Below are 140,993 nucleotides of genomic sequence, written 5' to 3' on the forward strand. Positions count from 1 at the left end.
TGATTCAGCCTTGAGCCAGTGAGAATTGAACTGCTGGCAGTCAGCAGAATTACCTTGCAATGCTGTATTCTAACCACTGAGAGGGAGGGAAGGAAGGACAGTCTAAGTCTAAACAGCACTTAGACTTACACACCACAGTGCTTTTCCAGCCCTCTCTAACCAGTTTACAGAGTCAGCCTCTTGCCCCCAACAATCTGGGTCCTCATTTCACCCACCTCGGAAGAGTGCAAGGCTGAGACGGCCTTGAGCCGGTGAGAATTGAACTGCTGACAGTCGGCAGAATTAGCCTGCAATACTGCTTTCTAACCACTGGGTGGGAGCGAGGAAGAAAGATAGCAATAGCCCTTATATACCACTTCACAGTGCTTTTATAGACCTCTCTAAGCGGTTTACAGAGTCAGCCTTCCCCACCACCCCTGCCGCCAACCATCTATGTTCTCATTTTACCGACCTTGGAAGGACAGAAGGCCGAGTCGACCTTGAGCCATCGAGAATCGAACTAGCCCGTCAGCAGAATTAGCCTGCAATCCTGCATTCTGACCCCTGCACCACCACGGCTCTTAAGTGAGTTTTGCCACGTCTTATTACCTTTCTCGTCCAATGAATCACCGCAGTTGTTAAAATTAGCAACACGGTTGTTCCAGTGGCGGAATTCAAATTGTTTTACCACCAGTTCGGTGGGTACGGCTTGGCGGATGTGCCAAGGTGGCAAAGGTGGACCTCATGCACACGTGCATGACCTTCTCCTGCGCTCCTGCACTTTTCCTGTGTCTTCAACAGCTGATGCGTGGCTGATGCATGCCACGCGATGCAGCTGAACTTCAAAAGCAGGAAATAAAGGTCATTAATGGGAGCCTGGGCAGGTGAGCCCAACAGCTGATCATTGGAGTGAACTGGTTTGCTCCCAGATAATCTTCAGAGTTGCCGGTTTGGGAAACCGGTCCGAACCGGTACAATACCACCGCTGGGTTATTCAGTGAAGCTGGCTTCCCCATTCAACTTTGATTGGTCGGAAAGTCCCAAAAGGGGAATCACATGACCACACCCCCTCCCCCACCCCACCCCATCTCTGGGAACACTGCAACCGTCCTAAATACAAGTCAGGCGCCAAGTGGCTGGAATTCGACCACGGGGATGCTGCAACGGTCGTAAGGGTGAGAAAAAAATCCCAGTCCTAAGTCGCTTTTTATTCGGTGCCGTTGTAACTTTGAATGGTCACTAAGTGATCTGTTCTAAGTTGGGGACTGCCTGTCGGGACTCGTTTTCTCCAACCCTCTTTCCAAACAGCCGATGATCTTTTGCAGTCTACAGACTCAAAGTGCAGTGAAATCAGAAGTTTTTATTAAAACGAGAAACGCAACGTTCTTGGCTCCGTGTGTGTGTGTGTGTGTTTGTGTGTGTGTGTGTGTGTGTGTGTGTGTGTGTTGGCGCAGGGAGGGCCAGGTTCACGCCCCACTTGGAAGCGACAAAGCTGTATCGAAGCCTGGTGAGGGCGGCTCAAAAGGCCACCATTGTCCCTTCTGCAGAACGACCCCTTTGTCTTCCCACGAACGAAGTTAGGTCTTGTGGGCGTTTCTTTTGTCCAGAAAGAAGGAGAAACTCAAAGCTGTGTGTGAGGAGGAAGGGAAAGGATGGATCCCGCTGCAAGAAACTTGCTTCGTCTTCTTCTTCTTCTTCTCCTCCATCGTTGTCCTTCACCGAGTTCTTCTCTTACGCAGACAACACCAGCAGATCCTGACCAAAACAAGACCCCATCTATGAATTCCCGTATTGTGGACCCTTCATCTTGCAAACTTTCATGGGGCAGGAATATCATCCAACTTTCAGCTAACCATGGGGACTCCTCCCACGAGTCCCCACATGGCCCGTTTAGATGTAGGTTGTTGACTAAAAAGATACTCCTTTGGTTTTTTTAGCTGCTAGAAAAAGGGACGGGGGGGGAACAGTGCATTCCTTAAATGCCTAGATAATCACCCCAGCAGCCCAAAGTTGTCGGAGCACAAGAAGGTTATTGGAGAGCATGATGGATGACTCTTGGAGATGGATGTGTCCCATTGGAGAAGTCACATCCAGGGGCTGGGGAGAAGACCAGGGTCAAGGGGGAAATGTATGGTGTAATTTAGTATAGGCTGCACCCTGCTAAATGCCAACATAGCCACTTCTAATAAATCATTTTTTTTTTCCTCTGAGATGTGGCTGGAGACTTTTGATTTGAATGGGGATGGATTCGGTGAAGCCCTGACATAGGTAAGTGCAGGGCCCATGCCGAGGCTTGGGGAGGGTGAAAAACAGCTTCCAGGGAGCCTCTGGAGCCTGGGGAGGCCACTTTCACCCTCCCGGAGGCTCAAACAAAATCTCCGGAGCCTTGGGAGGGCAAAAATTGCCTGTTTTAGTAGTTGCCATTAAAAAAAAATGGCGGGGGGGGGGAAGGAAGACAATCTAGAAGAGCCGTGCAGCAGTTTGAAAGCAAAAGTCCATTCCAACTCTTTATCTTTAAAAGATTGCAACTAAACTACCAGAGCTTTTGTCCAAGAATATATTGAATTGGAGAATGTGATTGATGACACCCAGCCTGTGAACAGGCTCAATTGGAGAATCTGATTTATGACACACCCAGCGGGGAGCAGGGGAGAAACAGGGTCCCAGGGGACTGGAAATGAGGTAGGCCAGAGTTGGCTTCATGCAGGGCAGGGCCAGGATGTCTCCTCTAATAAATCCTTGGAAGTTTTTTGAAGTTTGGCTCGAGAACCATGATTTCATTAGAGCCTTCTCTCTCCCCCCTTCCCTCTCTGTCTCTTTCTCCCTCCCACTCCCTCTCTGTCTCCCTCCTTCTCTTCCTCCTTCCCTCTCTCCCTCCCTCTCTCCTTTTCTCTCCCTCCCTCTGTCTCCCCTCCCTCCTCCCCTCTCTCCCTCCCTCCTTCCCCCTCCCCTCTCCCTGTCTCTCCCTCCTTCCTTCTCCCTCCCTCCCTCTCTCCCCCTCCCTCTCTCCCTCCCTCCCTCTCTCCTACATATACATTACTGATTTCCTTCTTTAGCACTTACTTCGATGACATCAACCGAGGCGTTGTTGAAATCGATGTTCAGCAGTTTTGGGAGGGGAACTCCTCCACCTAAGACGCCTGCAGTCAGAAACAAAACAGATCAGGTTTCTAAGCTCAAAGACAAAATTAGGGAGGTTTTGCTTCCTTCTCTTTTTACCCCCCCCCCCCCCCACGGTCTCTGCTGTGCCTCAAATAAAATGTGCATTTTGCAATATCGTGTGTGACAAACAAGCCAGGTTTACAAGTGGGCCCATGGGTGAGGCCTGGGGCAGTTCTCCCTAGCTACCAAGGAGACACAAAATCACAGGTGTTGTGGTCCTCTCCAAGGCCCATCAGTTTAAGGTCCTTGCCCCGAGGGGAGGCATCACAACTTTGCTACCTATTAAACGTGAATCATGATCTCTAGGATTGACTGTCTGGATTCTCTTCTTGTTTTCAATCAGCCCAAGGATTTATGCATCTTAGAAAGATGGCGACAACTTCAGCGTTAACGGCTGAAATTTATGTTTTCAGAAGAGAGGATTTTAAATCTTGCTCTTCTCCTCTTCCCAGGAAGCTTGGGAAAGCCACTAACACAACCTAAAGTCTTAAAAGGACCAGCTTGCATGTGGGAAACGGCCTTTCTGTTCACCCAAAGACATTTTGGTATGGATAACTTCACGGAGGGTCCATTTCATTAGGTTATTATTGGGGGTCCTTGGTGCTTCTCCAAGCTTAGTGGTTTTCTGGAAGATATTTCATGACCCAACTAGGTAACATCATCAGTGGTAGAAGAGAGGAGGGTTTGCGGAGAGGAGGAAGAGGAGAAGGAGGAGGAGAAGGAGGAGGAATTGATGGTGGTGGTGGTGGTGGAGGGGGAGGAGGACGATGACTCTAGGGTCCTTGATGCTCTCTAAACTTGGTGGTTTTCTTGAAGGCATTTCATGACCCAACTAGGGAACATCATCAGTGGTAGAAGGGAGTAGGGTTTGCTCTCTGTTTATATTCAAGTAGCTTGCTGTGTCAGTCTTGGTGGGAATGTTGTCTTCTTCTTGGTGGTGGTTCCTTGATTCGGTTTATTGTTTATTGTCCACTTGTTTGTCTGAGTTGTTTGGAGCATTGTTACTTCTTGATTGTTGGGGTAGTATTCATCTTGGAGTTAAACTTTGCTTATAGCCCAATCAAAGAACCACCAAGACTTCCAGCAACACTGATAAGGCAAGCCACTTGTACCTAAACAGAGAGCAAACCCCAAACTCTTCTAGCACTGAGGATGTTACCCAGTTGGGTCATGAAATGTCTGCAAGAAAACAGTCAAGTCAGAGAGCACCAAGGACCCCACAGTCCTTCTCCTCTCTCTCCTCCTGCTTTTCCTTCTCTTGCTCCTCCTTCTCCTCCACTCTTTGTGGCTTGGGGCTGGGTCACTTGAAGAACCATCTCCTCTCATTATTTCTTCTTCTTCTTCTTCTTCTTCTTCTTCTTCTTCTTCTTCTTCTTCTTCTTCTTCTTCTTCTTCTTCTTCTTCTTCTTCTTCTTCTTCTTCTTCTTCTTCTTCTTCTTCTTCTTCTTCTTCTTCTCCTCCTTCTCCTTCTCCTCTTCTTCTTCCTCCTCCTCCATTCCCTTCCCCTTCCCCTCCTTCCCCTCCTCCCCCTCCTTTTCCTTTTCCTTCTCCTTCTCCCCCTTCCCCTTGTTCAGTTTCCATCTATTATTCCTTGTTTGGCCTTTGAGTGCTTTGGAAAGTAGCTTGACCCCCTTCCTCCTCTCTGTGGCAGCCTTTCCAATATGGGGAGATGCTCTCCTGTCTCCCCTGGTTCTTCTCTTCGCTAGACTATTATCCGTCCATTGTCCACAAAGTATCCAGAACCCTGTTGGTCAACCTTCCGCAGGTGTTGACCTCTGCTCCCAGAATTACTCTAGCCAACCTTTGCCGTGGCAGAGAATCCTGGGAGTTGAAGTCCACACCTCTGGCAGTTGTCCAGGTGGAGAAATGCTGAGTTGAAGCCTCTCCAAGAAGCTCTGGAATTCTCTTACCATTCAGGGCAGGAAGGAAGGCCTCTTCAACGATCTTGCCCACCAATCCCTCCATCAGGGAGATCTGCATCCAAGGGAAAAACCTTTTAACGCCTTCAACTCATCCAAGGGGCAGGGTGGAGACAGTTTGAGGTTCCCCTGGATTTTACCATTCATGAGCCCACCTTCCCATCATTGAACTTAAATGCAGAAAGGATGCTTGCCTAGCAAACGTTCCTAGAATCCAAAATTTACTTTCATAGCTTCTAAGAAAGGATGTTTAAATAAGACCCTTGCTAAGTCACGCTTCATGCTTCCACGGCCGTGTTGGGTCTTTGAGGCATGATTTTAAGTCAGAGATGTCCAACCCTTGGTCGCTTTAAGAGTTGTGGACTTCGACTCCCAGAATTCCTCAGCCGGCTGGCAGGGGATTGTGGCCTGCAGACTTGGACAGTGAGGAGGTTGGGGAGGTACATGAGCCAGTCCTGGAGTCTGGGGAAGGCTCTGACGAGGGTTCTGCATCGGAAGCAGAGATGGGCCCAGGGCCGTCCAACAGTTATCAGCTGCCTTCGGAGTTGGAGATCAGTGGGGAAGAAGAACAGCTGGAGCCTGTTCCCAGTGTGCTCATGAACCGAGCTGCCAGATGAAGGGAACAGCTAAGGAACGAGGGCCGACTCGGGAGGACAGTAGATGGTGAATGGGCCCTTCCATAGGGAATAAAGAGGAGTGAAAGGGAAGTGGGGTTTGCAGGAGGCAATTAGTTCAATTCATGAGGGTGAAGATCTCTTCCTGACTCCTTGTCAAGTCATTGCTGCTATAGTGTGGCGTTTGGAAGCTATCGGCCTGGCAACTCTCCAAGCCTGATCAAGGTCTGTAGTTGTGAAATCTCTTGGAAGACTGTTGGCCGGGACTTTGCTGGAGTGGAATTCCCTTGAACCTAAATAAAAGGGGTTTTATCAGGACAAGGAGTCGGCTTCGTGATCTTGGGAACAAGCCCAGGTCAGAGCAGGGGAATTCTGGAAGTCAAAGTCCACAACTCTTAAAGCGGCCAAGATTGTACACCCCTGATTTTAAGTTAAGCCTTTAATATCCATAAGCATGATCTAACCCATAAGGCATGCCGTTAAACATGTTACGTGTGAACATGCAAGCATTCAGCAGGAGGCGCAAACATGTCAAAATTCCTGTTGTAAAGCAAGACGGTTGTTAAAGTGAGTTTTGTCCCGTTTTACAAGCTTTCTTGCCATAGTTGGTTCAATGAATCACTGGAGGTGTTGTTAATACTACAGTTCTTAAGCATCTAAACTAGGGGCCTTCAAACTTGACAGCTTTGAGACTTGTGGACTTCCAACTCCCAGAATTCTTCCTCCAGTCATGTTAACTCAGGAATTCTGGGAGTTGAAGTCCAAAAGTCTTAAAGTGGCCAAGTTTGGAGACCTCTGAGAGACAGCAACCAACCAACCAACCAACCAGCCACTGGCCATGCTATCTGGGGATGATGTTGACTAACTCATCGTGTTGGTGGAGGTTGAATTTGAGAGCAGGTGTGGATGTGATCCTTTGATCCAGGAGTCTTCAAACTTGAAACAGCTTTAAGACTTGTGGACTTCAACTCCCAGAATTCCTCCTCTAGTCATGTTAGCTCAGGAATTCTGAGAGTTGAAGCCTACAAGTCTTAAGCTTGCCAACTTTGAAGACCTTTGTGAGAGATGATAGATAGATAATACATAGATAGATAGATAGATAGATAGATAGATAGATAGATAGATAGATAGATAGATAGATTAGGTAGGTAGGTATGGAGAGAGAAGAGAGAGAGAGATGATAGATAGATAGATAGATAGATAGATAGATAGATAGATAGATAGATAGATAGATAGATAGATAGATAATAGATAGATAGATAGATAGATGATAGATAGATAGATAGATAGATAGATGATAGATAATAGATAGATGATAGATAGATAGATAGATAGATAGATAGATAGATAGATAGATAGATAGATAGATAGATAGATAGATAGATAGATAATAGATCAAGGGTCTTCAAACTTGACAGCTTTAAAATTTGTGGACTTCAACTCCCAGAATTCCTCCTCCAGCCATGTTAGTTCAGGAATTCTGGGAGTTGAAGTGCACAAGTCTTAAAGTTGCCTTAATCTAAAAGAAGTGAAATCACTGGACCAAAGTTTATTGAAACCGAGACGTTTCGTTACTCATCCAAGTAACTTCTTCGGTTGAAATCAAAATTTTAGTTAAGCGGAGAACCAGAAAGTCCTTGGAAGGTACTTCCTCTTAGCATAGCCACTGCAGGGGTTTCTCCCAGAATGTATTGCAGTACAGGTAGTCCATGACCCCCAACTGAGCCCAAAATTGTACATTGTTAAGTGAGAAACTGGTTAAGGGAGTTTTGCCCTATCTTATGACTTTTCTTGGCATGGTTGTTAAGTGAATCTGGCCTTCTCTGTGCTTCTCAGAAGGTCACAAAAGGGGATCATATGAGCCCAGGACCCTGCAACTGTCATAAATGTGAGTCAGCTGCACAAATATCTAAATTTTGATCAGTTGACCGGGGGGAGATGCTGCAGCGATCATGTGAAAAACGGTCATAAGTCATTTTTTTCCAGTGCTGTCATAACTTTGAGTGGCCACTAAATGAACCATGGTAAGTGGAATGAAGATTCCATCATCCAGGCCAAAAGCATCTATAAAGGTTAAATCATGGCAACTAGAAGAACCAAAGTCGATTAAACCGAGGCGTTTCATTACTCACCCAAGTAACTTTTTTGGTCAAAGTCAACACTTTAGTTAGGCAGAGAGTCAGAAAGTCTTTTCGGACATTTTTTTGGCCTGGGTGATGGATTGAGTCTTCCTTTACAAGTGGTTATTAAGCCAATCTAGTTTCCCTGCCTGAGTTTTTAACAATGATTAAACTGGCAACAGTTAATAAACTGGAAAGGGATGTGGAGACTCCGTGGCTAAGGCGCTGAGCTTGTCGAGCAGACAAGATCGGCAGTTTGGAGGTTCGAATCCCTAGCGCCGCGTCACAGAGCGAGCTCCCGTTCCTTGTCCCAATGGCTTCTGCCAACCTAGCAGTTCGAAAGCACATTTTAAAAAATGCAAGTAGAAAAATAGGGACCCCTTTGGTGGGAAGGGAACAGCGCTCCGTGCGCCTTCGAAGGCGTTTAGTCCTGCCGGCCACCATGACCACGGAGACGTCTCCGGACAGCGCTGGCTCTTCTTCAGCTTTGTAACGGAGATAAGCTGCGCCCCCCGAGAGCCGGAAACGACTAGCACAGGTGTGTGAGGGGAACCTTTACCTTAAACTGGCAATGGGGCAACGGAGCCTGTCGTGCCAGTGTGGGTTTTCTGCCAACTCAGCTGAGTCCTGACAAAAGAGGCCCAACGACCTGACCTCAAGAGCCAGCAGAGGGCAACTTCAGGCCAGGTCTCCAGAACTATCCGTCGAGTCATCAAGGAGGGAGGTTGAGTGGACTTCTCGCAACCTACTTCTCCCCGAAAGAGGCACTGCCTTTCCCACACCCAACAAAGAGCAAGGGTTTATTCTTACGTCAAATTTCCCAACGTTGGAGGAAGCCAGCTTAACCTGGGACCTGCGGGAACAAAAGGAAAGACGGATGAGGAGACGGGGAACCTTTGAAATGGCTGGACTGGGAGGGACGGAGGGAGCATAGAAAGGAATTTTAGTGGAAGGAAGGAAGGAGGGAAGGAGGGAGGGAAGAAAGAATGAAAAAAGGGAGGGAGGGAGGAAGGAAAGAAGGGAGGAAAGAAGGAAGGAAGGGAGGGAGGGAGGGAGGAATGAAGGGAGGAAAGAAGGGAGGCAAGGGAAAGAAGGAAGGGAGGAAGGAAGGAGGGAGGGAATGAAGGAAGAAGGGAGGATGATAGAGAGGAAAAGACACGAAATGACAGAAGGAAGGAGGGAGGGAGGAAGAAAAGAATGAGGAAAGGAAGGGAGAGAGGGAGGAAGGAGGAAGAGAGGAAGGGAGGAGGCAGGGAGGAAGGAAGGAAGAAAGGAAAGAGGGGGGAAGAGGAAAGGAGGAAGGAAGAAGGGAGGGAGGGAAAGAAGGAAGGGAGGAAGGGAGGAAGAAGGGAGGATGGTAGAGAGGAAATGACACAAAATGACAGAAGAGAGGGAGGAGGGAGGGAGGAAGGAAAAGAGAGGGAGGAAGGAAGGAAGGAAGGAAGGAAAGAAGGGAGGGAAGAGGGAGGGAGGGAGGCAGGAAAGAAGGCAGGGAGAAAGGAAGGAGGCAGGGAGGAAGGAAGGAAGAAAGGAAAGAAGGGAGGAAGAAGGAAGAGAGGGAAAGCGAAGGGAGGGAGGAAGGAGGAAGGAAGGAGGGAGGGAAGGAAGGAAGAAGGGAGGATGATAGAGAGGAAATGACACGAAATGACAGAAGGAAGGTGGGAGGAAGGAAAGAATGAGGAAAAGAAGGGAGGGAGGGAGGAGGAAGGGAGGAAGGGAGGAGGCAGGGAGGAAGGAAGGAAGGAAAAAAGGAGGGAGGGAGGAAGGAAAGAAGGAAGAAGGGGATGAAAGAAGGAAAGAAGGGAGGAAGGAAGAAGAAAGGGAGGAAGGGACAAAGGAAGGGAGGGAGGAAAGAAGGATGGAAAGAAGGAAGGAAGGAGGAAGGAAGGAAGGGACGGAAGGAAGGAATACAATGGAGGGAAGGAGGGAAGAAAGTCAGGTGGAGAGAGAAAGAGAGAGGGAAGGAAGCCGAGAAGGAAGGTAGGGAGAAATTAAGAGGCCTGCATGTGCAATTATATATTACTAAAATGTTACTCTATGTGTGTCGTCTTTAACTGGACAAAATGGCGTCTTTGAGGGCAGCCATTTTTAAACCAAAGTATCCCGATGGGCCAACTCACAAAGAGGCACACAAAATCCGGGCCTCAGGACTCTCTTTGGGACTGAAAAAAAACGGGCAGATTTCATGAAACGTTTCATGACCCAAAGACGGTGTCCCCCCACCCCCCAGCAGTGGATGACATCCTACAAAATGCCACCAGAAACGTTTCTCGCGGCCCACACCGGATCTTTGAGTTCCACACGGGCTCCTTTCCTGGAAGACCCCTCCCCCAATACAGGCAGTCCTCAACTCACGACCACAGCTGAGCCCCAAATTGTGGGCCTGGGACCACGACTGAGGCCGTAAAAGCAAGACAGGGGTTAAGTTGAGGCTTTGGAGCCTGTTTTTTAGGGCATGTCCTGCCACCGTTGTTAAGTGAATCACTGCAGTTGTTCCCTTAGTCAGATGGCCGTTCAGTGAATCAGGCTTCCCCATGGACTTGGCTTGCCTGAGGGTCGCAAGAGAGGATCATGTGACCGTCCCCCCCGGGATGCTGCGGCCGTCATAAATGCGAGTCAGTTGCCAAGCATCCGAATTTTGATCACATAACCAAGGGGGGGATGCTGCCAGCAGTCGTAAGTGTGAAAAAGGGTCGTAAGTCACTTTTTTTCAGTGCCGTTGTAACTTTGTACGGTCACTAAATGAACTCTTGTAAGTCAAGGCCGGCCTGAATCTCTCTGCATTCTTAAGAACTTTTATATACCAGAATAGAACAACAGAGTTGGAAGGGACCTTCAAGGTCTTCTAGTCCAACCCCACTGCTTGAGCAGGAGGCGCTATACCAGTGATGGCGAACCTTTTTGTTGTGGTGTGCCGAAAGCCCACCCACAATGCAATGCACCCTGCCCCCCCCCACGCATGCGCACACAACACTCCTGCCCCTTTTACCTGCACGGTGCAACTGCGCGCCTCCCGGCTGATTTTTGGCCCATTTGAGGCTGTTTTCACCCTCCTGGAGGCTCGAGGGAAGCCTCTGCAGCCTCGGGAGGCCGAAAAAATGGGGCAGTTCCACCGGAAATACCGGAAGTGCCCATTTTCAGCCTCTGGAGGGCTGAAATGGGCCCATTTTTTGGCCCCCAAAGGCTTCAAGGCTTTGCTTGAGCCCCCGGGAGGGCAAAAACGGCCTCAAACGGGCCAAAAATCACCTGGGAGTTGCGTGCACACACATGCCATAGGTTCACCATCAAGTTCTCCTGCTTCTTAAAAACCTCCAGTGATGAAGCACCCATAACTTCTGGTGGCAAGCAGTTCCACTGGTTAATTGTCCTCCCTGTTAAGAAGTTTCTCCTTAAAATATGAATGTTTTTAATTTTCCTTCTTTCTTTTTCTTTCTTTTTCCTTTCTTTTCAATCTTTTCTTTTCTTTCTTTTCTTCCTTTTTTTTTCTTTCATTTATTTGTATATGTATTGTTGGCTGTTTTTAACTGTTAAAACTAATAAATTGTTTTATTAAAAAAAAAAAGGAAGTTTCTTCTTAAGTCCCCAGTTGCTTCTCTCCAACCTAGTAATGGGGAAGGAGAGAAGCTGGACCCCCTCCCCCAAGGTAATCCTGGGAGGGGCCCCTACTTTATAAAAAAAAGCAGAATTTCGCGGTTAAAACAGCCGCCCGAGAAAAATCCAATGAAAACCACTATACGTTGTTTTGGTGTTTTGTTTTTTAAAGGCATAGAAAATGGGAAATCATAAACGTCTTGACTTACTTGTCTAGCTGAGTGCTGATTTTGAGCTTGTTGTCTTCGACAGAAAATTTGGCCAGCAAAGAAGCATCCTAGGAGGACAAAAAATGGACCCATCCTGACAATATTGCAAAGGTATTCTTCGAGGGGCACCTCCAAAGAAGACAGTGCCAGGAACCCCCTAAAACAGTCCCGAAAATAAAAACAACCTTTTCCCTTAGCAGAGGAAAGACCCGGGAAGCAAAAGCTCCGGAGAGAATTGGAAGTCTGGGCAGACTGCCAAAAAGCTATTTGTAGAAATAACCAAAGCAGAGGTTCTGACCCAAACCTTGTTCCAAGGAAAACAACACCAGACAGAGGTAACAGCAAAACCTTTTAATGATTCTGTATGAATTCCGTTCCTTCCTGGTTAAAAGGCTGTTTCAAACTCATTGTCTCTGGTAAGAAGGAGCCTTGCCAAGGTGGTGCAAGGGTGCCAAGTACACGAGATAAAGTTACCAAGAAATATTTCAAACACAAAGGGTCTCCAAACGCAAACTAAGAAAGGCCGAATGTCCACCAGGCTTGAGTGCAAAAACGTCTTTGCTTCCTGCAAAGAACTCAGGTTTCTCAGCTGGCTTTTATCCCTTAAGGGAGAGGCCATTACCTTGCAGCCTTACTCCTGAGTTGCCCATGCTGCTGCAGCTGCTCTTCCTTTCGAGCAGCCCTGCATGCACACACACTGAGCACAGGCTCCTCGGGGGCCTCTTCCTCACTGCTGCCAGCCCCCACAATCTCTGAAGGCAGCACTCCACTCCCTGATGGTCCTGGCCCTGTCACTGCATCACACACAGGCCCCTCATCCAAGTCCTCACTCTCTGAGACCTCAGCTGTCTGCACCTGCTGCCGGTGAACCACAACAGCAGACCGGGAAAATACTCAAAACCCAAGCTAAAAATAACTCACCTAGGCAAAATCACAATTCCCTCTTTCCTGCCCCCTGACAGGATTAACCCCCAGGATAGGAACTAGTCCAGACTCCTGGATTAACCCACTAAGGCAGGAAGACAAGATTGAGGGCAACCGCTTCAACCAAAGGCACACCTCAAAACCAGGGATGGCCTGCTACCGGTTCACACTGGTTCAGGCGAACCGGTTGTTAATTTTATGGCCAGTTTGGCAAACTGACAAATCCCACTCCGGATGTAATCATTCCCCAAGTAGGTCTGTTGTAATTTTGAGTGGTTACTAAGTGAACCTGTTCCGAGCAAGGCTTCCTGAGACCATAATTAAGCCCACGCTTAGTCCAAAGAACTCTTATTTTATTTCAACGCTGGGAATTATGTGCATTCCCAGCCGATAATGAGTCCCAAACAGTCCCTCGAGATAAGCACCCACCTTTCTCTCCTTTGAATGGCTGCCAACAACAAAAGTGCCAAATTAACTGTAAAAAACCAACCGAAGTACAAAGTCCACACAGAGCTTCAAGGCTTAATCCAAACAGAGAGAACGTTGCTTCCTGCAAAGGCTTCTCCACCTTTGCCTGTCTTTTATCCCTTAGGGGAGGGGAAATCACCTCCCAGCCTTACTTCCGAATCGCCCCTTTTGTCTCAGCTGCTCTCAGCCTTCTAGCAGCTCTGTGCATTGGGAAGAGACTCCCTTTGTTCCTCTGCCTCGCTGCTGCCAGAATCCAAAGGCTCCGGAGGCAGCTCCCCACTTCCAGATGGTCCTGGCCCCATCTCTGCACCGGACTCAGGACCCTCATCCAAGTCCTCCCCAGACTCCCTGACCGATTCCCATTCTTCCCCGCTGTCCGATTCCGCTGCCGTCTGCACTGGCTGGTGGCAAACCACAACAGAACCATCATAAGTCAAGGATTACTTGGAACATGACCAACCAAATTGAAGGTCAACTTTTTATGGGTCCGGGATGAAATCTCTGCCTGTCACTCCATTCCCACATCAGGAAAAACAGTTTGTAGAGTTTCCCCATCATCGTTTCATACTCACGATGTTCAGGACACAGAGAGATTTGTCTTCACCATTGGGCTCCGTGGCCAAGATTTCTGCGGTGGCTTGAAGTTTAATCACGCCCATGTCTTTCTGCAGCTTCACGGTTGGAGCCTCAGGGACCGAGACCTTCAGCAGAAGGGGCCGAGGCTCGGGGAACTTCTGAAAGATCTGGGGATCCCACCGCCCCAAGAGAGAAAAGACATAACAATAAGGAGAGGATCTTTGCAGCTCAGGACTGAGTCCGAGGTCCTGGATGCTCCTGGTGGGTTTCTGGCAGACATTTCATGACCCAGATAGGTAACCTCATCAGCGCTAGAAGGGAAGCGGGTTGCGGAGGAGAAGGAGAGGGAGGGGGAGGGGCAGAGGAGGAAGAAGAGGAGGAGGAAGAGGAGGAGGATTTGGGGGTTTTCTGGCATACATTTCAATACAACTAGGTAATGTCATCAGTGCTAGCAAGGTATGGAGGTTGTGGAGAGGAGGAGGAGGAGGAGGAGGAGGAGGAGGAGGAGGAGGAGGAGGAGGAGGAGGAGGAGGAGGAGGAGGAGGAGGAGGAGGAGGAGGAGGAGGAGGAGGAAGAAGAGGAAGAAGAGGAAGAAGAAAAGGAGGAAGAGGAGAAAGAAGAGAAGGATTGCGGCATTTTCTTGAATAAATTTCAATACCCAACTTGGTAACAACATCAGTGCCATTAGGGGAGAAGATTTGGGAGGAGGAGGGGAGGAGGAGGAGGAGGAGGAGGAGGAGGAGGAGGAGGAGGAGGAGGAGGAGGAGGAGGAAAATTATGGGATTTCCTTGCAGACCTTTCATGACCCAACTAGGTAACAACATCAGTGCAAGAAGGGAGGGAGGGTTGGGAGGAGGAGGAGCTTCATCATTTTCTCGCAGACCTTTCATGATCCAACTAAGTAACAACATTCATGCTAGAAGGGAAGGGGTTTCCTCCCCGTTTACATAGCCAAGTGCCCATTCAAGGAACTACCAACCCCCCCGTCCACCAACTGGTGTGTAGGACACTTCAATCTCTTCTCACAGGCACAACTGCTGGGCCAGAGGTTAGGGGGTACAATAGGGAGGACACTGGGGCAGCTCTTTGTGCACATCAATGCTCAGCCGAGTTCTCTCTCTATATATATAGGTCACAGATCTCACAAATAGTGGCTAGGGCAATACATTTATGTTTTGATTGTACCTTTCATAAAACATGGAAAATATCTCTCTGTATAACCCTTGTGACGGTATATTTTTAGATTTAAGATTATTTTTCCTATTGGATTGTTTGAGAACATTCAACGATATGAGGCTGTGATATGTGGTATCTGCACTATTTCATTTGCTGATCAAATAGCAGTATTTCTAATGTGGCAGCTTAACTCTTTTCTGTTTAGTTAAGGATAACGCACGCAGATTGGCTTTCTATATGGAACACCTTGGCCGGATTGATTGATTGATTTGATTAATCATATGAATGTTGTGCTTATCGGGGTCATTAAAATGTCTAACATTACGTATGTCAGAGTTTGATTGAGCCACCATATTATTCTAAGGATCCATAAAGTAAATTTATTAATATAAATAGTAATATAATAGCTGGCGGTTTGTCTTTGGTACTTTGCTTCTCATTTTGTTAACCACAGAATACATGCCTGAGTGGCCTTATCACTTCCCCCAAAGTTTCCCTCTTCAAAGTAGCTAGAATCTTGCATCTTGATTTCATGAACCTTGATTTTGCAGGTGTATTTTTTTAAAAGTTCTGCATCCAAGTTTTATGCAAATTCTAGGCAGTGGTGGAATTTTGCTACAATGATGGATAAAGTATGTTACTTGGTATAAGTCTGGTCAGTTATTGCTGTTCCCCCTTGAAATGGGCATTCACATATTATCGGTAAATATAGCTTGGAAAGTAGGTTTCTTCAGAACTGTCTACTTAAAAAAAACTCTATTTTCTCATCCAGGAAGATCCTTCCAGGATAAGTTGCTTGTTGTCCCCCATTTTCATGAGGTGAGATGGGGTAGAACCAGACAATACTGTTGTTATTATTATTATTATTAACACGCTCTGATGCTAAGGAGTTCTATTCCCCTCCCCACCTGAAAAGAAATCTCTTCCAAAGGCAAAACGCAAGCAGAGGAGAGGAGTTTCTGTTTCAGTTTTATAGCACCAAGCAGCTTTAGTCCAGAACATTTGAGCTAAGCCACGCCCAGGCTCCTTGCTGTCTTCTTCTTGCTCACGCAGCAAATACTGCTTCAATTTCCAAATAGCCCTCAACTCTCTCACATGCTGGTAGGCAGAGCCCCAAAACTAAGCCCGACCACACAGTTTCATAGCGATATATAAACAAATATACGGTAATATATAAACTAATATGCAAAAACAATATGCAAAAACTAATATGCAAAAACATCAATCCTGTTATCACATATATTATCTTCCATTATAATATCGATTATATAACTGTCAGAAATATTTACTCATCTCTTTTTCTTTCTCCTATAAACCATATTTCACCTAATTCCACTCCTCTAACCTCAGTCTCTGTCATTTAACCATTTATAGAATAGTTGCCATGTTATGAAATAGTCCAAATTTTCTTTTCCTTTAATTCTAAGGGTTAGCTTATCCATCTCTGCACATTCCAGAATTTTTAAAATTATAATATAGGCATCGTATTTATTTTATTTTTCCCCAAAGCCTAAGCCGAGGAGTCTTACCATTGGAATCAGTGCTCCAAGAGTTGAAGTGGTCAGAGGAGGAAGTTGAGGGTACTAGGAGAAAAAAAAACACAATATGAGCATAAATACTTGTGATGCATTATTTATTTCTTGCTCCAAGGACTTTGTTCTCCGTCAGTGTTCCAAAATTTAGTTTTTTTCCTCTGATGAGGCTCAGGGTAGAAGAGCTGAGGGAGAGCTGAAGAAGATCTGAAGAAGAACTGAAGAAGAACTGAAGAAGAGCTAAAGAAGAGATGAAGAAGAACTGAAGAACTGAAGAAGAGCTAAAGAAGATCTGAAGAAGAACTGAAGAAGAACTGAAGAAGAGCTAAAGAAGAGATGAAGAAGAACTGAAGAACTGAAGAAGAGCTAAAGAAGAGATGAAGAAGAACTGAAGAAGAACTGAAGAAGAGCTAAAGAAGAACTGAAGAAAAGCTAAAGAAGATCTGAAGAAGAACTGAAGAAGAGCTAAAGAAGAGATGAAGAAGAACTGAAGAAGAACTGAAGAAGAGCTAAAGAAGAGATGAAGAAGAACTGAAGAACTGAAGAAGAGCTAAAGAAGATCTGAAGAAGAACTGAAGAAGAGCTAAAGAAGAGATGAAGAAGAACTGAAGAACTGAAGAAGACCTAAAGAAGAGATGAAGAAGAACTGAAGAAGAACTGAAGAAGAGCTAAAGAAGAACTGAAGAAAAGCTAAAGAAGATCTGAAGAAGAACTGAAGAAGAGCTAAAGAAGAGATGAAGAAGAACTGAAGAAGAACTGAAGAAGAGCTAAAGAAGAGATGAAGAAGAACTGAAGAACTGAAGAAGAGCTAAAGAAGAGATGAAGAAGAACTGAAGAAGAACTGAAGAAGAGCTAAAGAAGAGATGAAGAAGAACTGAAGAACTGAAGAAGACCTAAAGAAGAGATGAAGAAGAACTGAAGAAGAACTGAAGAAGAGCTAAAGAAGAACTGAAGAAAAGCTAAAGAAGATCTGAAGAAGAACTGAAGAAGAACTGAAGAAGAGCTAAAGAAGAGATGAAGAAGAACTGAAGAACTGAAGAAGAGCTAAAGAAGAGATGAAGAAGAACTGAAGAACTGAAGAAGAGATGAAGAAGAGATGAAGAAGAACTGAAGAAGAGCTAAAGAAGAGATGAAGAAGAACTGAAGAAGAACTGAAGAAAAGCTAAAGAAGAACTGAAGAAAAGCTAAAGAAGAACTGAAGAAGAACTGAGGAAGAGCTAAAGAAGAGATGAAGAAGAAAAGAAGAACTGAGGAAGAGCTAAAGAAGAGATGAAGAAGAAAAGAAGAACTGAAGAAGAGCTAAAGAAGAGATGAAGAAGAAAAGAAGAACTGAAGAAGAGCTAAAGAAGAGATGAAGAAGAACTGAAGAAGAGCTAAAGAAGAGATGAAGAAGAACTGAAGAAGAACTGAAGAAAAGCTAAAGAAGAACTGAAGAAAAGCTAAAGAAGAACTGAAGAAGAACTGAGGAAGAGCTAAAGAAGAGATGAAGAAGAAAAGAAGAACTGAGGAAGAGCTAAAGAAGAGATGAAGAAGAAAAGAAGAACTGAAGAAGAGCTAAAGAAGAGATGAAGAAGAACTGAAGAAGAACTGAAGAAGCTTCTTGGATGAGAAGCGAAATGTATTCAAAGAAAAACCAGAACGTCCAGTTTCCTTTGGGACAACCATGATCTGGACGACTGGGAAGCCCCATGGACGTTCCCTCTTTAGGAACCAAAGATCCAATTGTCTGAAGTTCTTGATTTCTCAACCTCTGAGAAGCCACCTTCTGCTGTGGCTGGCTTGAAGGCTACCAAGACCTTGGACCTCCTGCCCAACGGCGTTGATAAAGGCAACCCGGTCGATTCTTGAAATACACCGAGAACCAAGCAAACTCACCATTCCCTCGGTGATGTCCAGGTTCAAGAGCCCTTGTTTCTGCAAGACGCCCAACACGGAGCTGAGGAAATTGACCGACAGTCCCAGCTGAGAGTTGGTTGTGTCTTCCATGGGTGGCATAGGTGGCATGGGCACTCGGGGGGGTGGAGGGAGGGATTCCGGCTTGCCCAGCGGGTAGTCGATGAGTGGGCCGGCCACATGCCCAACCACCGTCTGGGAGGAAGAGATAATACAGTGGTAAACCTCAGGAAAGGCTGGAGAAGCACTTGCATGTTACAGGTAGCCCTCAACTTACTATAGCTCATTTAGTGACCAAAGTTACAATGGCACTGGGGGAAAAAAAAGCAATTCATGACCGTTTTTCACATTTATGACCATTGTAGCATCCCCATGGGTCATGTGATCAAAACACAGACCACTGGAAAGTGACTCATATTTATTTATTTTTATTATAAAAAGTTTTTTATTTTAACAAAACCACATAAAACATACAACACAAAACATAAAAACGTCATCCTTCTTCATAAATTTACAAACAGTGTATCAGTTGGTTTACCACTTTTTTTTGTGCATCCGTTTCCTAAATGCTAATATAGTTATATTACATAATAACTCATATTATCGATCAACAATTGTACAACCTAGTATCATTACTGAGAAATCGTTTAACTATAATTTTATTAATTCATACTTTAACGAGATAACTATAATTTACTTAATTTATTTTGCAACAAATCGTAAAATCATACCAAATCTATCTTAATAAGGTTTTATAAAAATAATATCCAAAAAAAATTATATCCTAAATCTAAATATTCTATTATTGTGTTTTATTATCTAACCATTGATAAAAAAAGATCCCAAACTTCATAAAATTGTTTATCTTCTTGTTCTCTAATTTCAAATGTCAATTTACTCATTTCAGCACAATCCAATATTTTCTTAATAATTTCTTCCTCTGATGGAGTTTTCTCACTCTTCCAGTTTTTAGCAAATACAATCCTAGCCGCTGTTAATACATTTACAATCAAATACTTCAAATTTTTATTATATGCATCAGGTAAGATTCCCAATTAAAAAAATCTCTGGTTTCAAGTCTATATGTGTCTTTATCATTTTTTTCCAACCATATGCAAATTTTTTTCCAACCATATGCGAATTTTAAAGTGACTCATATTTATGACGGACACAGCGTCCGGGGTTGTGATCCACTTTTGCGACCGTCTGACTAGCAAAGTCAAACGGGAAGCCAGGATCACTTAACCGTGTGACTAACTTCACAACTGCAAATGATTCACTTAGCAACCACAGCAAAAATGGTTGTAAATTGGTGGGGGGCGGGGGGGAATTCATTTGACAACGGTCTCACCTAGCAACAGAAATTTTGGGTTCCACTGTGGTCGTAATGCAAGGACTACTACCTGTATTCTCTTCCTCGGTCTTATTGATGTCATGGTGGAAACTACAGTGAAGATGTCAGTTGCATGAAACCGTGATTGATTTAAACATAGTTTTTTTAAAAAATAAATAAAATAACACGTTTATTACACACATTTGGTTCTTTTTTGCACTACTCTGACCAAACCCACATCACTCACAATACGGGTGGTCCTTGACGTATGACTGAAATGTTGAGCTCAATTGTGATCTTAATTCAAGGACTACTTGACTGACGCCCATAATTGCATTCATGCATTTTGTTGGAATTTTGTTAGTATCAGTCTTGGTTAGTTGTTTTTATGGTTTGCTGTGTTGTGAAGGACTAAAATTTCTAAGGGAACGACTGCTAGTCTAATTCTATTGGAACTAGAACTACCCTCGTGCCGTTTTCTCTGTTGGAAGTGCTACCTAATGAGTTCGAAATGGAGAGACCCCATTATCCCTGAAACCATGATGAGGGTTGATGCTGACCATTCACAAGACCAATTGGGCCTCGTTGGGCCTGCACCAAAGGGCAGCTGAAGCAACGTGGCAGAGCAAACTCAGATTGAAGACTTACATTTAAATCAATCTCCAGGAAATGTCCTGTGACCAATGGAAGGCTGGAGACTGTATACTGGACACTTCCCAGTATTCCCAGAGGAACCAGAGCTGCAGAGAACAAGAAGGTCAACAGATACCATGGAATGGGCGCCATCACTTGGCAGCTCCTCACATTGGCATCAATAAGTTGCATATCCTTAGAGAAACATGGTCTGGCCTTTATAGGTGCTCCATTTCTCTGAAGAGGAGGAGGAGGAGGAGGAGGAGGAGGAGGAGGAGGAGGAGGAGGAGGAGGAGGAGGAGGAGGAGGAGGAGGAGAAAGGAAGAGAAAGAAGAGAAGAGGAAAAAGGGGGAGAAGGAGGAAGAAGAGAAAAAGGAGAAAAGGAGAAACAGAAGGAGAAGAGGAGGAGGGTGGAAGGAGAGGAAGAGAAGGAGGAGGAAAGGAGGAGAAGGGGAAGAGACAAAGAGAAAATGAGAAAGAGAAGAGGAGGAGGAGGAAAGGAAGGAAGGAAGGAAAGAAAGAAAGAAAGAAAGAAAGAAAGAAAGGAAGGAAGGAAGGAAGGAAGGAAGGAAGGAAGGAAGGAAGGAAGGAAGGAAGGAAGGAAGAAAGAAAGAAAGATTTTTGCAAAGACACAGAACTGAGAAAAAATGATCCTGGTTTCTCTTCAGTTGCTCTAACATGAAGAAGAGTCTTCAAATACACAAGAAGAAGAAAGCAAAAACTCACAGTTCACAAGTCCAATCTGGTCATTGACAAGGCCCAGGACTACGTCGAGGACGGGACAAAGCTGGAAAATTTCAAATGTGTGTGATTTTCTATTCGTGGTTATCTCCATCTCTTGGACATCCATCTCTGAAGCTGAAGTATTCATTGACACAAGAAGAGTTCTCCACTCCTCTACTCATTGCAGAATATCTTCCGCCACCAGACTTGAAATTCTAGACCTAGAAAACCTAGAACTACGCCGCCTCTGGTCCGATCTAAGTATAGTATATAAAATCATGCATTGCAATGTCCTACCTGTCAATCAATACTTCAGCTTCAACCACAACAACACAGGAGCAAACAATAGATACAAACCCAAGGTTAATCGCACCAAACTCGATTGCAGGAAATACAACTTCAGCCACAGAGGGGTCAATGTCTGGAATCCTCTACCTGACTCTGTGGTTTCTTCCCCAAACCCCAAAAACTTTAACCTTAGACTGTCTACTATTGACCTCACTCCTTTCCTAAGAGGTCTGTAGCGGGCGTGCATAAGTGCACCAATCGTGCCTATCGTCCCTGTTGTATTGTTTCTTTTTATTCTATATGTATCCATTTCATGTTTTCATAACTATGTTTATACTTATACCTGTTATCTTGTGATTGACAAATAAATAAATAATAAATAAATAAAAGATAGATAGATAGATAGATAGATAGATAGATAGATAGATAGATAGATAGATAGATAGATAGATATTGTAGACATGATAGATAGATAGATAGATAGATAGATAGATAGATAGATAGATAGATAGATAGATAGATAGATAGATAGATAGATAGATATTGTAGACATGAAGATAGAGATAGATAGATAGATAGATAGATAGATAGATAGATAGATAGATAGATAGATATTGTAGACATGAAGATAGATAGATAGATAGATAGATAGATAGATAGATAGATAGATAGATAGATAGATAGATAGATAGATATTGTAGACATGAAGATAGATAGATAGATAGATAGATAGATAGATAGATGATAGATAGATAGATAGATAGATAGATATTGTAGACATGAAGATAGAGATAGATAGATAGATAGATAGATAGATAGATAGATAGATAGATAGATCGATAGATAGATAGAGGAAGATAGATAGATAGATAGATAGATAGATAGATAGATAGATAGATAGATAGATAGATAGATAGATAGATAGATAGATAGATAGATAGAAAGATAGATAGATAGTTAAATGAAAAGGATATCCTTTGGGGCGGATGCACCGCATCTCCAACGAAGGTTCCATAAATGGTACCCTGCGTGAATCACCTTTGCTCTGCTGACACCGGATGTGTGTTGCTGCTGGTGTCCTAACTGATGGGGTTGAGGGTTGCTTTAGAATGACTCAGCAGAGCTGGGAGCTACAGGATGGATTCTGCAACAACTGCAAGGCTGGAAATGGCCTTTTATTCATGTATCGATGTGGTGCGTATTGTTAGAGCGGTTTGGGGCGGATATAGACGGTAATGAAGCATTGAGTTAAGACACGGTGAAGGTGGCACCAGGTGGGGATCAGTTAGTGAGGGTTGGAATAGGTTAGAGATGTAGACGGGTTATAGGCTTACTAGCATTGAGAAGGTAATAGGTTAGGCGTGGCCAGAACTCGTACTGGGTGTGGTAGGGTTTGTCTCGTGATAATGGTAATAAAAGGAAAGAGAGCAAACTCAAACCCAACGGAAACATTGCCTGGCTTTTAGTTTTGAGTTCTTGCCTGATTAGAGTATTTGTTGTTTGCTGATATATTGAATAAACCACGGGTGTCCAACCTTGGCCACTTTAAGACTTGTGGACTTCAACTCCCAGAATTCCTCAGCCAGCAACCTTGGCCACTTTAAGACTTGTGGACTTCAACTCCCAGAATTCCTCAGCCAGCAACCTGGGCAACTTTAAGACTTGTGGACTTCAACTCCCAGAATTCCTCAGCCAGCAACCTGGGCCACTTTAAGACTTGTGGACTTCAACTCCCAGAATTCCTCAGCCAGCAACCTGGGCCACTTTAAGACTTGTGGACTTCAACTCCCAGAATTCCTCAGCCAGCAACCTGGGCCACTTTAAGACTTGTGGACTTCAACTCCCAGAATTCCTCAGCCAGCAATCACTTTTAGGATCTTAAGATTCAAAAGGATTTCTGCATAATTCACCAGGTGCCTTCTGAATTCCAAACCTGTTCAAGGCGATTCGTTGGGTTTCACTTCTTTGCAGTGTGCTCAGATGGAGAAATGATTTTTTAAAGAAAATCCTGATATTTTTATGCTTTTATATAAAATCTACTTTTTCTAGCTCTTTTGTAGAAAGTTTGCAGCTGTTTGTCCATCCGTCCTGCCCCCATTATACACCCAGATTTGTTTACAGGTAGCCGAATGTTCATTCAGTGGCCATTCAAAGTTACAACGGCACTGAAAAAAAGGACATGATCCTTTTTTTGACTGGTTACATCAGGGGTGTCAACCTTGGCAACTTTAAGACTTGTGGACTTCAACTCCCAGAATTCCTCAGCCAGCTTTGCTGGCTTTGCTGGCTGAGGAATTCTGGGAGTTGAAGTCCACAAGTCTTAAAGTTGCCAAGGTTGGACACCCCTGGAATAAACCATCATTGTCCTAAAGAGGAGCTGGAATTTAAAGACAAATCTTCAATACACAAGGACTGGCTGAGACAAAGAAGCTTCTTCAGTCCAGTCCCGTTCTCAGAACTGAAGACACTTCTGGGAGGAGAAGCAACATGTCTTCAAGGAAAAAGAAAGAAACTCCCGTTGCGTCTTGGAAAAGCACCTTTGGGACAACCATGGCCTGGATGAGGGAGAACCTCCACAGACATTCAGTTTTGTGATTGGGAGCCTTTGTGTCCTGTTGGGGCCTTCGTTGCCACACAAGTCTTGTTGGTTATGGTTCTGAGCTACTTGCCCATCCAGACCGATCACCTCACTTACCAGATCAGGAAGAAGTCTGTTCAGGACACGGGCTAATAAATTGTCCACAATTGGAAGAAGGCTGCAGAGAAGAATAAAAACAAGGATGTGAGGAACATCTCCAGTTTGACAAATTGGCAGAAGAAAATTTTGGGGAGCAACGTGGCATCTCCATTAGCACAGATCTGATCGAGTCTTCTTGGTTTAGGTCCCACAAACCTTCAAGTCTTCTCGCCAAGAAAGAAGCAGCAAATTGACAAAGGTTTTCAGGTTCTTGATTTCCCTCCTCTAAGTTATGGTGGACCTGATGTTCAGAAGACCAAGAGAGGTAACCTTGAGGATGGCCTTCACCTCTTCTTGGAGGGGGCAATAATTTTAGAGGCACATGGAAGCTGTCCATGTGTGGTCCAAGAAGACCTTCTGCAACTGAGCGCTTCAGATAATCTTTTCCTAACTTTATGCCACTTTACGAAGCTGTGAAAATACACAAGAGCTGGCTAAAAATTCAAAATTCCACCTTTAATTGTGTGTTGGTGAGTAAGGAAGAGTCATTGGTGGCACATATATGTCTTTTTACAGAATAAGTAGGCATAATTAAAAGGCAGACTTAAATGATGGCCTTCGAGTTGGCTAAAATAAACCAAATTGTCCTCATAGGTAGTCCTTATTTAACGATGGTAATTGAAACCGAAAACTCTTAAACAATGTGGTCATTAAGTGTGACTTCACTCCACTGCAAAGGTAGCTCCAGCAATCCCAATTATTTTGGTTAAGTGCATCACCACAGAGAGTGTTAAGCGAGCATCTGTTACTAGCGATTTCCTGTCGGCTTCCCCAGTGACTCTGTGGGAAACCGGCAGGAAAGGTCGCAAATGGGAATCACACGAGCGTGGAACGCTGCAATGTCATATTTGTGAGCTGGTCAAAAAGTGCATAAATTGTGGTCTGGTGGCTGAGGGGACACTGCAACAGCTGAAACTACGCAGATCAGGCACAAATCGCATTCATTCAGCATTGTTGTCATTTTGAACGATGGCTGGATGTTGCGAAGTCTACCTGCATTTATATCACAAACACATACAAATGAAAATATGAAGGTGGCAGGGAAGGTGATGGCACAGGAGGAACTGAAGTTCTCTTTGATGATGCTCACCCTCTAAGAAGTCTAATTTTAATGCCTCCCAGGAGCGTGTCACAGTGATCAATCACCAGTGTGGGGTAGCCAGTGCCATCCATTGTCAGACGGGCAATGGCTGTGATGTTCACCTCCACCGCAACGTCAAGCAAACCGAGAAGGCTGAAACAGAAGGGATAAGAAAACGCTGTTCAGGTCACCCATGGTTTGGTTTGTGGGGTGCTTGGTGGTTCTCTGAGTTTGGTGGTTTTCTTACAGATGTTTCATGAACAACATGAACAACAACATGCTCAGAAAGCACCAAGGACCTCACAGTTCTCCTCCTCCTCCTCCTCCTCCTCCTCCTCCTCCTCCTCCTCCTCCTCCTCCTCCTCCTCCTCCTCCTCTTCCCAAACCCCATTCCTTTCTAGCACTGATGATGGCCCCTAGTTGAGTCATGAAAACATCTGCAAGGAAACCACCCACAATCCTCCTCCTCCTCTTCCTCCCAAACCCCACTCCCTTCTAGCACTAATGATATTACTTAGTTAGGTCATGAAACATCTGCAAGAAAACAACCCAGCTCAGATAACTCCAAGGACAATCCTCCTCCTCCTCCTCCTCCTCCTCCAAGCCCTCCTCCTCCTCCTCTCTAGCTCTCCTTCTCCTGATGATGTTCCCTAGTTGGTTATGAAACATCTGCAAGAAAACAACCAGGCTCAGAGAGTACCAAGGACTCCACAGTTCTCCTCCTCCTCCTCCTCCTCCTCCTCCTCCTCCTCCTCCCTCCTCCTCCCCCTCCTCCTCCTCCTCCTCCTCCTCCCCCTCCTTTCCACAAATCCTACCCCCTCCTTTCACAGGTGATGTTCTCTTACCTCTCTCAACTGTTCACCATATTGCTTACCTCTTCCCATTAAGTGCCACTCTGGTGTACAAATCCAGGTGAACCCCAATGCCAGGTAGAAGCCTCAGGTTGATCTTGGGAAGGGTCAGCTCCACAATTCGCAATCTGCAAGTAGAAGCAAAGTCGTTCAGACAATCCCATTTTCCATTGACCTACAATGACAGAATCAATAGTTATCAAGTGTAGAGCAACCAATTTAGACCGGAAATCAGAAAGGGTCCCAGCTAAATGCACACAGGGTTTCATGTCCACCGTCCAATCCCAAATTAAGTTCCATGTTACAATTAGATGGTTTTAATTTATCTGTTTGTTTTATATTTATAGTTTTCCTGGTTACTCAAACCCCAAGCAAGAGACTAGTACAGGGAATAATTAAAATCAAGAGAACACTACAGAAAAAGGTGAATGTCAGTTCAAAACCTTCATCTCTGAACAAAACTGATGAAGTGTCAGGATTCCAGCAGTCACCCCCATTTAAATCATGAGCCTCGAGCCAAACTTCCAAAACTACACAGGATTTATTGGGAGTTAACATGCCGGCACCACCTGGGTGTAGCCGACTCTGAGATCCATAATTCAATGTCACCCTTGATCCTGGTTTCTCCACCCCCGGGGTGTCTCATAATTCATATTCTCCAATGGGACACGTCCATAGCCCAGAGTCATCAATCATGCTCTCCAGTTAGAATTTTGCACGGCAGAAACTTCAGGCACCTAGTTAACTATCTTTGAAAAACTATTTATGGAATGCACTTTTAGTTTGCAAGCTGCCATACTGCACTTCCAAACCCTTTTTCCTCCTCCCTTTCTGTTGGCAACTCTTAAAATGGCCATAGAAATGTTTTTATGAGTTGACATGACGAAGATTGTCTTAAGTGTCTTCTGGAATGTTGGAACACCCAGGACCAAGTGTACCTCCGGGCATAGACAATGAGGAAGTCTGCTAGAAAAAGTTCTCGTATTCTTAATTTGAGTTAAATTCTGGAAGTTGCAAGACATCTAATGATCACCAACTTGAGAAGCATGCCTCAGTGATCCATCACCAGAAGACCATTCTTTTATTTGCCCAAGGATACAGTTTCTAAAGCTGGGGTCCCTATGAAGAGCATACATCAACAAGACGTTCTTACCCAGTCAGTCCTTGGACCGTGCTGAGAAGACCTCCTTCCCCAAGGATGCCAAGGACTCCACCTCCACCAAGTAGGCCTCCGTTGCCCAGCAGGCCTCCATTGCCGAGGAGGCCCCCACCTCCACCAAGAATTCCTGCAGTGCCAAGCAGACCTCCATCACCCAGTAAGCCTCCTTGGCCCAGCAGACCGCTGGCACCTGGACCTCCACTGTTGCCACCACCAGTAGCCCTGATGCTCCTATCTCTAAGCATGCCTCCAGGTACCCTTTCTCCTGCTCCTTTTTTGCCACCACCAAGCACATCTCCAGGAAGTCCTCTTCTTCCTCGACCACCACCACCACCACCAAGCACACCTCCAAGACGTCCTCCTCCTCCTTCTCTACCACCTCCTCCATCACCACCATCAAGCACACCTCCAAGAAGTCCTTCTTCCACCACCTCCTCTTCCACCACCACCTCCAAGCGCACCTCCAAGAAGTCCTCCTCCTCCTTCACCACCTCTTCCACCACCACCACCAAGCACACCTCCAAGAAGTCCTCCTCCTCCACCACCACCTCTTCCTCCTCCACCACCAAGCACACCTCCAAGAAGTCCTTCCTCCACCACCTCCTTCTCCACTTTCACCACCAAGCACACCTCCAAGAAGTCCTCCTCCACCACCGCCTCTTTCTCCTCCTCCTCCACCAAGCACACCTCCAAGAAGTCCTCCTCCACCACCACCTCTTTCTCCACCTCCACCACCAAGCACACCTCCGAGAAGTCCTCCTCCACCACCACCTCTTCCACCACCACCACCAAGCACACCTCCAAGAAGTCCTCCTCCACCACCGCCTCTTTCTCCTCCTCCACCACCAAGCACACCTCCAAGAAGTCCTCCTCCACCACCACCTCTTCCACCACCACCACCAAGCACACCTCCAAGAAGTCCTCCTCCACCACCACCTCTTTTCCACCACCACCACCAAGCACACCTCCAAGAAGTCCTCCTCCTCCACCACCTCCAAGAAGTCTTCTCCTCCTCCACCACCAAGCAAACCTCCAAGAAGTCCCCTCCTCCTCCACCACCCCCAAGCACACCTCCAAGAAGTCCCCCTCCTCCACCACCACCAAGCACACCTCCAAGAAGACCTCCTCCACCACCACCTCCTCCTCCGAGTAAGCCTCCAGTGAGGCCTCCCAGAAGGCCTCCACCCCCGCTGCCCCCCAGGAGGCCTCCTAAAAGACCACCGTCTCCACCACCTCCATCGCCAAGGGGCACTTCTCTCATGGCGCCTTGGAAGGCGTTGCTTTGGGCCATCGAGTTGCTGACAGCTGGAAAACAAAAGAACAAGGAGGTCTGTTAGGAATAACAAGGTTACCTAACGTAGTTTGGGTAAAATAATATATATAAACTATGATAGTAAGTTTAAGTGTGTGTCACTTTAAACTGCAAAGCATGTAATTTGGGGTGCGGTTGTGAAACCACCATAAGAGGGAGCAAGAGAACCTCTGTTGCCGGATTGCTGATGATTGCTGGATTCCTGGATTGATGGTTTGCTAACTGCCTGTTCCCTACTGCTGAAGGAAGAAAGGAGGTTTGACTTCTTCATATCTCTACTGCAAGGAGATACATTACTGGACTGATATTTGTAAGTTTACTGACCTCTCTTTTTCGACACTGGAATTTGCAACTGAATAATCCCCGGACGGACTGAACTAGTGAATTATATATGGACTGTTTTGACTATGCTAAAACTATTACTGGAATAAACTATTTAACTAGCACAGTGTATCTGTTTTACTGAGTGTAAGCTACAAAAACGTGTATCTCACATAGTTTGCCTGCCTGCCTGACTGCCGTGCAGATTCTGCTAGGTTGTATCCCTAACAAGGTCACACATAACAATGGGGACGGACAAGACAACCTCACTCCTGTACCTATTTGGCTCTTTGGGGTTCAGCAAGTTTCACATCTGGGGTGCCTTTTGTGAATAAGTTTTTATTTCAAGAGGAATGGAACACCTTCCATCACTATTCATCTCTTTCCTTTCTTGCCCCTAAGATCAGGAATAGGAGGGTGTCCTGGATGGACCCCACGGGATGTCCTACCAGAGTGGCTTTGAGTTTGAGTTCTTGCTTTCCATGCAAAGACCCCAGGTTCAACCTTCAGCATTTCCAAATAGGGGCCTTCTCTACTCCTGAAGACCATGGATAGTCTCCAAGCTCACATCAATGGGCGTTATATAAAGCAGAGCAGACCATACTAGATGGAACAACAGTTTGATGCAGTTGAATATCGAGTGTTTGATGGTGGGCAATAGAAAAATAAGAGAAACCATTAAAAACATGGAAACAGTTCATGAAAAAGTGGGGTGTCCATTCGAACCTTCATCCCTGTCCATTTTGGAAGAAAGACAGTCTTCTGGAGCATTTTTAAAGCATATTTATGGTTTCTCCCAATTACTCAGTTCCTGGGTCAGTAGACAAGTCTAGGAACCAATTAAAATAATGAGAATATTAAAAACTGGACCTTCTACTCAAAGCATGACCATCCCTGAAGAAAGATGGTCTTTAAGTGTCTTAATGGCAGAAACATTCATGTTTCTTGGTCATATTGCGGGAAGATGATTTAAATTTATTATTATTTTTTATTAATTTTAATGTAATTTAATTTGTTTTGGCATAGTTCTGGTTTGTCTTAGTCAGATCCTGAGTGATAGACAAATACAGAAAACCATTAAAGTCATGGGAGACGCTCCCTAAACAGTTGGATGTCCGCTCAGATCTTCATCCTCGAGCAACCCTGAAGAAAGATCATCTTAAATACCAATAAAGTAGAATATTTGTAGCTCAGGGTTGAAACGATGGGTCCTTGGTACTCTCTGAGTTGCAGACATTACGTGGCCCAACTAAGTAACATCATCACGACTAGAAAGGAGGAGGGTTTGCACTGATGTTATTAGCTGGTTGGGTCATAAAACATTTGCAAGAAAACAGCCAAGCTCAGAGACTACCAAGGGCCTCACAGTCCTCCTCTTCCTCCCCTGCCTCCCCACAAATCCCCCTCCCTCCTAGCACTGATGTTGTTACCTAGTTGGGTCATGAAACGTCTGCAAGAAAACAACCAACTCAGAGAGCACCAAGGACCCCACAGTCTGTCTGTCTTCCTTCCTTCCTTCCTTCCTTCCTTCCTTCCTTCCTTCCTTCCTTCCTTCCTTCCTTCCTTCCTTCTTTGTCCTCCCTCCTTTCCTCCTTCCTTCCTTCCTTCCTTCCTTCCTTCCTAGTTGGGTCCTTCCTCCTTCCAAACCTCCTTCCTCAGAGAGCACCTTCCTTCCCCCTTCTTCCTTCCTTCCTTCCTTCCTTCTTTGTCCCTTCCTTTCCTTTCCTTCCTTCCTTCCTTCCTTCCTTCCTTCCTTCCTTCCTTCCTTCCTCTTCCTTCCTTCCTTTGTCCCTCCCTCCTAGCATTCCTCCTTCCTTCCTTGATCCTTCCTTCCTTCCTTCCTTCCTTCTTCCTTGTCCCTTCCTCTTTCCATTCCTCCTTCCTTCCTTCCAGAGAGCACCTTCCTTCCCCACTTTGTCCCTCCCTCCTTCCATTTCCTTCCTTCCTTCCTTCCTTCCTTCCTTCCTTCCTTCCTTCCTTCCTTCCTTCCTCCTTTGTCCCTTCCTCCTTTCCATTCCTCCACTTCTTCCTTCCTTCCTTCCTTCCTTCCTAATTCTTCCTTCCAACTTCATTGTCCCTCCCTCCTTTCCATTCCTCCTTCCTTCCTTCCTTCCTTCCTTCCTTTGTCCCTTCCTTCCATTTCCTTCCTTCCTTCCTTCCTTCCTTCCTTCCTTCCTTCCTTCCTTCCTTCCTTCCTTCCTTCCTTCCTCCTCTTTCTCCCCCTCCCTCCTAGCACTGATGTTGTTACCTAGTTGGGTCATGAAACATCTGGAAGAAAACAACCCGGCTCAGAGACCACCAAGGACCCCTTGTAGACTTAAGTGTCTTCTGGAATGCCAGCACGCTCAAGACCATATGCGCCTCTTAGGGATAGTGTACTCCATAAAACGAGGGTCTACTACCAAAGATCCTAATATTTTTTTTAGCTGGGGTTAAATTATGGAAGCAGCCACGCATCTAAGGATCACCAAGTCAACATCTTTCTCTTCCATTTGCCTGAGGAGGCCATTTCTAAAACTGAGGCCTCCCCATAAACAGACTTAGCTGAGATCCTTGTTCCTTGCTTGCTCTCTTAGACTTACCATTACGCAGCACGCCTTGGTTGACTCGGATGACCGCGTCGGTTGGAAGGAGTTGACTTCGGGAGGGAGTCAGCAGAGCAGAGACCACGAAGACGCCCCAGGCCGCTAACATCTTTGGTCAAGTGGGACCTGCTGAGATGCAACCGGGGCTGAGTACAGATGTCCTCTCAAAATTTCTCTCCATCTGATTAGCGGGGAGAGAAACCGAGTGGGAGATTTCTCTGGCCGACCAATTCTGAAGAGCTCCGGGGCGAGGGGGCAAGATCTTTCTGTGAAAGGCCTTCAGGAGAACTTCTTCTTGAGATCTTCCCTTGGGGTTGAACCAGAGGTGGTATTCAGCAGGTTCTGGCCGGTTCTGGAGAACCAGTGGTGGAAATTTTGAGTCCTTTGGAGAACCAGCCAATCCCACCTCTGACCGGCCTCCATCCCTTCTCTGCCTCCTATTGAGTCCCAGCTGATCGGCTGGGTCTCCTTTGGTTGCCCTGCACAGGAGAACGGAGCTGCAAAGCAGGTCAGTGGGGTGGGAAGCGGGATTTTGCAGTATCCTTCCCCTGCCACGCCCACCCAGCCACGCCCACAGAGCCAGTAGTAAAATATTTTGAATCCCGCCACTGGGTTGAACAGCGGGAAGTCTTGGGCGGTGACAAACCATAACAAATTGTCCCAAAGGTAAATGGTCTCCATAAGGCAAATGGTCTTTCTTGTTCTTGATTTTCCTTAAAAGCATTTCACTTCTCATCCAACATCTGAAGAACTTCAGAACTGAAGAAGCTTCTTGGATGAAAAGGGAAGTGTTTTCAAGGAGAAGTAAAATCAAGAAAGTCTAGTTGCCTTTTGGAAAAGCACCTTTTCCATGACTTGGAGTATGACATTCCATGTCACTAACCACGACTTGGATGATGGGGAACCTTCATAGACACCTAACAAATGGTGGATTGAAAGAGAGGGAAGCCAGACACCTGAGCAATCCTTGGTCACCTGGATTGCAAGATAGGGCAGCCAGACACCTGAGCAATCCTTGGTCACCTGGATTGCAAGATAGGGCAGCCAGACACCTGAGCAATCCTTGGTCCCTGGATTGCAAGATAGGGCAGCCAGACACCTGAGCAATCCTTGGTCACCTGGATTGCAAGATAGGGCAGCCAGACACCTGAGCAATCCTTGGTCACCTGGATTGCAAGATAGGGCAGCCAGACACCTGAGCAATCCTTGGTCACCTGGATTGCAAGATAGGGCAGCCAGACACCTGAGCAATCCTTGGTCACCTGGATTGCAACATAGGCAGCCAGACACCTGAGCAATCCTTGGTCACCTGGATTGCAAGATAGGCAGCCAGACACCTGAGCAATCCTTGGTCACCTGGATTGCAAGATAGGGCAGCCAGACACCTGAGCAATCCTTGGTCACCTGGATTGCAAGATAGGGCAGCCAGACACCTGAGCAATCCTTGGTCACCTGGATTGCAAGATAGGGCAGCCAGACACCTGAGCAATCCTTGGTCACCTGGATTGCAAGATAGGGCAGCCAGACACCTGAGCAATCCTTGGTCACCTGGATTGCAAGATAGGGCAGCCAGACACCTGAGCAATCCTTGGTCACCTGGATTGCAAGATAGGGCAGCCAGACACCTGAGCAATCCTTGGTCACCTGGATTGCAAGATAGGGCAGCCAGACACCTGAGCAATCCTTGGTCACCTGGATTGCAAGGTAGGGCAGCCAGACACCTGAGCAATCCTTGGTCACCTGGATTGCAAGATAGGGCAGCCAGACACCTGAGCAATCCTTGGTCACCTCACTGCTGTGGTCAAGAACATCAGATCCATTGGTGAAAAGTCCTCTGATGCCATTATTATTTTTACCCCCATAAGAACCTTTTCCTGAAATTGAGTTACAACTGGTAGTAGATCAACCTTTTGATACCATCTACTTTCTCAGTAGGAATTGAGGAAAGGAGATAAGATTGTTGTAAGGACTGTATCACCAAAGACACAGCTGGCATCTTCTTCGGACATCATTCCTCAGAGATCCAGATGGCACCAATTTGGGCCCAGTTGACCCAACTAAGCTTGTTCCAACGTCTGGGACATTTGCATTCTCCCAAAAGTGCAAGTCAGGGAGAAAACCCACAACTGATTGGTTGTCGTTTAGATACAATTTGAATTCAAGTACATTCTACCAACAGGATATTTGTGGCTTAGGGCTGAAGTCCAGAAGTTCTGGACGCTCCAACACTAAAGGTTTTCGAGAAGAAACTGGACATCCATTTGTGCAGAACAGCATAGGGTCTCCTGCCTGAACAGGGGGTTGGACTAGAAGACCTCCAAGGTCCCTTCCAACTCTGTTACATTCTGTTACTCTGAACTCTGGGTCCCAGATGACCCCTGAGCTAAATACATTGCGTTTTTAGGATTTCCACATATGGGTGCGATAATTCTCTCTTTCCTATTCAAAATTATAATTTGGGAAAGTTTGATGAAGAGGTGATTGACAGGGTAAGATCTCATCCCTGTGCAATCCATCTCTCCTTTACTGGTTTTCTGCATGATTTTAAAGGTTTCTTTTTTATTATTATTATTCAAAATTATAATTTGGGAAAGTTTGATGAAGAGGTGATTGACAGGGTAAGATCTCATCCCCGTGCAATCCATCTCTCCTTTACTGGTTTTCTGCATGATTTTAAAGGTTTTTTTTTTTTTAATTCAAAATTATAATTTGGGAAAGTTTGAAGAAAACGTGATTGACAGTAAAAAGACCTCATCCCTGTACTGTGTCAACTCATAAGACATTTCTATGCCTGTTTTACAGCTGCCATGAACAGAACGGGATGGGGGAGAGAAGACATACTGTCTGCCTCCGATTTTCCATATAGTTTAATTTTAACAGATAACAGATAATCAGAGTTGGAAGGGACCTTATAGGTCATCTAGTCCAACCCCGCACCCAAATGGGAGACCCTACACCAGTTCTGACAAATGGCAATCCAATCTCTTCTTGAAGTTCTCAAGTGAGGAAGCTCCCACAACTTCCAAGGGCAACTTCTGTTCCATGGGTGGATTGTTCTCCCTGTCAGAAAATTTCTCCTTATTTCCAGGTTGAATCTCTCCTAGTTCAGTTTCCATCCATTATTCCTTGTCTGGCCTTCAGGGGCTTTAGAAAATAGCATGATCCCCTCCTCCTCCTCTCTCTGGCAGCTCCTCAAATATTGGAAGGCTGCTATGATATCTCCGCTGCTCCTCATCTTCACTCGACTAGCCAGGCCCAGTTCCTGTAACCGTTCTTCATATGCCTTAGTCGCCAGTCCCCTCATCATCCTGGTTGCTCTTCTCTGCACTTTTTCTAGAGTCTCAATGTCTTTTTTATAATGTGGTGACTAAAACTGGATGCAGTACTCTAGGTGTGGCCTTACTAAGGCTTTATAGAGTGGTCTTAGTACCTGCCTTGGTCTCGATTGTATCCCTCTGTTAATGCAACTTAGGATTGCATTGGCTTTTTTGCCGGCTGCTACACACTGCTGGCTCCTATTTAGCTGGTTGTTCACTAAGACTCCAAGATCCTCCTCACAGTTCCTGCTATTGAGCCTGGTTTCACCCAGCCTGTTTCATTTTATTTTTAATTTACATACTTTAACCATTTCGACTCTTTTTCTCTTTCATCTTTTTATGACTTGTGAGCTGCAGATGGCCGGCAGGTAAATTTAATAAAGAAATCAAAGAAATAGAAGGAATAAATCAAAGAACTGCGCCCCAATCATCCACCTTGTTTTCCTTTACCTGGATTTTTTTTTTTTTCTGCTCAGGTTTAATGGAGAACGGAGAATCTTTCGGCTTTCGACCTGCTAATTTTCAGTCGGTTTCTAGGTTGTTCTCAGCCACCTCACCTCCTCCTCCTCCGGGTTCTAGAACCGTTGAAGGGGCACCACCATTTATATCAATGGCAGGCAGTGGGTGGTGATGGATCGGGCGCCAGGGAGATGTTGATAAGGAGCTCAGTCTTCTCTTTTTATCTGATTTCTCAAAGTTCAGTCTTTGTAATGAGTTGTAATTCTGGAACGGGGTATTAAGCCAGAGGTATCAAATGCCCAGGCAGCTCTACAATCTGAGGTTCATTGTCTCTAACAAGAGGAAAGGAAGGGTGTTGTAATGACGAGGCAGTCGAGGTGTTTGATCGTGATCAACCGAATCATGATGATCTTTATTGGAGTCTAGTCTTGCATTTATACACATTTTTAGTTATCCTCCATCACTGGTTAACTTTGGTTACCGCTTAACTTTCGTTCCTGTTTAGCACAGGAATCCATACAATTAATTGTCTCTAACATATGTTGACTTCCTCTCTCTAATCCTCCTTTAGATTAGTGACTTTGTTTACCTGAGTTGTATTTGCTTGGAAACATTCTTTATGTGAGGTTTGCCATCCGAGATTGGAACATTCCTGCAATTACAACTCTACAGAAGGGTTGATTTTTTTCCCCACATTTACAAAAATATGGAAGATACAGGTTAACAGAGTTGGAAGGGACCTTGAAGGTCATCTGGTCCAACCCTCCCACCCAAGCAGACCCTACACCATTTCTGACAGATGGCAGTCCAGTCTCTTCTTGAAAGCTTCCAGGGATGAAGCTCCCACAACTTCCTAAGGCAACTTCTGTTCCATGGGTTGATTGTTCTCCCTGTCAGAGAATTTCTCCTTATTTCCAGGTTGAATCTCTCCTTGTTCAGTTTCCATCCACTATTCTTTGTCTGGCCTTCAGGTTCCTTGGAGAATACCTTGACCCCTTCCTCCTCTCTGTGGCAGCCTCTCAAATATTGGAAGATGCTCTCCTGTCTCCCCTGGTCCTCCTCTTCCCTAGACTAGCCAGGCCCAGTTCCTGCAACCGTTCATCGTATGTTTTAGCCTCCAGTCCCCTCATCATCCTTGTTGCTCTTCTCTGCACTCGTTCCAGAGTCTCAATTTTTTTTTTATAGTATAGTGACCAAAACTGGATTCAGTACTCTAGGTGTGGCCTTAACTAAGGCTTTTGTAGAATGGTAGTAGAACCTCCCTTGATCTTGATTGTATCCCTCTGTTAATACAACTTAGGATTGCATTAGCTTTTTTGGCTGCTGCTGCAAACTGCTGGCTCCTATTTAGCTAGTTGTCCACTAAGACTCCAAGATCCCTCTCCCAGTTCCTGCTATTGAGCCTGGTTTCACCCAGTCTATACGTGTCCTTTGGGTTTTTCTTGAAATGTCTACTTGGGGGCCACAATTCTGCAACTTTGTCCTCGACCCTCCCTGTGAAAAAGGGGAGCTCCGTGAAGACTTCTCTAGAAAGATCTAGACAAGTAAATGCGGCACATGGTTTCAGAGCTCTAAAAGATCTTCTCCTTACTATCCTAGATGACAATCCACAGTATTTCTCCCTGTGACATTAGGGTACAAGCCCAGGGAAGGGTCTAAGCTGAAGGTCTAATCAAACATGGTAAGGGTAACTCACTAGTTGGGTTCAGACAACTATGTTTCAACAGGTGAATTACAGAACAAGTGGACCGTTAAGTATGAATCACGTTACAGAATTTGGGCAAAGCTAATTTAATGGAAAAAAGGACTAGGGGCAACATGACAAGAGTCTTCCAATATCTGAGGGGCTGCCACCAAGTAGACGGGGTCCACCTATTCTCCAGAGCCCCGGAGGGAAGGACAAGAAGCAACAGATGGAAACTGATCAAGGAGAGAGGCAACCTGGAACTAAGGAGAAACTTTCTAGCGGTGAGGACTATTAACCAGTGGAACAACTTGTCCTCAGACGTTGTGGGGGCTCCATCACTGAGGTTTTTGAAGAAGAGACTGGACAACCATTAGTCTGGAATGGTATAAGGTCTTCTGCTTGAGCAGGGGTTGGATTAGAAGACCTCTTCCAGCAATATTCTGATTCTGGACATATTCGCCTAGCTCATTAATTTTTAGTGAATTTTAATTACTGGGAATATTGTGTGACTCCAGTCTAGTTGACTTTTTTTTCCTCAAATTTTGGAAATTTAAGGCATGCCGTGTAGCTACATAGTTAGGTAGGAGTCCTAGTGGACAACAACTTAAACATGAGCCAGCCGTGTGTGTTGCAGCTGCCAAAAAAATCCAACGCAATCCTAGGCTGCATCTACAGTGGGATAGAATCAAGATCATGTGAAGTTCTAGTGCTGCTTTGTACTACGTTGGTGAGGCCACACTTGGGGCATAGAACATAGAAAGATAGAGTAGGAAGGGACCTTGGAGGTCTTCTAGTCCAACCCACCTGCTGAAGCAGGAGACCCGATACCATTTCAGACGAAGGATTGTCCAGTCTCTTTTTGAAAGCTTCCAGTGATGAAGCTCCCACAACCTCCAGAGACAAGCTGTCCCATTGGTGGATTGCTCTCACCATTAGGAAATTTCTCCTTAGTTCAAGGTTGCTTCTCTCATCTTGCCTTTTGGGGCTTTGGAAAATAGTTCGACCCCTTCATCTTTGTAGGAGCCCCGCAAATATTGGAAAAGTGCTATTGTCAGGGTTCCATCAATTGCCCTAATTAAACCATGAGCCTCGGCCCAAGCTTCAAAAGAATCCAAGAGATTTATTAGGAGCAACACGCCGGCATTAACCTAAATGAAGCCAACTCTGGCATATGTAATTCACAGTCATTTGTGACCCCATTTCCTCTCTTTCCCTCCTGGGTATGTCATCAATCAATGAAGCACCTTCACGGGCTGGGTGTCATCAATCACGTTCTCCAATGAAGGAGCAACACGCCGGCATTAACCTAAATGAAGCCAACTCTGGCATACATAATTCACAGTCATTTGTGACCCTATTTCCTCTCTTTCCCCCCTGGGTATGTCATCAATCAATGAAGCACCTTCACGGGCTGGGTGTCATCAATGACGTTCTCCAATGAAGGATTTTTGAGGGCAGAAGATCTGGTAGCCTAGCTACAATCTTTGTAAGATAAGCATGGAATGTACTTCTGGTTTTAAACTGCCACACTGCTCCTTCAGATCCTCCGCTCTCCTTCTTATGGCAACTTGGAAACAGGCATAGGGGTGTTTTATGTGTTGATAGCTATCATGTCTCCCCTAGTTCTTCTTTTCATTAGACTAAACATACCCAATTCCTGTAACCATTTTTCATACGTATAATCCTGTGTCCATTTCTGGTTATCACAGAATAATAGAATAACAGTGTTAGAAGAGACCTTAGAGGTCTTCTAGTCCAACCCCCTGGTCAAGCAGGAGACCCTATAAGCTTTTCAGACAAAAGGCTGTCCAGGATCTTCTTAAAAGCTTTCAGTGATGGAGCATCCAGAACTTCTGGAGACAAACAGTCCCACTGATCGATTGAGCCAGCCCAGGATTTTGAAATATGGCCTTGATCTGAAGTCAATCAATCTAGCTTTCTCTAGACGGGGCGGTCCGTTCTAGGCACCACCAAGTCTGATTTAGCCCAGATTTCCTGTCCCTTCAGGGGAGCATTATTTTGAGAAATGTGTGGTGGCCCTCCCACTTGATAACGGAGCTAATGGAGGGCTGATTTTTTATACCTTTGAGTTTCTGCAAGAGATCGTGAACTGTTTGGGATGCAGGTCAGCTTCTCATTCAACTCTCTCCGGGGGCCACAAAAGGCACCTTTGTCCTTCTAAACGGAACAGTTAAGACCTCAGATAAAAGGTATCTGAGATAAAACTCGGGAAAGCTTCCGCCTTTGCATAAGAAAGGGGATTAGCTGTCCAGACGAAAGCCACCCCAAAGCTCATTAGCTCCCTTCCCAGATTAAACCCAGAGAAAACACCTAATCTCTTTCCTGTAAAATCGCATTAGGTTGAGGTAGTCCTTGACTTACATCCGCCAGATTTTGCCCTGTTTCTCTCCCCGGACCCCACCCAAACCAGTAAAACCCAACCCAAAGGGCAAAGAATTGTATCTGTGAAGACCAAGGTGGTCTTTTAGAAGTATGTTGCAAACCACTGAGTGTAGTGCAAGCCGCTATGTTGGCCAAAGCATCAATGCTTCTCCTGAGCATATCTAATAACAGGAATAATAGAATTGGAAGGTATCTTGGAAGTCATCTAGTAGTCGGATCTCCACCCCGCTCCACCTACTCAAAGCAGGAGACCTTGAACCATTTCTGACAGGTGGCAATCCAGTCTCTTCTTGAAAGCCTCCAGTGATGAAACTCCCACAACTTCTGAAGGCAACTTCTGTTTGATTGAATATAGATTAACAGAGTTGGAAGGGACCTTGGAAGTCATCTAGTCCACCTCCCCACCCAAGCAGGAGACCCTACACCATTCCTGACAGATGGCAGTGCAAGCTTTTTTTTTTTTAAAGACTCCAAGGATTAAGCTCCCTCAACCTCTAAAGGCAACTTCTATACAATGGGTTGATTGTTCTCACTATCAGAAATTTCCAGGTTGGATCTCTCCTTGTTCAGTTTCCATCCATTATTCCTTGTCTGGCCTTCAAAGGTGCTTTGGAAAATAGCTTGACCCCCTTCCTCCTCTCTGTGGGAGCCCCTCAAATAATGGAAGATGCTCTCCTGTCTCCTCTGGTCCTTCTCTTCCCTAGACGAGCCAGGCCCAGTTCCTGCAACCGTGAGTTTGAGTCTCCAATCCCCTCATCATCCTGGTTACTCTTCTCTGCACTCTTTCCAGAATCTCAACACCTTTTTTTTTTTATAGTGGGGTGACATGATAACCGTGTTGGAATATTGGAAGAGTGCTATCATATCTCCGCTGCTCCTCATCTTCACTCAACTAGCCAGGCCCAGTTCCTGCAACCGTTCTTCATATCTTTTAGCCTCCAGTCCCCTCATCATCCTGGTTGCTCTTCTCTGCACTCTTTCTAGAGCTCAACATCTTTTTTATAGTGTGGTGACCAAAACTGGATGCAGGACTCTAGGCGTTGTCTTACTATGGCTTTATAGAGTGGTATTAATATCTCCCTTGATCTCGATTATATCCCTCTGTTAATGCAGCTTAGGATTGCGTTGGCTTTTTTGGCTGCCACTGCACACTTCTGGCTCCTATTTAGCTGGTTGTCCACTAAGACTCTTACTTGAGCAGAGATTTACAGATTAATAGAGTTGGGAGAGACCTTGTAGGTCAACTAGTCCAATCCCTCCCACTCGAGCAGGAGACCCTACACCATTTCTGACAGATGGGAGCCCAGTCTCTTCTGGAAAGCCTCAAGTGATGAAGCTCCCACAACTTCTGAAGGCAACTTTCATGTTCCGTGGGTTGGTTGTTCTCCCTGTCAAGAAATTCCTCCTTATTTCCAGGTTGAATCTCTCCTTGTTCGGTTTCCATCCATTGTTCCTTGTCTGGCCTTCAAAGGTGCTTTGGAGAATAGCTTGACCCCCTTCCTCCTCTCTGGGGCAGCCCCTCAACTATTGGAAGATGCTCTCCTGTCTCCCCTGGTCCTTCTCTTCCCTAGACTAGCCGGGCCCAGTTCCTGCAACCATTCATCATATATTTGATCTTCCAGTCCCCTATTTAAAGTACTTGGTATGAGACAGAAAACCACAGACATCCTTCCACATTGTAAATACCTTTATTGGGCAAGCAAATCATTAATTCTCAGAAAGGACAGTAGATCTCTACAATTTTAGCCGTACGGTTGTCCATGGCAGACCAATGAAAGTGGAATCTGAATTGGGCTGAAGCAACTGAGGGAGAAATTAGGATAGGTTGAGATTCCCTTGCTTTGAGAATAGACAGGAAGTTGAGGGAAGCGAGCTCGTTCTTCTGACTTAGTGTCTTCTTCCTTCGGGGTCTTATTTAAGGGTCTTATTGATCACCAGCGTCTCCTGGAAAGCAGAAAAGAGGCGGTCAACTCAGAAGCGGTCAAAGAGATCTAAAGTACGGATTCAGGGAGGGCAGCGGCTTCTAGCTATGTGGGCAGCTGTCATGGGATTAATATGAACTCCAGGACTTCAAGTAGGGAGGAATCCTATTGTCTACATCCATGACTTCATTCTAGAATATTAGATTGACCACGGGGTGAAGGGTGGTCTAGCATGGGCCTTGATCTGAGTCAAATAATGCTCTTTCTTTCTTTCTTTCTTTCTTTCTTTCTTTCTTTCTTTCTTTCTTTCTTCCTTCCTTCCTTCCTTCCTTCCTTCCTTCCTTTCTTTCTTTCTTTCTTTCTTTCTTTCTTCCTTCCTTCCTTCCTTCCTTCCTTTCTTTCTTTCTTTCTTTCTTTTCTTCCTTCATTCCTTCCTCTTCCTTCCTTCTTTCCTTTCATCCATCTTCCTTCCTCCCTCCCTTCATCCATCTTCCTTCCTTTCCTTTCACCATTTATCTTCCTTCCTTTTTCCCTCTCTCCATCTTCCTTCCTTCTTTCCTTTCATCATCCATCTTCCTTCCTTCCATCTACCATCCATCTTCCTTCCTTCCTTTCACCTTCCATCCATCTTCCTTCCTTCCCTCCTTCCTTCTGCCCTCCATCTTCCTTCCTTTCCTTTCACCATCTATCTTCCTTCCTTTCTCCCTCTCTCCCTCTTCCTTCCTTCTTTCCTTTCATCATCCATCTTCCTTCCTTCCATCTACCATCCATCTTCCTTCCTTCCTTCCTCCACCTTCCTTCCTTTTTTCCTTTCATCATCCATCTTCCTTCCTGCCTTTCTCCCTCTCTCCATCTTCCTTCCTTCTTTCCTTTCATCATCCATCTTCCTCCTTCCCTCTTTCCTTCTGCCATCCATCTTCCTTCCTTCCTTCCTTCCTTCCTTCCTTCCTTCCTTCCTTCCTTCCTCCCTTCCTTCCTTCCTTCTTTCCTTCCCTCCTTCCTTCCTTTTACCATCCATCTTCCTTTCTTCCTACCCTCTTCCTTCCTGCCATCCATCCATCCATCTTCTTTCCTTCTCCTCCCCTTCCCTCCATCGTCCCTCCCTCCCTTCCTTCCAACATTTAAATCCTGGACTTTGTAAAGCGAAGCTAAGTTTCCTTTTGGATGTGGAGGTACGAAACACCGGCATTTCTTCCTTAGAAGTTCTCAGCAACTTCTGACTCATTTCTTGAAGACAATGGCCAGCATCTTTGGAGGAATCTTTTCTTTAGGAAATAAACAGTCAGGCTCTTACATCCAGGGTTTTAACCACACCGTTGGCAAAGTTCAGGTTGAAAATATTCGGCAGCGGGATTCCAATATTCAGGCCAACTAAACAAAAGCAACAAAACCACACAATTAGGTCCCAAATCCTAGGTGTTTGGTTCAAAGCGATGGTGCTCCACTTACTGTATTATTATTATTTTTTTGCAAATCACTTAATGTGTGTCATTTGCACAATGACACTGCTGTATAAAGTGCATCACGTATATGGCCCCTCCCTTCCCTGGCCAAGACCCTGCTCACAACACAAAGTTTGTCACAATGCAATTGTCTACAACAACAGGCTCCCTTCGTGGCTCACTCCCTTGTGATTGCGATTGCTGGAAGAAATATCCACAACCCCAAGTGTGCAGATGATGCCACTCTAATGGCAGAAAGTGAAGAGGAACGAAAGAGCCTCTTGGTGCCGACAAAGGAGGAGAGTGAACAAGTTGGCTTGAAACTCAACATTAAGAAAACTAATTTGAGAGAAAACCCTTACCTGTGCCTGTGCTTCCTAGCCCTGACACCTGGCTTGTACCGCTTCTTATATGACAGTATATTAAAGTGCCAGCTTGATAAAAGACACAAACTAAAAGGAAAGTTTGTAATCTGCATTGTGTAAAACTTAATAGTTGCAAATGAATCAGTTTGGGGGCTATTTTGGACATAACTATCTGGGACATTACGAGAATACGGAACCCAAAAGGGCAGATGACAAAGAGTTTTTCAGATAAGTGCCAAACAACAGGATGGCACAGTGAAATGACTAAGTTTTTCAGAGGAACAGAAGAGATGAGAGAAAAAGAGTATATAAGAAGGGGTTTTATCTCAGATCATGGCCACTAGCCATGGCTACTCCTTACTTGACTTGGCCAGGTCAGTGGACTTTATTGCAATGGGTTGTTTGTAGGTATTACTTTACTGAAATGTTGTTATGTTATGATGGCTGTTCATGTTCCAAATTGCTCATGAAACAAACCTCTGATCTCAAAGTAGGATTGATTGCCTGCGGTCTGTCTGTGTACCCCTTTTATTGAATTGTTTTTACGACACTAAGATCCTCTCAATTCCTGGCAAGTAGATGGGAAAGAAATGGGGGTAAGTGACAGATTTTATTTTCCTGGGCTCCAAGGTCACTGCCGATGGGGACTGCAGCCAAGTAATTAAAAGAGGCATGTTCTGGCGAGGAAACCTACGGCAAAGCTAGACAGCATCCTAAAAAGCAGAGACACCCCCCTGCCAACGAATGTGTGTCTAGTCAAGGCTGTGGTTTTCCCAGTTGCAATGTAGGGCTGTGAAAGTTGGACCAAGGAAGCATTTAGGTACCCAGACATCTTTGTTCAAATGTATCCTCCGGACAAATCGGATGCAAAACTAGATAAAGCCGTTTTCCCCGACCTTCTCCCTTGTCAACGTTAAAATGGCGTTGATGTGTTGAGATATCTCAAGGCTAGGACATTACATTAGAGCGATAACTCCCAGAACTGATGCCCAGAGATGTTGATAATTGTTAATAATTTCTTCCTAGGGAAGAAAGCTATGGCAAATCTAGGCACCCTACTCAAAAGCAGAGACATCCCCCTGCCAACAAAAAGGTGTAGAGCAGGGGTGTCCAACCTTTCACCTTCCCTGGGCCACATTAGAAGATGAAAATTTGGTTTGGGCCGCATACATAAAATAAAATAACAGTAACAATACCCGATCATCCCAAAAAAACATAGAAAACATAGTTAACATATTAAATTTATTTGGAAATGAAGTTAGTGAGATGTTTTTATTATTTATTATTAATTATTTATTAAAAATTATTTTTTTATCACAGTTTTTTATAACAGTTTATTTTCCGGCCAAATTTTGCGGGGGGGAGGGAGGTGGGGAGAAAAGCTCGCCTGCCTCACGTCTACCTCTCCTCCTGCAAATAGCCCGGCTAGATGAGGCAGGACTGGAAGGCAGAAGCTGCAGCAGCAGCGGCGGGGAAGGCTTCTGCCCCGCCGCTTCTTCCCCGCCACCGCTGCTGCTTCTGCCCCTGCCGCTGCCCCGCCACCGCTTCTGCCCCGCCGCTTCTTCCCCTCACCACCTGCTGCTTCTGCCCCGCTGCTGCTGCCCCGCCACCACCCCGCCCGCCGCCGCTTCTTCCCCGCCACCACTGCTGCTTCTGACCCGCTGCTGCTGCCCGCCACCGCGTCACTTCTTCCCCGCGCGGGAGAAGAAGCGGTGGTGGCGGAGAGCAGAAGCGGAGATGGCGGCGGGAGAAGAAGTGGCGGGGCAGTGCAGTGATGGGGGCAGAAGCAGCAGCAGTGGCAGGGCAGAAGCGGCGGGGGTGGCGGTGGGGGCAGAAGTGGCGGGGGGTGGCGGCAGGGCAGAAGTGGCGGGGGTGGTGGCGGGGCAGAGCGGCGGGGGTGGCGGTGGGGGCAGAAGTGGTGGGGGTGGTGGCGGGGCAGAAGCGGCGGGGGGTGGTGGAGGGGCAGAAGCGGTGGCAGGGGCAGAACGCTGGAAGGGGCAGAAGCGGCGGCGGTAACAGCAGGAGGTGGCGCTCTGACGGCGCCCGCCTTTTCTCTTGCTGCTTGGCCTGGCGCTCGCCTCGCCCCGCCTCGCGCCTGCCTCTCCTCCTCCTTCTCGCTGGCTGTGGCGCTATGGTTGGGGTGGGCACTGGGTCGCATTATGAGGCGACCTGGGCGCTATCGGCCCATGGGCGCGAGTTGGACAAGCCTGGTGTAGAGTCAAGGCTATGGTTTTATGCATGGCTGTGAAAGTTGGACCATGAGAAAGGCTGAGCGCCAAAGAATGGAGGCCTTTGAACTCTGGAGAAGACTCCGGTGAGTTCCTTGGACTACAAGGCCGCCCAACCATTGGTTGGTCCTAGAGGAGATCAGACCTGATCTTTAGAAGGCCAGATCCTGAAGAGGAAACTCAAAGACTTCGGCCACCTCATGAGAAGGAAGGAAGGAAGGACTCCCTGGAGAAGAAGAGCTGAATGCTGGGAACGATGGAGGGAAAAAGAAGAAGAAGGGGATGACAGAGGAGGAGGGGGCTGGATGGAGTCTTTGAAGCAGTTAGCATCAGATTAAATGGACTCCGGAGGATGACAGAGGACAGGAAGACCTGGAGGAAGGTTGTCCACGGGGCTGTGATGGGTTGGACATGAGTTTGCAACTAACAACAACAATAACAGCAACGACAATAACGGAAACCTGGAAGTCCTACCGTTAATCAGAGGCAGGTATCCGATCTGAAGGATGTTTGTGATCCAGTTCTTAAGGGCGTTTTCCTGCAAAACCAAAAACCAAAAAGACGTGAGAAAGAATTCTCCTTCTCCTTTGCAAAATGGTTTTGCAATTAGTAGCACATTTCCTGCATTTCAAATGTTCAACTGCTGACCTCCAGCACGATTCCACCTCTCCTAGCTAGGGTGGTGTATTGTATTTCTGTAGTATTTTATTTGCATAGTTTTATCTTTTTAATATTGCAAGTGGCCCAGAGTTACCCTGTGGTAAGATGGACAGCATATACATTTAATACGTGGACACATACAATGAAATATAACATAAAATTATAGAATAGAATACAGAATAGAAAACAGAATAGAATAATAAAATAAGATAATAAAATAGAAAAAAATAGAATAGAATACAGAATAGAAAATAGAATAGAATAATAAAATAAGATAATAAAATAGAAAAAATAGAATACAATGAAAATGAAATAAAATAAAATAAAATAGTAAAATAAAATAACAGAATAGAATAAAAGTAAAAGAAAATACATAGAATAGAATAAAAAATAATAGAATAGAATAAAACATAAAATAAAACAATACAATACAATAGAATACAAATAATAGAATAGAAAATAAAATTTAAAAAATTAGACTAGAAAAGTTTAAAAATAAGATAATAAAATAAAATAATAAAATAAAATAAAACCCCCATAGAGAACTACCCCATCTCTGCAGATCCTGGAAAGTCATAAGTAGCTAATGAAACGGTCTGATTTCCTGAAAGGCAGCATTATTTATTCAGTCCTTGACTTACGACCATTCAATTAGTGAGTGTTCAAAGTCACTGCAGCACCGAAAAAAGCAACTTGTTTATTTTATATGCTGTCTTTATTACTTTATAGATAACTCCAGGCAGCAAACATATCTGACACACCTCCTTCTGCCTATTTTCCCTACAACAATGACCCTGTGAGGTGGATTGGGATGAGAGGAAGGGACTGGCTCAAAGACACCCAGCTGGCTTTCATGCCTAAGGGAGGACTAGAACTCACCACCTCCTGGTTGGCCCAAAGTCACACCAACTGGCTTTCATGCTTAAGAAGGGACTTGAACTCTCTCTCTCTCTCTAATAAGAGCCCGAAGCATCCACCCAAGCAGGGGTGAGATTCAGCTGGTTCAGGCCGGTTTGAGCGATCCGGATGTTCAATTTACATCTGTTTCTTTGGAGCCCTGGGATGGCCGTCTTCGCCCTCCCAGAGTCCTGAGGGAAGCCTCAGGACTCTGGGGAAGATGAAACATGCCCCTTCTGGAAGTTCCACACCCACCATGGCCACCCTCACCCTGCAACCTCACAGAGAACCGCGATTTCTGAATCCCACTCCTGCACCCAAGCACTTCTAATTCACCTGATCAATGATATTATATCTTCCACGTGTGTTGCAAATGCATTACGAGAGATAGACTTACATCAAAGGAGCCCACGTCGGCGACACGGAGCGAGACGCTGTGAAAAGAAATATGAAAATGAAGACATTTGTAGAAACGCCTGATATGTCTGAACAAGCCACACAGGATCATCGTGGGGGTCAGAAGAACCCGGACAGCACATTTCAGGCCTCTGCTGCCTTCTGTATCCAGGTCAGGGATCTCCAAACTTGGCAAATTTAAAACTTGTGGACGCCAGGCCTTCTTTGGAAAACAGGTTGAAACCACCCTCTCTTCTTTGTGGCAGCCACTCAAATATTGGAAGATGCTATCATGTCCTCCCTATGTCAACTAAAACATACTTCTTTGGTCTTTTTAGTTGTCAGCAGAAAGGGAGTTGGGGGGAAACAGTGCATTCCTCAAATGTTTCAGATAATTGCTAGGCAGCCGAAGCTGTTGGCACACAAGATTATTACTGGAGAGCAGCATGCTTGATGACTCTTGGCTATGGACGTGTCCCATTGGAGAATATACATCCAGGGGGTGGGGGGAAGACCAGGGTCCATGGGGAAATGAATGATGTATCTTAATGTCGGCTGCACCCAGGTAATGCCGACATGGTCACTCCTAATAAATCATTTTTTTTTTTACTCTGAGAGACGCGGCTAGAGATTTATGATTTAATGGGGGTGGATCTGACACCCTAGTCCTTATTTTTATTTAATTTTGTGAGTTTATTTGCAAGCAAATTTTATGTGACAGGCTGAGCTAGCCAATGGCAGATAGATAGATCTCTGAATGAATCTGTGATTCTGTGAGCAACTCAATCTGCCTGCCTGCTTTGCCTGATTTTGGTAAAAGTTGCTCTTTTTTAAAATAAAAAAATCAATATTTACATGCATGGTGTGTTGTGAGTTAATTTTGTGAGTTTGCTTGCAAGCAAATTTTATGTGACAGACTGAGCTAGCCGATGGCAGATAGGTGGATCTCTGAATGAATCTGTGATTCTGTGAGCAACTCAATCTGCCTGCCTGCTTTGCCTGATCTTGGGTAAAAGTTGCTCTTTTTTTAATACAAAAATTCAATATTTACATACATATAATATTTACACACAAGCCATGCCCAGCCAGTCACATGACCACCAAGCCACACCCACAAATTAGGCCACACCCACAGAACCAGTTAGTGGTCCCTGGGATCTAAAATTATGAGTTTGGTGGTCCCTGAGGTCCAAAAGGTTGGCGACTCCTGGACTAGATGACCTCCAAGGTCCCTTCCAACTTCTGTTGTTCTGAATTGGGACGAAGGACACATCATCATTCAAATGAGTAAGGCACATCTGTAAATAAGAGATCCTGTTAGTCCAAAAGTCACAATTCCATGGGTGATTTGGTGTTTGCTTACCTTTCTAAAGCCAGGGAGATGACCAGCTTGGTTCGTGTAACGCTGAAGCTTCCACTCAGGCTGATATTCTGCAATCATAACACCATTACTAGTAGTAACTAACATCATAGAGGGTAAGGCTGATAGTAGCTCTTACTCCGGATGGCTATATTATTAGCTCCAGCTTTTGACTGGAGAAGAAGAAAGGGGCCTCTTTGAGTAACGTGTTTAGTCACAAGGAGCATGTTTGATTAATGTTTCTAGTATCTTTGGAGCAACATTCAAGAAAGTGAAATTCTGATAAGACCCAGTTCAGACTTGCTAGAGACAAGGACGCTGATGTTTAATCAATTGTAAACTCATTACAATGTAAAAGCCATGCCTCCTGAATGTTTAATTCGTCATTGACAAGATCGTGCTAAGAATAAAAACCCAGCTGACTTTTGTGCCTAAGGCAGAACTAGAACAACTCACTGTCTCTTGGTGACTGGACCAAAGTCACCTAGCTGGGTTTTGTGCCTAAGCTAGGACTAGAACTCACCGTCTCCTGGTGATTGATCCAAACTCACCTACTGGCTTTCATGTCTAAGGCAGGACTAGAACTCACAGTCTCCTTCTTTCTAGCTTGGTGCCTTCACCAGTAGACTAACCTGTCTCTCTTCCTTACACCTTCCTTGTCCCTACAACTTACCACGGCCACCGTCTGCCTTTTGTAGATCCCGTGTCCTTATTCAGAGTACCCATTTGTACTTGGTGGTCCCTTCCAATGTCTACTTATTTAGTGCCTACCCAACCCACTAACTCCCCAACCAGTCAGCTACTCAGAGACCAGAAAGCCATCCAAGGAATAGAAAAAAACCACATCTTTACTGCTCCAATGAACGGTCTCTCTGGAAGACGGAATACCTGAGCGAGGCCTGACCTTCTGGCGGTCTGTGAAAGCCCCATTGTGCTTGGAGAGATCCTGCCAAGGAGCAGAAGACGCACTTCTGGTGGCAGGTGGCAGGGTTTAGAAGCCGCAAAGAAGCCGCCACTGGCTGCACCAGCTACTCTTATCAGGGATAAACAGAACTAAAGCTGGTAGTAATTAGGGACGAGGAAGTTGAGAGATTAGAAACAGGAGACCCCAAGGGACCAGAAGTTGAGCCTTGAAAATTCATCTTCCAAGTCAAGGCTCACCCAACGGATCTACCCAGCGTGATCCCGTATTAAATATTGCAGAAGATTCCAAAACCCTCCTGTGTGCTATGTAAATTACGTTAGCCTTCCTATTGCAAAGATCTGGTAGGTATCAACGGATGGAAACTCATCAAGGAGAGAAGCAACCTGGAATTAAGGAGAAACTTCCTAACAGGGAGGACAATAAACCAGGGGAACTGCTTGCCACTAGAAGTTGCAGGTGCTCCATCACGGGAGGTTTTTAAGAAGAGACTGGACAGCCACTTGATTGAAATAGTATAGGATCTCCTACTTCAGCAGGGGGATTGGACTAGCTCTATTCCGATTGAATTAGCGTCAGGCACCTGGTCCTTCTCTTCTTACTCACCGTGTTTACGGTAAAGAGCGGGGTGAGGCTAGAGTTGGAACGGGAGAGCACTTGGAGGTCAGCACCCAGCTGGATCATGGCCTTCCCATTTTGCAAAGACACCTCCGGAAGGCCACGGACTCGAATCTTGACCACCAAGGGCAGGTCTTCTCCCCCAAGCTGAGACAACTGTGGACAATCAGACAAAAGGAATCGTTAAGACCAGGCATGGGATTCAACCGGTGTAACAACCGGTTGGGTGAGCACGCGCTTTGTCCATGCAAGTGCTCCAAACATGGACTTTGCACATGCTCAGAGCATTTGCCGCAATCCCTGTGTGTTAAACAGAGACCAGCTAAGCTTGAAAAACAGGATACAATACAATACAATACAATACAATATAATACAATACAGTACGGTACGGTACGGTACGGTACGGTACGGTACGGTACAGTACAGTACAGTACAGTACAATACAATACAATACAATACAATACAATACAATACAATACAATACAATACAATACAATACAGAGCCTGGGTGGGCAGGTGGGCCCAACAACTGATCGTTCCAGCAAACCAAACCGGTTCTCTCCCAGCTAATCCTCGGAGCTACCAGTTTGCCCAAACTGGTAGAATCCCACCCCTAGTAAGGACATAGCAGGAGGGGCAGAAATCTCAAAGATGGCCATTATCTCAAAGATGGTTTTTATTTTCCCAAAAGGCAGCTGGACTTTTTTGGTTTTTATTCCCCCCTTGAGCACTTTTTTCCTTTATCCAAGAAGCTTCCTCAGTTCTTGGATGAGAAGAGAAACATTTTCAGAATAAAAACAAAGAAAGTCCAGGTGCCTTTTGGAGAAAGCACTTTTAGAGACCACCATGACCTGGATGATGGAGAATCTCCATAGACGTTCCTTGGTCATTATTTATTGATTTATTTAAAACCAGTGGTGGTATGCTACCGGTTTGGACTGGTTTAGTCAAACCGGTAGTAAAAAAAAAAAAGCCCCCAACGATCAGCTGAAAAAAGAGAAAAGCACAGGATCCGCCCTTCCACTTGCCCTAAGCTTTCATCTTCTTTATCCTCTCAGCTGATGTTTGGAAAGCTCTGTGTGTGCGTGTGTGTGTGTGTAAGGTGCGTGCGCACGTGTGTGCGATCATTAAACCAGGTAGGATCCCACTGCTATTTAAAACATTAACATAGATGCCCATTTTCTAACCAACTCTAACCAGCTCCCAACAAAAAGTTTAAAAAGCATTAAAACCATAACTGTAAACCAAACCACATGAAAAGCAATACAGGTAGTGCTCAACTTAACAACCATTCACTTAGTGACTGTGTGAAGCTACAGCAGCAGCTACAAAAAGTGACTTTTGACATTTTTTCACATATGATCCTTGCAGAGTCTCCATGATCCTGTGATCAAAATTCAGACACTTGGCAACGGATTCCATATTTATGACGGTCACAGTGTCCCATAGTTATGCGATCCCTTTTTGGGGACCTTCAGATGAGCAAAGTCAACGGGGATGCCAGATTCACTTAAAAAACCGTATTACTCACAGGTGGGATTCTGCCGGTTCAGACCGGTTTGGGCGAACCGGATGTTAAATTGACATGGTTGGTTCGTAGTTGAACCAACCGACCGGCCCCGCCCACCTCATCCCGCCCCTCCCAGGAGTCCCCACGCGGCCCATTTTAGATGCAGATAAGTGCAGGATCTGCACAGAGGCCCTGGAGAGCAAAAAAAAAAAAAACTAAAAGTTTTTTGGAACCGGAAGTTCCAAAAATTCAGAAACGGGCCTGTTTCCAGCTTCCGGAGGGCCTCCAGAGCCCGGGAGAGGCCATTTTCACCCTCCCAGAGGCCTGAGGGAAGCCTCCGGATTCTGGGGAAGGCAAAAAACAGCCGAATCGGAAGTTCCAGAAGTCCGGAAACGGGCCTGTTTCCAGCTTCCGGAGGGCCTCCAGAGCCCGGGGGAGGCCATTTTCACCCTCCCAGAGGCCTGAGGGAAGCCTCTGGATTCTGGGAAAGGCGAAAACAGCCCTCCCAAAACTTCCAATAGGCCACGCCCACCACGGCCACACCCAGCCAGCAACCAGACAGACAACCGGTTACTGGGATGTTTGAATCCCACCCGTGGTATGACTGACTTAACACGTGCAGTGATTCACTTGACAACTGGGGCGAGAAAGGTCATCAAATAACGCTTAAACTCGTTTAACCACTGTCTCGCTTAGCAACAGAAAATTTGGGCTCACTTGTAGCCGTAAGTCAAGCACTCCAGGTAGAAAAACCTAGCACCAAGTTAAACTTCTGGTGCCAGTCACCTGATCTTAACCCAGAGCAAAAAGCCAATTATGACCATGAGATCTCTTGTAGAAAGATTTTACCTCCGGTAGCGCAGTCTGAAGAGCCATTGTTGTCATCGGAACAGATCCACGAAGCTAGAAGAAACAACGACGACGCAGGTTAAGTCAGACAGCACAATTCCTTAAGGGTCTTATTTGCAGTTGACCCAAGTTTTTTTCTAGCTGATGTGGTGATTCCTTTGGATTGTACGGGCTTCTGACCACCGACCCAAAAGAGGAATCATTTTCACTCAGAAAAAAAAAAAAATTTACACGTTAAGCAAGAAAACAGAGGCATGAAACAGGCATATAGGATCAAGTTCACATGAAGTGTTAGTACTGCTTTGTAAAGCCTTAGTAAAGCCACACTAGGAATATTGCAACCAGTTTTGGTCACCGCCTTACAAAAAAAAGATGTTGAGACTTTGAGAAAAGTTCAGAGAAACTAAGAGGATCAAAGGCCTGGAGACTAAAACATATGAAGAATGGCTGCAGGATTTTGGTATGGCTACTCTAGAGAAAAGAAGAATTAGGGCTGACATGATATCAGTATTCCAGTATTTGAGGAGCTGCCACAAAGAGGAACTTATTTTCCAAAGCCCCTGAAGGCAGGACAAGAAACAATGGGTGGAAACTAATCCTGCAATTAAGGAGAAACTTCCTAACAGTGAGGACAGTTAACCAGTGGAACAGCCTGCCTCCAGAAAAAGAGAGAGGGGGGAGGGAGGGAGGGAGGAGGAAGGAAGGAAGGAAGGAAGGAAGGAAGGAGGGAGGGAGGGAGGGAGGGAGGGAAGGAAGGAAGGAAGGAAGGAAGGAAGGAAGGAAGGAAGGAAGGAAGGAAGGAAGGAAGGAAGGAGTAACGAAAAGAAGGAAGGAAGAATGAGAAGGAAGGGGTAATGAGAAGGAAGGAAGGAAGGAAGGAGTAATGAGAAGAAGGAAGGAAGGAAGGAAGGGAGGAAGGGAGGGAGGGAGGGAGGGAAGGAAGGAAGGAAGGAAGGAAGGAAGGAAGGAAGGAAGGAAGGAAGGAAGGAAGGAAGGAAGGAAGGAAGGAAAGAAAGAAGAGAGAGGGGAGGGAGGGGGAAGGAAGGAAGGAAGGAAGGGGAGGGAGGGAGGAAGAAAGGAAGGAAGGAGTAATGAGAAGAAGGAAGGAAGGAAGGAGGAAGGAAGGAAGGAAAGAGAGGGGAGGGAGGGAAGGAAGGAAGGAAGGAAGGAAGGAAGGAAGGAAGGAAGGAAGGAAGGAAGGAAGGAAAGAGAGAGGGGGAGGGAGGGAGGAAGAAAGGAAGGAAGGAGTAATGAGAAGAAGGAAGGAAGGAAGGAAAGAGAGAGGGGGAGGGGGGGGAAGGAAGGAAGGAAGGAAGGAAGGAAGGAAGGAAGGAAGGAAGGAGTAACGAAAAGAAGGAAGGAAGAATGAGAAGGAAGGAGTAATGAGAAGGAAGGAAGGAAGGAAGGAAGGAAGGAAGGAAGGAAGGAAGGAAGGAGTAATGAGAAGAAGGAAGGAAGGAAGGAAGGAAGGAAGGAAGGAAGGAAGGAGTAACAGAAAGAAGGAAGGAAGAATGAGAAGGAAGGAGTAATGAGAAGGAAGGAAGGAAGGAAGGAAGGAAGGAAGGAGTAATGAGAAGAAGGAAGGAAGGAAGGAGTAACGAAAAGAAGGAAGGAAGAATGAGAAGGAAGGGGTAATGAGAAGGAAGGAAGGAAGGAAGGAAGGAAGGAAGGAAGGAAGGAAGGAAGGAAGGGCAAGAACCTCGTGGCTATTTTTACCATCAAGCTGCCTCCAAGATAGGCCAGCAGAAGGAAAGAGATTTGGGGTCTGTCTTTTAAGGGTCTATCTGGCAGACCATAACCCCTCCAAATGATCAGATTGGATCCTTCTGTGCTTCTTCCTTGGATACTTGTTCTAAAGTAACCTGATCTCCATGTCTTGAGCCGTCTTCCAATATTTGAGGGGCTGCCCCAAAGAAGAAGGGGCTCAACCTATTATCCAAAGCCCCAGAAGGCAGGACAAGAAGCAATAGATGGAAACTAACCAAGGAGAGAAGCAACCTGGAATGAAGGAGGAATTTCCTAACAATGAGAACAATTAACCAGTGGAACTGCTGGCCACCAGAAGTTGTAGGTGCTTCATCAGTGGAGGATTTTAAGAAGAGACTGGCCAGCCAGTTGCCTGGCATAGTAAAGCGTCTCCTGAGCAGGGGGCTGGACTAGAAGACCTCCAAGGTTCCTTCCAGCTCTATTCTATTCTAAAAGTTGGAAAAGCTGCACAATGTCTTTTGATAGGTAGAACTACGAATGACCCATCTGGACATTCAGCTGAAGGTACGTTCCCTTCCCTCTGTGATCCCCAGTGAGAAAACAAATAATTTAAAAAGGAAGTTATCTAAAGACTAGAGAAAAAAGCCAAGGATACAACTGAGATGTTTCCGAGGATTTTTCCTTGGTGAAAGCGAAGGAGCTGACAACATAGAATAACCCAAAGATCTCTGCCCCACAAATACATTCCCCTTTTTATTACCCTGTAATCCAGAGGTCTCCAAATTGGTTAACTTTAAGACTCGTGGATTTCAACTCCCAGGATTCCAGCTGGCTGGAGAATTCTGGGAGTTGAAGTCCACAAGTCTTAAAGTGGCCAAGTTTGAGGACCCCTGCTCGATTTGGGGTAGAGTTGGGGCAACTTGATGGAGCTGAGCCTTTACTGGCTGGATTCCCTTCCTGATGCCTACACGGAATTCACAGCAGATATGTTCTCTGTCTACCCCGATAGAGCACTGAACTCTCAACCTTCCGAGCTGGAGGGGAGAGTCTTCCCCACCAGCTACCATTCTGCTCATATATCTATGGTCCACAAATAGGGGCCGGAAATGTCTGGAAGATTCGCCTCTTGTCAAGATGGCTCACCGCCAGGCCAGTGAGGTCCGCGTCGAATGCTCCCTTCCATACGAGCATCTGGAGCAACGAGGAAAGGAGGTCACGGGGAAGCATCAGCTGAGAAGTACCGTCCATTGCGGGAAGCAGAGGCAAAGAGGTGTTTTGGGCTCTAGGAAAATCCACAGATTGGCCGTTGCGGTCAGTCATCATAAGCTGGAAAAGGATGAAAGGTCAAGAGAGAATTTATTGCAGAGGCACAAAACCGAACGTCAGGTAAGAGACTGCGCGGCCCATAGATGCATGATGGGTGGAGGAGGGAAAGAGCAGAGGTGAGATTCAAAAATCCCAACGACTGCTTCTCTGCCCGGTTCCTGGGTGGGTGTGGCCTACCGGAGCTTCCGAGGCGGCCATTTTGCACCTTCCCCAGAGGCCAGTGGCTTCCCTGGGGACTCTGGAAGGGCCAAAATGGCCTCACCTGGGCTCAGGAGGCCCCTCAGAAGCTGGAAACAGGCCCGTTTCAGTTCAACTACGGTTCGACGAATCGGGTGTAAATTTAACACCCGGTTCGCCTGAACCAGCCTGAACTGTCTAAATCCCACCCCTGGAAAAGAGGCTCAGGAAACTCCCCCTAGTTTCTCAGGGTGTAAAGGAGACGGTGAGGAAAACTGTCGGAGAAGGAGTGGCAGGAACTGCAGGTGGCATCAAAAGAGACACCAGCCTAGAATCCCTCCCATAATCACAAGCAATCTAAATCCAACCCTCCTTATCTAATTCTGAGTGAAGGCCAACCATTCATTGCGAAGGTTCCTGGGCATAGAAGGTTTTGCAAATTAATGAATTCATTTGAACTTATTGGGGGCCCCGATCGCCATCGGTCCAGGATCGCAATCGGAGGAAGCCACGAAGGGAAGAAGAAGCGGAGGTCTTTAAGTGGGAAACAGGCCTTACGTTTAGATTCAGAACGATGTGTTGATCTTTGAACAGCGGCAAGCCAGCCAGCGTGTAATGCAGATTTCCAAGAAGGCCAAACGGACACACACCTGTCAGGGGTGAAGCAAACAAAAAAGGAACTGAGAGCAGTGGTGGAATTCAAATTTTTTTACTACCGGTTCTGTGGACGTGGCTTATTTGGTGGGTGTGCTTGGTGGTCATGTGACTGGGTGGGCATGGCTTGGTGGTCATGTGACTGGGTGGGCGTGGCTTGGTCATGTGACTGGGTGTGCTTGGTGGTCATGTGACTGGGCGGGCGTGGCTTGGTCATGTGACTGGGTGTGCTGGGTGGTCATGTGACTGGGTGGGTGTGCTTGGTGGTCATGTGACTGGGCGGGCATGGCTTGGTGGTCATGTGACTGGGTGGGCGTGGCCAACTCAATGTCACTCATATCAATGGGTGCCTCACCTGGCCCCTCCCCTCCCAGCCATTCCTTGTCCCACCAGCCTCAACTTATCTACAGTTCTGTCAAAATGTTGTTCACCTTTTTCTGACTTTATTATCCGCCTGCTATAGATGTACTTTCATGGACCACTGAAAAGAGGAAATGGCTCACTTGCTTTACTCAAGAGTGTGATATAGGCAACAGGCTTTTAAGGGGCTGCCACAAAGAAATGGGGGACAATGTATTTTCCAAAGACGCAGAAGGCAAACAAGAAGCGATGGATGGAAACTGAACAGAGAGAGAAGCAACCTAAAACTAAGGAGAAACTTCTTGACAGTGAGAACAAATAACCAGTGGAACTGCCTGTCTCCAGAAGTTCTGGGTGCTCCAACACTGGAAGTTTTTGAGAAAAGACTGGACAGCCATTTCTCTGAAACGGTATAGGGTTCATCCCAAGGTCCCTTCTAACTATTATTCTGACACCTTTCCCAGGATTTCTACTCAGAGTTTGGCATCCTCAGTTTTCTTGCCTGAGCTGGGGGTTGGACTGGAAGACCTCCAAGGTCCCTTTTCAATTCTTGTTAAACACATGTGTATTTTATGCTCTGGACTATTGATATTGAATGCATGTAAACCCTGAAAAATATGTGGTAGCGCTGGGCAAAAGAAAGGCAGAAAAATCACTCTAGGTGTGTAGGGGCAGTGTAAAATATTAACACACGATAAATAATGGAACAATTAAAAATAATAGCACAGAGTTTTATCTCTCTCTCTCTCTTCCTAATTTTCTTTCTTTCTTTCTCTCCCTCCTTCTTTCTTTCTTTCTTTCTTTCTTTCTTTCTTTCTTTCTTTCTTTCTTTCTTTCTTTCTCTCTCTCTCTCTCTCTCTCTCTCTCTTTCTCTCTCTCTCTCATACACACACGCGCACACACACACACACACACACACACACACACACAGCACTTAACAGACAAGCATTTTGGAAACAGCTCCTTTAAATTTCTCCAAGGCTGGAGTGGATTCCCCCACCCTCTCTGTCAGACCGCACTCCTTCTCACTCCAGACATTTTAACTCACATGGGGAAAGCGATATTTGCAGCGTCCATGCCTTTTTTCCTTTTCCCCGGGGAGAAAGAGGACGTGGGGAACGGAAAGCTAGGAGACCGATCACAACTGAGCGACCGGGCGACCAGGTTGGAGACGTGGCCAGCCAGGGTTCGCCACCGGTTCGGCAACCCACGCCAAATAACCACTACCGGTTCACCCGAGTAGGTGCGAACCGGTTGAATACCACCTCTGACTGAGAGGGTGGAAAAAACAACCGCCAAGCTTTGGGGGAGTCTCTTTAGAAGGTCAGTGCTGCACATGGATACGGCTAGTCCTCAACTTACGGCCAACCTTTAAGTTTCTAGGTTCTATCATATCTCAAGACTTAAAATGGACACACTGCAGCCCTGGTCAAAAGGGCCCAGCAGAGATGATACTAACTGAGGCTTCTCAGGAAATAACAACTAGATGGAAAACTGCTGGTGACCTTCTACCACTGCACCAGAGAGAGTATCTTAACTTCCTGCACCTCTGTGTAGGGTTTGCCAATTGCACAGGGGCAGATAGGACAGCACTCCAGGGGGTCAATGTCATTGCCCAGAGGATCCTGGGTTGCCCTCTCCCCTCTTTGGAAGAGCTTCATAGCTCCCACTGCCTTAAGAAAGTTCAAAACATTCTCAAAGATCCATCTCATCCTGGGAATCCTATTTTTTGTGAACTATGACCATCTGGCAGACGGTACAGGATAATAATAAAAACAAGGATAAATAGGCTGAAAAACAGCTTCTATCCCAGGGCAGTAGCTCTGTTGAATTCTACTGTATAATGCAATATGAATGCAATATCAGGGAGTTTGCAATTCAATTGCATAGAATGCAAAGGGTGTGTGTTTGTGTTTATTTTCATAGTCATACTGTACACTGAAGATGGTATTTAATTTCATTGTACGAGGTGCAATGACAATAAAGTAAAGTAAACTAACATCAAAAACATAAGACAACTATGTGGGTTAGGAGGATTGTACCATGTTCAATGTTTTTAATGTTTCATTTTGTTTTTGTGTTTGTTTGTCTAATAAAATAAAAATTAAAAAAAAGTCATCAAAAAAGCACCACAAAGAAAGCTCTTCCTGTGCCAACTCAGGAAGCTCAAACTGCCCCGGAAGCTGCTGATACAGTTTACAGAGGAATGATTGAGTCTGTCAACTGCACCTCTAGAACTGTCTTGGAAGTTAAAACCCAACCCTCTCCTAGGAAAATGAAATATTTTAGGATATACTAAAAAGACAGGATATTTCCCTAAAAAGAAAAGTAGAAACTCAGAGAGGCAGAAACTCAGCCTCCCCCCCCCACCTTTGCTAATGGGCCATGACTCTGGCCTGAGCCAGTCTATTTTACATAACAAAGATCTACTCCAGGTAGAGCTATAATAGGACTTGCCCAAAGCTCTTTCATTACATCATCATCCATCAACCAAGTGTGATGCTCAAAAGACAACCTACAGAGTTGCCCCTGCATGGCCCCATGGGAGTCTGACAACCAATCAGAATACAAGCTCAGATTCAAATCCCAACAGAGGGTATAAAACCCAGCATCACTCTCAGCATCTCAGCCCTTCCTTCTTTGGTGCTCCAAGCCCTGTGGTCCCATCCACCATTAAACCATCTTTCCAAACAGCCTCCATGTTTCCAGTGTCTTTCTTCCCCACTTGGAACTGAACCCAGAAGGATATTTCTTCCAACAACTGTCTGGAAGGTCACTGTCTGTTCCAAGGTCACTTCCATTGATGTTCTATGATGTTCTCTGCTCAAGGGAGCTTTTGTGCAGGCACAGTAAGGCTTTGCAATTACTGGACTGCACATGACAGAGCATGTACTGCTTTGCACACCGAGAAGATCACAGATTCAATGGAGGCATCTAAGCTACTTCCCTTTATGGTCAAACATCAGGTAGGCGGTCCCTGGAAAATAAAGAAATAAAATAGGAAAAATCCTTACTGTTGACTGTGGCAAGAATCGTGTTGAGAAGGTTCAGGACAACATCAGCAACTGGACACAGCTGTAGCAGTGAAGAAAACAGAGCACAGAATCAAAATCGCGGGAAGTATTAGCACCTCTGGATAAGTAAAGGCCACACCTGGAATTCTGCACCCAGTTTTGGTCACCACGTTACAAAAATGATGTTGAGACTTTGGAGAAAGTGCAAAGAAGAGCAACTAAGATTATTAAAGGCCTGGAGATCAAAACATATGAAGAACGGTTGCGGGATTTGGGTTGGATGTCTAAAGAAAAAAAGAATTAGAGGTGACATGATAACAGGATTGCAGTATTTGAGGGGCTGCCCCAAAGATTAGGGGGTCGATTTATTTTCCGGAGGCCAGGACAAGAAGCAACGGATGAGAAACTGATCCAGGAGAGAAGCAACCTGGAATTAAGGAGAAACTTCCCAACAGGGAGGACAATCCATTGGTGGAATTGCTTGCCTTCAGAAGTTGTGGAGGTTTTTAAGAAGGGACTGGACAACCACTTGTCTGAAATGGTGTAGGATCTCCTGCTTGGGCAGAGGGGTTGGACTAGAAGGCCTCAAAAGTTCCTTCCAAATCTGTTATTCTGTTATTCAGTGGAGCAGTTTGCCTTCAGATTTTGTGGGTCCATCACTAGAGGTTTTTAAGAAGAGAATATCTCAAATTGTATAAGGTCTCCTGCTTGAGCAAAGGGGTGGGCTGGAAGACCTCCATGATCCCTTTCAACCTAGTTATTCGTTATTCTTGTGATTCTTTCCATCCGGTCAGGCCCCTGAATCATCTCACCTCCCTCCAGGCAATCGATCTGGTGGTCTACTCTAAGTCCAGCAGATGCTATTTTGATGTGGTCCTTTCTGACCAAGGGCCCAGATTGTGAATTTGTGTTCATTGAAGCTACGGTTACTAAAAGAAAGACAGGCAGGGGTGGGATTCAGCCACTTTGGACTGGTTCGAATGAACCGGATGTTACATTTACATCTGGTTCACTGAACTGGTAGTGGAACCGACAGGCTGGACCCACCCACCCTGCCCCTCCCCTTCCAGAAGTTTCCACGTGGCCCATTTTGGATGCAGGTAAGTGTAGCGTTCCCACAGAGACTCTGAGAGGGTGAAAGAGAGGCCTTCCGGAAGTCCAGAAAAGGCCCTGTTTCTGGCTTCAGGAGGGCCTCCGGAGCCTGGGGGAAGCCATTTTGCCCTCCCAGAGGCCTGAGGGAAGCCTCCAGACCCTGGGGAAAGTGAAAAATGGCCCTCCCAGAAGTTCCGGAAGTCCAGAAATGGGCCTGTTTACAGCTTCCGGAGGGCCTCCAGAGCCTGGGGAGGCCATTTTGTCTCCCAGAGGCCGAGGGAAGCCTCCAGACTCTGGGGAAGGTGAAAAATGGCGCTCCCAGAAGTTCCAGAAGTCCAGAAATGGGCCTGTTTACAGCTTCCGGAGGGCCTCCAGAGCCTGGGGAAGCCATTTTGCCCTCCCAGAGGTCTGAGGGAAGCCTCCAGACCCTGGGGAAGGTGAAAAATGGCGCTCCCAGAAGTTCCAGAAGTCCAGAAATGGGCCTGTTTACAGCTTCCGGAGGGCCTCCAGAGTCTGGGGGAAGCCATTTTGCCCTCCCAGAGGCCCAAGGGAAGCCTCCAGACTCTGGGGAAGGTGAAAAATGGCGCTCCCAGAAGTTCCAGAAGTCCAGAAATGGCCCTGTTTACAGCTTTTGAGGGCCTCCAGAGCCTGGGGGAAGCCATTTTGCCCTCCCAGAGGCCTGAGGGAAGCCTCCAGACTCTGGGGAAGGTGAAAAATGGCGCTCCCAGAAGTTCCAGAAGTCCAGAAATGGGCCTGTTTACAGCTTCCAGAGGGCCTCCAGACCCTGGGGGAAGCCATTTTGCCCTCCCAGAGGCCCAAGGGAAGCCTCCAGACTCTGGGGAAGGTGAAAAATGGCCCTCCCAGAAGTTCCAGAAGTCCAGAAATGGCCCTGTTTACAGCTTCTGGAGGGCCTCCAGAGCCTGGGGGAGGCCATTTTGCCCTCTCAGAGGCCCGAGGGAAGCCTCCAGACTCGGGGGAAAGTGAAAAATGGCGCTCCCAGAAGTTCCGGAAGTCTGGAAATGGGCCTGTTTACAACTTCCGAGGGCCTCCAGAGCCTTGGGGAAGCCATTTTGCCCTCCCAGAGGCCTGAGGGAAGCCTCCAGACTCTGGGGAAGGAGAAAATGGCGCTCCCAGAAGTTCCAGAAGTCCAGAAAAGGCCCTGTTTCCAGCTTCCGGAGGGCCTCCAGAGCCTGGGGAGGCCATTTTGCCCTCCCAGAGGCCCGAGGGAAGCCTCCAGACCCTGGAAAGGTGAAAAATGGCCCTCCCAGAAGTTCCAGAAGTCCGGAAAAGGCCCTGTTTACAGCTTCCGGAGGGCCTCCAGAGCCTCCCAGAGGCCCGAGGGACTCTGGGGAAGGTGAAAAATGGCACTCCCAAAACTTCCAGAAGTCCGGAAATGGGCCTGTTTACAGCTTCCGGAGGACCTCAATAGCCCGGCCGAGGCTGTTTTTGCCCTCCCAGAGGTCTGAGGGAAGCCTCCGGACTCCGGGGAAGGTGAAAAACAGCCCTTCTGGAAGTTCCAGTCGGCCACACCCACCCAGCAACCAGGCCGCAAACCAGTTGCTGGGATTTTTGAATCCCATCCGTGGGGACAGACTATCATTTGGTTGGAAGACTCACCAAGCCAGGAATGAGCTGATTCAAAAGAGCACTCAGAACATTGTCCAAGGACAATGGAAGGAGCCTGAAAAAAATGAGTGGAATCGTTAACAATTATTTAAAAAGTTAATTATTATCATTCTTTGCTACATAAAAAAAATTCTGTTGGTCCACAAGAGAAAAATCAAGCTTCATCCTAGGACAACACTGGGACCAATCCCACAGCTTCCTACTACGGGAAGTCCTCGACATATGACCACTATTGAGGCCCAAATTATTGTTGGTTGTTAAGTGAGTTTTGCCCTCATTTTATGACCTTTCTTGCCACAGATAAATGAATCCCTGCAGTTGTTAAGCTGGTAAGATAGCTGTGAAGGGAATCGGGTTCCCCATTGACTTTGCTCATTAAACGGTCACAAAAAGCGATCATGTGACCTCGGGACACTGCGACTGCCATAAATAAAGCTAGTCCTGGATTTACGACCACAAAGGAGCCCTAAATTTCTGTTGCTAAATGAAAAGTGCATTAAGTGAATTTCATTTCATTTTACGACCTTTCTTGTCATGGTTGTTAGGTGAATCGCTGCTGTTGATAAATGAGAAACCCGGTCATTAAGTGAATCTGGCTTCCTCCATGGACTTTGTTTCCCAGAAGGTCGTAAAAGGGGATCCCTATGATCCCGGGACGCTGAGACTGTCATAACTATGAAACAGCTGCCAAGTGCCCGAATTTTGATCGTGTGACCGCAGGGGGTTCTGCAACAGTTGTAGTTGCAAAAAAACGGTCATAAGTCACTTTTTTCAGTGCTGTTTAACTTCCAAGGTCCCTAAATGAACAGTTGTAAATCAAGGACTTCCTGTAACCACTTGGTGCTCTGTGATAAAAATCAACCATCCAGGTTTTCATACAACCGGAGACTCTTGAACTTACGCAGTTTTTGCAGAAGGGAATTCTGTGCTCATGGGCAGAGCACACAGAAGACATGTTTCCTAGGAAGGCTGGGGTTTATATACAGTTCCAAATATACAGTCTCTACTCATTTCTGGGTTCACAATCTATCCAGCTAAGCATCACCCTACGCAACGCCCTAATATTGCAGCATACCACCTGTTTCCTTGTCCTGTTTACCCATCCCGATTTCCAGTAATCTCCATCATTATCATGACAGGGGACAGCGTGACCTGCCAAATATATGACCTTCATACAAAACAAAACAGAGAATTCTTACATAATATTCCGGTAAATCATCTTAGGGTAACACAGAGGCCCCAAATGGCGTTACCATTGCTTTATATTTTCACAGGTATAATTTTACATGTCACATGCTCCATCAAGGATGTCTTCAAGAAGAGGTCAGGACATCCAAGATAGGTGAAAAGAGAACCACATCTGTGTGACCCAAGCCAGGACACTTTTTGGTCATGTGACCGTGACTTTAGAAAGCCCCTCTTCTAGAAGAATGAAATATTTTGAGGAATATTTTAAAAAGGCAGAATATTATATTTCCCTGAAGGGAGAAGTGGAGAAACGTGTTTTTTTAGAGGCAGGAAGCAGACTCAATCTTTCTTAATAGCTTCCCTGCCCATGAGCAGATATTTTGTGCCCATTAAGAAAGACTGGACCGTCCCATCTACACAACAAAAGACCTTCATCTCCAGGGTGATGGGTGTCAACTAAAAAATACTTCTTTGGTCTTTTTAGTTGCCAGCAACTCCCTTATATGGGAGTGAACATGTCTGGCACTGCCTGGGTGTAGCTGACTCCGAGACACCTAATTCATTGTCAACCTTGACCCCGGTTTTCCCTCCATCCCCTGGGTGTATTGTAATTCACATTCTCCAATGGGACACCTCCATAGCCCAGAGTCATCAATCATGTTCTCCAGTTAGAATTTTGCCCAACAGAAACTTCAGTCACCTAGTTACTATCTCTGAAAACATTTATGGAATGCACTTTCGATTTCCAAGTTGCCGCACTACTCTTTCAAACCCCCCTCCCTGTCTATTGGCAACTCTTAAAAAAACATAGATACATTTTATGAGTTGATATCTGGAGGCTGACATTGCTCCATAGCCTGACCTGATTGGACAGTCTAGCATCCCTGACCATCCATTCAAAACTTACTCCCCACACACACACATGAAGTGCCTATTTGTGATGTACAAAGACTCACCCTGACAAGATCCGAATGTCACCAAGGTTGGTCCTGCAATTCTCAAGGAGAAGCTTGGGATTTCCCATCTTGTCCAGGACCAGTCGGCTGTTGGCTGTGATGTTCACTTCCACAAGGAGAGTCAACGGCCCTCCCAGAATCCTGAAAAAAAAAATCCCAAAGAAATAGAGACGAGGCTGTTTATCGGACCAACAACCAAAAGTTTCCCAAAGAATCTTCCCAAGTTTGGAGAGAGCTCTGACTTTTTCCATCCATCACAAATATTTACTTATTGGGTTTATATCCCAAACATTTCATCTAGGAGCTCAAGAACATTTAGCTAAGGGTTCCTTCTTCAATTCTACCTCCAGAGAAAGTGGGACAACCTCAAAATCCAAAATTAAGAGTAGATTTGAAGGTGAACCTCACCGATCACCGATCAACACTTTCCATATGACACCAGTGATTTTTCTTCTTCAGTTTCCTGACCTTGACGGATGTTTTATGCCTTCTTAAAGGCACGTCTCCTAACTGTTGTTCCTACAATACCAAATCCTGATTTAACTATTTGAAGATACTACAATTTTTCTAGAGGAGGACAGATAATCAGAAGACCTCCCTTTCTTGAAAATCCCATGTCCCACGGATCTTACTTTTGAATCAACCATGGTTGAAAGCTAGGAAGCCTCTCAGGACAGCATCACTTCCTGGGGATTAAACCAGGCAAGATGGTGGAGGCGGTGTTACGATCCAAGTCTTACCTCTTTGTGTGTGCAACAACAAGGCACTTAAAGAGATGCAGGTCTTAGATTGCGATGGCCATATCTATTGTTCTAACTAAACATAACACACAAGTCAATGTTTTCTCTTTCTCTACAAAATGGCTAACTCTACTCTACTCTACTCTATTCTATTCTATTCTATTCTATTCTACCTCTGACAACTAAAGCTGGAAGGAAGAAGCAGACTAGGAAATGCTACCTGTGGAAATATCAGCCAAGAAAGGGATCAAGATTTGCTATTTCCCAAGGAAACCAACTCACGTGTTGCCCTTGAGGGCTATTTTGGTGTAAATGTTCAAGCCAAGACCAACGGGGAAAAGCTTCAGGGTAACTTTAGGAAGGGTGATGTCCACAAGCTTCAGCCTGGAGATAAAAATGAGCTTTATGGTTAGCAACAAAAACTAAAATTATGAAGGACATTCAATGTCATAACCCTGAGTGGTGCGGTGGCCTAGAGGTCCAGCTCTTGCCTGACAATCAGGAGGCTGTGAGTTTGATCTGAGGTAGAGGCACAAATTTCTTTTTCTTGGTATGATGAGCATATATTATCTGCTGAGCAAAACTCCTCATTGGTGACAGGTAGGGCATCTGGCCAGTAAATACTTAGCCCCATTCAATTGCCCAGACTCCACCCCGAAGCAAGGGATTATGGGGTCACTAAAGGAGATGATGATTCAATGTCATAACCCTAGACATGTTAAATCTAACTTTTTCCATGGGACTTAGGTTTCGCTGATCTACATTTGGGGTCCACGTATGTAATGGACTGTGTGCATGTCTGTGTGCGTCTGTTATGAAGTGTGGGATGCAGAGAGAACTGGGACAGGAGAATGATCTTCATCACTATCTATCTGCTCAAAGTAAAGCAGGCAGCATATTAAAAAAAAGCATGAAAACAAGCAATAAGTGACCAGGTAAAGTTTTCCGAGGCTAAGTAATTCAGAAGGCAGAAGAAAGAAACCTAGAATTTAGATGGAAAAACTCAGAAATGTAATTATCTTTCTGTGTGTTTGCTCTGCAGACGACAACCAAATGTTCCCTTAGAGGCTTGAGTCATGTCTGCAACATGTCTGCATGTTTCTATCATAGCAATAGCACTTAGACTTATATACCGCTTCACGGTGCTTTTACAGCCCTCGCTAAGCGGTTTACAGAGTCAGCCTCTTGTCCCCAACAATCTGGCTCCTCATTTTACCCATTTTGGAAGGACAGAAGACTGAGTCAACCTTGAGCCTGGTGAGATTCGAACTGCCAAATTTCAGGCAGCTGGTGGGCAGCAGATGTAGCCTGGAGGATTGAACCCAAATCAATGCACCACCGTGGCTCCTTGTGGACTCATGTTGGAGTCTTCTGTTGAGTCATGTCAAGAACTAAAGAACTGAAGATCTAATTTAACATCAAGCCAAGGTATAAAGTCTGACAATAGGCAACTCACCCCAGAAGACCTTCACGTCCAAGGACACCACCAAGAAGTCCTCCATTTGGACCTCCAAGGACACCACCAAGAAGTCCTCCACCTTGGCCTCCAAGAACACCATCAAGAAGTCCCCCACCTTGGCCTCCAAGGACACCATCAAGAAGTCCTCCACCTTGGCCTCCAAGAACACCATCAAGAAGTCCTCCACCTTGGCCTCCAAGAACACCATCAAGAAGTCCTCCACCTTGGCCTCCAAGAACACCATCAAGAAGTCCTCCACCTTGGCCTCCAAGAACACCATCAAGCAGTCCTCCACCTTGGCCTCCAAGAACACCATCAAGAAGTCCTCCACCTTGGCCTCCAAGAACACCATCAAGCAGTCCTCCACCTTGGCCTCCAAGAACACCATCAAGTGGTCCTCCAACTTGGCCTCCACTCAACCCTCCTAGGACATCTTTACTCACACCTCCAGTAAGTCCTTGAAGCAGGTCATCTTTGGTCAGGGCATTTGAGAGTACTGTAGAGGATTGAGAACAATTATTACAGGAGTTAGATTAAATTGAAACTCGGTCTCTTAGCTGTCGTTACTAGCAGCTGAAGTATAGTTTAGCTGAAGTTTCTAAAGTTATTCTTGATTTTTCTTAGTCTTCCATCCCACACCCCTGTCTCTGTCTTTGACCAAAATCACCTTTATTGATATAGCAAAGCCAGAACATTTGATACATCTTGCTACAATTCCCAAAAGGTTAACATTTCCTTTTTAAAACAAGGTATCGGTCTTCACAGATATAGAGATAAGTCTGAAAATGTGTTGGGAAAATACATTGAACGGCCCCTAAATTCTGAGATCCTGTCCCCCAGCTACAGAATTGAGTGTGGCCCCTACCAGCACAAACTCCTGCAAAAGATTTTCTGTAGCACCTTCCAACTCAACTCAGATGAAAAAAGACGTTCTGAAGAAGTTCAGGAGAAGAAAGCCATCCACATTGTTCTGCTCTTCAGCACTTGGGCGGAGATGGGCCTACAGTTTAGTCTTAGAACCAGATTTCCATGATGGGCCACCGAGACACAGTAGACTTTCCCAGACCCTCCATAAGGAGAACTTTGAACAATCAGCAGAGGTTCTTCTGCCTATGAAATTTTTGGAACAGACTGGAATGTTTGTAGAAGATGGACGGGCAAGATACTCAAGATGACAGTTGAATCTGTATAGATTGTCAGTCAGTCATCCAGGTCATGCTTGTCCTAAAGGTGATTTTTCAGGAGGCAATTGGGGTTTCTTTGTTTTTCTTGAAAGATGTTTCGCTTCTCCTCCAAGAATCTTCTTCAGTTCTGAGAACTGGACTGGACTGAAGAAGCTTCTTGGATGAAAAATGACACATCTTCAAGGAAAAACAAGGAAAGTCCAGTTGGCTCCTAAAACGCACCTTTGGGATGACAGTTGAGTGCGCATAAAAAGGAGTAAGAGTTCACTCATGCTGTTTTAAGCACTATCTTGACTTCAGGGATCAACTGATGTAGCTCAGGGAGTATTCCTTGGTCTTTTCTGAGCTTGGCTGATTTATTACAGATATTTCATTATGCAAGTAGATTCAACCCAACCTTCTAGCACTGATGATGTTACCTAGTTAGGTAATGAAATGTCTCCAAGAAAGCTCCTGGAGTACCAAGGACCCCAGAGTCCTCCTCCTCCTCCACCTCCTCCTCCACCTCCTCTTCCATCTCTTCTTCCTCCTCCTTTTCCTCCTCTTCCTCCTCCTCTTCCTCTCCACAAACCCCACTCCCTTCTAGCATTGATGATGTACCTAGTTGGGTCATGAAACATCTGCAAGAAAACAATCAAGCTAAGAGAACATCAAGGGACTTCAGAGTCCTCCTCCTCCTCCTTCATTCTACAAATCCCCCTCTCTTGTAGCACTGATGATATTACCTAGTTGGGTAATGAAATTTCTGCAAGAAAACCCCCAAGATCAGGGAGTCATCTTGATTTTTTGTCCACTTGCCTGAAGAGGACCTTGGGAGCATAGGTCCACATTAGTGGAAGACACTCAATCTGGAAAAGGCTGTCCCATAAAAATCTGAGGCAAACTTATAATTGGATTTCCCCATCCAATAGACCCTTCCATTCTCTATGGTCTCCCAGAGAACATTTCCATAATAGTCATCTATGGAGACTTTCAATCATTCAGGTCATGGTTGTCTCAAAGGACCTTTTTCCAAAAGGCAACTGATCTTTCTTGGGGGGTTTTTACCTTTGAAAACGTTTCACTTCTCATCCAAGAAGTTTCTTTGGTTCTGAATTGAAGAAGCTTCTTGGAGGAGAAGTGAAACATTTTTGAAATAAAAAAAAAACCAAGAAAGTCCAGTTGCCTTTTCGAAAGAGGTCCTTTGGGATTCCATAATAACCATTCCGGAGTTAAATGCTTCAGAAAACAGCCATGGGTTCTCCTTTCCAAAGTTTTTGGTTTGCAAAAAAGAGACGACAAATGAGACTCACAATTCTCCAGAACAGCCTTGTCCACCTGGGCCACAGATAACAGGTTTTCTGCTCCACCGTGGGAGATGGGCAGGAAGCCACAAAGGAGAAGGAGGGCCAAAGGCTTCAGCATGTTGATTCTGGTGCCTGGAGGGGTTGGGGGGTGGAAAATAGGATAACATAGGAATGCAAGTTAATCGACAGGTCTTCAGAGAACACAATGTTGGCAGACCACGAGACATGAAGAGAAGAGAAGAGAAGGGAAGAGAAAAGAGAAAATAAGAAGGAAGGGAAGAGAAGATATAAAACAGAAGAAAAGAGAGAAGAAAACAGAAGAGAGAAGAGAAGAGAATATATAAGAGAAGAAGAGAAGAGAAGAGAAGAGAAGAGAAAGAAGAAGAGAAGAGAAGAGAAGAGAAAATATAGAAGGAAGGGAAGAGAAGATATAAAACAGAAGAGAGAGAGAGAAGAGAAGAGAAGAGAGAAGAGAAGAGAATATACAAGGGAAGGGAAGAGAGAAGAGAAGAGAAGAGAAGAGAAAATATAGAAGGAAGGGAAGAGAAGATATAAAATGGAAGAGAAGAGAGAAGAGAAGAGAAGAGAGAAGAGAAGAGAAAATATAGAAGGGAAGGGAAGAGAAGATATAAAACAGAAGAGAAGAGAGAAGATAGAAGAAAACAGAAGAGAAGAGAAGAGAATATACAAGGGAAGGGAAGAGAGAAGAGAAGAGAAGAGAAGAAGAAAGAGAAGAGAAGAGAAGAGAAGAAGAGAAGAGAAGATATAGAAGGGAAGGGAAGAGAGATATAAAATGGAAGAGAAGAGAGAAGAAAACAAGAGAGAAGAGAATAGAGAATATACAAGGGAAGAGAGAATAGAATAGAATAGAATAGAAAAGAATAGAATAGAATAGAATAGAATAGAATAGAATAACAGAATTGGAAGGGACCTTGGAGGTCTTTTGTCCAACCCCCTGCCTAGGCATGAAACCCTACACCACTTCAGACAAATGGTTATCCAAACTTGTCTTTAAAAACTTCCACTGATGAAGCACCCACAACTTCCGGAGGCAAATTGTTCCACTAATTGTTCTCACTGTCAGGAAATTTCTTCTTAGTTCTAAGTTGCTTCTCTCCTTGATTAGTTTCCACCCGTTGCTTCTTGTCCGGCTTTCAGGGGAGCTTGGAAGGCTGCTATCATGTCTCCCCTGGTCCTTCTTTTCATTAGACTAGACATACCCAGTTCCTGCAATCATTCTTCATATGTTTTAGCCTCCAGTCTCCTGTCAATAAACTGATTTATGGCACACGCAGGGGTAGGGGTGGGGGAAGTAGGGTCAAAGGTGACTGTAATTAACATATGCCAGAATCGGCTTCATGCAGGTCATGCCAGCGTGTGTTGCTCCTAATGAATTTATTTGAAGTTTTTTGATGTTTGGCTCAAGACTCATGATTTACTTAGGGCGATTGGTGGAATCCTGACACACTGATTGTTTCCTCAAAGGCCTGGAGCTAATTATGATGGACTAATAAATTCCTGCATTGGGCAGGTGGGGAAATTGGACTAGGTCAAGTTTTTCAACCATGGCAACTTGGTCTTGAGTTCTATTTTACCTAAAGAACTCCATCTTCAGCAGTACCAACAAAGAGCAACCGGTGTTGAAGGTAGAGAGGTCTCTGCCCCTCCGGCCTTGGTTGGCGGTCTTCATTTCTACCTCCTGGTGGACTGGGTCTTCCACCCAAGAATCCTATCACAGGATCCCTGACAACCCTGTGACCCAAACCTGTTGTGGTTAGCCAGCAGCAGGTTTGGACGGCTGAGGAGAGCAAGGACTCAGATGAGGGGCCAGGACCATCAGGGAGTGGACTGCTGCCTTCAGAGATTGTGGGGGCTGGCAGCAGCGATGAGGAGGTTCCTGAGGAGCCTGTGCCAAGTGCGCGTGTGCACAGGGTTGCTCATAGGAAAGAGCAGCTGTAGCAGCACGGGCGACTCAGGAGTAAGGCTGCAAGGTAGTGGCCCCTCCTTCAAGAAGATAAAAGCCAGCTGTGAAGAAAACATTCTTTGCAGGAAGCAAAGACGTTTTGAAACTCAGCCTCATGGACATTCCAGTATCCTGAGTTTTTTAATTGAAGACTCTTGTGTTCTGAAATATTTCTTATCGGTTATTCTTGGCAGACTAGCACAGTTTTGGCAAGGCTTGTGCTTATCAAAATTAATTAGTTTGGAGCAGCCTTTTAACCGGGGATTCATAAGAATCATTAGAAGGTTTCTGTTCCCTTTGGTTCATGTTTGTTTTATTGGACAAGAGTTTGGGTCGGAACAAAACCTGGCTAGATGGTAGATATAGAGTAGAGGTCCTATCTAAGAAGCAACAGGATTGCCTCTGAATGATAACCCCTCACATCAGACAGGACTCCAAAACTGATTGGTCAGCTCAATGTCTCAGCAACTTGGAAAACAGTGGATTAGAAGAAGCAACGGGTGGAGGCTGGGAAGAGGGTGATCCAACCCTAGAAATAAGGAGGAATTTCATGATGGTGAGAACAATGAATCAATGGAACAGCTTCCTCCTGGAATTGTGGGTGCTCCACCACTTTTAAAATGAGATGGGACAAGCATCCGTCCAGGATGGCATGAGGACTACTTGTCCTGAGGAAAGAGGTTGGACTAGAAGACCTTCAACACCCCTTCCAGCCTTATGATTCTGGGATTCTAGGATTCTATGGTCTTCTACAGTCATGTGACTATGGTGTATGTATGTGTGCATGGCCATCGGAGCTCCACAACTGAATAATAAATACATTGGGGGGTAGTGCTGATCTATTCCAACTTCAATTGGGTGCTAAGCAACTGGTCATTGAGTGAGGACTACCTGTACAAGTTGTGAGAAGATGACAACTAGGCCCTAAAGTTGGTGTAGGCCTCTGCTTAATTGAAGGCCTCAAATTAACAATATATAATAACCGCAGCTGAGCTGATTTTGCAAGCATGGAGAAATATTTGCAATCTGCTGAGCTCAATTGGCAGGAACAGCAATATGTCTGAGTGGACAACCAGCTAAATAGGAGCCAACTGTGTGCAGCAGCAGCCAAAAAAGCCAATGCAATCCTAAATTGTATTAACAGAGGGATACAATCGAGATCAAGGGAAGTACTAATACCACTCTATAAAGCCTTAGTAAGGCCACACTATAAAAAAGATGTTGAGACTCTGAAAAAAGTGCAGAGAAGAGCAACCAGGATGATGAGGGGACTGGAGACTAAAATATATGAAGAACAATTGCAGGAACTGGGCCTGGCTAGTCTAGGGAAGAAGAGAAGGACCAGGGGAGACAGGAGAGCAGCCTTCCAATATTTGAGGGGCTGCCACAGGGAGGAGGAAGGGGGTCAAGCTATTTTCTAAAGCTCCTATAGGCCAGACAAGGAATAATGGATGGAAACTGAACAAGGAGAGATTCAACCTGGAAATAAGGAGAAACTTTCTGACAGGGAGGACAATCAACCAATCGAACAGAAATTGCCCTTGGAAGTTGTGGGAGCGCCATCACCTGAGACTTTCAAGAAGAGATTTGACTGCCATTTGTCAGAAATGGTGTAGGGTCTCCCGCTTGGGCGCGGGGTTGGACTAGATGACCTATAAGGTCTCTTCCAACACTGATTATCTGTTATCTGTTACCTGCTACTTCTGCAAAAAGCATACATTTGCTGGACAAATGTTAAAATAGAGCTGTTTTGGATCATGAATGTCTGGGACATTGAGAAAAAGGGGAACTGAAAGTAGCAGGTGGTAAGTGAGTTGGCAAAGTGTTGGCATATACCTACAAGCAGGTATTAAGTGATTGCCAGTATGAGGGAATAAGGAAGTACATCCAATAAGATTACATACCACTGGGTGGGCTTCAGAAGAAGAAGAGTATAAAAGAAGGGAGTAAATCTCAGATCAGGTCCACTGATAGTAGCTATTCCTCACTGGACTTGGCTACTATCTCTGGACCTCATCGCAATGGGTTGTTAGTAAGTACTATCCTACCGAAACGTTGTTACGTTATGACGACCTTTCATGTTCCAAATTGTTCATGAAATAAACCTTTGATCTCAAAGTTAGATTTACTGCTTGTGGTTTATCTGTGTATTTCTTTGACGGAAGTATTTTTATCATAAAATGTTCAATGAAAGGGTGGAATCTCATCAAAAGGAGATCCAGTCTGGAACTAAGGAGCAACTTCCTGATGGTGAGATTAATTAATCAATGGAACAGTTTCCCTCTCCAAGGTATCTTCCAGCCTTAGGATTCTAACATTCGGACCATCAAGGAACCAGTGTCAATCAATCAGAAAGAGAACTGGAAAGGGACCTTGGAGGTCTTCTAGTCTAACCCCGTGCTCAAGCAGGAAACCCTCGACCCTCTCTTCAAAGATGAGCCTCAAGAAACATTCTTACCTTCTCGATTTAGAGCCAGTTCGGAAAGAACAAACCTTTGAAATCTCTGGAGATGAACGGAGAGCCTTCCCTTTGTCCAACTGGAGGGGTTTACGAGGTATTCCACCGTTCCCGTCTGTCCCCCAAGGAAGATGTCGTGGACCCAAAACCGACGGTCCTTTTATGCCAAATATCTGGGTCAGGAAGGAGGAAGACAGCCTCTTGGGGGGAAAGGCCGGGATGTTTGCTTTGGTGTAAAATAGCAAGCGATTAATTCCATGGCAAATATACCTTTAGAAATCTTTAAAATGGGTCATTTGAGCAATGTGCGTTGAACATCTCAGCCGGTGCATTCGATCCAACATGAAGGGGATGCCGATTTCCAATTTTGACAGCACCACCCCAGCCGAACCAGGAAAGCCAAGATCCTGTTTCACAGTCATCTCCGGTCCAGTGACTTCCAGATATCCTGGGTGAGAATGTGGCTCTCGTCTCTGGATCTTCATGGAATGGAGATTTTGCTTCCAGCTCTGGTTGTAGGGTAGAGGAACATGAATAGGCTTGCACTGTGGGGTCCTTGGTGGTCTCTGAGCTTGGTTATTTTCTTGCAGACGTTTCATTACCCAACTGGGTAACATCATCAGTGCTAGAAGGGAGTGGGTTGGAGGAGGAGGAGGAGGAGGAGGAGGAGGAGGAGGAGGAGGAGGAGGAGGAGGAGGAGGAGGAGGAGGAGGAGGAGGAGGAGGAGGAGGAGGAGAAGGAAAACTGGAGTCCTTGCTGCTTTCTGTTGTTTCTTGCAAACATTTCATTACCCAACTAAGTACAGGGGAAACTCAAAAAATTAGAATATCGTGCAAAAGTTCATTTATTTCACTAATGCAACTTAAAAGGTGAAACTAATATTTGAGATAGACTCATTACATGCAAAGCAAGATAGTTCAAGTCGTGATTTGTCATAATTGTGATGATGATGGCTTACAGCTCATGAAAACCCCAAATCTACAATCTCAGAAAATTAGAATATTACATGCAATCAATAAAACAAGGATTGTACATATCAGACCTCTGAAAAGTATAAGCATGCATATGTACTCAGTACTTGGTTTGGGCCCCTTTTGCAGCAGTTACTGCCTAAATGCAGCATGGCATGGAAGCTATCAGCCTGTGGCACTGCTGAGGTGTTATGGAAGACCAGGATGCTTCAATAGTGGCCTTCAGCTCTTCTGCATTGTTCGGTCTCATGTCTCTCATCTTTCTCTTGGCAATGCCCCATAGATTCTCTTTGGGGTTCAGGTCAGGTGAGTTTGCTGGCCAATCAAGCACAGTAGTCCTACGGTCATTGAACCAGGTTTTGGTGCTTTTGGCGGTGTGGGCAGGTGCCGAGTCCTGCTGGAAAATGAAGTCAGCATCCCCATAAAGCTCGTCTGTGGAAGGAAGCATGAAGTGCTCCAAAATCTCCTGGTAGACGGCTGCGTTGACCCTGGACTTAATGAAGCACCATGGACCAACACCAGCAGATGACATGGCTCCCCAAATCAACACAGACTGTGGAAACTTCACACTGGACTTCAAGCATCTTGCAGTGTGTACCTCTCCATTCTTCCTCCAGACTCTGGGTCCTTGGTTTCCAAATGAGATGCAAAAGTTGCTCTCATCAGAAAAGAGGACTTTGGACCACTGAGCAACAGACCAGTTCTGTTTTTCTTTAGCCCAGGTATGACGCTTCTGACGTTGTTTGTTCAGGAGTGGCTTGACAAGAGGAATACGACATTTGAAGCCCATGTCCAGGATCCGTCTGTGTGTGGTGGCTCTTGATGCACTGACTCCAGCCTCAGTCCACTCCTTGTGAAAGTCCCCAACACTTTTGAATGGCCTTTTCCTGACAATCCTCTCCAGGCTGCGGTCATCCCTGCTGCTTGTGCACCTTTTTCTTCCACACTTTTCCCTTCCACATAACTTTCTACTAATGTGCTTTGATGCAGCACTTTGGGAACATCCAACTTCTTTTGCAATTACCTCTTGAGGCTTTCCCTCCTTATGGAGGGTGTCAATGATGGTTTTCTGCACAACTGTCAGGTCAGCAGCCTTTCCCATGATTGTGATTCCTACTGAACCAGACTGAGAGACCATTTAAAGGCTCAGGAACCCTTTGCAGGTGTTATGGCTTCGTTAGTTGATTAGAATGGGACACTTTGAGCCTAGAATATTGAATCTTTTCACAATATTCTAATTTTCTAAGATTGTGGATTTGGGGTTTTCATGAGCTGTAAGCCATAATCATCTCAATTATGACACATCACGGCTTGAACTGTCTTGCTTTGCATGTAATGAGTCTACTTCATATATTAGGTTCACCTTTTAAGTTGCATTACTGAAATAAATGAACTTTTGCGTGATATTCTAATTTGTTGAGTTTCACCTGTAACATTATCAGTGCTAAAAGGAAGTGGGGTTTGCAGAGAGGAGGAGGAGGAGGAGGAGGAGGAGGAGGAGGAGGAGGAGGAGGAGGAGGAGGAGGGAGAACAAGAAGGAGAACAAGAAGTATGGGGTCCTTGATGCTCTCTGAACTTGGCTGTTTTCTTGCAGACGTTTCCCTACCCAAACTAAGTAATATCATCAGTGCTAGAAGGCAGTGGGGTTTATGGAGAGGAGGAGGCTGGGGGAGGAGGAGGAGGAGGAGGAAGAAGAGGAAAGAAGGAAGAGGAAGGAGGAGGACAGTGGGCTCCTTGGTGCTCTCAGAACTTGGTTCTTTTCTTGCAGACATTTCATTACCCAACTAGATAACATCATCAGTGCTAGAAGGGAGTCTGGGATTTGCAGAGTGAAGATCAAGACATCAACTCCATGCAAACCTAAAAACTATTTTCCCTTTTTAGTTGTTTTGCTACCAGATCTTCCCTGCCTCCATCATCCTCTTGACTCTCCTTATTATGATACTGAACATGACTCGGGGTCCTTCCAGAACCGATATTTCCTTGAGTTCCTTTACAAGTTTAGGATGCTGCACGGATCTTGCTTGCAATACTTGGGTTCCATTCACACAAAATGTAACCTGTTTACTGAAGTCAACTATCTTTGTTGTACGTTCTACCACAAGTTCTTGTTGTTGGCATCTCAGGAATGACTCCGTAAACCTACCCTGCTCTATTGTCACCACTTTGAAAATGTTCCCATCACACTACATCTCTTGGTACCATCTCTCTCCTATCAGAAATGAGTACACCCTGCCTCCTTATGGGTCCTGGGGTATCCCTCTTCCCATGAAGAGGAGAAGAAAACAGAAGGAGTATAATCTCCTCAACCTCATGGCTCCGTGTTCGCTTCCTTAGCATCCTCAGTTCTGTCTAGATGTTAAATTTCTATCGCGAAGGCCCCGTAACTTCATCCAGTAGACCTGCCTTTACAATCACTGGATCAAGTTTCAATCCAGTAGGATGGCGCCAGTTGGTGGGATTCAATATTTTTTTTTACTACCGGTTCTGTGGGTGTGGCTTGTTGGGCGTGGCAGGGGAAGGATATTGTAAAATCTCCAGCCAGAGGTGATATTTGCTGGTTCTCCGAACTACTCATTTTTTCCGCTACCGGTTCTCCAGAGCTGATCAGAACCTGCTGAATTCGCCACCTCTGGATGGCGCCAACTGTATAAAGCAATTCATCAGTGGAACAACTTGCTTTCAGAGGTTGTAAAGGCTCCAACACTGGAAGTATTTAAAAAGATGTTGGATGACCATTTGTCTGAAGTGGTGTAGGGTTTCCTGCCTGGGCAGGGGGTGGGGTTGGACTAGAAGACCTCCAATGTCCCTTCTAACTCTGTTATTCTATTCTACTCTACCTGTATAGGTACAGAGAGGTGAAATATGGCTTAGTGCCATAATTGTGAAAGGGATCGTGGAGTGAATGAACTAACGGCCCCAAAAAAACAACGCAATCCTAGGCTGCGTTAATAGATAAAATCAAGATCATGTGAAGAGTTAGTACTGCTTTGTAAAGCCTTGGTAAGACCACACTTGGAATATTGCATCCAGATCGGTCACCACAATGTAAAAAAAAAAAAGATGTTGAGATTCTAGAAAGAGTGCAAAGAAGAACTACCAAGATAATTAGGGAAATGGAGGCTAAAACATACGAAGAACAATTGCAGGAATTGGGAATTGCAGGAATTTTTCATGAAAAGAAGGACTAGGGGTGACATGATGGAATTTAATGGCTGAGAGTAATGGGGTATTTACATTTTTAAATTGTACAGAGATTATTGTATGGTCTGTTGTGTTTAATTTTATTTTTCTTTCAATGGTGTTGTCCAGTTTTACTTGTGGAAGAGCACCTCATTTCGTTGCACCCGCTTGTGAGTGTAATGACAAATAAATTCTTATGTCTTATGTCTTCCAATATCTAAGAGGCTGCCCCAAAGAAGAGGGGGTCCATATATTCTCCAAAGCCCCAGAAGGCAGGACAAGAAGCAATGGGTGGAAACTCATCAATGAGAGAAGCAACCAGGAATTAAGGAGAAACTTCCAAAACAGTGAAGACAATTATTCAGCAGAATGCCTGGCCTTCAGAAGCTGTGAATGCTCCAACACTGGAGGTTTTTAAGAAGAAGCTGGACAGCCATTTGTCTGGAAGAGTAGAGGGTCTCCTGCTTCAGAACGGGGCTGGACTACATGATCTCTAGGGTCCCTTCCAAAAGTATTGCTCTCAGAGTTTTCTCAGACAGACAAGGAAAAAAAATATCTGGTACCAGCCACCCAGGTTATTGCAAACATCGGTTTCTTGAAACGTTGATTGAATTAAGAGATTTCTGTTCTTCTACCCCAGCAACGTGATTGCACGATAGAAATGCAAATTATAAAACGACAACAACAGGAAATGCTCTGGTCCCTTCGTGTGTCAATTCTAGAGTTGAGATGCAGAGATCCGGGGGGGAGAATAGACCTGAAAGGGACCTTGGAGGTCTTCTAGCCTAGCCCCCTGCTCAAGCAGGAGAACCTATCCCATCTCAGACATGTGACTATCCAGTCTCTTCTTGAAAACCTCCAGGAATGAAACACCTGCAACTTCTGGTGGCAAGCAGTTCCACTGGTTAATTGTCCTGTTAGGAAGTTTCTCCTCAATTCCAAGTTGCGTCTCTCCTTAATTAATTTCCATCCATTGTTTCTTGTCCTGCTTCCTCTTTCTCACCCACAGGTTTTTCTGATGTGGCACAGATTTGGGTGTGCTGCCCTCAACACCAAAAGCAGCCTGATTTCCCCCCCCCTCCAAGGGTGGGTGGTTTCCAATGGGGGAAGAGGACCCCCTTCTGCCCACCCCCTGCAGACAAACCACCAAAGGTGGGTGCCACGTGGCCTTTGTCCCTGCTGCGTCAGGCAACCTGCCCCACAACACAAGCTGAGCTGGTGCCAGAGGGAGAAAGTGCGCAAACAGTGTGCCTTCTGACACACAATAGGGACGGGGAGCACAGGGCCGTATCCTGTTATCAGTATCTGGGATCTGCTCTGAGCCAAAGATCACGTAACCAGAAGGAAACCAAGGTCAGCAAATCCCGGGCTCTGAGAAAGATCTTCTGCAGAGAATAAATAACAGAACAACAGAGCTTAATTTCACCTTTTTTTTTTGTTATGCTAATGGAGCTTCCCTTTCTCCATCTAGGACCGGGAGACAGGAAGACGCAGCAGAGGGGTGAAAGAGCCACATGCGGCTACGGAGCTGCGAGTTGCCAACACCCGATCTAGGTCATCCTCTTTGCTTTCTCCTTGAAACTGGACGTGATTATGGATAGCTCAAGAATTAACCCTTGAGAGTTAATGATACTGTATGGATTTTGTATAGAATAGAATGGAATGGAATGTAATAGAATAGAATGGAATAGAATAGAATAGAATAGAATAGAATAGAATAGAATAGAATAGATATTGGAAAGAATAGAATAGAATAGATATTGGAAAGAATAGAATAGAGAATAGAATAGAATAGAATAGAATAGAATAGAATAGAATAGAATAGAATAGAATAGAATAGAATAGAATAGATATTGGAAAGAATAGAATAGAGAATGGAATGGAATGGAATGGAATAGAATAGAATAGAATAGAATAGAATAGAATAGAATAGAATAGAATAGAATAGAATAGAATAGAATAGAATAGATATTGGAAAGAAAGAATAGAATAGAATAGAATAGAATAGAATAGAATAGAATAGAATAGAATAGAATAGAATAGAATAGATATTGGAAAGAATAGAATAGAGAATGGAATGGAATGGAATAGAATAGAATAGAATAGAATAGAATAGAATAGAATAGAATAGAATAGAATAGAATAGAATAGATATTGGAAAGAATAGAATAGAGAATAGAATAGAATAGAATAGAATAGAATAGAATAGAATAGAATAGAATAGAATAGATATTGGAAAGAATAGAATAGAGAATAGAATAGAACAGAACAGAACGGAACAGAATAGAATAGAATAGAATAGAACAGAACATGAAATGTAATAAGGAATGAGGAATAAGGAGTAGAGTAGAGAATAGAACAGAAGAGAAGAGAACAGAATAGAATAGAATTCTTTATTGGCGAGTGTGATGGGGCACACAGGGATTTGTCTTGGTACGATACTTATAATACTTGAATTCCATTCACATGAAACATAAGCCGGGTTTGTTTCTACGGGGACTCCCCATCATGCAGGACTGCTGTTCTATGAAAGTGGGGGGCTCATGCAAAGGTTGGGGGGCCTTTTGTCTGAAAGAGGTCCAGGTCTTCTCCATCCTGGATGGTGAAGCCCATCAAGTGGACATGCCATCCAGACAAAGCTCAGAAATCTAACTTCATCATGTTTCTATGGAGATTCTCAGTCTTTCAGATCATGATTGCCCCAAATAGGCTTTTTTCAAGAGGCAACTGGACTTTCTTTGGTTTTTCTTTGAAGATGTTTCACTTCTCATCCCAGAAGCTTCTTCAGCTCTGACTAGGATGGTGGGGAAGGGAAGGATTTATATTCCTTGAAGAAGCTTCTTGGGGAAGCGAAACGTCTTCAAAGAAAAACAAGAATGTCTAGTTGCACCTTTGGGATAACCTGGGTTCTGAATTAACCCATTGTCTCTGTTCACAAGATACATTAAACCCTAAACTAACCAACAGGCCATATTTATCTGGTGCATTCGTCCCCCAGGGTTTAGCTGACCTAATTAAGCCTGTTGTGAAAACCCACCGTAGGCTCATGTTGATGCCATTTCAGGAAGGACCTCAAAACCCCACTATCTTCATCATTTGAATTGAATAACAGAGTTGGAAGGGACCTTGGAGGTCTTCTAGTCTAACCCCCTGCCTAGGCAGAAAACCCTACACCACTTCAGACAAATGGTGATCCAATCTCTTCTTAAAAACTCCCAGTCTTGGAGCATTGACAACCTCTGGAGGCAAATTGTTCCCCCGATGGTTCTGTCAGGAAATTCCTCCTTAGTTCTAAGTTGCTTCTTTTCTTTAATTAAGTTTCCATCCGTTGCTTCTTATTCTTCATTCTGATGCTTTGGAGAAGAGCTTGACTCCCTCTTCTTTGGGGCAACCCCTGAGATTTTGGGACGCTGCTATCCTGTCTCCCCTGGTCCTTCTTTTCATTAGACTAGATATATCCAATTCCTGCAACTGTTCTTCAGATGTTTTAGCCTCCGCCCCGCTAATCCTCATGGTTGCTCTTCTCTGCACTCTTTCTAGAGTCTCAACATCTTTTTTTACATCATGGTGACCAAAACTGGATGCCAGATTCCAAGTGTGGCCTTACCAAGGCCTTATAAAGAGGTATTAACCCTTCACGTGATCTTGATTCTACTACTCTGTTGATGTAGCCTAGAACTGTGTTGGCTTTTTTGGCAGCTACTGCACACCGCTTGCTCATATTGAAATGGTTGTCCACTAGGACTCTTACAGTTACTACTATTGAGCAAGGTCTTGGAAACATCTCACCACAACTTTCAGTATCATCTCTCCCTCATCAGAAACGACCAGACATTGTCTCCTTATGCCCAGTTCTCAAGAGGCACTACTTCCTGACATAAAGCACTGTGATCCGATCTAGCTGATCTGCTTTTAGGATCATCCGATCAAATTTCAGCCCATTGTCTATTGTTCCGTCCACAGCCTGGCTCTGTGGACAGGAGTCCCTCCAGAACCCCGTAATGTCCCGAGGAACATCAAGAGATGCAAATCCAAAGCAAACCCAAGAAATGCAGAAGAAATTGGAATATTTTATTTGATAAACATAGACAGAATCTCCCTAAGTCCCTAGTGAGCTGCTACTATAGAGAGTAGGTCACCGCAGAGTAGACATTTCCCGGGCAGGGAAGGAAAGAGATTCCCTCAACCATCCGTGTTCCTGGAAGCACCAAATTTCAATAAAGATATTCATCGATTGCATAAATTTGTGTTCTTCTTCCCAATTAACCACACCTTAAAATGGTTTACCAAAAAAAATGTGAATTATGAAGAGGCCTTTGAACAAGGCTGCCTTTATCTTCTCGGTTGGTGTGTGAATTTGGTCAATTTTGTTCCAAGGAATAGATTCAACATCTGAATGAGCAAAAAGGGGAATGTGTTGACCTGGGAGACCTCCACACCTTCCCTTTTTACATGTTCTTGGGCGCCTCCCTGTAACGTCTTATTCGCTCCGCCATCTCATTTTCATCGAAAGCTTCTATCTTCACGTGGAAGAGCAGCACGTTCTGCGAAGATTGGAAAATTGACAGCCATTACTTCTTATTTGCACGCACAAACGCCTCTCACTTTCTTGCACTCTTACACACAGCTGGTTGTCCTCCTTGCACGCCCAAAACATTGGCTACCTTGGGACCACGAAATGGGTAGACCAAAGAGGCGCCTACACTTTTGCATACTGAAAGAAGAGAACCTTTGTAGCATGGGGTTGAACTGGCTCCTTGGTGCTCTCTAAGCTCGGGGTCCTTTGGTGGTCTCTGAGTAGTTTTCTTGCAGACGTTTCTTAGCCCAATTAGGAAACATCACCAATCCTACAAAGGAGTGGAATTTACAGAGAGGGGGAGGGGGTGGCTGTGGGGTCCTTGGCGGTCTCCGTGTCAGGATTCCGGCAGTTATCCCAATTAAATCATGACCCTTGAGCCACACTCCCAAAACTAAAAAGGATTTATTAGAAGTTAACATTCTATGTCTGGCATTAGCCTGGGCGTAGCCGACTCTGAGATACGTAATTCACTGTCACCCTTGATCCTGCTTTCCCCGCCAACCCTCTGGGTGTATCATCCAATGAAACACGTCCATAGCCCAGAGTCATCAATCATGCTCTCCAATTAGATGTTTGCATAGCAGAAGCTTCGGTCATCTAATCAGTCTCTGAAGAAAATATGAATGGAATGTACTTTCGATTCCACAGTGTTGCCTGCTCTCTGAAAGTCCCCCGCACCCTTCTTGCTGTTGACAACTATAAAACAGGCATACCAAATGTTTTATGAGTTGACGCTCTGAGATTAGTAGTTTTCTTGCAGGTGTTTCATGACCCAACCAGTGGTGGGATTCAAATTTTTTACTACCGGTGCTGGGGGTGTGGCTTGGTGGCCGTGGCAGGGGAAGGATACTGTAAAATCTCCAGGCAGAGGGGGTCTTTGCCGGTTCTCTGAACTACTCAGAATTTCCACTACTGGTTCTCCAGAACAGGTCAGAGGCTGCTGAATGCCACCCCTGGACCCAACTAGGAAACATCATCAGTGCTAGAAGGGAAGTGAAGAAACCAATGCTAGAAGGGAGTGGAATTTGCAGGGGGAGGAGGGGGGAGGAGGAGGAGCAGGAGGAGGGGAGCAGGAGGAGGAGGAAGAGGAAGAGGAGGAGGAGGAGGAGGAGGAGGAGGAGGAGGAGGAGGAGGAGGAGGAGGAGGAAGAGGAGGAGGAGGAGGAAGAGGAGGAGAGGAGGAGGGAGAGGAGGAGGAGAGGGAGGAGGAGGAGGAGGAGGAGGAAGAGGAGGAGGAGGGAGGAGGAGAGGAGGAGGAGGAGGAGAGGAGGAGGAGGAGGAGGAGGAGGAGGAGGAGGAGGAGGAGGAGGAGGAGGAGGAGGAGGAGGAGGAGGAGGAGGAAGAAGGCTAACCTTGGTGGTTTCTGAGCTGGGTAATTTTCTTGCAGACATTTCATGACCCAACTAGGAAACATCATCAGTGCTAGAAGGAAATGAAGAAACAAATGCTAGAAGGGAGTGGAATTTGCAGGGAGGAGGAGGGGAGGAAGAGGCGGAAGGGGAGGAGGAGGAGGAGGAGGAGGAGGAGGAGGAGGAGGAGGAGGAGGAGGAGGAGGAGGAGGAGGAGGGGGGAGGAGGAGGAAGGCTATGGAGTCCTTGGTGGTTTCTGAACTGGGTAATTTTCTTGCAGACATTTCATGACCCAACTAGGAAACATCCTTACTGTCGCCCATTCTGCACCCTTGCTGGGGTGTCCGCAGGAGTTGAGGGATTGTCAGAATGTTCCCAGTAAAAGAGAGACGGAGATACAGTTGTACTCTATGGCCTCCTTTTGAGACCCCTGCCCTGGCTCCCGCATCCTAGACGTGGTTTGAGGCCAGGAAGGTTGGACCAGGGTTGGACCATCTGGGCAGCAGATGTTCTCCAGCGACAAGCAACCCAAAGACAGACCATTGGGGTCCCATCAACTCACCTCTCCAAAACCGAGTGTGGTTTCGCCCTCGCTGTACATCAACCCCAACAGACTCGGGAGGGGAAATTGATTCTTACTCAGGACACCTGCAAAGGAGGAGGCAGCTGTTGGGTCCATCCCTTCTTTCCCATCCAGGATGTCTGTGGAGGCTTTCCATCATCCAGGTCATGGTTGTCCCAAGGGTGGTGGTTTGTTTGTTTGTTTTTCCAAAAGTCAACTGGACTTTCTAGATTTTGTTTCCTTGAAAACACTTTGCTTCTCACCCAAGAGTTTCAGTTCAGTTTCAGTTAAGTTTCAGTTCAGTCCAGTTCTTCTAGAACTGAAGAAGCTTCTTGGGGTGAGAAGCAAAATGTTTTCAAGGGAGGAAAAGCCAAGATGTCCAGTTTTCTCTTGGAAAAGGATTTTGGGGGATTCCCATCCAGGAGTTTTTGACTTCAAGCAAGTTATTCCTATCAATATTATAGCAGAGTTGGAGGAGATCTTGGTGGTCTTCTAGTCCAATTCCCTGCTCGAGAGGTGACCCTATACTACATCAGACAATTTGCTATCCAGTCTCTTCTTAAAATCCTCCACTTGAAGCACCAACAACTTCTGGGGGCAAGCAATTCCTGTCAGGGTTCCAGCAAACCCTCCATTCCAATCAGTAACTCTGAGACAAACATACCTCAAAAATACCTTTATTAGAATAGCACCTGGCACGTCTGTGGAATCCCAAAACTAAAAGTTTTTGGCAGTGGTGGGATTCAAATTTTTTAACAACCGGTTGTGTGGGCATGGCTTAGGTGGTGGGCGTGGATTGGTGGTCATGTAACTGGCTGGGCGTGGCCAACTCAATATCACTCACATCGAGGCACGCATCTCCTCACCTGGCCTCTCATGACTGTGGGGATGCTGCAACAGTCGTAAGCGTGAAAAATGGTCATAAGACACTTTCTTCAGTGCCATTGTAACTTTGAATGGTCCCTCCACACAAGCAAAGTATCAGGAAAGGAGAGAAAAAACTTCAGAGAAGTTCCTGAGACAGGAAGTCTAGTCCTGCCAAGAACGTAATAAGGGTTAGCGTAGAGGCAGTTTCTGTAAGCAACCCCAGAATGTTTCCTTCCTGCCTTCCTTACAGGATTAGCCCAGTAATTTCTTCTAACAACCGGTTCTCCGAACAGCTTAGAATGTTAACAACCGGTTCTAGGGAATAGGTCCGAACTGGTAGAATCCCACCCCTGTTTTTTGGGCTTTCCACAATTTCCCAAACTACAAATCCATCCTCCCGTGGTCATCATCACACCACATGGACCAATCACGATCCACCCAAGAGTAAGATCCTTTTTCCATCCTGCGCCACACTTACTAACCTTGAACTAACAAAAGAATTGTATTTTGTCTACTTAGAACTACTCAATTGAAATCATCCCCCTCCCAGTTTTTCAGGCTATGTGGCAGTGTGGAAGATGGCTTCCTAAGCTGACAGGCGTCCCCCCTCGAAAAGGTCACCTCCTAAAAGAGATAATCAACCAAATACAACCAGGGGTTAATGCGATGCCCTTAACCCCCTCTCCCCGCTCCAAGGGGACCCTTTGGTTTGTCAGGGAATTCGTCATGGAATTGTTTAACCAATCTACCTACATGTACATCCCAACTTTTTACCCAAGTCTCATGGGACAAAGGATAATCCTTCCATAACACCAGATATTATAACCTCCCTCGGTGTAATCTAGAATCGAGGATTTTCTTTATTTCATAATGTGTCTCCCCCTGTACGATTAAAGATTTGGGGGGAGCTGCTGGTATCGGCCTTAGATTCTATCCTACATCAGGTTTCAATAAACTATAGTACATGAAACATTGGGTGTATTTTCCCCGATAGCTGAGAGAGACTTAATCAAACTGTTACTGGATTGATTATTTCTGATATAGCGCATGGACCTAAAAATTTAGGCCCCAACTTCCTACTAGGAAGTTCCAATTTGAGATACTTAGTTGACAAAAAGACTTTGTCTCCTATTTTAAATGGTGGTTGGAGGGATCTAATTCTCACGCTGGTTTAATTCTCACAGTCAAGAAATTTGGGACCTTTTCTATCAATGGTTGGATGATAAAATATAATAATAGAATATTTAGAATGTTAGATAACAAGGAATATCTTTGCTTTTTCTTTTTCTTTGTTACTTGACATCATATCTATAAAGTGTTTTTAGGATAGATTTGGTATGATTATATCATTTGTTATAGAATAAACTACCTAAATTATAGTTATCTCAAAGTATGAATGAATAAAATTATAGTCAAATGATTTTCTAATAGTGATACTAGGATATATAAGTTTGGATTGATAATATGAGTTATTATGTCATGTAACTGTAATTGAGACTACAAAATGAATGCACAAAACTAATGAACCAACCGACACACTGTTTGTATATATGTGTGGAAGAGAGCTGGTGTTTTTATGTTTTGTTTGTTTTTAAAAAATCAATAAAATTGTTTTCCAAAAAAAAAAAAAAGACTTTGCCTCCTATTTTAAACGGTGGTTGGAGGGATCTAATTCTCACACTGGTTTAATTCTCACAGTCAAGAAATTTCTCCTGAATTCCCGCTTCTCTCCTTGATTAGTTTCCACCCATTGCTGCTTCTTCTATCTTCAGGTGCTTTGGAAAATAAGTTGACCCGCTCTTCTTTGGGGCAACTCCTCAGATATTGAAAGACTGCTATCATGTCCTCCCCGGTCCTTCTCTTTGTTAGACACTTGACATACCCAATTCCTGGAACCGTTCCTCGAGTATTTAAGCCTCTATCTCCCTAATCATCTTTTCTGCACTCTTTCTAGAGTCTTAACCACTTACCATTGGCATGTGGGATCCAACCATCCATGGTGGTTTTCATAAAATCTTTTGCTGATTCTACCTATAACAGCAAAAAAAAAAAAATGTCAAAATTGGAGTAAGAGAACATCAGGAAATTTCATGGCAGGTGAAGCCAGAAGGGAAGTAGAGACTATGTCCCCTACCAAGAACATTATAAATATGTGACATTGAGCCCAAAGTGGACTTTAACTCAAAAGAGACCTCTACTCTTATTTACAAACAAGATGTATACAATCAATTGTATACAATGTATACAATCTAAAGTTAAAGAGATATAATTTGAATAAATAGAAGGAAAGGAAGTAATAAAGAGAAGTTCGGGATAAGATATGAAGATGAACAGATAAGGTAAATATATATATTAAATTGCGTTTGTATGGAAATGTGATAACTTGGAATAATTCTGTCTTTAAATAAGATGTTGTATTGGTTTTTCTAGAAAAAGATTTCTTATGTCATCATATTTTGTGTTTTGTTTGTATGTTGTTTTGTAAAATCAATAAAATTTGTTTAAAAAAAAAAAAGATCTCTGGATTCTATTGCATTAGACAGGCAATAAAAATGATAAAAGAGGAAGGAATAATCTGCTGGTATAAATGGAATGAACGGGATATTATTTTACTCCAAGCCAGGACCTGTTCTCATCCACAAAGCTCTTTGCAAATGTCTAATATTTCAAAGGGAAGCAAAATGGCCTCGTCATGAATGAAGGTAAATACAGGTGTCTCACAACACTATTGCAGGATCCAATCTGAGTCACTTGCCAGGACCCAAACGTTTCTTCTTCCAAGATTTTGTGTAATGAACAAGAACATGCATTCAATTTCATAGCTATTACGATTGTTGGCTGAACAGGGACAAAAATAGCCAGAGAAATGATTGAAGCCTGGGAAACAAGCTCGTTTGTCAGTCAATAGGAATCCTGATTTACCATCCACCTTATCAGGTACTTAGGATCTGAGTGTGTGGGCAGCACAAGAAACAATTAATGACTTAATAGCAATCATCAACACCCTAATTAATAATTAAAAGCTACGCACAACCGGGAACCATATGTAGAACAAACCAGTGCAAACATTCTGGAGAGGGTGAAGTTCTTTGATGATGGATTCCAGCACGAGATCAAAAGCTTGGAAGAATAAACTTCTAATCCCAGTGACCAACTCAGACTAGATCCATCCCCAATTCAGGTTATTATTTCATCTCTCAGTCTTATCCCAAAAGCCCATCACCATTTTGGTGGATAACACTACTCTTAAATGTGTGACGCCCAGTATCTTAAAATAACTTCCGGCTTACGTTTCCAGCAGGGGAAGAAATCTCTGTTGACCTGTGAGAAGAAAGAGGAGAGAACATAATTACTTTCAGCATGTCCACCTTTGTTCCTTCATCTGTCAAGCTCAAAGCACATTCATGCTGTTGCAACCATTGTGGCTTTTCAACTTGCCAAAGGACTAGTGGGGAGGGAAGGGTGAGAAAGGAACGCAGGCTCCAGACTTCAAGGAAGAGAGCCGTGAGAGCCAAGGACACATCTGCAGGTGTCCGCCAAGGACCAGAGACTTTTTCTCATAACAGTACAATGACACTCAATTGGACAATGGGACCTGCACCAATCAGGGGGAGCGGGGATTCTATATTGTAACTATGTGGGTTTGCGCGGGAATTAGGCAGAGCTGGTTTTGCCTTCAAGGGTGCCAAAAGAATGTACTCGATAAAACATTGGCCGGTGTAGAGTGTGCTTGCTTTTAGTTAGGTTCATCAGTCAGGACGTTGACATTGTGATGGAAATTGACTTTTGAGGAGACCCCAAGGCCACTTCCTTCAGCTGGGGTCTTTAGAGCAAGAAGGTTTAGTACCAGAGGTGGCATTCATCAGGTTCTGACCAGTTCTGGAGAACCGGTAGCGGAAATTTTGAGTAGTTCGGAGAACCAGCAAATACCACCTCTGACTGGAGATTTTACAGTATCCTTCCCCAGCCACGCCCACTAAGCCACGCCCAGAGAACCGGTAGTAAAAAAAAAATTGAATCCCACCACTGTTTAGTACCTGCAAGATCCCGCTTTCAGAGTGATGGCCAGGTGTTCCTCTTTGATGGCAAAACTGGCATTGCATTCCTGCACCTACAGTTGAAACACAGAAAGAAGATAGAGATGGATAGACTATGGTGGAATTGCTGGCTTAAGGAGTGGGGGAAGATAAATAGAAGATAGATTCCAGCATGGAATCGCTCCATGGGGAAGACATCCTAGACTAGACCAGAACAGAACAGAACAGAATAGAACACAGAACAGGGATAAAAAAGAATAGAACAGAATATGAAATAATTAATAGAAATAGAATAAAAATAGATAGAAGGGAAGGAAAGCCAAGAGAGGAGAGGAGAGGAGAGGAGAGGAGAGGAGAGGAGAGGAGAGGAAAAGAGAAGAGAAGAGAAGAGAAGAGAAGAGAAGAGAAGAGAAGAGAAGAGAAGAGAAGAGAAGAGAAGAGAGCTGGAAGGGACCTCTGATGCTTTGGAGAATAATTTCTTTGGGGTAGCTCCTCAAATACTGGAAGACTGCTATCATGTCCCCCATGGTCCTTGTTTTCACTAGACTAGCCATACCAAAATACTGCAGTGGTTCTTCACAGATTTTAATCTCCAGGCCTTTAAATCCGCTTAGTTGCTCTTCTCTGAACTTTTTCCAAAGTCTCATCATCTTTTTTTGTAGGATGGTGACCAAAGTTGTGGCCTTACTAAGGTTTTACAAAGCAGTAGTAATACTTCACGTGATCTTGATTCTTTGCCTCTGTTCATACAACCAAGGATTGTGTTAGCTTTTTTGGCTCTGCTGCACACTGCTGGCTCATAGTTGGACAGCCCTCAATCCTTTCCACTCTCTCCCTCTTTCCTATCTCTTCCTTCCTTCCTTCCTTCCTTCCTTCCTTCCTTCCTTCCTTCCTTCCTTCCTTCCTTCCTTCCTTCCTTCCTTCCTTCCCCTTCCTTCCTGTAGAATGACCTTGGAGAGGTCTGGTTGAATTCAACCTTAACAAGAGTGTCATCGTATAAGTTATTTGGGGAAGGGGAGGGAGCTTAAACAAGTTATGTCTATTGGCCTCTGGCAAAGGGACTCATATGAAATGATGATCTACCGTGTCCATGGACAGGAGCTCGGCGCCATCTTCAACAGACAAGAATGAGGCTTTGATTCGGATTGTCATGTGGCTTCTGGTAGGCGACACAGTAAACGTGGCATTCATTTTTGGAGATATTTCAATTTTCATGTATTTTCCAGAAGGTAGATCAGCCTGGAGAAAACGAAACATCCTTAAAATCAGATGGCTGTAAACTACAATCAAGTTTTTGAACTACCTTCACCAAGTTCACTGTTTGGGTGCTGAGGAGTGGGTAGAGAGAGGCACACACACACCGCTTGGCCTTTCACTTTCTCGGAGGTGACCTCCTTCTCTGGCAGCTGACCCTATAGGGTTGGCTTCATGGATCTCATCTCTTTCTCTCTCTCTCTCTCTCCATCCATCCATCCATTATCTATCTGTCTGTCTGTCTGTCTCTCTCTCTCTCTCTCTCCATCCATCTATCTAATCTATCATCTGTCTATCCATCTATCTTCTATGTATCTATCTCTATCCTATCTCTTGCTATCATCCATCCATCCATCCATCCGTCTGTCTCTCTGTCTCACTCTCCATCCATCCATCTAATCTATCATCTGTCTATCCATCTATCTTCTATGTATCTATATCCTATCTCTTTCTATCTACCTATCTATCTATCTATCTATCTATCTATCTATCTATCTATCTATCTACCTATCTATCTACCTATCTATCTATCTATCTATCTATCTATCTATCTATCTATCTATCTATCTATCTATCTATCTATCTATCTATCTATCATCTATCTATCTATATCATCTATATCCAGCTATCTATCTAATTATATATCTATCTCTATCACCTATCTATCATCTCTCTTTCTCCCTTATGTATCATCTATTTATATATCTTTATTTCTCTATCTCCTATCTCTCCATCTCATTTTCTCTCTCTCTTTCTCATTTATCTATCGCCAACGTCTTGCAGAGCCCAACAAATCTCTATAAAGCTGTCATCCTTCTGAAATCACGTCAGTTCTTACAAAGTTGCCCCAAAACACAATAAACTTACATCTGGCAATATTTCTTTCAGCTGGTCAGTCGTAGGAGTGGAACCCTGACCCAAAAAAGGCGGGGAGAGAAATACTCAAGTTAGTAACAAAAATGAAATAGCCAAGCCAAAGATTGCAAGCAATGACCTTTCACCCCAAGTGAAGCAACGCTTACTTCCCATGGAAATCAACCTGGAAGAAAGTGAGCTGAATAAATAAATATCGCCAACACACCAATCCCTTTGTTTAGAATCTAGATTTTGGAAGGAGACACCCTTGTGAAGGAATTTTAGAGATCTAGGGAGCATATCGAGGAATCCAAAGTGGGTTTTTCACCCCGAATCCAGGAATTGATTCTTTGATCACCTCAATTTTGGTAATAACAGAGTTGAACGAGCCATCCATCAACATCATTGCAACGTTGATGGTAGACACAGGTATGTAGACAGCAGTTTTTCCTTCCTCTTTTGGTGGCAGATCTTCAGGAACCGGATCAGGTGCGACTTCTACGATTTCCCCATTATTGGGTTGGAATTTAACCTTGAAAAGGAAGCATAAATACCAGCGCTGTCATTTCAAAAGCAAGTGAAACTTGTCTCAAAGTACACACTGGATCGGTGGGGCGCAGAGGTCATCTGCAACTTGGTTCTGTTCTTGGACATCTAATCTCCACATCCAATTTTATTCTGGGCTCCTGCAACCTCAAGCCAAAGTCTGCAAAGCAATCCTACATTGTTGATGGCTGGAAAGAAGCCAGAATACCAATAAATGAGAATATTCGTAGTTCAGGATTGAAATGAGGAGTCCCTCTGTTCTCATAGCTTGATTGTTTTCTTGCAGATGTTTAATTACCCAACAAGATTACATCGTTCGTGTTAGGAGGGAGCGGGGTTTGCTCCCATTTTTTAAAAATGCAAAAGAACTACCAAGCTCAGAGAGCACCAAGAATCACACATGTTCTGACCTAAAAGGCTTCCCCCCAAAAGCACTAAGCAGACTCTTCGTCCCGGAAAAATCCCTTTTATTAAACAAAGTTGAATTTCTTGCATTCGCATTCAGCCAAAGGCCTGGCAAACAGTCTTTCAAGGGTGTAATTAGGAGTGCAGAACTTATCTAGCCTGGAGAGCTGCCAAGTAACTATTTCCAAACACAGTGCTGACAAGGAAGGACTCGGCCCAGAGTCTCTAAGATGCACAGACAGATCTTCACAGCAGGAAATTTCTCCTTAATTCTAAGTTGCTTCTCTCCTTGACTAGTTTCCATCCGAAGCTTCTTGTCTTGACTTCTGGTGCTCTGGAGAATAGCTTGACTCCCTCTTCTTTGGGGCAGCCCCTCAAATACTGGAAGACTGCTATCATGTCTCCCCTGGTCCTTCTCTTCACTAGACTTGTCCTGCCCTCTGGTGCTTTGGAAAATAAATTGATTGCCTCGTCTTTGGGGCAGCCCCTCAAATATTGGAAGACTGCTATCACGTCACCCTTAGTCCTTCTTTTCATCAAACTAGATGTACCCAATTCCAGCAACAGTTCTTTATAAGTTTTAGCCTCCAGTCCAGTGGTGAGATTCAAAACTTTTTACTACCAGTTCTGTGGGAGTGGCTTGGCAGGTATGGCTTGGTGGGTCTGGCAGGAGATGGATGTTGTAGAATCTCCATTTCCACCCCACTCCATGGGAAGGATACACTGCAAAGTCCCCCTTCCCTCCCCACCCCAGTAACCTGCTTTCCAGCTCTGTTCTCCTGTGCAGGGCAACCAAAGAAGACCCAGCCGATCAGCTCAATGGGAGGTGGGGAGTAGATGGGGATGACGGGGCCAGTCAGAGGTGGGATTGGCCGGTTCTCCAAACGACTCAAAATTTACTGTTACTGGTTCTCCAGAACTAGTCGGAACTGGCTGGATCCCACCTCTGCTCTAGTCCCCTAATTCTTTTTATGGCTTTTTTCTGCCCTCTTTCTAGATTAAGGCTGGTTGGTGACAACGTGGGGTGAAAATGATGGATGATGTAGCCAATCACTCTTACCTTGAGCTGAATCAAGTTGTAATCTGGGAAGACTCCTGGTTCTTGGGCCACTTCATACCACACCGTGGTGCTCTCTCCGAAAGATTTTTTTTCTACGAAAAGATACAGGACAGCCTTTCTCAAACCAGGCACAATTGATACGACTCCTAGATGCCCCAAATTGACCTTGGGGAGCCACAAATGGGACCTGCAAGGCTAATAAATGGTTCACCCCAGGCCAAAAAAAAAATATCATGGTTTGCAAACCACAACAAACCCACATCATCCCCAATGGTCAAATGACCAGGATATCCATTGGAGAAATGTGGAGAAATGTTCTTTGGGGATTCTCTGTTACTGATTATGTGGTTTTTCTTTTCATTTAAGAAAAAAGTTTCAACCAAATAAAATAAATAAATAAAATAAAATGTTGTCAACTCGTAAAGCATTCCTATGCCTGTTTTCGAGTTGCCATAAGCAGGAGGAAGGGAAGCCTGAAGGAGCAATACGGCTATTAAAACCAGAAGTACATTCCACGTTTATCTTACAAAGATTGTAGCTAGGCTACCGGATCTTCTGCCTGCGAAAATCCATCATTGGAGAATGTGATTGATGACATCTAAACCCTTTCATTGGAGAATCTGATTTATGACACACCCAGAGGGAGGGGGGAAAACAGGGTCACAGGTGACCATATATTACATGTGGCAGAGTTGGCCTCATATGGCTCAATGCCGACAGGTTGCTCCTAATAAATATTTGGGGTTCTTTTGAAGCTTGTCTTGGGGCTCGTGAGTTAATTAGGGCAATCTCCAGAACCCTGACACATGTGAGCTTCTCTGGAACACAAACTGAATTTGTATCATAAGATCTCTGGCCACCAAATCAATAACCCAACACCTCTCAAGCTTGGGAAGGAGCAGTATGGAGTTTTTCTTTCTTAGTTGCTTTTCCAAAATTTCTTCCCAGAGACACAATGGAACAAAAGCTCTGCCTAAAGTTGACCAGATCCAACACTCCTGTTTTGTCTTAACAGGACATCCCAAGTGGGACAAGCTGAGCAGCCCCCAACCCCACGAGACCCCCATCAATGGCAGAGCGCAAAAGTCAACTGAAGAGTTGACTGTGGGAACAGGGTCTTCAGATTGTCTCCTCCCCCAAAAGGTAGGAAAAACTCAAAATGTTGATCTTTGGGGTGCTATCGTATCTTCAAACTGTCTCCTGTGGCCTTCCAGGTCAAGGTATTCTCTTGGCAGCTTTGGTTCCTTTCTCACCTTCTGCATCACAGGCACCTGGCTGCCCATCAGAAGCGACGGGGCCCACTGAGCTGACATGATGGGTCAGAACAGCTCAATCAGTTTAACAGATTAACAGAGTTGGAAGGAACCTGGTAGGTCATTTAGTCCAACCCCCCTGCCCAAGCAGGAGACCCTACACCATTTCTGACAGATGACAGTCTAATCTCTTCTTGAAAGCTTCCAGTGATGAAACTCCCAAAACTTCCAAGGGCAACTTCTGTTCCATGGGGTTGATTGTTCTCACTGTCAGAAAATTCCAGGTTGAATCTCTCCTTGGTCAGTTTCCATCCATCCTTCCTTGTCTGGCCTTCAAAGGTGCTTTAAAAAATAGCTTGAGACCCCTTCCTCCTCTCTGGGGCAGCCCCTCAAATATTGGAAGGCTGCTCTCCTGTCTCCTCTGGTCCTTCTCTCTTCCCTAGACTAGCCAGGCCCAGTTCCTTCAACAAAGGCACTCACCAAACATGGGTTCTATTTTGGTCTCCATAAAGGCAATCACGTTGTCTGCAGCTGGGCACATCTGGAAGGCAAGGGAAGGAGAAAGGAGAGATTGTTGGACAAGAACAGCAGATGTGGTTGCAGCTGGATCCTCAAGAGGTGGGGAGCGGATGCAACCTTTGAAGAAGATTGATTGATCAGTTTTATTTATATCAGAATAACAGAGTTGGAAGGGAACTTGGAGGTCTTCTAGCCCAAGCAAGAGACCCTCTACTATTTCAGACCAATGGCTGTCTGGTCTCTTCTTAAAAACCTCTAGGGATGGAGCACCCACAACTTCTGGTGGCAAGCAGTTCCACTGTCAAGACATGTATCCTTAGTTTTACATTGCTTCTCTCCTTGATCAGTTTCCATCAGTTGCTTCTTGTCCTGCCTTCGGGGGGTTTGGAAAATAGGTTGGTCCCCTCTTCTTTGAATGAATGAATGAATGAATGAATGAATGAATGATTGAATGAATGGATGAATGGATGATTGAATGAATGAATGATTGAATGAATGAATGATTGAATGAATGAATGAATGAATGATTGAATGAATGAATGAATGAATGAATGAATGATTGAATGAATGAATGAATGATTGAATGAATGAATGATTGAATGAATGAATGAATGAATGAATGATTGAATGAATAAATGAATGAATGATTGAATGAATGAATGAATGAATGATTGATTGATTGAATGAATGAATGAATGAATTCTTTATTGACCAACTGTGATTAAACACACATGGAATTTGTCTTGGTGCATATCCTGCCAGTGGGGCAGCCCCTCAAATCTTGGAAGACTGCTACCACGCCCCACCGCTAGTATTCCTTTCCATTAAACAAAACGCACCCAATTCCTGCCACCAATCCTTGTGGCGGGATGGGCAGCAAACAATTTTAATAAATAAAATAAGAAATTAAAAATGTATCCATTGATATGGCCATCCAGCTCACCCATGGAGCTCATTGATTCTGCTGGCTAATAATAATAATAACACACACACATAATAATAATAATAATAATAATAATAATATTATTATTATTATTATTATTATTATTATTATTATTATTATTATTATTGTGTTATTATTATTATTATTGATTATTGGTTAATCTTTAGTGAGAGTCACAGCCTTTGGGGCTGGTTGGTAGCTCAATAGCTCAAGTCCTAACCAAGGACCTAGGAACTGTTCAGGTAACGTCGGAGGATATAAGCTGTTCCAAGTAGGGTGGTATTTTTTGTAGAATTGGGGTCTTCAAGTCTGGTAAATTCAGGATTTCCAAATAGCGAGGCAGCCCTTCAGGTCTGGCTCCAAGGGCTCCAATCACGATTGGGATAACACACGATTTCTTTTTACAAAGTCACTCAACTTCAATTTGTAAGTCCCGATACCCTGTGATTTAATCTTGCTGCGTGTCTCCAATTCGTGCCTCACCAGGTATTGCAATGTCAATGAACCGAACCTTTTTCTCTTCAACTATTGTTATGTCAGGTGTGTTATTATTATTATTATTAAATGTTCATTTATTATACACTACGTTTCCATTTCTGCAATGCCAGTGTACTGCTGTATCAAATCTCATTGTATACTACATAGTTTTATACGCCCTGATCGTAACCACTTTTCTCATACTTGTAACAATGCATTTTTTTTTGAATATACATATTGTTTTACACCATAATTATAACCGTTATTCACCTGAAAGGTGAGCAGAGAGGGGCCAGCTGACCTCAGTTAGGAGGGTCTTCCAATGGGGCAGGCTCCATGGATCCCATGCACGTTAACAATCCCTGCTAGATGAGACCTGGAGTGGGTCCCTCCTGCCCCAACCTAAGGTGGGCAGGTAGAATCGAGGTGAGCAAGGAGACCCTCCTCAAACATCTCGGCCCCAGCTGGATCCTTCACGACTCGACTGTATGAACTCAAAGTCCCAAAACTTACCATGCCAGGCAGGAGTTTCTCAAGGGTGGAATTCAAAAACTTATTCAACACCTTTGGTAGCATGCTGGAAGAGAAGAGAAGCAGACCCAGGAAATTAGTAAAGTAATTCCTTTGCGGGCTATCATTGGGCCATGCAATTTTTTTATTTTCAAGGCCAAGATTCTGTGTTTTAGTTTTGTCTCATTTATCTCAACAACTGTTGAGGCATTAATGATGGATAGATGGAGACTGATCTTGACTGGCTTAGGGTTGACTCAGTGCTACTACTGTTTTTTATCTGTCTGTCTGTCTGTCTGTCTGTCTATTCCAATCTATCTATTAGAATGCAACATTGCAGGCTAATTCTGCCGACCGCCAGCAGTTCAATCCTGACCAGCTTAGGGTTGACTCAGTGCTATTGCTGTTTCTGTCTCTCTGTCTCTGTCTCTGTCTGTCTGTCTCTCTCTTTATATCATCTATCTATCTATCTATCTATCATCTATCTATCTATCATCTGTCTATTCCAATCTACTTATTGAATGCAGCATTGCAGACTAATTCTGCCAACTGACAGAAGTTCAATCCTGACCAGCTCAAGGTTGACTCAGTGCTATTTCTCTTTCTGTCTGTCTCTCTCTCCGTCTCTCTCTCTCTCTCTCTCTCTCTTTATATCATCTATCTATCTATCTATCTATCTATCTATCTATCTATCTATCTATCTATCTATCTGTTTGTCCATTCCAATCTATCTATTAGAATGCAATATTGCAGGCTGACTCTGCCCACTGCCAATAGTTCGATCCTGACTGGCTCAAGGTTGACCCAGCCTTTCGTCCTTGCGAAGTGGGTCCTCATTTGAAAAATTGTGTGGGGCCAATAGGCTGACTCTGTATACCACTTAGAGGGGGGCTGTGAAGCACTGTGAAGTGGTATATAAGTCTAAGGGCTATGGCTACCGCTATTATTGACTGCCAAAGCTGCCTGCATGTTAGCTGTTACATTGTCACGGCTTTTCTTTCCTATCAGGACCAACCATCAAAGACTTATTTATGTAGTTTCATCAACTTGCAAACCCTGGGAGGATGGAGTGAACTAGGGCAACAGCCTATTGTTGGGAAAAGCGTGTGCTACAATTAAGCATTTTGTGCAGTTCTCGTCTACGCAGTCTTATGTTCAAACAAAGAATTTTCACACAAAATTGCAAAAAAATTGCAAAATTGGAAAATGGCGGTTTTTCTACCCTGTATCTGTGACAGTGTCTTCTTCATACACACTCTGTCTCCGTGTGTATTTCCAACAAAATGTGCATTTTAAAATATTTGTACTGAGGTGCAACGCTGTTCAAAAGTGCGTTGCAACCTTTGTTATAAAACCTTGCCTCTATCCTCAGATTAATCCAGGAGGAAGTGGAATCCCTTGGAATTCAGCCGGTTCCTCAATCCAGAAAAGAAGCTGGCTTCCACTGGAATGAAATCAAGGATGGGCAATCTCCAAGTCCAGCCCTTTATAGCCCCTCACCCAAATGCTGTCTATCTGCAAGAAAGGAGGAAGAGGAGACGGAAGAGGAGGAAGAGGAGGAGAAGGAGGGGGGGAGGGGGAAGGAGGAGGAGGAAGGAGAGGAGGAAGGAGGAGGAGGAGGAGGAGGAGGAGGAGGAGGAGGAGGAGGAGGACTGTGTAGTCCTTGAGCTTGGTTGCTTTCTTGTAGACATTTCATAACCCAACTAGGGAACATCATCAGGGCTAGAAGGAAGGAGAGTTGAAGAGGAGGAGGAGGAGAAAGAAGATGAAGAGGATACAAGAATGAGGAGGAAAAACAAGAACGAAGGGCGGAGGAGAACTGTGGGGTCCTTGTTGCTCCCTAAACTTGGTAATTTTCTTACAGATGTTTCATGACCCAACTAGGGAACATCATCAATGCTAGAAGGGAAGGGAGTTGAAGGGGAGGAGAGGGGAGGAAAAAAGCAGAAAGAAGGAGGGGGAAGAGGAGGACAAGGAGGAAGAACAATAGAGAAGAGAGGAGCGGAGGGGGAGGAAGTGGAGGAGCAAAAAAGCAGAAAAGAGGAGGAAGAGGAGGAAGAGGAAGAAAGAAGAGAGGAGGAGGAGGAGGAGGAGGATCCCACTTCCTTCCTTAAGGCTATTCTGCCTGTTATGAAAGTCCTACTCTTGGATCTCCTTGGACATTGGAGTGGAACAGTCTGGTTTTCAAGAGGTGGGAGTCAAAATGAGGAGAAACAGGCCACCACAGAACCAAAGAGTGGAGACTCTTGTCCCTCATACTTCCTGGAGGTCACCTGCACTGTAATTCTCCATTTCGGGGATGGTTCCTGAGCTACACCTTCCTCGTCCTTCATATCATTGGCACTCTTTTGTTTCTAGCTAGATTCAGATTTCTGAGTTCTTGGCTGAACCCCATATGTCTTGTGGTTCTCACTTGCTGGGAAGGTTGGTTTTGTAGGCCAGCAGATGCAGTCCACACCCAGTTTTCTCCATCGCGATGTTCTTTGTGGGGTGCTTCGTCATCTTAATCATGATGTCCATTTTGGTTTTCATGGTGATCTCCATATTTCCACCAATAAAACTGCACGAAAGACAAGAGAGAGACAGTCTGCCCAACATCCAATCTAAAAATGGTCCAATCTCCAGATTTTCGCATTTACCCGTAGAACAGCGTATTTCTTTACGTTCTGGGCAAGATTCTCCACTCAGTTGGGTGAATAAGTCCCCCCAAACATCTCAAAGCCACCCTGAACCACATCTATTTTCCAGGTCTTTGACAAAGAACGTCTCGCTCACCTTTTCCCGCCAACTGTGAGGGTAATAATCATGGACGTCTGTATATTCTCGGGTGGAATTAACTTCGTGGAAATTTCAGGGGGTTTGAGATCTTTAAGTTTCATCCTATGAATTAAAGAAGGATAGCATGAAGAAGGGCAAAGGAAAGCATCTATAGAAGTTCTCCATCCTCCAGGTCCTGGTTGTCCCAAAGGTGCTTTTTCAAGAACCAAAAGGACTTTCTGATTTTTCTTTGAAGACAGATCTGTACACTGAGGAACAAAACAGCCACTTCACAAATGCACGGCACAACCTCGGAGAACAAACCCATCAGGACAAGATTCAGCAGGCCACCTGCATTTAATTCCCAAAAGCCATTCTTTTGAAGATAGCAAAGTCCACATTTGGGACAGAGAGGACCACCGGTTTGGAAGAAGGGTCAAAGAGGCCATCTAGGTCCCAATTGAGTAGCCCCTCTCTCAACAAAGGAGGAGGGATACAACGTCTCCAGTCTACAACATCATCCTTTCAGCAGTTCCAAGGAGGCTCCACACCCGTTTGCACCACCCAGGTGACCCCGAGGACACAGATGAACCTCCAGGTGGCCTCAACGGCCCTCTAAAAGGATGCAAATGACCAGCTGTCTGCAAGGAGCATGAATCCTTCCATTCCCCACCATCCAGTCAGAGCTGAAGAAGCTTCTTCGAGGCGAAGCAACATCAAAATCCAAAAAGTCCAGCTGTCTCTTGAAAAAGCATCTTTGGGACAAAGAAAGGCATGTTGGGATGCAGTGCTGGTGTGCTACTAGTTCAGACAGTATCATCACCTGACAGGAGGGGGACAAATCCTCTGACAATCAGCTGAGAGGAGAAAGAGAACAGTGCAGGATTGGCCCTTCCAGCCACCCCTTCTCTTCTTTATCCTCTCAGCTGATGAGCACTGCAGGTCTCAGCTGGTGTGGAGAAAGCTGCGCCCTGGCATTAGGCAAAGCACGCCCACCAAGCCACGCCCACCAAGTCACGCCCACCGAACCAGTGCTAAAACCATTTGGATCCCACCACTGGTTTCATGATGGGTGAGCACCTGGTTAAAATGCTTAGAAGTGGCCTACTAGTACTAAGTATTAAGAGTTGTGTACAGTTTCTCAGGGAAGATGATAGACTTGTGTATAGTACTTGTACACCGTGCAAGTATTAGTACTAAGTACTCAGAGCTTTGTACAAGTTCTCAGGAAGACCACCAACCCAATGAAATCTCTTTTTGGCTTCTCTGAGCTATGCTTCAATCATGCTCCCATCACTAATTTTCTAATGTCAACTCATAAAACATTCCTATGCCTGTTTTAGTAGTTGCTATTTTTAAAAAAAAAAAAAAAAAGGGAGGGAGGAAAGAAATGTGGAAGAGCAGGGCAGCAGTTTGGAGGCGAAAGTCCATTCCAACTGTTTATCTTTAAATGGTTGTAACTAAACTACCAGAGCTTTTGCCCGCGAATATATTTAATTGGAGAACGTGATTGATGACACCCAACTCCTTAAGGTGCTCAATTGGAGAATCTGATTTATGACACATCCGGTGGGGGGGAAACAGGGTCCCAGGGGACCAGAAATAACGTAGGCCAGAGTTGGCTTCATACAGGGCAGGGCCAGTATGTCGCCTCAATTAAATCCTTTCAAATTTTTTGAAGTTTGGCTCGAGAATCATGATTTCATTAGAGCGATTGCTGGAATCCTGACAGCAAATCAAGTGGAAGGGCTACCCATTATCAGAGGCGTCCTGGGTAGAGTAGGAACATCCAGGCTGATCACCTTATAGCAACCCTAAATTCTATATCTGCACTCAATTTGTTTTTGCTTAATACAGGTCACCTTCAAGAAGTGAGAGGAGCCGAATGTCAACTCAGAAAACATTCCTCTGCCTGTTTTAGTAGTTGCCATAAAAAAGGGGGGTGGAGGAAATCTGGAAGAGCCGTGCAGCAGTTTGAAAGCAAAACTCTTCCAACTCTTCCACATTCCAACTCTTCTCTTTAAAGGATTGTAACTAAACTACCGGAGCTTTTGCCCATGAATATATTTCATTGGAGAACGTGATTGATGACACCCAGCCCATGAATGGGCTCAATGGGAGAACCTGGTTGATGAGACACCCGGGGGGGGGAGGGGAGAAACAGGGTCCCAGGGGACTATAAATGAGGTAGGCCAGAGTTGGCTTCATGCAGGGCAGGGCCAGTCGGTCGCCTCTAATGGATCCTTTGAAGTTTTTTTGAAGTTTGGCTCAAGAATCATGATTTAATTAGAGTGATTGCTGGAATCCTGACAGCAAGATGGAAAGGACTTTGGAGGTCTTCTAATCCAGCCTCCTGTCCAAGGTAGGAGACCTCAGACCATCCCAACAAATGGCTGCCTTGACAAGATTAAATCCAAGATTAAACCTTCCCGTTCTCCACTAATTCTGCTGCTATAGACGGGCATTCTGTCTAGGACCTGAGGTCTTGCCCTCCATCCAGATAGAATAGAATAGAATTCTTTATTGGCCTAGTGTGATTGGACACAGAAGGAATTCATCTTTGGTGCAAATGCTCTCAGTGTACATTAAAAACAAAGATACATTCTTCAAGAGTCAACAATCATCAGGTACAACACTTAATAACAGTCATAGGGTGCAACAGAATAGAATAGAAGGATATAGGAATAGAATTTAAATAAAATGGGATGGGATGGGGTGGAACGGGATAGAGAATAGAATAGAATAGAATAGAATAGAATAGAATAGAATAGAATAGAATAGAATAGAATAGAATAGAATAGAATTCTTTATTGGCCAAGTGTGATTGGACACACAAGGAATTTGTCTTTGGTGCAAATGCTCTCAGTGTACATTTTTTAAAAAGATACATTATTCAAGAGTCAACAGTCATCAACACTTAATAACAGTCATAGGGTACAATAGAATAGAATAGAAGGATATAGGAATAGAATTTAAATAGAATGGGATGGGATGGGATGGGATGGAACGGGATAGAGAATAGAATAGAATAGAATAGAATAGAATAGAATAGAATAGAATAGAATAGAATAGAATAGAATAGAATAGAATAGAATAGAATAGAATTCTTTTATTGGCCAAGAGTGACTGGACACACTAGGAATTTGTCTTTGGTGCAAATGCTCTCAGTGAACATAAAAGAAAAGAGACATCCGTCAAGAGTCAAGAATCATCAGGTCCAACACTTAATGATAGTCAGAGGGTACAATAAGCAATCAAATCATACTAGGAAACAGTCAGTATAAATCATTGGAATACAAGCAACAAGATTATAGTCCCAAGCGGAAGGGGGTGGGTGATAAGGAGGGAAGAGAAGATGAATAGTAATAGTCATGCAGACTTTGTAAATAGTTGGACAGTGTCAAGGGGATTATTTGTTTAGCAGAGTGAGGGCGTTCGGGGAAAAACTCCCCTTGTGTCTAGTTGTTCTGGGGTGCAGTGCTCTATAGCGTCGTTTTGAGGGTGGGAGTTGAAACAGTTTATGTCCGGGATGTGAGGGGTCTGTAGGTATTTTCACAGCCCTCTTTTTGACTCGTGCGGGATGCAGGTCCTCCGTGGGAGGCAGGTTGGTAGCCATTGTGTTTTTTCTGCAGTCCTAATTACTCTCTGAAGCCTGTGTCTGTCCTGTTGGGTTGCAGAACCAAACCAGATCTGTTGGGTCTTCAACTATTGGCTGGAATATTGGGGCTTTTGCACCCCAAGATCTCTAGATCCTGGGATCAAAATCCAGACTCATCCCTTGCTACCACAGAGCAAATGAATCCACTCACCCTTTGACGCCTTTGATTGCCTTGTTTTTCGTTGCTGCCATTTTTGCCATTCCATCCAAAATCTTCTTGTCTGTCATGGCTACCTGGACGACTGAAACACAGACACAAAGAACCGATGCCCAACCCAACCCATGAGGCTTTGTACCACGAGGAGGCCCACCCCAGCACTAGAAGGGCGGAACCCCGCCTCCCACCACAGCTCCCGGGTTCTGTTTCCATCACCACCACCGCTGAATGCAAAGACTGCTATTTAGAGCTCCAGTGGCACAGTGGTTGGAATGCGGCATTGCAGGTTAATTCTGCCCTCTGCCAGCAGTTCAATTCTGACCAGCTCAAGGTTGACTCAGCCTTCTGTCCTTCCAAGGTCAGTAAAATGAGGACCCAGATAGTTGGGAGCAAGTAGCTGACTCTGTAAACTGCTTAGAGAGGGCTGGAAAGCACTGTGGAGTTATATGTAAGTCTAAATGCTATTGCTACAGCTATTGATATCTTCTACTTGGGGGAACAAAAGAAAAAAGAAACCAGAGATGTAAATAAATTTATGATACAATAAAACTGCTAAATGAACAAGACTGCATGTTCAAGAAACTGGATGGATGGATGGGAGGGAGGGAAAGAAGGAAGGAATGAAGGAAGGGAATGAGAAGGGAATGAGAAGGGAATGAGAAGGGAATAAGGAGAAGGAAGGAAGGAAGGAAGGAAGGAAGGAAGGAAGGAAGGAAGGAAGGAAGGAAGGAAGGAAGGAAGGAAGGAAATTAGAAGGGAATGAGAAGAAGAAAGGAAGAAAGGGAATGAGAAGGGAAGGAGAAGAGAAGGAAGAGAAGGGAGGGAGGGGGGAGGGAGGAAGAAAGGAAGTTAGAAAGGAATAAGAAGAAGGAAGAAAGGAAGAATGGAAGGAAGGAAGGGAATGAGAAGGAAATGAGAAGAAGGAAGGAAAGGAATGAGAAGAGAATGAGAAGAAGGAATGAAGAAGGGGGGAAATTAGAAGGGAATGAGAAGAAAGAAGGAAGGAAGGGAATGAGAAGAAGGAAGGAAGGAAGGAGGGAGGGAAATCAGAAGGGAATCAGAAGAGAAGGAAGAATAGGAGGAAGGGTGGAAGTTAGATGAGAATCAGAAGAAGGAAGGAAGAATAGGAGGAAGGGAAGTAGAACAGAATAAGAATGAGGGGAAGGAAGGAAGGAAGGAAGGAAGGAAGGAAGGAAGGAAGGAAGGAAGGAAGGAAGGAAGGAAGGAAGGAAGGAAGGAAGATTCCTCTATCTGCACCTATATACTACTAAACTGCTTCTGTTTGTCTTTGTGTAACCTTTCACTGGACAAAATAATTTACCACAGGGCTTTAAAAAACAAAAACAAAAGGGTACCCCAAATGAGCTAACTTAGAAAATGTGTCCAAAGTCTGGGACCTATAAGTTTTGTGGGATTAAAATTTGGCAAATTTTAGCTCACATTTGATGGCAAATATTTTAATAAAGCCATTGATTACGTCCAACAAAATATCATAAAACATTTCCTGCAGTCCGTGCCTGAGGTTTAGCCGCCTGTACGGTTGCAGAAGATCCGTGTCTGAATACCTCCCTGAATAAGCCAGTCAACTCCACCTTAGGCCAACCTATTGCAAGTTTGGTGCCAGAAAAGTTTGCTGTCTTACTTACTGCGTGTGATTGCTTTGGGGTCCATTTTCAGCTGAGGTCCATAGGTCTCCCCTGTTTCAGAACGGACCATCTGAACACAGAAGAAGACCAGCAACCCAATCCAGGGTCTCCTGAGAGTTACATCCATGGTGGCTGAGATCCTTCTAAACAACAGACTGGAGAGAGAGTCAGAAACGAATCCTTGGCTATGAAAAAGGGGAATAAGAACAGCAATATTTAGATCCAGGGGATCAGAGCAGAGGGGAAGAGAAGGCCATTTTAGTCTCAAACTAAGGATGTCCTCAAATAAAAAAAAATCTCCTCACTTTTGGCTTTTGGAGAGAGTGAGAAGTGTTTTATTCTAATCATTTCCCATGATGGCGGAGCCTCAAAGGCTCAAAATGGCAGACACTGAGCTGCTGTAGCCCTGGAGAACATGGGTTCCCCTTATAACACCCAGTCTCTGGTCTTCTGCCCACGTTGACCCTCTCATCTTGTAGAAGAAGGACAGAGTCAAAGATCTGATGGGCACTCCAACTCAAGGGACAGAGCCCAGAAGTATCTGATGACTGTCCATAAGAAAGGCAACTGGAAGAAACTGAGAGCGAGAACCTCAATTTACAACTCTGCAGAAGAAGACATGGGTGGCCCTTTCTAATCCTGCTGGAATTCTTCAGACTCTGGAGCTAAAGATGCAGGAATGGCTGGATGGAAGACTCAACCCCAATCTTACATATCCATCAACTTTCTTAGAAGGGGCCTCTTCCACCATCTGGGGTACCTTTGAATCATCACACAGTTGACTTACATGTCTGGATGGATGGAGCTTCCTCAGGGTGCTCAGATCTGTCCGCCCTAATCTTCTCTTGGGCTGCCAGTTATATAGTTGCTTGTGAATGAAAGAACCAATTCAGGGCTTTGATAACCATGGAGATGCGATACAAACTCACAAGGAGATTTTCCAAGATAAATATTTTTCACAGACATCTTGAAACTTAGAGAGACTCTTCAGTGCCAGATTCACGTGACTCTTCCAAAGATCTATTGAACCAATATCTTGGCTCCGAGAAAGTTGGCTTCCCACCCAGAATGAGAGAGAAAAGGAGGAGAAGTGGGCTATTCAACATTGTTGGCAATCTTGGCACCAATCTGGGAGACCAACCCCAGAATTATGGGAGTTGAAGTCCACATATCTTCAAGGTACCTTCAAGGTGAAGTCCACATATCTTCAAGGTGCCTTCAAGGTGAAGTCCACATATCTTCAAGGTGCCTTCAAGGTGAAGTCCACATAGCTTCAAGGTGCCGTCAAGGTGAAGTCCACATATCTTCAAGGTGCCTTCAAGGTGAAGTCCACATATCTTCAAGGTGCCTTCAAGGTGAAGTCCACATATCTTCAAGGTGCCTTCAAGGTGAAGTCCACATATCTTCAAGGTGCCTTCAAGGTGAAGTCCACATATCTTCAAGGTGCCTTCAAGGTGAAGTCCACATACCTTCAATGTTGGCAACCTTGGCACTTTGAACAGGTGTGGACCTCAACTCCCAGAATTCAGGGAGTTAATTGTACATCCGGTTCAGCAAACCGGTAGTTGCAATGGCCGGCTGGCCCCGCCCACCCTGCCCCTCCCCTCCCAGGAGTCTCCACGCAGCCCATTTTGGATCCCAGGTAAGTTTGTGCGGCGTCTCGGGAGGGAGAAAAATGAGCCTCCGGGACAGTGGTGGGATTCAAAAAATTTTACCACCAGTTCTGTGGGCGTGGCTTGATGAGTATGGCTTGGTGGGCATGGCAGGGGAAGGTTACTGCAATATCCCCTTTCCCATCCCACTAACCTGCTTTCCAGGTTCTCCTGTGCAGGGCAACCAAAGGAGACCCAGCCGATCAGCTGGGACTCATTGGGAAGGAGAGAAGAGATATGGGGTTGGCGGGGCCAGTCAAACTGTCATCAGCTGCCTTCGGAGTTGGAGATCAGTGGGGAAGAAGAAAAGCTGGAGCCTGTTCCCAGTGTGCGCATGTGCAGAGCTGCCGGGAGAAGGGAACAGTTAAAGAACAAGGGTCAACTTGGGAGGAAAGGGGGAAGGTTACTGCAATATCCCCCTTCCCTCCCCAGCCCACTAACCTGCTTTCCAGCTCTGTTCTCCTGTGCAGGGCAACCAAAGGAGACCCAGCCGATCAGCTGGGACTCCATGGGAGGCAGAGAAGGGATGGAGGCCAGTCAGAGGTGGGATTGGCCGGTTCTCCGAACTACCCAAATTTTCTGCTACCGGTTCTCCAGAACCGGTCTGAATCGGCTGGATACCCACCTCTGCTCCTGGAGACAGAGGGAGAAATCGCCCCACCACCATCACTGCCATGGTGTAGGATGCCGACTAGGCCACACCCACCATGGCCACGCCCACCCAGCAACCGGGCAGAGGACTGGTTGCAAAAAAAAAATTGGGAAGCCCACCCACCCACGTGACCTCGGTACGCAGCAACCGTCGTAACCCCGTGCCAGTTGCCAAGCCTTTGAATTTTGGTATCACATGACCGTAGGGAAGCTGCAATGTCATAAGTGTGCAGGGAAAAAAAAATGGTCCGAGGTGAGTTTTTCCAAGACCGTCGTAACCCCAGTCAGTAAACGCACCATCGTAAGTCGAGGACTACCCATCAACCCTTGAAGCAGACCCTTCCTGTCCTATCACGGGGTCCATTCTCCCGAGTCCTGAACGAGAATACTCAAAGCTTTCTCTCAGACGACCCGATTGAATTCCGTTTTGGAGGAATTATACCGTTTTTAATCTGATCCGCGGGTGGGATTTTCGTATTAGCCGGGTTTTAAGAGCCCTCCAGAGTCAAACTGAAGGCGCTTTAAGGGCTGGTAACACGATCACCGTTACCAACACCCTCTTTGGAAGGATAAAGGTACCCTTGTGCGGAAGCACAACTTTGAAAGGCTGCCCCAGAGAGGAGGGGGGAGTGTTTTGCAAAGCCCCAGAAGGCAGGACAGGAAACAAGGGTTGGAAACTCATCAAGGAGACAAAAGAACCTGCAACTAAGGAGAAACTTCCTCACAGGGAGGACAATTAACCAGTGGAACTGCTTGCCTCCGGAGGTGAGCAGGGGGTTGGACTGGAGGATCTCTGAGGTCCCTCCCACTTCTAGGATCCTATGAGGTTCAGCATCAGGATTCTAGTGTGATGTTTCCCGTTGCTTCAGGGATTGTTATTCTGGTTGCAGGAACTGGGTAGGACTAGTTTAGCAATAGCACAAAGACTTATATGCCCCTTTCACAGTATTGCTTTTCCAGCCCTCTCTAAGCGGCTTATAGAGTCAGCCTATGACCCCCAATGATCAGGGTCCTTGTTTTATTCCCCTTGGAAGGAGGGAGGGAAGGAAGGAAGGAAGGAAGGAAGGAAGGAAGGAAGGAAGGAAGGAAGGAAGGAAGGAAGGAAGGAAGGAAGGAAGGAAGGAAGGAAGGAAGGAGTTTACCTCTCTAAGCAGTTTACAGAGTCAGCCTCTTGCCCTCAACAATCTTGGTCCTCATTTTACCCACCTCAGAAGGAGGGAAGGCTGAGTCAACCTTAGGAAGGAAGGAAGGAAGAAGGAAGGAGGGAGGGAGGGAAGGAAAGGAAGGAAGGAAGGAAGGAAGGAAGGAAGGAAGGAAGGAAGGAAGGAAGGAAGGAAGGAAGGAAGGAAGGAAGGAGCCCTCTCTAAGCAGTTTACATAGTCAGCCTCTTGCCCTCAACAATCTTGGTCCTCATTTTACCCACCTCAGAAGGAGGGAAGGCTGAGTCAACCTTAGGAAGGAAGGAAGGAAGGAAGGAAGGAAGGAAGGAAGGAAGGAAGGAAGGAAGGAAGGAAGGAAGGAAGGAAGGAAGGAAGGAAGGAAGGAAGGAAGGAAGGAAGGAAGGAAGGACAGACAACAATCTGGGTCCTCATTTTATCCACTTTGGAAGGGCGGAAGGCTGAGTCAACCTAAGGAAGGAAGGAGGGAGGGAGAGAGGGAGGAAGGAATAGTTCTTAGGCTTGTATACACTTCCCAGTGCTTCCCAGTCCTCTCTAATCAGTTTACAGAGTCAGCCTCTGCCCCCCCCCCAACAATCTGGGTCCTCATTTTACCCACCTGGGAAGGACACTAGGCTGAGTCAACCTTAGGAAGGAAGGAAGGAAGTGAAGGATGGAAGGAAGTGAAGGAGAGAGAGAAAGAAAGAAAGAAAGAAAGAAAGAAAGAAAGAAAGAAAGAAAGAAAGAAAGAAAGAAAGAAAGAAAGAAAGAAAGAAAGAAAGAAAGAAAGAAAGAAAGAAAGAAAGAAATGTGATAGGCTCCCTAACCCCTACACTATGGCCATCCTCCAGATAAACTTTTTCAAAATTCTGATGTTTCAATTCTGGAGGTTTTTTGGCTTCTTCTTCTTTTTTTAATTAAACGGAGGGAAATTTTCTCTCGGACATGGTGGTGAGTCTGCTGCATTTCTTTCGTAAGAGAGCTCAGTGGCCGCTTCCTTGCACACAATGGCTGGCAGAGCTAAAGAAAATCCCGTGTTTTTTTTTTCTTCCTTTGAAAGGAACAATGGAACCCTTACATCAAGGGCATGAAGAGTACAAGCCACAAGTGTCCGGTTGACGGAGTGAGCAGGAGATCAACTGAGGAGAGGAGAGGAGATCCCTCGATGGTTCCAGGAAGCGAATCCCAAGATTACGCCCTGACGCTCACTCATTCACTCCCTTCCTTCCTCTCTTCTTTTCCTTCCTTCCTCCCTTCCTTCCTCCTTTCCTTTATCCCTTCCACCTTCTTTCCCCTTTTCTTTTTTCTTTCCTCCCTCCCTCCCTCTCTTCTTTTTCTTCCTTCCTTCCTTCCTTCCTTCCTTCCTTATTTCTTCTTCCTTTCCTTTATCCCTTCCTTCTTCCCTCCCTTTTTCCTTCCTCCCTCCCTTCCTCTCTCCCTCTTTTCTTTTCTTCCTTCCTTCCTTCCTTCCTTCCTTCCTTCCTTCCTTCCTTCCTTCCTTCCTTCCTTCCTTCCTCCTTTCTTTATCCCTTCCTTCTTCCCTCCCCTCCTTCCCTCTTCTTTCCTTCCTTCCTTCCTATCTTCTCACTTTCTTTTATCCCTTCCTTCTTCCCTCCATTTTCTTTTCCTTCCTTTCTCCTTCCTTCCTTCCTTCCTTCCTTCCTTCCTTCCTTCCTTCCTTCCTTCCTCTCCTCCTTTCTTTTATCCCTTCCTTCTTCCCTCCCTCCCTTCCTCTCTTCTTTTCCTTCCTTCCTTCCTATCTTCTCACTTTCTTTTATCCCTTCCTTCTTCCCTCCATTTTTCTTTTTCCTTCCTTTCTCCTACCTTCCTTCCTTCCTTCCTTCCTTCCTTCCTTCCTTCCTTCCTTCCTTCCTTCCTTCCTTCCTCCTTTCCTTCATCCCTGCTCCTTTCCTGGCCCTCTCACTTTTTCCTTCCTTCCTCCCTCTGTCCCTTCCTCCTTTTCTCCTCCTCCTTTCCTCCACCCCTCTTTCCCTCCCTCTCTTCCTCTCTTCTTTTTCTTCCTTTTTTCTTTCTTCCTTTCTTCCAGGTTCTTTCCTTCTTTCCTTTATCCCTGCTCCATTCCCTCCCCTCCCCCTTTTTCCTTTCTTTTTTTCTTCCTTCCTTCCTTCCTTTCTTCCATCCATCCATCTTTTTAATCTTTTCTCCATTTTTGTTACTTTGTGTTTTATCGTTTATAGGAACCTATTAATTATTTTATTTATTTATTTATTTTGTCAAGTATATATTAGATAACAGAATAAACATGATTATTAATACAAGAAATTGATACTAATAAAAAGAGTACTTTAGGACAGGGATGGCAGACACTTAATAAAAATCAGTCTTTTTTTTTTTAATAAAGAGAGTAATGAAGCTGAAATGGAGACCAGCTGAAGAAAGAAACAGGTTCCCTTAAATCTTTTCCCAGCACCACGATTTGCTGCATTGTCTTAGTCACAGACATATAGATTATACAGATTACCAAGAGTTGAAAGGGACCGTGTAGGTCATCTAGTCCAACCCGCCCAGCCCAAGCAGAAGACTCTACACCATTTCTAACAAATGGCAGTCCAGCCTCTTCTTGGAAGCTTTAGCCTAGATTTAACTGATAAACAGAGTTGGAAGGGACCTTGAGGGTCATCTAGTCCAGGGGTCACCAACGTTTTTGACCTTAAGGACCACCAAACTCATAATTTTAGATCCCAGGGACAACTAAATGGTTATGTGCGCATGGCCTAATTTGTGGGTGTGGCTTGGTGGTCATGTGACTGGCTGGGCATGGCTTGTATGTAAATATTATAAATATTTATATAAATATTGAATTTTTATTTTAAAAAAGAGCAACTTTTACCCAAAATCAGGCCAAGCAGGCAGGCAGATTGAGTTGCTCACAGAATCACAGATTCATTCAGAGATCTATCTGCCATTGGCTAGCTCGGTCTATCACATAAAATTTGCTTGCAAACGAACTCACAAACACACCATGTATGTAAATATTGATTTTTTTATTTAAAAAAAGCAACTTTTATCTAAAATCAGGCAAAGGGGGCAGACTGAGTTGCTCACGGAGTCATTCAGTGATCTATCTATCTGCCATCGGCTAGCTCAGTCTCTCAAATTTGCTTGCCGTGAGTTTGCACTGAATTTGCTTGCAAGCAAACCTTCAGCCCTAAGGGAGGTTCGGCTGTGCTTAGCTAGAAAGCAAAAAATCCAACCATTTCCTGCTTCCTAGCTAATCTAAATCCCCCGGCACAGCAGAACAGATGATGGTCAGAAAAAGGAAAAAATAGCAATTTAGCAGGCAAGTTTACCGGGTAAGGCGTGAGCGAGCGGGGAGGGTTCCCGCGGTCCATGTGGGCGGCGCAGCCTTGTGTTTCTGCACAGCCTGGATTAATTGCTTTGGGGTGTGTGTGCTCTGGGGGTGAGATTTCTCTGCGGCCCACCAAAATTTCGGTTGACGACCACTGTTCTAGTCTAACTCCACCAGAATACAGAATAACAGAGTTGGAAGGGACCTTAAGAGGTCTTCTAGTCCAACCCACCCCACCCGAGCAGGCGACCCTACACGGTTTCTGACAGGTGGCAGTCCAGCTCTCTTCTTGAAAGCTTCCAGTGGCCCTGTTTGTATGTTCTCACCAGCAGGCTCCTTGACTTGGATGTAGCACAGATTGGGAAGGTGGTGGGGGTGTGCTGCCCTCAACACCGAAAGCAGCCTGATTTCCGCCCCCCCGAAGGGTGGGTGGTTTCCAATGGGGGAAGAGGACCCCCTTCTGCCCCCCCCCTGCAGACAAACCACCAAAGGTGGGTGCCACGTGGCCTTTGTCCCTGCTGCGTCAGGCAACCTGCCCCACAACACAAGCTGAGCTGGTGCCAGAGGGAGAAAGTGCGCAAACAGTGTGCCTTCTGACACACAATGGGGATGGGGAGCACAGGGCCGTATCCTGTTATCAGTATCTGGGATCTGCTCTGAGCCAAGTTCAGGTAACAAGACGGAAACCCAAGTCAGCAAATCCCGGCGCTGAGAAAGATCCTCTTTTGTGGGTGAGACGTGGCAGAACAAAGGGGAGCTGGGCCGGGAGGGGGGAGAAAAGGAGGGGAAGGAAGGGAAAAGAGGAGGAGAGGGGAGGAGGAGGGGAAAGGGGAGAGGCGAGGAGAGGAGAGCAGGAGAAAAGAGGGGAGAGGAGGAGAGAAGAGGGGAGCAGAAAGGAAGAGGGGAGGGAGAAAGAGGGGAAGGGAAGGGGAGAGGGGAGAAGGAGGGGGAAAGAGGAGAGGGGAGGAGAAGAGAAGGGAAGAAGAGAGGAGAGCAGAAGAGGAGGAGAGAAGAGGGGAGGAAAGGAAAGGAGGGGAACAGAAAGGAAGGGGAGGGGAGGAGGGAGAAGAGAAGGGGAGAGAAAGAGAATGGGAGGAGGGAAAAGGAGAAGGGAGGAGATGAGAGGAAGGGAGCGGAAGGGGAGGGGAGAGGAGAGGGGAGGGGAAAGAGGAGAGGGGGAGGAGAGGAGAAAAGGAAGGACGGGGAGAGGAGAGGGGAGGAGACAAAAAGGGAGGAGATGAGATGAGAGAAGAGGAGGGGAGGGGAAGGGAAGAGGAGAGAGAGGAAGGCAGGGGAGGGGAGGGGGAAAGAGGGGGAAAGAAGAGTAGGGGAAGGGAGAGGGAGAGGAGAGAAGAAGAAGGGAGCAGAAGGGAACAGAAAGGAAGTGTGGAGGAGGAGAGGAGGGGAGGGGAAGGGAAGGGGAAGGGAGGAAGTTGATTCCACCTGTACTCAGTGAAGGGTCTGATGGCCCCTTCTGAGCGAGAGCCAGGGAGGAGGATTGGTGGGAGTAGTGACTGGGGAGGGAGCTGGTGTGTCTTTGTATATTTGAAGGTGTTGCAATGCGTGTGTGATGTGAAATAGTGCGTTGGCCCTGAGAGCTGTTGACCCTAAAGGGCTGCAGGGTCACCGACGTCCCATCCCAGGGACCTGTCGTGAAGACACTGCGAGGTTCCCGGTCCCGGCACTTGGTTTTGTGTAGAAGAGGTTGGTTTGGGGGTAGAAGAAGGCCTTAACTTTAGGGAGGGGTCAGGCAGGAGGAGATATAACCAGATCTAGGGAGCAGGTCGCCTTCAGGAACTATGGAACTGTTCCACACTCCTTCACCTCAGCTCCATTGTCCTATCAGTAGACCTTCTATGGCCCCGTCCTCCACCTACTGCTACTTCATGCCAGTGGGACGACTCAGGGCATTTCCAAACCACCCCTTGGTTGCTCCAAATTTCCCCAAATGCTCCCATGTTTCTGGCAAGTCCCAGAGCGAAGTGACCACACAGCCACACACATACACACACACACACCCCTCTGGCTTTCAAAGAGTCCATCCCAATGCTGTGAACACCACGGCTACACAGCAAGAAATCCATCTCCACCGGTTGTCTTATCTTCCCCCCGCATATTCAGGCTCTGATGGGGGCATGACAGCCAAGTTGGGCCTATAAGCCCACCCACCCACCTCACATCATCCACGACGTGATTGTTGATGAGATGAACAACCATGACCTGGTTGGGTTGTGAAGGGAAGGATTGCCCCTTGTCCGACATCGGCTGGTATCACTCAAGACCCCAGTACAGGGATGGAGTTGTGATGAATAGTCACCATGGCATCTCTTCCTGGCTTTCGGGCATCTTGAAAAACCATCTCCATCATTCTAAAAACATCTCCATCATTCTAAAAACATCTCCATCATTTTAAGAAGAAACCGGACAATCGCTTGTCTGAAAGGAGATACGGTCTCCTACTTGAGCACAATGTCCCTCCAGGGTCCCTTTCAACTCTGCTAGTCTGTTATCTCTTGAAGAGAGAAGAAATCAGAAGGACTATGTCCGAGTATATTCATGAACTGGCAGGGACATGGTTAACAAAGTCAGCAAGACCAGCCAATGGGAGCTGATAGCCTGGGTTGTGGTTTGACTCACTGCACTTCGTGGAGAAGTGAAACTGAAATTAGTCTTGTTTGCTTGCTGAAACTGAGTTGTGCTCTGACCTGCTGCTGCTTGTGTTTTTACTTATGTTACGTTGAAAGAATCTACAAATGGTATTGTAAACTTCACTTGTATTATTATGTTTATAAAGAAGTGAATGATCCTGCTGAATCAGTCATCTGTTTGGTTTCTGCATTTGAATTTTGCTGCAAACTCTCACAGACTACATTCTCCTCCTCTTAGCATCCCTGACTAATTTTTAATTTAATTTAATTTAATTAATTTAATTAATTTAATTAGGTGCTAATTTTTGGCCTGAGGGACCCATAACTTCTTCCAGCAGGCTAGTGGTGGGATTAAAAAATTTTTTTGACTACCGGGTCTGTGGCGGGGAAGGATACTGCAAAATCTCCAGTCAGAGGTAGTATTTGCTGGTTCTCCGAACTACTCAAAATTTATGCTCCCGATTCTCCAGAACTGGTCAGAACCTGCTGAATATCACCTCTGCAGCTGACCTCTATCCCTGGTTCTTCAAGTGCCCCTTTCTGACCTAAAGCACTGAGGTCTGATTCAGCAGACCTGCTTTGAAGATTGTCCGATCAAGTTTCAAGCCAGCATCTATTCTCCATCCACATCCTGGCACCATGGACAAAAGTCCCTCCAGAACCCCGTAACCTCCTGATGAACCTCAAGAGATGCACGTCCAAAGCAAACCCGACAAATGCAGAAGAAGGAATTGGAATCTTTTATTGAGAAGCATAGACAGAGTCGCCCCAATTCCCTAGTGAGCTGCTTACTATCGAGAGTAGGACACCGCAGAGTAGAAGTATCAGCAGGGCAAGGAAGGAACCTCAACCATCCCGAAGCAACAAATCAAGGGTGGGTTTGTTTTTTTTAAGGTATTCATTGATCGTTATAAATTTGCGACCTGCTTCCCAATTAGTCACACCTCAAGGGGGTTTGCCCCCCCCCCAAAAAAATGCAAATTATTAAGAGACATTAACAAGGAGGCTGCCTTAATCTTCTCAGTTTGGGTGGTACGTTTGGTCAATTTCGTTCCAAGGGATAGATCCAACCGCTGAATGAGCAAAGGAGAGGACGCGTTGATTAGAAAGACCTTCACGCCTTCCCTTTTTATAACTTGATTGCGCTACACTGCGCCTTCACTAGCCGTGCCATCTCGTCTTTGTCGTAAGGCCGAATGGTCGTTTGCATTAGCAGCAGGTTCTGTGAACAGTAGAAAAAAACCCGTGATCATCTCATCCAGAGACCAGGCAGCCTTACTCAAGGTTGGCCTTGAACGCAACCCAGATGTTTGTGGGGTGGGAAATGGGCTTGCCTCCAGAAGTGGTGGGTACTGGAGGATTTTCAGAAGAGGCTGGACAACCATTTGTCTCAAATTGGTAGAAAGAGGAGGTTGGACTAGAAGACCTCGGTGGTCCCTTTCAACGCTGTTGTTCTGTTATTCAGGGGAAGGGCGTGCCTCCAGTGTTGGGTGCTCCAACACTGGAGGTTTATAAGAAGAAAGCCGTTTGTCCGAAATGGGATAGGGGGTTGGGTTAGAAGACCCACTAGATTTTAAATGGATAGACCAAGGAAGCATCTATACTTTCCCACCCTGTTGGGGTATCTGTGGGGGAGGGCAGGATAGCTGAAAAGCCCCTGTGAAAAAGGGACATGGATATAATTGCATGGTGTGGCTACATTTGGGGGATTTCCTCCCACCCCTTGACCCCAGCTTTATAGTTTGGGATGGGAAGGCAATGCCAGCTTCTGGCTGCTTCTGGCGGTCGGTCAAGTCTGTTTCTCCTTGAATCGCCTGGAGTAGACTTTCTTCCAATAGCCCGCCCTCTGCCAGGGCTGCCTGAGTTTCTCTCCATGCACCCCAGATGTCCGGGAGCGATTGGAGAGGCCAGGACCCAGGCACCCCGGTAATGTTGATTATTTAGGAAAATCGGCTTGTTGTCAGGATTCCAGCGATCACCCTAATTAAATCATGAGCCTTGAGCCAAACTTCAAAAAACTTCATTAGGAGCAACATACTGGCATGACCTGTATGAAGCCGATTCTGGCATATGTTAATGAGAGTCACCTGTGACCTTGCGTCCTCCACTCCCTCCTGGGTGTGCCATAAATAAGTTTCTCCAGTTAAGTATTAGGTGTCATCCATCCTGTTCCCCAATTAAGCACATACATGGATGGGCTAGGTGTCATCCATCCTGTTCCCCAATTAAGCGCATACATGGATCGGCTAGGTGTCATCCATCCTGTTCTCCAATTAAGCACATACATGGATCGGCTAGGTGTCATCCATCCTGTTCCCCAATTAAGCACATACATGGATGGGCTAGGTGTCATCCATCACGTTCTCCAATTAAGCACATACATGGATAGGCTAGGTGTCATCCATCCTGTTCTCCAATTAAGCACATACATGGATGGGCTAGGTGTCATCCATCCTGTTCCCCAATTAAGCACATACATGGATCGGCTAGGTGTCATCCATCCTGTTCTCCAATTAAGCACATACATGGATCGGCTAGGGGTCATCCATCCTGTTCCCCAATTAAGCACATACATGGATGGGCTAGGTGTCATCCATCCTGTTCTCCAATTAAGCACATACATGGATGGGCTAGGTGTCATCCATCACGTTCTCCAATTAAGCACATACATGGATGGGCTAGGTGTCATCCATCCTGTTCCCCAATTAAGCACATACATGGATGGGCTAGGTGTCATCCATCATGTTCTCCAATTAAGCACATACATGGATGGGCTAGGTGTCATCCATCATGTTCCCCAATTAAGCACATACATGGATGGGCTAGGTGTCATCCATCATGTTCTACAATTAAACACATACATGGGTGGGCTAGGTGTCATCCATCATGTTCCCCAATTAAGCACATACATGGATGGGCTAGGTGGGCTTATGCTTCTCCAGTCTTCCCCCCCGCCCCCCTTTCTTATGCCAACTTGGAAACAAGTGTAGGAATGTTTCACAAATTGACAGGCATGATCTGAGCGGCTAGAGGTCGGGTCGGCCATCTTTGGCTCAGGGGCCTTGCTGGTATCCTTGCTGGCAGAAAGGGGGAGGGGGACATGGGGGGGAGCAAATGGTCCTGCCTGTGTACATGATGGGAAATTGGGAGGGGGGGAAATGACAGCTTGATGAAGAGCACGGAAGCCTGGAACCAGGTTTGCACCCTCTACCAAGGCTGTGCACCCTGAGAAAGAATGTGGATTACCGTCAATACCTCAGCGTTCTCAAAACACCTAGGAAGGCTGTTACTGGCTGAAGACCAGCTGGTCATGGGGAGAGAGCTGGGATGTGGGGAAACTGTCCATATCTTTTCAGCATGGGGAATTTAGTTCTAGTCTGACTCTACTGCAAGTGGCATCTTTTCATTAAAAGAACCCTGTCACTTCATCCAAAGGGAGTCGAGGGTCTCTCTTTCCTAAGGGATCAGACTGGGACAGGACTGACACCAGCAGTCTTCCGGTATAATCAAGCCAAACATGGGTCATCCTTGACTTAACGACTACAATTGAGCCCGGCACTGATGTGGCTAAGTGGGAGCGTCCTTGAAGTGAATTTTGCCCCATTGTACAACTTTTCTCGCCACCATTGTGAAAGGGAACCGGTGCTGTTGTTAAGGGAGCAGCCTGACGGTTAAGTGAATCTTTGGCTTCCCCGTTGGGTTTGAGCCTCCGTGGTGCAGTGGTTAGAGTGCAGTACTGCAAACTACTTCTGCTGACAGCCAGCTGCCTGCAGTTTGGCAGATGGAATCCCAGCAGGCTCCAGGTTGACTCAACCTTCCCTCCTTCTTAGGTGGGTAAAATGGGGACCTGGATTGTTGGGGGCGATAGGCTGACTCTGTAAACCACTTAGAGAGGGCTGGGAAGCACTGGGAAGCACTGGGAAGCGGTATATAAGTCTAAGCGCTATTGCTACCTTCCTTCCTCCCTCCCTCCCTTCCTTCCTCCCTTCCTTAAAATCGACTTAGCCTTCTGTCCTTCCGAGGTGGGTAAAATGAAGGCCCAGATTATTTGGAGAGAGGCGGGGCAAGAGGCTGACTCTGTAAACTGCTTAGAGAGGGCTGTAAAAGCACTAGAAAGCGGTATATAAGTCTAAGTGCTATTGCTATGTCTGTTTTGCTCGTCAGAAAATTGCCAAAGCGTGACTCTGGGACTCATAAATATGAGTCACTTACTGAGCGTCTGAATTTTGATCACATGACCCTGGGGTTGTTGCAATGGTCCCAAATGTGGAAGAAAAAAAAACCGGCCATAAGCCTCCCTTTATTTTTACCGTGTCATTGCAACTTTGAACAGTCACTAAATGAAACTGTTGTAAGGCAAGGACCACCTGGGCAAACCTACGAGGTTCCATCTACTCACCTCCCCCACAATCAGTTCGGGGTCATGTACGGTGCTTGTGGCATTCATAACGCTTGGAAGAGGAATCTGGTTCTTCTGCAGAACACCTGCAAGAGAAGATAAGAGCGGGTGGATTCGTCTTTCCTTCCCCAGTCAAGACTCTCAGTCACTTCCAGGAGAGGAAATAATTAAGAAAATTATGGAAGGGGCAGAAATGAGTAGATTAACAATGGCGATTAGAGAGCAAGAAGTTTCCAGACCTAGAAAACCTAGAACTACGCCGCCTTTGGTCCGATCTTAGTATAGTATATAAAATCATCCATTGCAATGTCCTACCTGTCAATGAATACTTCAGCTTCAACCACAACAACACAAGCACAACACAATAGATACAAACTCTAGGTTAATCGCACCAAACTTGATGGCAGGAAATACGACTTCAGCAATAACAGAGGGGTCAATGTCTGGAATACTCTACCTGGCTCTGTGGTTTCTTCCCCAAACCCCCAAAAACTTTAACCTTAGACTGTCTACTATTGACCTCACCCCTTTCCTAAGAGGTCTGTAGGGAGCGTGCATAACCGCACCAACGTGCCTACCGTCCCCGTCCTATTGTTTCTTTTATTTTTCTTATAAGTATCTATCTCATGTATTCAAAACTATTGTATATTTATTCTTATACCTGTATCTTGTAAGCGATTGACAAATCAAATAAATACTGAAATAGAGTTGGAAGGGTCCTTGGAGGTCTTGTAGTATTCATTTCATGTATTCATAATCATATTTCCCCACCCCAGGGAGCTACCAAACCGTGACCTCCAAAGACCAAAACTTACCAGCGCCGTGTGAAAGCCAACCCTCCATGATAGTTTCTGTGTATTTCGTTGTTCCTGACACCTACAATGGCGAGAAGGAACAAGTCAAAACTGGATCAAGAGAACATCAGGAAATCCCCAAAAGATTGGTGAGGGGACTAGAATGGAAGTAGAAACTATATTTCTCCTTCTACTCCCCACAAAAAAGGAGGAAATTTTAGCATTTTACTCTTGGGAAAACAGCTTATGTAGCCAAATCTGAAAGCTTTGAAGAACAGCCATTTCTGATGCTTTGTTTGAAGTTGGGAACGCCTGCAGAATAAACCAATGGATTATAAAAACAAATTGGTCCAGGAATCTCCCTTGAGGCGCAAATGGAACAGAATGGAATAGGATAGGATAGGATAGGATAGGATAGGATAGGATAGGATAGGATAGGATAGGATAGGATAGAATGGAGGAATGGAATGGAATGGAATGGAATGGAATGGAATGGAATGGAATGGAATAGATAATAGGAATAGGAAAATTAGAATAGAATAGAATAGAATAGAATAGAATAGAATAGAATAGAATAGAATAGAATGGAATGGAATGGAATGGAATGGAATGGAATGGAATGGAATGGAATGGAATAGATAATAGGAATAGGAATACAGAATAGAATAGAATAGAATAGAATAGAATAGAATAGAATAGAATAGAATAGAATAGAATAGAATGGAATGGAATGGAATGGAATGGAATGGAATGGAATGGAATGGAATGGAATGGAATGGAATGGAATAGAAAAGAATAAGAATGGAATGGAATGGAATGGAATAGAAAAGAATAAGAATAGAATAGAATAGAATAGAATAGAATAGAATAGAATAGAATAGAATAGAATAGAATAGAATGGAATGGAATGGAATGGAATGGAATGGAATGGAATGGAATGGAATAGAAAAGAATAAGAATAGAATGGAATGGAATGGAATGGAATAGAATAGAATAGAATAGAATAGAATAGAATAGAATAGAATAGAATAGAATAGAATGGTCACCAAGGGGGATCACGTGACCCCGAGACACTGTGACTCTCATAAATATGAAGCATTGGTGAAGCCTCTGAATTCTGATTATGTGAACTGGGGGAGGCCGCAACCGACATAAGTTTGAAAAACGGTCCTAAGTCAGTTTTTCCGGAGCCATTGTAATTTTGAACAGTCACCAAACAAATTGTTTTAAGTCAGGGACTCCCTCTAGTCTGTGGGTGTATATGGAATAAATTGGATATTATTTCCCTCCAAGCTAGGACCTCGGTCTCCTCTACAATTCCCGGCTATGCAGCTCAATGCTTGCGTGGGGGCAACATCTCTTTGCAACGTCCAGTATTTTGGGGATGGGGGGAATAAGCAAAATGGCTTCTTCGGTTCCTAATTTGTCTCCCAGCCTCAGCCCAAAGTAACACTTCACTCATCGGGTGGAGAAGACCAGGAAGAGGCCTTCAGCCGGTTCACACCGGTTCGGGAGAACTGGGTGTTAATTTGACATCTGGTTCGGAGAACCCATCGTTCCAACAACCGGCTGGCCCTGCACCACCCCGGCCCACTCAGGAGTTCCCACATGGCCCGTTTTGGATCCCAGATAAGTTGGGGGGGCACGTGGAGCCCGGGAAAGTGGGAAACGGGCCTCCCAGAGGCCTATGGAGGGCAAAAACGGGCCTATTTCTGGCCTCCAGATCTCAGGGAGGTGGAAAACGGGCCCTCTGCAGCCCATTTTTGCTCCCAGGATGGTGCAGGGGGCCAACTAGGTCATGCCCATCCAGAAACCAGGAAGAATTTAACAAACCAGGTTGTTAAATTATTTGAAGCCCACCATTGGAAAAAACCATCTTAAATGTGTGACATCTCCCCCCCTCCCCCGAGTATCTTAGATAGTTTCAAACTTACATCTCCTGCGGGGGAAGAAATCTCCACTGCCCTGTAAGGAGAAGAAGGAGAGGAGATTATATGTCTGTTTTGCCATTTTACCCCGTCCACTTCGGTGGCCTGGCTACCTTTTCCCATTGGCTGACAAACCAGGATGGCTTTGCTTCCAGAGAGGTCAACAAACCAAACCATGGTTTAAAAAAAAAGTCAAGATGGAAGCCAGAAGGGCGCGAAGGAAGAAGCGCCCTCCAGGATTTATGTGCCAACAGCCTGAGCTGTTGACAAATTCCTCTGGACCCCCTGTTGGCTTCCAAAACACGGGAAAGTAGTTCCCATGGTTGGGTTGTCCTTTTGACTCAACTCCCCCCAAATTCTCCAAAAGGAGAAGAAGACGGGAAGAGACGGAGGGAAGAAGGGAAGGGAGAGAGGAGGGAGAGGGAGGAGAGAGAGAAAGGAGGAAGGGAAGGAGGAGGAGGAAGGGAGGGAAAAGAGAAGGAAGGGGAGCGAGAGATAGAGGAGGAAGGGAAGGGAGAGGGAAGGGAGGGGAAGGAGGGAGAGGAGAAGGAAGGGAAGGGAGAGAGAGAGGAGGAAAGGGGAGGAGGAGGGGAGGGGAGGGAGGGGAGAAGGAAGGGAAGGGGAGAGGAGGGAGAGGAGAAGGAAGGAGGGGAGGGAGAGGAGAAGGAAGGGAGAGGAGGGAGAGGGAAAGGAGGAGAGGGGAGAGAGAGAAGGAAAGGGAGGAGGAGGGAAGGGAGGGAGAAGGGGAGGGGAAGGAGGGAGAGGAGAAGGAAGGGAAGGGAGAGAGAGAGGAAAGGGAGGAGGAGGAGGAGGGGACAGAGAGGAGAAGAAAGGGAAGGGAGAGGAGGGAGAGGAGAAGGAAGGGAGGGAAGGGAGAGGGAAAGGGAGGGAGAGGAGGAGAGGGAAAGGGAGGGAGAGGGGAGAGAGAGAAGGAAAGGGAGGAGGAGGGGAAGGAGGGAAGGGAGGGGAAGGAGGGAGAGGAGAAGGAAGGGAGAGGAGGGAGAGGAAAGGAGGGAGAGGGAGAGAGAGGAAGGAAAGGGAGGAGGAGGGGAAGGGAGGGAGAAGGGAGAAGGAGGGAGAGGAGAAGGAAGGGAAGGGAGAGAGAGGAGGAAAGGGGAGGAGGAGGGGAGGGGACAGAGAGGAGAAGAAAGGGAAGGGGAGAGGAGGGAGAGGAGAAGGAAGGGAGGGAAGGGAGAGGGAAAGGGAGGGAGAGGGAGAGAGAGGAGGAAAGGGGAGGAGGAGGGGAAGGGAGGGAGAAGAGAATGAAGGGGAGGGAGGGGAGGGAGGGGGAAAGGGAGGGAGAGGGAGGGAGGGAGGGGAGAGGGAAAGGGAGGAAGGGAGGAAGCAGAGAGGGAGGGACAGAATTATTTTCTCAAAACATCTTATTCTTTATCCCCCCCAAAGGAAAACCTAAAGATCAGCTCTTCGGTTTTCCCTTCCATTCACGCATGCCACTGTGTTTTCCCAGCTGTTTCGTTCCTCCATCCCCATCCTAGTTTGATTTTGGGTGTGAATCCTCTATTTGCACGAAACTTGGAATCTACCCATTCTCCAGAGGTGAATGTTTTCCCCCTCCCCACATAATGTTACCTCCTACTTGCTCCTGGGTTTCCCCAAGGGAATCCATTCCTTCCTTCCTCTGATGGCGATTTATCATCTAAAACCCGGGGGGGGAGGGGTGTCCCCAAACTTGACAACTTTAAGACTGGTGGACTTCTGCCTGGAGAATTCTGGGAGTTGAAGTCCACAAGTCTTCAAGCAGGGGTGGGATTCTACCGGTTCTATCCGGTTCTCTAGAACCGGTAGCTGTGGAAAGCAGCAGACATAGAACCGGTTCTATGTCTGCTGATGTTTTGGCTCGCCCGCCCACCTGGGCTCTTACCTGATCTTTATTACCTGCTTTTTCAACCAGCGAGGCACAGCTGCAGTTGAAAAAGCAGGGGGGAAAGTGCTTTTTTTTTCAAACGCTGCTTCTCTGCACGCAGCGCTGCTCCGCTGTCCGGGCAGCAAGTTGATGACGATTTACAAGCATGCACGCAGCGTGCAGGGAAGCACATCGTAAATCACTGAACCTCATAAATCACCAAACCGGTAGTTAACCCTGTCGGATCCCCCACGTCCCCATCTTAAAGTTGCCAAGTCTGGGGATCCCTCCCTGGTCTAAAAAAAAAAAAACAGGTTTTGGGGTATCTTCTCATTTTGAAAAGCAGCCCAGAGCTTGGAGAAGACCCCCGAGGCCGCCTCCTTCACAGCTCCTGGGGTCTTTAGAGCAAGAAGGTTTTGTACCTGCAAGATCCCGCCACCAGGGTGATGCTCAGGTGTTCCTTTTTAACGGCAAAGTTGGCGTCGCATTGGTGCTTCTAGAATTGAAAAGAAGAAGACAAGGCAGATGGCCTCTTAGGTCTGACAGGATGTTGGGTCTAGGTGGGAGGAGCGTTACATTTTCCTTCCTTCCTTCCTTCCTTCCTTCCTTCCTTCCTTCCTTCCTTCCTTCCTTCCTTCCTTCCTTCCTTCCTTCCATCCTTCCTTCTTTCCAGCCATCTTTTCCACTTTCCCTTCTTCCTCCCTCCCTCCCTTTCACCTTCCCTTCTTCCTTCCTCTTCCTCTTCCTACCTTCTTCACTCACTCACTCACTCACTCCCTTCCTACCTCCTCTCCTCCCTTCCTTCCTTCCATTCTTCTTCTCACCTTCCCTTCTTCTTCTCTTCCTTCCTCCTTTCTTTCCTCCCTCCCTCCCCACTTTCCCTTCTTCCTTCCTCTTCCTCTTCCTACCTTCTTCACTCACTCACTCACTCACTCACTCCTTCCTTCCTACCTCCTCTCCTCCCTTCCTTCCTTCCATTCTTCTTCTCACCTTCCCTTCTTCTTCTCTTCCTTCCTCCTTTCCTTCCTCCCTCCCTCCCCACTTTCCCTTCTTCCTTCCTTCCTTCCTGCCTGCCTCCCTCCCTCCCTAAGTTGCTCTAAAGTTAAAAAAAAGGGGGGTCTCCTCTGGCTTGGAACCTAGTTCTCATTGTGATGAAGCCCATCTAACATTTCTCCATATCTGCATTTTCAAATCATCCTCTTTTTTTGCCTGGCTGTGGACTTAGATACGGTCCCAGGCTCTTGGCTAGCTTTCTATACTAAACAATCTTATTGGAATACTCATCTCTAATGATCTAAGTGCTGGATCTCACTGTAACTACATAGCCAAAAAGGTGTTAAGAGTTGTTAACCTAATCCTACGTAGTTTTTTCTCTGGTAATATCACACTACTAACTAGAGCATACAAAATATTTGCTAGACCAATTCTCGAATACAGCTCATCAGACTGGAACCCGCACTACATATTGGATATTAATACAGTTGAGAAAGTCCAGAAATATTTAGTTTTTTTTTAGTATTGATTTGATTTGCCAATCGCTTACAAGATACAGGTATAAAAATGAATATAGTTTTGAATACATGAGATAGATACCTATAAGAAAAATAAACGAAACAATAGGACAGGAACGGTAGGCACGTTGGTGCGCTTATGCACACCCCCTTCAGACCTCTTAGGAAAGGGGTGAGGTCAATAGTAGACAGTCTAAGGTGAAAGTTTTTGGAGTTTGGGGAAGAAACCACAGAGTCAGGTAGAGGATTCCAGACATTGACCGCCCTGTTATTGCTGAAGTCGTATTTCCTGCAATCAAGTTTGGTGCAGTTAACCTTGAGTTTGTATCTATTGTTTGCTCTTGTGTTGTTATGGTTGAAGCTGAAGTATTCATTGACAGGTAGGACATTACAATGTATGATTTTATAATCTATACTTAGATCGGACCAGAGGCGGCGTAGTTCTAGGTTTTCTAGGTCTAGAATTTCAAGTCTGGTAGCATAAGGTATTCTACAACGAGTAGAGGAGTGGAGAACTCTTCTTGTGAAATATTTCTGGACTTTCTCAACTGTGCTAATATCAGATATGTAATGTGGGTTCCAGACTGATGAGCTGTATTCAAGTATTGGTCTAGCAAATGTTTTGCATGCTCTAGTTATTAGTGTGATATTACCAGAGAAAAAGCTACGTAAGATTAGATTAACAACTCTTAATGCCTGTTTGGCTATGTAGTTACAGTGGGCTCTAGCACTTAGATCATTTGAGATGAGTATTCCAAGGTCATTTACAGAGCTTGGATCATTAATAAGGTCTTGACTATTCAGCCTGTATTTTATTTTCTGATCTTTTTTTTCTGCCAATATGTAAGACAGAGCATTTATTTGTTGAGGTTTGAAGTTGCCATTTGTTTGACCATTCTGATAGTTAAGGTCTTTTTGAAGGGTAGCAGTATTGTCTGTGGTGTTGAACTGCTTTACATCATCAGCGAAGAGAACGCAGTTGCTCTTAATATGATCACAGAGGTCATTTATGTAGAGTATGAAGAGAGTTGGTCCTAGAACACTGCCTTGGGGACACCACTGTTGAGAGGTACAGAATTTTATAGGACGCTCCCAATTTTGACCATTTGTTGTCTGTTAGACAGGAATGCTTCTGTCCAGTTGTGCAGGTGTCCAGAGATACTATAAGATTTTAGTTTTAGGAGTAGTTTGTTGTGTACCACTGAATCAAAGACTTTACAGAAGTCTGTGTAGATTGCGTCTATTGCTCTGCCCTGATCGAGTTGTGTCATCCATATGTTTTTGCAGTGTAAGAGTTGCAGATTACAGGATAGTTTTTTTCTGAAACCAAATTGTTTATTAGAGAGTAGATTTGTTTGTCTCTAAGTGGAGGATGATGGATTGGTTAATAATTTGATTCCATTACTTTACAGGTGATGCATCATAAAGAGATTGATTGGTCTGTAATTTTCAACTAGGCTGGGTCTCCCTTTTTGAAGATGGGGATGACCGTGGCTTGTGATCATATCTTAAGCAAGGAGCTGGTCCTGAAAGTTTTTTCAAAGATTATGCTTAGAGGTTCTGCTATGGCAGTGGTTAGCTTTTTAAAGAAGTAGGCACATATTCCGTCCGGTCCAATAGATAGAGATGGTTTTAGATTGCGCAGTGCTTTCTCAACAATGTCTTCTGTAAAATTAATCATTGTAGTTGTTTGTGGTTCAGCTAGGAAGTACTGGGCATGATCCATTGCTGTTTACAAATACTGAGTCAAAGAATGTGTTAAAGAGGTTGGCTTTAACGGTGTCGTTGTTGCAGTCTTTGCCATTAAGTCCTTTCAGGGGTGGGATGGACCTTGAGTCTTTTAGTTTGTTGTTTACAAAATTGTAGAAAGCGCAGGTGGAATTTGTGCGTAGAAGGTTTTCCTCTTGTTTAATGTGATAATTAGTGCATTCAGTTTTTATCTGGTGGCATAGATTTTGTATCGGCTTTTGAAGTTGGCAACGTGACCAGATTTGGTTCTTTGCCAAAGTGAACTCTTTTTAGATTGAAGCTTCCTTATTGTTATGGGTAATCTGTTAATATTTCACAAGAAGGTTTGTCCACTCCTCTACTCGTTGCAGAAGACCTTATGCCACCAGACTTGAAATTCTAGACCTAGAAAAGCTAGAACTACGCCGCCTTCAGTCCGATCTAAATGTAGTATATAAAATCATACATTGCAATGTCCTACCTGCAAATGAATACTTCAGCTTCAACCATAACAACACAAGAGCAAACAATAGATACAAACTCAAGGTTAATCGCACCAAACTTGATTGAAAGAAATACGACTTCAGCAACCAAGTGGTCAATGTCTGGAATACTCTACCTGACTCTGTGGTTTCTTCCCCAAACCCCAAAAACTTTAACCTTAGACTCTCTACTATCGACCTCACCGCTTTCCTAAGAGGTCTGTAGGGGGCCTGCGTAAGCGCACCAATCGTGCCTACCATCCCTCTCCTATTGTTTCCTTTTTATTTTTGTTTTATGTATCCATCTCCTGTATTCATAACTATGTTTATCCTTATACTTATTATCCTGTAAGCGATTGGCAAATCAAATCAAATCAATCAATAAATAAATTTTTCAGGCCTTAAAAGATTATTTTATGTTCAGGCACTGGGACTGCCAAAAAACGTCAGGAAGGATTTCCCTGCGCAAACCCCTGGCCATCCTAGTTGGTTATTTCTGGAGTTGTAGATTCAGTTCCTCCAGATTGTGGGCTACAGATTGTGGGGAGAAGGTGGTACCCTTAGGGGTGGGGAAGAGTTAAATTGATCCTCCCCAGGGGTGGGATTCAGCCTGTTTGGGCTGGTTTGGACAAACCGGATGTTAAATTTACATCTGGTTTGTCGAACTGGGAGTTGAACTGACCAGGTGGTCCCGCCCACCCCACCCTGCCAGGAATCTCCACGTGGCCTGTTTTGGATGCGGGTAAGTGTAAGATCTGCATGGAGGCTCTGGGAAGGTTAAAAACAGCCTCCCAGAAGTTCTGGCAGTCCGGAAATGGGCCTGTTTCTGGCTTCCCTGACTTCCTGAGGGTCTTCAGAGCCCAAAGGAGGCCATTTTCACCCTCCCAGAGGCCTGAGGGAAGCCTCCGGACTCTGGGGAAGGCAAAAACAGCCCTCCCAGAACTTCCGGTAGACCACACTCACAATTGCCACACCCTCCCAGCAAACGGGCAGAGACCCGGTTGTTGGCATGTTCGAATCCCAGCCCCGAGGCTCCCTAATTATCTCTGTAGGCCTCTGAAGTTCTCCGTGGTCCAGCCTTGGTGGAGAGGTACGTTGGAAGGCATTCCAAACTGGGGCACACTTCATCCCGTTTCCTCTGCCTGGACCAGAGTTTCATCACGTCAAGATTATTTTGGGAAGCTGAGGATCCCTGAAACCGGTGAAGACTTTTGGTCTCCGGCTAAGGGACCTCGAAGCAAGGAAGACGTACCATCTTGAGGAGGAGGAGCTTGTTCCCACGTTTCACATCCAAGAACGAAGCTTCGATATTGGTTGTTATGTAGCTGGCGGAAGGTGACATGGTGACCGTGGGGTTTTGTGTGTGAGTCATTTGGACTTTCATCTTTTTCCCGGCAGGCACACCAGCCTGGATAAAATAAAAACAACAATGACACAAATTTAAAACCAGGGCATGTACAAAGGGCAGACAGAAGAAAAGGAAGCCCTTTGTGTTTTGCCTCTCTGCCTCAACTCACTGCCTCATTGTCCCAACCTCCCTTCGGATGCTCATCTTGTCCTTCCCAAACCCTTGGTGAAGGAGGAGAGGAGGAGGAGGAGGAGGAGAAAGAAGAAGAGGAGAAGAAGAAGAGAAGAAGAAGGAGGAGGAGGAGGAGAAGGAGAAGAAGAGGGAGGAGGGAGGAGGAGGAGGAGGAGGAGGAGGAGGAGGAGGAGGAGGAGGAGGAGGGAAGGAAAGGAAGGAAGGAAGGAGGAGGAGGAGGAAGGAGGAGAAGGAGAAGGGAAGGAAGGAGGAGGAGGAAAAGAAGAAGAGGAGAGGAGGAGGAGGAGGAGGAGGAGGAGGAAGGAGGAGGAAGAAGGAGAAGGAAGAAGGAGGAGGAGAGGAAAAGAAGAAGAGAGAGGAGGAGGAGGAGGAGGAAGGAGGAGGAGAAGGAGAAGGAAGAAAGGAGGACGAGGAGAAGAGGAAGAGAGGAAGAAGAAGAAGAGAAGAGGAGGGAGGAGAAGGAAGGAGGAGGAGGAAGGAGGAGGAGGAAGAAGGAGGAGGAGGAGGAGGAGGAAGAGAGAAGAAGGGTGAAGGTAGAAGAGGAAGGAGGAGGGGAGAAGAGGAGGAGGAGGAAGAAGAAGAAGAAGAAGAAGAAGAAGAAGAAGAAGAAGAAGAAGAAGAAGAAGAAGAAGAAGAAGAAGAAGAAGAAGAAGAAGAAGGAGGAGAAAGAAGGAGGAGAAGGAGAGGAGGAGGAGGAGGAGGAGGAGGAGGAGGAGGAGGAGAGGAGGAGGAGGAGGAGGAAGGGAGAGGAGGGAGGAAGGGAGGAGGAGGAGGAGGAGGGAGGAGGAGGAGGAAGGAGAAGAAGAGGAGGAAGGAGGAGAGGAGGAGGAGGAGGAGGAGAAGGAGAAGGAGAAGGAGAAGAAGAGGAGGAGGAGGAGGAGGAAGAAAATCAAGCAGGGGTCTTTTGAACAAGCACAAGGACCTTTTTTCCCTAGTCGGGTCATGAAACCTCTGCAAGGAAACAACCCAAACTGAGAGAACACCAAGGACCCCGCATTGCTCTTCTTTTTCTTCCTCCTCCTCCTCCTCCTCCTCCTCCCCTTCTTTCCAGAAACACCTCTCCTTCTAGCACTGATAATGCTACCAAGTTGGGTCATGAAACGTTTGCAAGAAAGCAAGAAAGCACCGAGAGCGCCAGGACCTCCCAGTTCTCCTCCTTTCCCCGCTTCTTCTCAACCTCCTCCTCCTCTTCTTCTCTGCCAATCTCATTTCCGTCCAGCACCGATGATGATGAAACCCAGTTCAGGGGTGGAACTCTACAGTTCAGACCGGTTCAAGCAAACCGGAAGTCAAAGTTACAGCTGACTGGCCGAACTGATATTTCAAATGACCGTCTGGCCTTGCCCACCCTCCCCTCCCTCCCCTCCCGAAGTCTCCAGGTGACCCATTTTCGATGGGGGTAAGTGCAGGGTCTGCGCGGAGGGCAAAAAATGGTGCTCCCGGAAGTACCAAAATCCAGAAACGGGCCTATTTCCGGCTTCCAGAGGGCCTCCGGAGCCCGGGAGGCTGTTTTCACCCTCCCAGAGGCCCAGGGAGGGCACTGAAACTTTGGGAGGGTGGAAATGGCCTCCCCCAGGCTCTGGAAGCCAACCAGAAGCCAGAAATGGGAAGTTTCTGCAGGCCCGGCGCACCGTGGCCCCACCCACCCAGCAACCGGGCAGCGAACCGGTTACTGGGATTTTGAATCTCACTCCTGACCCCCGTGGCTCCTGAAACATTTAGAGAGAGCACCAAGGACCCCACAGTCCTCCTCCTCCTTCCCCTCTTCCTCTCCACTCCTCCACCTCCACCACAAACCCTTATCCCTTCTAGCACTGATGATGTTACCGGTTGAGCAATGAAACATCTGCAAGAAAGCACCAAACTTCACAGTCTTCCTCCTCCTCTTCCTCCTCCTCCCCCTGAGTCATGACTCTAGGGGAAACATCTATCTATCTCTGCATGTCCCATAAAGGTAACCCTCTCCTTCTTCTAGAAATAAGTTCTGCATCAGGAATCCTGGCTCGGATCAGAACAGGGTCTGCCCAGAGAACATCTCATCCGCTCCAACAAAGAGAAAACGTTCACACACTCCTGAGGATGACATCCTGGGCAGCTAAGCAACACCACCACCACCCAAAAAAGCCCAAGGAACTTACATTTGGCGCCATTTTTTTAAGCTCGTCAGAGGTTGGAACGGAACCCTGAGCAAAAAAAAGGAGAACAAAAAGCGGGAGATAAATAGATCAGTCACCAAAATGAGCCAAGAATTGCAAGCAAGGACCTTACAGCCCCTTCCTTGCTTCCTTCCTTCCTTCCTGAAGATCAAAACATCCTTCCTTCATCCCTCCCTCCCTGTTCTTTCCTTTCTCTGTTCCTCCTTCCTTCCTTCCTTCCCTCCTGATCAAAGATCCTTCCTGCATCCCTCCCTCTGTTTCTTCCTTCCTCTGTTTCTTCCTTCCTCTGTTCCTCCCTCCTTCCTTCCTTCTTCCCTCCCTTCTCCTGAATATCCCTCTTCCCTCCCTCCTTCCTCCCTCCCTGTTCTCCTGAAGATCAATCTTCCTTCTTCCTTCCTTCCCTCCCTCTGTTCATTCCTTCCCTCCTAAAGATCAAACTTCCTCCTTCTTCTCTCCCTCTGTTCTTTCTTCCTCTGTTCCTCCCTCCTTCCCTCCCCCTCCCTTCCTTCCTTCCTTCCACCATCCATCTTCCTTCTTCCTTCCTTCCTTCCCTCCCTCTGTTCCTTCCTTCCCTCCTAAAGATCAAACTTCCTCCCTTCCTCTCTCCCTCTGTTCTTTCTTCCTCTGTTCCTCCCTCCTTCCCTCCCTCCCCCTCCCTTCCTTCCTTCCTTCCACCATCCATCTTCCTTCCTCCTTCCTTCCTTCTCAACCTTCTTTCTTTCTTCCCTCCCTCCCTCTGTTCCTTCTTTCTTTCCCTCTTAAACATCAAGCTTCCTTCCTTCCTTCTTCTCTTCCTTCCTTCCTCTGTTCCTCCCTCTTTCCTTCCTTCCCTCCTGAAGATCAGACTTACTTACTTCATCCTTCCCTCTGTTCCTTCCCTCCTTCCTTCCTTCCTTCCTTCCTCCTTCCTTCTCAACCTTCTTTCTTTCTTCCCTCCCTCCCTCTGTTCCTTCTTTCTTTCCCTCTTAAACATCAAGCTTCCTTCCTTCATTCCTCCTTCTCTTCCTTCCTTCCTCTGTTCCTCCCTCCCTCCTTCCTTCCCTCCTGAAGATCAGACTTACTTATTTCATCCTTCCCTCTGTTCCTTCCCTCCTTCCTTCCTTCCTTCCTTCCTTCCTTCCTTCCTTCCTTCCTTCCTTCCTTCCTTCCTCCTTCCTTCTCAACCTTCTTTCTTTCTTCCCTCCCTCCCTCTGTTCCTTCTTTCTTTCCCTCTTAAACATCAAGCTTCCTTCCTTCATTCCTCCTTCTCTTCCTTCCTACCTCTGTTCCTTCCCTCCTTCCTTCCTTCCTTCCTCCTTCCTTCTCAACCTTCTTTCTTTCTTCCCTCCCTCCCTCTGTTCCTTCTTTCTTTCCCTCTTAAACATCAAGCTTCCTTCCTTCCTTCCTCCTTCTCTTCCTTCCTACCTCTGTTCCTTCCCTCCTTCCTTCCCTCCTGAAGATCAGACTTACTTACTTTATCCTTCCCTCTGTTCCTTCCTTCCTTCCTTCCTTCCTTCCTTCCTTCCTTCCTTCCTTCCTTCCTTCCTTCCTCCCTTCCTTCCTTCCTCCTTCCTTCCTTCCTTCCTTCCTTCTCAACCTTCTTTCTTTCTTCCCTCCCTCCCTCTGTTCATTCTTTCTTTCCCTCTTAAACATCAAGCTTCCTTCCTTCCTTCCTCCTTCTCTTCCTTCCTTCCTCTGTTCCTCCCTCCCTCCTTCCTTCCTCCTGAAGATCAGACTTACTTACTTCATCCTTCCCTCTGTTCCTTCCCTCCTTCCTTCCTTCCTTCCTCCTTCCTTTTCAACCTTTCTTTCTTTCTTCCCTCCCTCCCTCTGTTCTTTCTTTCTTTCCCTCTTAAACATCAAGCTTCCTTCCTTCCTTCCTCCTTCTCTTCCTTCCTTCCTCTGTTCCTCCCTCCCTCCTTCCTTCCCTCCTGAAGATCAGACTTACTTACTTCATCCTTCCCTCTGTTCCTTCCTTCCCTCCTTTCCTTCCTTCCTTCCTTCCTTCCTTCCTTCCTTCCTTCCTTCCTTCTCAACCTTCTTTCTTTCTTCCCTCCCTCCCTCTGTTCCTTCTTTCTTTCCCTCTTAAACATCAAGCTTCCTTCCTTCCTTCCTCCTTCTCTTCCTTCCTTCCTCTGTTCCTCCCTCCCTCCTTCCTTCCCTCCTGAAGATCAGACTTACTTACTTCATCCTTCCCTCTGTTCCTTCCCTCCTTCCTTCCTTCCTTCTTCCTTCCTTTTCAACCTTCTTTCTTTCTTCCCTCCCTCCCTCTGTTCCTTCTTTCTTTCCTCTTAAACATCAAGCTTCCTTCCTTCATTCCTCCTTCTCTTCCTTCCTACCTCTGTTCCTTCCCTCCTTCCTTCCTTCCTTCCTCCTTCCTTCTCATCCTTCTTTCTTTCTTCCCTCCCTCCCTCTGTTCCTTCTTTCTTTCCCTCTTAAACATCAAGCTTCCTTCCTTCCTTCCTCCTTCTCTTCCTTCCTACCTCTGTTCCTTCCTCCTTCCTTCCCTCCTGAAGATCAGACTTACTTACTTCATCCTTCCCTCTGTTCTTCCTTCCTTCCTTCCTTCCTTCCTTCCTTCCTTCCTTCCTTCCTTCCTCCCTTCCTTCCTTCTCCTTCTTTCTTTCTTCCCTCCCTCCCTCTGTTCATTCTTTCTTTCCCTCTTAAACATCAAGCTTCCTTCCTTCCTTCCTCCTTCTCTTCCTTCCTTCCTCTGTTCCTCCCTCCCTCCTTCCTTCCCTCCTGAAGATCAGACTTACTTACTTCATCCTTCCCTCTGTTCCTTCCTTCCTCCCCTTCCTTCCTTCCTCCTTCCTTCTCAACCTTCTTTCTTTCTTCCCTCCCTCCCTCTGTTCATTCTTTCTTTCCCTCTTAAACATCAAGCTTCCTTCCTTCCTTCCTCCTTCTCTTCCTTCCTTCCTCTGTTCCTCCCTCCCTCCTTCCTTCCTCTCCTGAAGATCAGACTTACTTACTTCATCCTTCCCTCTGTTCCTTCCCTCCTTCCTTCCTTCCTTCCTTCCTTCCTTCCTTCCTTCCTTCCTTCCTTCCTTCCTTCCTCCTTCCTTCTCAACCTTTCTTTCTTTCTTCCTCCCTCCTCTGTTCCTTCTTTCTTTCCCTCTTAAACATCAAGCTTCCTTCCTTCCTCCTTCTCTTCCTTCCTACCTCTGTTCCTTTCCTCCTTCCTTCCTTCCTTCCTCCTTCCTTCTCAACCTTCTTTCTTTCTTCCCTCCCTCCCTCTGTTCCTTCTTTCTTCCCTCTTAAACATCAAGCTTCCTTCCTTCCTTCCTCCTTCTCTTCCTTCCTACCTCTGTTCCTTCCTCCTTCCTTCCCTCCTGAAGATCAGACTTACTTACTTCATCCTTCCTTCCTTCCTTCCTTCCTCCTTCCTTCCTTCCTCCTTCCTTCCTTCCTTCCTTCTCAACCTTCTTTCTTTCTTCCCTCCCTCCCTCTGTTCCTTCTTTCTTTCCCTCTAAACATCAAGCTTCCTTCCTTCCTTCCTCCTTCTCTTCCTTCCTTCCTCTGTTCCTCCCTCCCTCCTTCCTTCCCTCCTGAAGATCAGACTTACTTACTTCATCCTTCCCTCTGTTCCTTCCTTCCTTCCTTCCTTCCTTCCTTCCTTCCTTCCTTCCTCCTTCCTTCCTTCCTCCTTCCTTCCTTCCTTCTCAACCTTCTTTCTTTCTTCCCTCCCTCCCTCTGTTCATTCTTTCTTTCCCTCTTAAACATCAAGCTTCCTTCCTTCCTTCCTCCTTCTCTTCCTTCCTTCCTCTGTTCCTCCCTCCCTCCTTCCTTCCCTCCTGAAGATCAGACTTACTTACTTCATCCTTCCCTCTGTTCCTTCCCTCCTTCCTTCCTTCCTTCTTCCTTCCTTTTCAACCTTCTTTCTTTCTTCCCTCCCTCCCTCTGTTCCTTCTTTCTTTCCCTCTTAAACATCAAGCTTCCTTCCTTCATTCCTCCTTCTCTTCCTTCCTACCTCTGTTCCTTCCCTCCTTCCTTCCTTCCTTCCTCCTTCCTTCTCAACCTTCTTTCTTTCTTCCCTCCCTCCCTCTGTTCCTTCTTTCTTTCCCTCTTAAACATCAAGCTTCCTTCCTTCATTCCTCCTTCTCTTCCTTTCTACCTCTGTTCCTCCCTCCTTCCTTCCTTCCCTCCTGAAGATCAGACTTACTTACTTCATCCTTCCCTCTGCTCCTTCCCTCCCTCCTTCCTTCCTTCCTTCCTTCCTTCCTCCTTCCTTCCTTCCTTCCTTCCTTCTCAACCTTCTTTCTTTCTTCCCTCCTCCCTCTGTTCATTCTTTCTTTCCCTCTTAAACATCAAGCTTCCTTCCTTCCTTCCTCCTTCTCTTCCTTCCTTCCTCTGTTCCTCCCTCCCTCCTTCCTTCCCTCCTGAAGATCAGACTTACTTACTTCATCCTTCCCTCTGTTCCTTCCTTCCTTCCTTCCTTCCTTCCTTCCTTCCTTCCTTCCTTCCTTCCTCCCTCCTTCCTTCCTTCCTCCTTCCTTCCTTCCTTCCTTCCTTCTCAACCTTCTTTCTTTCTTCCCTCCCTCCTCTGTTCATTCTTTTCTTTCCCTCTTAAACATCAAGCTTCCTTCCTTCCTTCCTCCTTCTCTTCCTTCCTTCCTCTGTTCCTCCCTCCCTCCTTCCTTCCCTCCTGAAGATCAGACTTACTTACTTCATCCTTCCCTCTGTTCCTTCCCTCCTTCCTTCCTTCCTTCTTCCTTCCTTTTCAACCTTCTTTCTTTCTTCCCTCCCTCCCTCTGTTCCTTCTTTCTTTCCCTCTTAAACATCAAGCTTCCTTCCTTCCTTCTTCTCTTCCTTCCTTCCTCTGTTCCTCCCTCCTCCTTCCTTCCCTCCTGAAGATCAGACTTACTTACTTCATCCTTCCCTCTGTTCCTTCCTTCCTTCCTTCCTTCCTTCCTTCCTTCCTTCCTTCCTTCCTTCCTTCCTCCTTCCTTCCTTCCTTCCTCCTTCCTTCTCAACCTTCTTTCTTTCTTCCCTCCCTCCCTCTGTTCCTTCTTTCTTTCCTCTTAAACATCAAGCTTCCTTCCTTCATTCCTCCTTCTCTTCCTTCCTTCCTCTGTTCCTCCCTCCTTCCTTCCTTCCCTCCTGAAGATCAGACTTACTTACTTCATCCTTCCCTCTGTTCCTTCCCTCCTTCCTTCCTTCCTTCCTTCCTTCCTTCCTTCCTTCCTTCCTTCCTTCCTCCTTCCTTCCTTCCTCCTTCCTTCTCAACCTTCTTTCTTTCTTCCCTCCCTCCCTCTGTTCCTTCTTTCTTTCCCTCTTAAACATCAAGCTTCCTTCCTTCATTCATCCTTCTCTTCCTTCCTACCTCTGTTCCTCCCTCCTTCCTTCCTCCTGAAGATCAGACTTACTTACTTCATCCTTCCCTCTTTTCCTTCCTTCCTTCCTTCCTTCCTTCCTTCCTTCCTTCCTTCCTCCTTCCTTCCTCTCCTCCTTCCTTCTCAACCTTTTTTTCTTTCTTCCCTCCCTCCTCTGTTCATTCTTTCTTTCCCTCTTAAACATCAAGCTTCCTTCCTTCCTTCCTCCTTCTCTCTTCCTTCCTTCCTCTGTTCCTCCTCCTCCTTCCTTCCCTCCTGAAGATCAGACTTACTTACTTCATCCTTCCCTCTGTTCCTTCCTCCCTCCTTCCTTCCTTCCTTCCTCCTTCCTTTTCAACCTTCTTTCTCTTCTTCCCTCCCTCCCTCTGCTCCTTCTTTCTTTCCTCTTAAACATCAAGCTTCCTTCATTCCTCCTTCTCTTCCTTCCTTCCTCGGTTCCTTCCTCCTTCCTTCCTTCCTTCTCCTTCCTTCTCAACCTTCTTTCTTTCTTCCTCCCCTCCTCCCTCTGTTCCTTCTTTCTTCCCTCTTAAACATCAAGCTTCCTTCATTCCTCCTTCTCTTCCTTCCTTCCTCTGTTCCTCCTCCCTCCTTCCTTCCCTCCTGAAGATCAGACTTACTTACTTCATCCTTCCCTCTGTTCCTTCCTTCCTTCCTCTTCCTTCCTTCCTTCCTTCCTTCCTTCCTTCCTTCCTTCCTTCCTCCTTCCTTCTCAACCTTCTTTCTTTCTTCCCTCCCTCCTCTGTTCATTCTTTCTTTCCCTCTTAAACATCAAGCTTCCTTCCTTCCTTCCTCCTTCTCTTCCTTCCTTCCTCTGTTCCTCCCTCCCTCCTTCCTTCCCTCCTGAAGATCAGACTTGCTTATTTCATCCTTCCCTCTGTTCCTTCCCTCTTCCTTCCTTCCTTCCTTCCTCCTTCCTTTTCAACCTTCTTTCTTTCTTCCCTCCCTCCCTCTGTTCCTTCTTTCTTTCCCTCTTAAACATCAAGCTTCCTTCCTTCATTCCTCCTTCTCTTCCTTCCTACCTCTGTTCCTTCCCTCCTTCCTTCCTTCCTTCCTCCTTCCTTCTCAACCTTCTTTCTTTCTTCCCTCCCTCCCTCCCTCTGTTCCTTCTTTTCTTTTCCTCTTAAACATCAAGCTTCCTTCATTCCTCCTCTCTCTTCCTTCCTTCCTCTGTTCCTCCCTCCTCCTTCCTTCCCTCCTGAAGATCAGACTTCTTACTTCATCCTTCCTCCTTCCTTCCTTCCTTCCTTCCTTCCTTCCTTCCTTCCTCCTTCCTTCTCAACCTTCTTTCTTTCTTTGCTCCCTCCCTCTGTTCCTTCTTTCTTTCCTCTTAAACATCAAGCTTCCTTCCTTCATTCCTCCTCTTCCTTCCTTCCTCTGTTCCTCCCTCCTTCCTTCCTTCCTCCTGAAGATCAGACTGACTTACTTTCATCCTTCCCTCTGTTCCTTCCCTCCTTCCTTCCTTCCTTCCTGCCTTCTTTTCTTCCTTCCTTCTTTTCTTCCTTCTTTTCTTCCTTCCTTCCTTCCTTCTTTCTTCCTTCCTTCCTTCCTTCCTTCCTTCCTTCCTTCCTTCCTTCCTTCCTTCCTCCTCCTCCTGTCTCTCTTCTCTCCCTCCTTCCTTCCTTCCTTCCTTCCTTCCTTCCTTCCTTCCTTCCTTCCTTCCTTCTCTTCCTCACCTTTTTGGCTTTGTCTCCCATACCCCAAGCTAAGAGTCAACCTCCCAACAGCCAAAGACTAAGAGGGAACCACCCCATATCCATGAATCCAAAGGGGCCATCCCGAATTTAGGAATGCGTCCTTCAGTCACCTTCACTTTGGTCAGGACAGTGTTGAGCTGGGGCTGGACCAAGGTGAAGAGAGCATTGAGAGCACTTGCAGGCATGTAGACCACCGACATGCCTTCCTTTCGGGGTGGCAAGTCATCGGGGAGCGGATCACAGTCGTTCTGTATTACTTCTCCATTTTTCTTTTCTACTTTCACCTAGAACAGGAAGCAAAGACACCAGCATTGTCATCAGTCCATAAGCAAGTCAAACTTGCCCCAGGGTACACATGGCGGAGTGGGTGTGGCTAGGGTGGTCATGTGACTGGGTGGGTGTGGCCAGCTCAACATTGCTTCTTTGCCTTAATTACCTAAAAAATATATATATAATATGCCCAAAAGTTGTTTATTATTTCATGCATTTAATACCGAAAGAAAAGTGTCAGCCTCCAAGTATCCTTCTTCCGCTAGACTGCCCTAGAAATGGGGGAGGGAAGAATAATTGGGCTTTGGTGGGGGAGGGGAAGAGTGCTGGAGGCTTAAGTTGATGAAATGTAAAAGTTGGGATGTTTCCTTGACTATGCCTACTTGCTTACTGTGCAGAGGTAGCCTCTTATCTGTCTATGCCAGTGATGGCTAACCTATGACACGCGTGTCACTCGTGACACGCCGAGGCACTTGGACTGACACGCTGTTGGCGTGGGGAAAACCTGCACGTTGAGAGGCTGCCTGTGCTCGGCTCCAATCCCTGCTGCCTGCTTGTGGCGTGGAGGCGTGGTGTCACCGCTGCCACGAGATCTTTGCAGCAGAGAACCAGTTTTAACCGCCATAAACTGAGGTTGGTCGGTTTCATTACCTCTGGAACGCTACAGGAGGAAAGGAGATCCATGAGGTTCACAGCCCTGTAAGGTGGCCTTCCGATCCCCACATCCTGCACCTGCAGCCCTGAGACCAGGGAGACAGGTTTCACAGCCCTGTGGGATCCCCCAGCCTGGTCCCTGTCATAAACCGAATTATTGATATTTCTCGAAGTGACACACGACCCGAGGAAGGCTACCCTTTTTCCTGATTTTCGACACACCAAGCTGAAAAGGTTAGCCATCATCACTGGTCTATGCCAAGGTCAACCCTCTTGGCATACCAGATGTCCGAAATGCCTCCTGAAGATGCCCCACGTGACATTCTACACACCTCAGATTGGATGGCCAATTTGAACTGTTGGGGGTGGGAACATGGGATAACTTTCTAGATTTCTTTTGCGCCCGTTGCCTCAGACCTTGTATTCTTCTGGTGCTGCCACTTCAACTCCCAGGAAAAGTCCTTTCCTCTATAACCATGGAGTCTAGGGTTGTTTTTCTTGGGTGGAGCCTCAACCTGACATAAAGACTGGGCGAAACCAGGCTTAATAGCAGCGACTGTGAGAGGGATCTTGGAGTCTTAGTGGAGTTTCTGGTGAGTTAGGTGATTCTCATTCTTTGGGAATTAATAGCTAGTGGCTATGCTATATTTGATTTTCTCAATGGCTCTCCCTCGCAAACACTGAGTGGATTGTTTATCTAGTTTGCCACACTATTACCAGGTGTGAAATTCTCTTGGCTGAATGCCCAGAAAGGGGAGGGGAGAGCCTCAAAAAGGTGTTGTTTTTTTATTCTAGTCTTTCTGAGGTTATTGGGGACTATTGCAGCCCTGCAGAGACTTAGCGAGGGACTCTCCCAAGCCCCTGTGAGCCCCCAGCATCCCACCCCTGGTTTAGAGGGGTGCAGAGGTCACCCCCAACTTGGTTCTGTGCTTGGACATCTGATCTTTTATTCTGGGCTTCTTCTCCCTGAACCTCAGACAACAGTGCCTACAATGCAGTCCTTTCTTGATGGCTGGAAAGAAGCCAGAATCTCAGGCATCCCATAATTCTGTTTGTTGCTTCTCTACCTCTTGCCCTGGAAAGCAAGGTTTGGGGTTTGGGGACCAAGTCTTGAGACCTTAGCTCCTGGTCCTGGACATATGACCCGGTACTTTTAATTGCCTGGCTCCCACACTTCCGAGATCGTCTAAGGGAACCTTCCTTCCCATCCAACCACACTTCTGTTGGAAGCTCATAAGTCCTTCTGCAACCGGACTCTGTAGACACCAGGTGGCCCAGCTGACCCAGAGCCTGTGAGAAGGCCATGCCCAAACTATGGGAAGGAAGAGTTGTCAAGAGTTAGTAGCTGAGCTCAATCCCCATGCCAAGCTAATGAAGAACCCTTCGGGTTGCATAGCAATTGGAAGTCACCCTAGAAAGGTGACTGTAGAATAGAACAGGGATAGGATAGGATAGGATAGGATACAATAGGATAGGATGGGGGTGGGGTGGGGTGGGGTGAGGTGGGATGGGACGGGATGGGATAGGGTAGGGTGGGTAGGGTAGGGTAGGGATAGAGGGTTAGGGTAGGGTAGGAGTAGGGTAGGGTAGGATAGGATAGGATAGGGACTAGGAGAGGAGAGGAGAAAAGAGAGGGAGAAGAGAAATGAGAGGAGAGAGGGAGGAGAGGGAGGAGAGGAGAGGAGAGGAGAAAAGAAGAGAGTGGAGAGGATGAAGAGAAGAGAAGAAGAAGAGAAGAGAAGAGAAGAGAAGAGAAGAGAGAAGAGAAGAGAAGAAGAAAAGAGTAGAGTAGAGTAGAGTAGAGTAGAGTAGAATAGAATAGAATAGAATAGAATAGAATAGAATAGAATAGAACAGAACAGAACAGAAAAAGAGTAGAGTAGAGTAGAGTAGAGTAGAATAGAATAGAATAGAATAGAATAGAATAGAATAGAATAGGGAATAGGAAGGGAGGGGAGGGGAGGGGAGAGGACAGAAGAGAAGGGAAGGGAAGGAAAAGGAAAGGAAGGGAAGGGAAAGAATTGGAAGGGACCTTGGAGGTCTTTTAGTCCAACCCCCTGCCCAGGCAGGAGACCCTAACCCTAGACCATTCCAGACAGATGCCTGTCCAATCCCTTCTTGAAAACCTCCAGTGGTGGAAAACACCGACAACCTCTGAAGTCAAGCCGTTCCCCTGGTTAATTGTTCGAATCATCAGAATCAAACTCCTATAGCACAGACGTTTCCCTGGCATTTTTGTTTTTCT

The 140,993-nt window shown here is 45.7% G+C and overlaps 4 protein-coding genes and 1 long non-coding RNA gene across 8 annotated transcripts in view; 1 reads left to right on the plus strand and 4 right to left on the minus strand.

Moving 5' to 3' along the window:
• Positions 1 to 1,371: 1,371 nt before the first annotated feature.
• Positions 1,372 to 31,312, minus strand: LOC113450966 (BPI fold-containing family B member 4-like). Its single transcript, XM_087931980.1, has 16 exons — positions 31,184 to 31,312; positions 28,079 to 28,273; positions 26,963 to 27,095; positions 25,833 to 25,937; positions 24,968 to 25,111; positions 23,836 to 23,896; positions 20,856 to 20,916; positions 20,145 to 20,236; positions 18,146 to 18,358; positions 16,268 to 16,321; positions 13,559 to 13,729; positions 11,595 to 11,662; positions 8,605 to 8,647; positions 5,052 to 5,115; positions 3,043 to 3,119; positions 1,372 to 1,734 (listed from the first exon to the last, which is right to left on the minus strand). The coding sequence occupies exons 1-16, from the start codon at positions 31,293 to 31,295 to the stop codon at positions 1,711 to 1,713; spliced, it is 1,617 nt and encodes a 538-aa protein (XP_087788106.1). The 5' UTR covers positions 31,296 to 31,312; the 3' UTR covers positions 1,372 to 1,710.
• Positions 31,313 to 40,888: 9,576 nt separating this feature from the next.
• Positions 40,889 to 69,118, minus strand: LOC113450968 (BPI fold-containing family B member 3-like). Its single transcript, XM_087931947.1, has 15 exons — positions 68,997 to 69,118; positions 66,518 to 67,016; positions 65,344 to 65,445; positions 64,322 to 64,462; positions 62,169 to 62,232; positions 59,460 to 59,520; positions 55,990 to 56,081; positions 55,072 to 55,254; positions 52,222 to 52,275; positions 49,851 to 50,018; positions 48,326 to 48,393; positions 46,964 to 47,000; positions 45,484 to 45,547; positions 42,269 to 42,345; positions 40,889 to 40,996 (listed from the first exon to the last, which is right to left on the minus strand). Exons 1-15 carry the CDS (start codon positions 69,106 to 69,108, stop codon positions 40,964 to 40,966), a joined length of 1,755 nt encoding a protein of 584 aa, XP_087788073.1. The 5' UTR covers positions 69,109 to 69,118; the 3' UTR covers positions 40,889 to 40,963.
• Positions 69,119 to 81,498: 12,380 nt separating this feature from the next.
• On the minus strand, positions 81,499 to 105,903 carry LOC113450969 (BPI fold-containing family B member 6-like). 3 transcript variants are annotated; one of them, XM_087931953.1, is made up of 14 exons: positions 105,786 to 105,903; positions 104,999 to 105,130; positions 103,347 to 103,437; positions 96,784 to 96,847; positions 94,812 to 94,872; positions 93,079 to 93,170; positions 91,426 to 91,599; positions 91,080 to 91,124; positions 90,042 to 90,197; positions 88,959 to 89,032; positions 88,212 to 88,242; positions 86,892 to 86,952; positions 84,055 to 84,140; positions 81,499 to 82,109 (listed from the first exon to the last, which is right to left on the minus strand). In XM_087931953.1, the coding sequence occupies exons 2-14, from the start codon at positions 105,123 to 105,125 to the stop codon at positions 82,014 to 82,016; spliced, it is 1,158 nt and encodes a 385-aa protein (XP_087788079.1). In that variant the 5' UTR covers positions 105,126 to 105,130; positions 105,786 to 105,903; the 3' UTR covers positions 81,499 to 82,013. The 3 variants fall into 3 exon arrangements, with proteins under 3 accessions (XP_087788079.1, XP_087788080.1, XP_087788078.1); XM_087931952.1 differs by having other exon boundaries at positions 81,500 to 82,109; positions 104,999 to 105,183; XM_087931954.1 differs by lacking the exons at positions 103,347 to 103,437; positions 104,999 to 105,130; positions 105,786 to 105,903 and adding an exon at positions 99,194 to 99,328.
• Positions 105,904 to 115,133: 9,230 nt separating this feature from the next.
• Positions 115,134 to 140,993, minus strand: part of LOC148125982 (BPI fold-containing family B member 6-like) — a 47,756-nt gene continuing 21,896 nt past the window's right edge. For both annotated transcript variants that reach the window (XM_087931950.1, XM_087931951.1), the window contains exons 9-16: positions 137,935 to 138,108; positions 130,801 to 130,845; positions 128,375 to 128,530; positions 123,824 to 123,897; positions 121,544 to 121,574; positions 119,631 to 119,691; positions 118,816 to 118,901; positions 115,134 to 115,638 (exon numbers count right to left, since the gene is read on the minus strand). In XM_087931950.1, coding sequence (XP_087788076.1) covers positions 115,546 to 115,638; positions 118,816 to 118,901; positions 119,631 to 119,691; positions 121,544 to 121,574; positions 123,824 to 123,897; positions 128,375 to 128,530; positions 130,801 to 130,845; positions 137,935 to 138,108 — 720 coding nt within the window. In that variant the 3' untranslated portion in view covers positions 115,134 to 115,545. The remainder of the gene's footprint in view (positions 115,639 to 118,815; positions 118,902 to 119,630; positions 119,692 to 121,543; positions 121,575 to 123,823; positions 123,898 to 128,374; positions 128,531 to 130,800; positions 130,846 to 137,934; positions 138,109 to 140,993) is intronic.
• The window catches only part of LOC148125983 (uncharacterized), a 352,312-nt gene continuing 336,632 nt past the window's right edge, over positions 125,314 to 140,993 (plus strand). The window contains exon 1 of the long non-coding RNA XR_015743356.1: positions 125,314 to 125,397. This is a non-coding gene — a long non-coding RNA (uncharacterized LOC148125983). The remainder of the gene's footprint in view (positions 125,398 to 140,993) is intronic.

Source organism: Pseudonaja textilis, chromosome 3, assembly GCF_049901715.1.
Source record: "Pseudonaja textilis isolate UNSWEBS1 chromosome 3, rPseTex1.2, whole genome shotgun sequence".
NCBI lineage: Eukaryota > Metazoa > Chordata > Lepidosauria > Squamata > Elapidae > Pseudonaja > Pseudonaja textilis.

Coding starts and splice junctions, on each gene's coding strand:
- LOC113450966 (XM_087931980.1), bottom strand. CDS start 31,295: ATGTTAGCGGCCTGGGGCGTCTTCGTGGTCTCTGCTCTGCTGACTCCC. Junction 28,274..31,183: donor CCAAGGCGTGCTGCGTAATG/GTAAGTCTAAGA, acceptor TTTGTTTTCCAG/CTGTCAGCAACTCGATGGCC. Junction 1,735..3,042: donor CCTCGGTTGATGTCATCGAA/GTAAGTGCTAAA, acceptor TGTTTTGGTCAG/GATCTGCTGGTGTTGTCTGC.
- LOC113450968 (XM_087931947.1), bottom strand. CDS start 69,108: ATGCTGAAGCCTTTGGCCCTCCTTCTCCTTTGTGGCTTCCTGCCCATC. Junction 64,463..65,343: donor ATAGCCCTCAAGGGCAACAC/GTGAGTTGGTTT, acceptor TTTTTTTTTCAG/GATTCTGGGAGGGCCGTTGA. Junction 50,019..52,221: donor TTCAGACTGCGCTACCGGAG/GTAAAATCTTTC, acceptor GATTGTCCACAG/TTGTCTCAGCTTGGGGGAGA.
- LOC113450969 (XM_087931953.1), bottom strand. CDS start 105,125: ATGGATGTAACTCTCAGGAGACCCTGGATTGGGTTGCTGGTCTTCTTC. Junction 90,198..91,079: donor TGAAAGAAATATTGCCAGAT/GTAAGTTTATTG, acceptor CGTTTTCTCCAG/GCTGATCTACCTTCTGGAAA. Junction 88,243..88,958: donor CTGAAAGCGGGATCTTGCAG/GTACTAAACAGT, acceptor TTCTTCTCACAG/GTCAACAGAGATTTCTTCCC.